The 144,179-nt window shown below is 39.6% G+C and overlaps 3 protein-coding genes across 3 annotated transcripts in view; 2 read left to right on the forward strand and 1 right to left on the reverse strand.

Moving 5' to 3' along the window:
* Positions 1–1,386: 1,386 nt before the first annotated feature.
* Positions 1,387–46,681, forward strand: XK (X-linked Kx blood group antigen, Kell and VPS13A binding protein). The gene is made up of 3 exons (XM_058535630.1): positions 1,387–1,813; positions 8,845–9,107; positions 42,825–46,681. The coding sequence occupies exons 1-3, from the start codon at positions 1,569–1,571 to the stop codon at positions 43,649–43,651; spliced, it is 1,335 nt and encodes a 444-aa protein (XP_058391613.1). The 5' UTR covers positions 1,387–1,568; the 3' UTR covers positions 43,652–46,681.
* A 28,840-nt stretch (positions 46,682–75,521) lies between these two features.
* Positions 75,522–108,063, forward strand: LOC131400861 (cytochrome b-245 heavy chain). The gene is made up of 13 exons (XM_058535629.1): positions 75,522–75,618; positions 77,675–77,770; positions 79,092–79,202; positions 87,123–87,207; positions 89,079–89,224; positions 91,369–91,559; positions 93,843–93,972; positions 96,121–96,213; positions 98,707–98,960; positions 99,742–99,904; positions 101,370–101,516; positions 103,727–103,851; positions 105,344–108,063. Exons 1-13 carry the CDS (start codon positions 75,574–75,576, stop codon positions 105,468–105,470), a joined length of 1,713 nt encoding a protein of 570 aa, XP_058391612.1. The 5' UTR covers positions 75,522–75,573; the 3' UTR covers positions 105,471–108,063.
* A 28,331-nt stretch (positions 108,064–136,394) lies between these two features.
* The window catches only part of DYNLT3 (dynein light chain Tctex-type 3), a 10,317-nt gene continuing 2,532 nt past the window's right edge, over positions 136,395–144,179 (reverse strand). Inside the window, exons 3-5 of the mRNA XM_058535631.1 lie at positions 139,521–139,644; positions 138,771–138,848; positions 136,395–138,234 (exon numbers count right to left, since the gene is read on the reverse strand). Of these exons, the coding sequence (XP_058391614.1) occupies positions 138,158–138,234; positions 138,771–138,848; positions 139,521–139,644 (279 nt within the window). The 3' untranslated portion in view covers positions 136,395–138,157. The remainder of the gene's footprint in view (positions 138,235–138,770; positions 138,849–139,520; positions 139,645–144,179) is intronic.

Raw genomic sequence — 144,179 nt, forward strand, 5'->3', positions numbered from 1 at the left:
ATAACTCACCATAAACTGGACTCTGTAGTGTTTAAAGCGATGTTATTTATGGGCTTATCGCCCCCCCCCCACATTTATGTACAGTCTACTTAATAATATAAAACCTGTGATAATCCTTTGCCTTAAAATAAAATCTAATGCTAAATATTAAGTATGCTCTAATTAATAATTCTAAGCTATAAATTAATTTTTCCTTCAAAGCTTAAGACAGTGTCAAATAAAATATTACACAAATACTCTGTGGAGTGTTGCTGCCTATTCTGTATTTGTGACAGTGTGTGTATCTTGATCTAGGACATGGTGGCCTGCTGGGTTCTATAAATAGACATTAGTAATCCTTTTAGAGAATGGGCCTGGTACCTCTCAGCTGTTGGCTGAATCCTCCCCTTAACCCTTATAAATAGATTTTCCCATGCCAGACAAGAATGAAGAAAAACAGCCCTTCATGTTCTCTCCTACAATTTTTGTCTTGATTCCGACTGAATCTTAACATTCTATTTGTGTTGATATCATTTTACTAAATAGAAATCACCTAATTTCAACAGGGAAAGGGATCTTGTAATTATTATAATATAATTGCTTATGGAACAGGTTAGGACCTGAATTTTAGAGAGATTTAGTGACTGGCTCAAGCTCTGAGAGACAAGGGTGGGCTGAGCCCATCCTGATGTCCAGAAGGTTGTCACCAGTTCAGTGAGTGAAAAGGAATTGTGTGTCTCCAGGCAGACACACACCAGCAAGCAGAGGTATGCCTTGGGCTAGAAAACTTTTCCTTATTAGGCCCTGGTCTTCACCCTGAGTTAATCACAGTTATAGAGGAATAAATTCTGTAGGCAGTTTTTCTGGGAGAGAAGGCGTTGGCTCCTAAGGATTCTCGCTGATGCTGTTGCACCACTGGAAGCAATGCTTCAGACCACTGTATTTGGAAGACTGAGGGGCATGCTTACTTGGGCCGGTGAAAAGGTAAATCCTGGGTGCATGACAACACACTTGAACTTTGAAAAGCATCTTTGTGGTCTGGTTATTTTTAAATAAGCGGAAACCCTGGCCCTTTGAGGAATTAGGCGTTCCCTAGGCCCAGGAAATAGAGACTGAGATGGAAAGACGTCCAGACCCCAATACTGGGCCCCGTGGGTTTCAGTTTTTCAGAGGGCTGTGAATGGTTTCAAACGCGAGCGCCGGCCAAGGGGCTCTAGGACCCAGAGGCTGCGCTCAGGGCCAGCAGGGCCCGCTGTAGCCTTTGGGGCTCCCGCGCGAGCTGTCGCAGGGCGCGGGTTCGCGGCCCGCCTGAGGACTGTCGCCGCAGAGACGCCGCGGACACTCTGGCGCGCGGGCGGCGCACGGTGCGCGTGGGCGTGTCCCAGCGGGGCCGCGCTCCCCGCCCCGCCCCAGCCGGGTCGGTCGCCCCCAGGCCCCGCTCCAGCGCCCGGCCCGTCGGCCGGCGGGCCCCCTGGCCTCCGGGGCAGCGCAGAGCGCCGGAGCAGTCGGGGCCGGGCATGCCGGGAGCCCCTCGGGCAGTCGCCGCCGCTACCGCGTCCGCCACCGGTGTGCGCCGCTGACGCGCGGAGATGAAATTCCCGGGCTCTGTGCTGGCGTCCGTGTTCCTCTTCGTGGCCGAGACGACGACGGCGCTGTACCTGAGCAGCACCTACCGCTCGGCCGGGGACGGCATGTGGCAGGCGCTGACGCTGCTTTTCTCGCTGCTGCCCTGCGCGCTCGTGCAGCTCACGCTCCTCTTCGTGCACCGCGACTTCAGCCGCGACCGCCCGCTCGTGCTGCTGCTGCACCTGCTGCAGCTCGGGCCCCTCTTCAGGTGGGTGCGGGCCCCGGGCCCTAGGCTGCACACCAGGGCCTCCTCCCCCACCTACCCTGGCGTAAGGGGGCGGCCTTCCGGGAGGGACAGGTGGCTGTGGCTGGACCAGGGGCTCGGCCCAGGCCGGCCCGCCCTGCTCCCCTGCCCCATCGTTCCAGTCGCAGGAGTGCGACAGAATCCTGGGATAGTGGCAATAAAGCTGGGGCGGACCGCGTTCCTGTTAGGTCTAGCGTATGAAATTGCCGATATTCAACTGAATTTGACCAACAAAAATGGCAATTTCATGTGGTTCGACCTCATAAAATACAAGCTTTCTCTGCGGTCAGGTGAGCTCTGGCAGGATTGGCTTGTGTCGTGACAAACCCTTGGGAAGTGTGTTCTAAATCGCTGTTAGAGCAAAAGCATGTACAAATTATTTAATTTAGTTGAATTTATCAAACACATGGAGTTTGCTGTGTGCCAGGCATTGTTCTGAGGGCTTTACAAATATTAATTTATTTAATTCTCATACAGAACTCTAGAAATCCATGCATCATTATTTTCTCGTGGTGTGGAAACATACGGGGTTGTGGAAATGTCTTCCGGCCCTGCCTAAATTATAAACATAGTCATTGAAGCTGGAACACAATGTACCATGAAGACAAAATCTTGCGGTGTCTTAAAAAATGAAAAACTATTAGTGATATTTCTGGAAATTAATTTTTATTAACACAAAGCAAGTAGAAATTCGTGGTAATGTAGACTTGGGCTTATCTAGGGACCATGAAGAGAGTTTAAAATGTGTTGTTTTGGTGTCTTTCATCTCTGTGGGGAAAGCAAAACAAAGGGTTTCTTTCTGGATTAGAAATAAATTTATAACACTGAACTTTAGAAATAGGTGATAGAGGAATTCAAAGAGATAGGAAGGTCAGAGATGCACCTCAGCTGCCAGAAAATTCAGCTAGCCAGGAACATTTCATACCAGGAAATAATACCTCCCCTCCCCTCATATGCGCACACACACACACACACACACACACACACACACACACACACACAAAGTCAAGTAGCAAGATAGATTTTACAGAGCCCTATTATAAAATTTTGCACTTCATATTAAAGTCAGCTGTCCCAGCTGACACTCAGAATACTGACTTGTAGTTTATACACAGTCAGAACAGACTTGGTGAACAAGTTTCCCAGCCTCCTGAAGCTGCAGAATCCTAGAAAGGAAAAGAAACAGGTACACTGATGGGAGTAAGAAGTTGCTACTGACATCCTGAGAGCAAGGGAAGAGTTAGGGGGTAAAAAAGAGAGAGAAAAGGAGTGAGGGGAATTTTAAAAGTCTTGCAACCTGGAGCCATTTAGTGAGGAGTTAGTTCTCCCTGGCCAAATAGGCCACAGTGTCCTGATTGTATTCCTGCTCAGTAAAATCAATGTGATCTGACTTTGGGCAAGGCACTCGTCATTTCTTAACCTAATCTGTGTAAAGAAAACTCATTGCTCCTGATGTTTAAGTAAAGTGACAGAGAAAGGGGAACTGGCGTTTCTCAAATGCGTCTTGTGCTAGATGGTTGGTAGGTGCTTATAAGCCTCAGTTCACTGAATCCTCACCATGAAGTGGATGCAGTTGTCCCCATTTTATAGGTGAGAAAAATGAGGCCCCAGGCCGCATTCACAAGGATTCTTAGAAATGGAGTTAATTATGCTCCCTACACTCTGTGAAAGAAGGCAGAGGAGTGTAGAGTACATTTTATCAGTAGTTCCATCTGAAATTTAGAAAGTTTGGTCATCTCGGCAAAATTTCAAAACACAACCTAAATAGCCATCCAGGTAAGTGATAATACTGTATCATTACTGACATTTAAAATGTTTCTAAATACCAAGAATGACCCAGGACAAAGCTAATGACATACTATTATGTCTAACAGCAGGATGGCACATATAAACCTGAGCTCAAGGAAATATACCAAGTTAAGCGCGGTAATTTCTGGATGGTGGGGTTATGGGTGAATTTAATTTTTTCCTGAAAAATATAGAAAAGTGCATCATTTTCTCCTGTTATATACTTCTCTACATTTTTCAGTTTTTATGGTAAAAGTATTTTAACTTTATTAAAGAAAGAACAAGTTTGGTGCTTTGAGGAGATAGCTTCTCAGCTGTATAAAAAGTTTCAACACCATAAAAAGACCTATTTCCAGAAAATTCTGAAAGGGTCATTGTCTACTTGGGGGAAAAACAAAATAAAACATAAAAAACAAAGCAACAAACAACCCCCTTATGTCAACAAGGACTCTCTCATTCTTATGTAGCTGATTTATTTCAAGGAGATATTGGCCCCACGATCTTAGAGCTGAGATACACAAAATGTGGTTCCATGCCTCTTAACTTCCAGATGAGAAGAAAAGCAATTTGAAGTGGTGTATCAGCATGACTTAATATCTTATTGGAAGTTCTTCCTCTAGACTGTTTGATTCTATTTTAACTCTAAGACATCAGCTTTACATAAAGATCAACATTAATTCCCCGAAACAAAGGAGAGTCATGGTGTGTTTCTTTTCCCTCCTTATCAATTGGGCTTAGTAATATTTTGAAATTGTTTTTGGAAAATTTAGCTCTTTGGGTGGGTACTAACTAGCCAAACTCATGTTCTTTTTAGGTGCGATGCTGTTTTTGAATTTACTCAGTTAAAATGCAGTATATTATACTGTAATGATTCTGGGCTAAATACTACAAACTAGGCCCTGCTCCTGCTTTCCTTTAGGGAAGCATTGGGAGATCACCATATTTCGTTTATATCAGTCTTATATTTAAAACTGTAGTTGCAGTTTGGATGATTGTTTCCTCATTAAGACTGAGTGTGAATGATATGAACATTGAATAGTGTCTTGAATTTATTTTTTTTCCTATTTGAAGGACAATCTTATTGTGAATGGTAATAGATATTCTGGAAAACCAGAGGGGGGAAAAAACACCTCCTAACAATGACAATGAAATTTATCATTCTTTTGCAATTATGTTAATTTTATAAATTAATGGGGAGAAAGAATAAATACAAATGAGTTACAAGTTCAAAGAATTTTCCTCCATTTTTATTTACTGGTATAATGAGGAAAAAATGGTACATGAAAATCTGGGTTTATAAAATAAAAGCTGAGAAGTTCCAGTAATTTGTGATAAAACATTGCAAAATGATTCACCATAGTATTTCTCTCTATAGTAAATTTTCAAAAGACTTTAAAATGATAATAGCCTAAATTTGAAGGACTTTTTTTGTTTGCAAAGACCTTACATACAGTATTTGATTCTATCCACTGTAAAACTCTGAGCTGACTGTCATTATCTTTTTTTTACAGTTGAGGAATTGAGGCTCAGTGAGATTATGCAAGTGGCTTTTCAAAGGTCACATGGCACTTTCTATTTAACCAGTTTGGTTCTTGTGTAGCCTCATAGAGCATGTGTGTCATATGAAGATAACGTGGCATATAGGAAATCGTAGTATTTATTTTGAAAAAGTATTTTTATTAACTACCTTAGAGGGTCTCTGTTACCATAGGTTATTTGTGCTGGCACCAGCATGAACAGTTTCAGCTAAGGAATAAACTCCTTCCACCATGATGCTTGAAAATTGGATCAAGTGAAAAAAATGCATCAACCTGCTGATTATCTACATTAGGGGTCTGCAAATTATGTCCCACAGGCCACATCCTCCCTACCGTCTGTTTTTATAAATAAAGTTTTATTGGAACACAGTCATACTCATTCATTTATATATTGTCTATGGCTGCTTTTGCGTTAACAGTGGCAGAGTTGAGTAGTTGCAATAGAGACAATGACCTGCAAAGCCTAAAATATTTACACTTTGTAAATACTTTCAGAAAGTTTGCCAACCCTTGGTCTACATGATACTGGAAAACTACCTTGAATGATTTTGATGAAAATATTTGCAGCTATATTTAGACAGCCTCTCAAGCAAAAAAACCAAAAAACAAAACAACAGATTTGGAGAAATTGGATGAGTTTTGCAGAATTCCAAGAAGAATAGTAGTTTGTTTCTTATCAGTTTTCTTAACCAGTAATGGCAAGTAGTGGAAGTCTTGGGGCCTGTCACAAATTTATTAAACATCTACTATGTGTAAAGCTCTGTGCTAAGAAAATGTATTAGTCAGGAAAAACACTGGATTGTGAGGGGGTCCACTTGTGCTTCAGGGCCACCTCTGTGATTAGCTCGTTCTGGGACCTTCTTTTGTTTTCATTGGTAGACACTGAAGTTTCATTTTGTCTACAGTTCTGTAAATGCTTCCCATTTAATACAGCCCCCTCCTCAGCATCAAGAGAATTGCTTTCTCAAAGTTTCTCTGAAACTTTGTTTCGTTCATTCAGCTTTTAGCATGTGCTGGTGTTTTTCTTTTGTCTGTTTTTTTAGTCTTTAAAAATTCTAAGCTTGATTTTATTATTCAGGTAAAACATATTTGTTGTTAAAATGACAGAAGAGCAGAAAACAGATAAGCACAATTGTAAAAATAAAACACCTCTAATTCGACGGCTTAAAGAGAACAATTCTTAATGTTTTGTTGTATATCCTTACAAATATTTTTATAGCAATAGGCTGGTAAACTGTCTCTCGGGGAAAAAATCCCCGATTTGCAGTGTTGGCTGATTTCTGTGATGTAAATATTCCCATCCTGGCTTATGGTTATTTAACAACTGGCTCACAAAATTCCTAACTATTTAACAGTGTCTTGAGTCAGTATGAGCCAGCTCAAGCACTCTACTATTTATGTGTGTGTGTGTGCGCATGTGTGTGTGCGTGTGTGATTTGTATATATTTTTATATATATGTAATTTTATTTTTACAAAAAATGGAATTACATATATATTCTATTGTAATTTACTCCTTTCACTTTACTATAGTAAACATTTTTATATATTAGTATATGTATGTCTATACCATCAATTTTAAGGACTGGATAATATTTCTTTGAATACATATATTGTGATTTATTTAATCATTGTTTTGTTTTGAGACCTTTAGGGTATTCCCAGAATTTTGCTATTACAAATAATGCTATGATTCAAATTCTTGCAGTAGGCTTTCTAAGTGAGTTAATATGTGAGAAATATTTTATAAACTGAAAGTGCTATATAAATATTAATTTTATTCATTATTTATTATCCTTACTCTGTATATGTCCTATTTTCCCATTTAGATTGTGAGCACCTCTGAATGAGGCAGGGGTATCCAGCTATCTTTTCATTCTCCACAGCACTTAGCAAAGTGTGGCTGCATTCAACACATATTTGAGAATAAAGACGATGGTCAGTTGATTCTGTCTTCTAGTCCTTGTTGTGCTCAGTGGTCCAATAGTGTGGAGTTGCTAGGCCTCAAACAGTCCTCAGTTATAGATTTGAGTTTTTCCTCAGAGCAAATTCAACTGGATCAGCTGGACTTGAACTGATAATCTGAACTTCATTATTTTTGGCTGAATAAATTGGTCCAGGCTATTTTACATGTTTTCATGTAATATATTAAAGTGTCTGTGACCCCACTGGACAAAATGTAGCAGGCAAACCTGTCTCCCTCTCCCTCCCTCTCCCTCCCTCTCTCTCTCTCTCTCTCTCTCTCTCTCTCTCTCTCTCTCTCTCTCTCTCTCTCGCACACACACACACACACACACACACACACACACACACACGAACTGCTATGTACCTTCTTTCTCCCAAGAATAATGAATGAAGATAATAATCATAAAATATGTCCACTTTGTACTCACCAGAGAGGTCCCTGCATTTCCTCTCTTATATCAATTTTTATTTTATTATTTCAAATTATAAATGTATTCTTGTTGCCATAGCTGCCTCAGGGTGAGAGTACAAAGTTAACAGCATTCAGTAAAATAAATTAAGCCATAGAATCTTCCGGCAGCATTATAAGGTTGTTATAAATATGCATATTTGGGGAAAAAATGTCCTTTAACAATTTTTAAACCTAAGGCCATGAGGATTTTTCTTATTCCTAGGAAAAAAACATTTTTTCCCAGCATTTTATTATGAAAATTTTTGAACATGCAGAAGACAGCTTGAAAGAACTGTACAGTGAACACCCAAGTACTTACCACCTAGATTCCACAATTAACATTTTATTTCACCCATCTATCCATCCCTCTATCAATCTATCAATCCATTTGTATGTGTGTGCACTTCAAAGTAAATTGCACACATCAGTACTCCTCCTTTCCTCCCTCCCTCCCTCCATATCATTACCTAGAAAGGAAAATCCAATTTTAAAAGCCAAGTATTCTGTCAGTGTAGAAATGTGACTGGCCAAGGCTCCATCTCTAGGGCAGGCTTGAAATTCTACAAAGAAGACACAGCTGGCAGGCCTGCAGGCATGATTGACTTTAGTCATGTCCCATAAGGGCTTATGAGAGCAGAGAGATAGGTAATGTATTGTGGGCTTCCAGGGAAATGCTAGATGGCAAGCTGCTCTGTGCTGGGGGATCTCCCAACCATAGCTGCTGCTTTAACTAAGGTGATTTGGGGCATCTATTGGATGTGGAAAAATTTATATATATGTATATATGTGTATATACACATACTGTATACCCTTATACTGTATTATCTCTATAACAATGTGGCAAAGTAGGTATTATCTCTGCTTTGTAATTGAGGGAAAGGGCTCCAGGGTTAAATGACTTGCCCAGGGCTGCACAGCTAATAAGTGTCAGGAAGGGAAAGTGAACGTTTTTCTGAGGCTCTGGAGGCCGAATCACTTCCTATCTCTACTTGGTTTCCTTGCCTCAGTGGCCTTCAGTGTCACCTCTCAGTTTCAATTCGCGCTCAGTTCCAGTTGGCCTGCCTCCAGTTGGAGGGCGTCAAGAGGACTGCGTGCTCAGAACTGGTCCTTTGAGTGGATGATTTTAGAGGAGGGGCTATAGTCCAGAGTAGCCAAGTCAAGGCTTTGAGAATCAGGCTAAGTGTAAGCAGGGTAACTGAGAAAAGACAGAATCCTGTCTGCCTCTGATTATCATGGTGTGCTGATTTGTTTCCAGGTGTTTTGAAGTTTTCTGCATCTATTGTCAGTCAAGCCACATTGAAGAGCCTTATGTCAGCATCATCAAGAAGCGACAGATGCCAAGAAATGGTCTCTCAGAGGAGATTGAGAAGGAAGTGGGCCAGGCAGAGGGCAAGCTATTTACCCACCGATCTGCATTCAGCCGGGCATCGGTGATCCAGGCTTTCCTGGGCTCAGCCCCCCAGCTGACCCTGCAGCTGTATATAAGCACCCTGCAGCAGGACGTCACTATCGGAAGATGTATGTATATTTTTGATTTCTGCCTGCATTTGGGAATCAAAATGGGGAGCAAAACATAAAGTTTATTTTGTTTCAGGTGAAATTCATATGTCTGTGTTCTAGTTACTAAGCTCAAAACCTAGTAAGTTAAGATAATGACAATGTTTATTTTGCTTATGAATCTGCAATTTGACCAGGGCTCAAAAAGGCTCGCTTATACTCCACTGTGCATCAGGTGGGGTGGTTCAAAGATGGGGGCTAGAATCCATTGAAGGCTCATTCACTCACATTTCTTATGGCTGATTCTGGCTGTTGCTGGAAGCCTCAGATCTTCTCCATTTCATCTCTCTATGTTAAGCTAGTTTGGGCTTCCTCACAGCATGGTGGCTTCTTTCAAGGGTGAGTGTCGTAAGAGCTAGAGAGGCTCAGGTGGAAGAATGTCACCTTTTGTGATCCAGCCTTAGAAGTCATGAGACATAACTTCTGCTGCATTTTCTTTGTTGAAGTGGTCAGGAATCCTGTCGAGGTTCAAGGGAAGGGGAGGGAAGGAAACTCTGACTCTTGTTGGGGAATGGCAAAGTTCTAGAAGTTCACTGCTGTGACCATTTTGAAAAATAAAGCTTTATGTAGGCTGAAAATACAGCTGCCAGAGGCTAGGTCTCTTTAGATTTTGCCTCTCATTCAGTGATAATTCTCAACCAGCTGAGATGGTTGTAACAGCTTCTTTGTGGTGAATGATGGAATCAAGAGCACTCTCCTATCTTCTTCAAGTTCTAATAGATATCTCAGCTTTTAAATGAACACAGTTCTATAACCTTTGGGCTGTTCTCACACCGTCCAATGGAGGGCAGGTCTTGGTTAAGCCAGATTTCAAAAAAACCTCTACATGCATTGGACACAAGTGAAAATATTCATATGAGAAGAGGAAATAACCCCTTCCAAATATTAATATTGTGGGCAAATAAAAACCACGTATTCTGGTAAGTTTTACTATATAGACAAGCAAAAATGAGTTAAAAGCCTTTAGTTGAAAAAATACATATTTAAGATATCGCTGAAATTGGAATTTTTAAAAGTAAATTACTCTTGTTAATTTCCCTTCCCGCAATATTATCCTCTTTCTGCCTATATTCTAGGCTGAATGGTAAAATGTCTTAATTTATGGCTGAGTCACAGGGTATTTGCATGTCACAGCTTTCTCTCTTATCCAGGTTACCTCAGAGTGACTATGATTCTTAAGATGTATCAGGACCTTAAGTTGAGGTCTTGAACCTTGGTGCGTTAACATATATGTGAAAATGTCTGCCACAGCCCCAGGCACATAGCAGGTACTTAATAAATATAACAGCGTCCTTGTTCTCTGAGGACTTATAAGTGGAATGGGCATTGACCAAGGTGAGTCCTCTACATGCCACTATCGCCTTTCCCCAGTCCATTGTTTTTCCATGTGGCAGGGACACAGTGAGAGACCAGATATAGTGACAGCCTGTTTGATTTTTGTAAGTAAAGCCAATGTTTTCTTTTCCTGCAAGTTTTTTAAAAGGAAGATTGTTTTATGGTTCATAGATTGGCCAACAGCCCGTGGGCTCAATCAGATTCTGCTTGTTTTTGTAAATAAAATTTTATTAGATCACAGCCATGCTCTTTCATTTACCTTTTGTCTATGTATGCTTTTTTTTTTTTGTTTTGAGCAGAGTTGAGTAGTTGCAACAAACGTATGGTCCACAAAACCTAAAATATTTACTATCTGACTCTTTACAGAAAAAGTTTGCCAACCCTCATTATAGTTTTTTCCAACAGAATTCTTTTCAGGAAAATAAAACCTGTCTCATAAAATGTCGGTGTCACCAAGAATATCTGTGAGATGTCCGCCAAGAACTTGGAAAAATATGAGTCCTCTGAGAGTTAAACAATAAATCAAATATATATGGAAAAAGAAAATGGGCATGGTCCTCTTAAAAATATACATGGCTGCCATTTATACAAGTCTTGACTAACCCTAATCACTGCCCTAACATATCTGGGGAAGGAATCTCTCACCCAGAAGGGGAGAGGCAGTTTCAGTTGGAGCACGGGCTGGGGCCTGTCACAGAGGCAGACATTGATAGTGTCTGTCATATGATTAGGAACGCATTTCGTGCAAAGGACAAACACTTGACTATGGGGTTAAACAACCTGGGGTTTATTTTGCTTATCTAACAAGAAATTGGAAGGAGGCAGTTGCTGGCATTATTTCAGCTGCTCACAATGGCCAAGTTGATGTCCCTGCAATTCTGTTGGCCTTTCTCTTGGGTTGCTACTGCAGCATCAACCATCATAGCTGCATTCAAGGCAGGAAGAAGGGGTGAAGGCAGAAGGGTGAGTGTATTTCTTCTTTTATTAGTAAGTAAAAGCTTTCCCAGAAGCCTCCCTAATAGACTTTATTTAGGTCTCATTGACCAGAACTGGTTACATGGCCACCTAGATGCAAGAGAGGCTAGGAAAGCCGAGCATAGTAATGATTGCCCCATTGGCTTAGACCATTGACCAGAACTGGTTACATGGCCACCTAAATGCAAGAGAGGCTAGGAAAGCCGAGCATAGTAATGATTGCCCCATTGGCTTAGACCAGTATTCCTCAAACTTCCCTGATGATGGTTAGAGTCACCTAGGGGAGAGAGGAGCTTGTTAAAATTTGCAGATTACCAGGCCTCATCCCTGGACATTGTGATTTGCTGGGTCCTGGATAGGAGCCCAAGATGTCTTTTTATTTTATTTCTCTTTTGTTTTTTAAACAAGTGCTCCAAGTGATGTTTATCATCAGCAAAGTTTGGGAACACTGGATTTAGACCCATCGTGAGCTGCCTAGGGTTAGGCTCATTCCCACCCAGAACAAAATCGTGTATTCTTAAAACGTAAGGGGAAGAATGGATATTGAGTAGGCAGCTAACTGTATCTGCCATACCATGTAAATGAGGTCCAGACCAATAGAAATGTCCGTTCTTGACAGGAGAAGGACATAAAGTCCATCAGAACCTGACCCCATTCAGCATTCAAAGTCTGTAACCATCTCCTCTCTCTGATTCTGTGCTCACTGAGCAAACATTGATGAATTTGGCCTCAGCAGAGCTTGGCCTCAGGGAGAGAAGGTGGAACCGGTCATGTGGTCCACTGGAGAGGTTTTTTTTAATTGCAATATAATTCGTATAACATAAAATCCACCATTTTTAAGTGTACAATTCAGTGGGTTTTAGGATATTCACAATGTTGTGTAATCATCACCACTATCTAATTTTAGAGTATTTTCATTACATCGAAAAGAAATCCCATAGTCATTAGCAATCATTCGTTATGTTCCCCCGGCCCCTGGCAATCACTAATCTACTTTCTGTCTCTTTGGATTTGCATGTTAATCATACACTATTGGAGAGTTATTTCTCATAGTCAGTGAATAATGGACACTGTGTATGAGCTTTAGTCTTAGGTGAGTTTGGCCATTCTGAGACTTCCAGTGTCTAGTCAGCTCTCAGAAGGGGCATGATCAAGTTTCTGGACCTTGGAGGATGCGTTGGACTGAGGCGCGGGTGAGCACACCAAGGTTACTGTGCTCCTTGAAGGCCCCTGCAGCCTGCTACTTGGCCTCCCTGGATCTCAATGTGCTGTTCTCTCTTTCATTCAAGATGGTGATGTTGATATTAATAATGACTGTTTCTGGAACTCTTGCTTTGTGCTGGGCACTGTGATTGGTATTATTGTGTTTCATTTTCATAGCATCCCTGTGAGGTAGATAAGATTATCTCTGTCTTACTAAAGAGGGAAATTATACTCATTGTCCACCAGAGGAGGCAGAATTTGGGGTTAGATTTATATGAATTCAGTCATGAATTCAATGAGTAGTTATTGAATCTGTTCTGTGTTCCTTACCCAGTGCTGGGCTCTGAGGATAAAGTGGTGGATAAGGTCTATCCTTTTGGAACAGGATAGACAAACATGAAACAAATAATTAGTCACAAATTTATTTTATTTCAGGTAAATCCTACAAAGTGAAAGTCCTGTGTGAAGGCGTATTGGGGGAATCTAACTGAGTCTGAGAGATGAGAGAAAAATTCCCAGAGGAACTTAAGTTTAAACCAAAACCCGATAGATGAGGAGGAGGAGTCAAGTGAAGGAAAAGCCGGGAAGAGCATCCCAGGATTTCAAACTTTATCCCAGAGGCGATGGGAAGGCATTGATGAGTGTTAAGCAACACAGTGTCACAATCAAGATTTAGTTTTAGAAACTGATTACTCTGGAAAATGGATTGGAAGGGAGTGATGGGAGAAACAGGGAGGCCAGTCAGTGGGCTGCCACAGTTGCCAAGGTGAGAATGGATATGGCTTGGGCTGGGATAGTAGGAATGGATTATTGGAGCAATATTAATAATGTAGAAGTGGAACGATGTGATGGTTCATTGAGTGGGAAGGTGAGAAAGAAGGGAGTGTCAAAAATGGTTCCCAGGTTCCTGACATGGGCAGTTGTAGCCATGGATCCCCGTTTGTATTGGTGAAGCATCCTGGAGAAGGAACAGGTTTGTGAGGTATGCTTTTGCTTTCAGTTTCAGACTTTTTTTAAATGAACACATTTTAAAGATTGTCTTTAACTCTTTAGAGAACCAGCAGATGTTATAACCAGCTCAAAAGAAAATCCAAAGTACGGACACATGGACAGGGGCTTTACATGAAGATCGAGGAGTGATGGGGAAACCATCAAGAACTATACATAAAAGGAATTATGGTCAGGTTGATTTCATTTATTTATACTCTGCCTCATTCCAAAAAAGGAATCGAGACAGGAATTATTAGCTAGTGCTGTGACACTCTGTAGAGTATATCCTTCTGTCCTCTTGTGAACACTGGTGAATTAAATAGTAATATCATATAAAAGCTATTCTCTGGCCTAAGACAGGCAATTCAAGACATTCTTAATGGTTATTATTAATGAATTGATTTATTTATAAATGTACTCCATTATAAACATATTTATTAATCTCATTCTCAGATGAAACACCTAATCTGTCTATGATTATATATTTCATAGAGTAACAAAGATTTATCAGTGGCTGAATACATGTTTTAAGATGTATAAGTATATTCTATGTAAATTCTGTCCCAAATAATGGACTCAAAAGCACATATAATTCTTATAAACACTTTCATGTGCTATGTTAAGTTAAAAAAAAGTTGTCACGTCAAGTGTTATAGAAAACTACCCCCTCCCCTGTGAGTGTCAGCATTTGAGAATGTCACCTATTCATGGGATCCTCCAGGGCCACCCTCTGCAGGCTCCTTACTTGTCATAGAGGCCTGGTCAGAGGCTGCCCAGCCAGCTTCAACAATGGGATCAGAGGACCTGGATTGGCCATCCCAGTTCACCACTTTGTGGCCATGTGGTCTTGGACATTCATCTATTCACTCTGAGCAGCAGTTTCCTTGTGTGTCAAATGGGGGTAACAAGAGTTCCTCCATCTTCGGGTTTTCCCAAAGATTAAGTCAACGTGTGTCATGAAACTGCTGCGTGGCACAGTGCCTGGCACAGAGTACGCCCTTAATAAAGAGCTGCATGTATCTCTCTCCCTATAGACCAGATGCTCAGGCATGCTTCCCCAAGGGGAAGCTGGGGCCGCTGGGCCTGGTTCTCACGTGATTGCTGGATGTTTGGGCCACTGGCTGTGAAAAACATAGCCTGCTGAGCCTTGTGGAGAGACAGAAGAGCGCCATGCAGAGGAAGAAGCCAGAGCTACATCCAGGAAGCAGACAGTTCTCACCCTGGTTTCCCCTCTGCCTGGTGACTCACTCTCTCTCTGCCTCCTTCCACCATCTATTAAAGCTTGGAGGTGGCTTAGCCTTTGCCTACTTCACAGAAGGGTCCTGAGAATGATAGTGTCGGGGTTATGCTTAGAGCTTGTTGGAATATGTGCTTGTGTAAATCCAAGAAACTTTTCTTGCCGCATAGTACCATTATACCAGATATTTACAGAAACCTCATTGTCAAATGTCCACCCCACTAATTTGTGACTTGTCATGGAGAGCCATGAAGCCCTCCTAGCCTTAGCCAACTTCAGCTGTTACTCTTCTGTTCATGTGAGTAGGAAGCAGGTCTCTCCCCAGCAACTGCAAGTGGAGAGTCACCTTCAGCTGATCACATGAAAGCACCACCTTTGCCACCGCATCCCTGAAGTGGAGCATCTTTGTGTCTAGGGCACGGTTTCCCATATTCCAGTGTCCTTCAGCCAACAGGGAGTGCCTCCAGAGTGGGTAATTCCAGGGAATCAATTGTTATACTAAGATCTTGATATGTTGGTTAAATAGCTGTCTGACTTAAAAAAAAAACTGTTGATTTTGGCTTATGGCTATGGTTTGTTATAGAACTGAACCTGGTCTCCTGGATTCTTCACTGGAAGGCACAGCTGAGGAATTGAAGGCCAGAGAAGCCATAGTAGGTGGATACACCATGTCGAGTTAGCAGGTCTGTGTGGTCAGGTGGTCCCCTTACAGTCCATGCAGTCGTCGACACCACTGGTCACTGTGACACGTGTCGGGAGCCAGGCTTCCTGGGCTCTTTCAGACTCTCTGATGTCCCAGGTGGAGTTTGGAGGTTGAGCTTTAATGACAAGTGTTGGCAAGTCCCCTGCAGAGTCACACAGACACGGGAGAATGAGGCAGAGCAGTACTGCCATCCCTTCAGGAATGGTGCTTCAGCTGTGGTTGTGGATTTCACAGGAAACATGGGGGCCACGGCCAGCATGGTGTCGGTCTAAATGGGACACCCTGCCCTATACCTCTCCTACATGTGCACAGGAATCCTACACTCGGGGGGAAGGTAGGCAGAGAGCGAGAATCACTGCCCTTGGGAAAGAGTGAGCCACCCACGTTTAGGCCTTTTGTGCCTTTTGAAAAGGTGAGGGGGGGATGGTGAGGAAGGATTTCCTGTACCTTGGGCCCTGCAGAGAGGACACCATTGGTGACCAGTGCCGTGCTGGGAGTGCAAAAACTAAAACTGGAGTGAGTAGGGACAGGGGCTGGGGAGGGTGTGGCTGCCAAACGGGGTCTGTGATCAAAAGCAATGTCAGGGCAGGCCAGGGTCAGACACAGGTCACCACAGCAGAAAATAATACCAGAAAACTATGCATGTGAGATGAGGTGAGCCCAAGAGTCGAGCCTGAGGGGAACTTGGAGGGTAATGTCTGCACAAGGCCTGGGGACTAGGCTGGCCTCCCACTGAGAACAATCTCTGGGGACAGAGGTGTTTTGAAGGCCCAGCATCCTCTGGCCCCTGAATCTGACAAATCCAGCAGGATGTGGCCAGAGGGAGACTGCCTGACTCTTTAGAAAGGGCCTTTGGAGGCTCAAAATAGGATTAAAAATGAGGGACCTTCTATTAACCTCTAATACATTATTTCCTAAAGCACACATTGCAGAGTGATAGCTCACAGACCTAATCTGGACAGCAGATGGGTTTGTCAGTCCTACATAGACATCTTAAAAGAAAATAAGCTGCTGACATTTAAAATCAGGAACTTTTTACCTGAGTATCTGGATTTGTGGCTTCTCTTGTGAAATCAAAATGTCTGGGCATACATGTGGTTTCAGTCAGCTGAAGATGCAAAGTGCTGTCCCGTTAAGATCGGGCCTCTGGTTTTCCAGTCCTCTCTTCTGGATCTCATGTCTGACCCACTTCACTCACTTATAATAACCGTCTGGCCACTATAGATACTTGAATTTGTTACTCCCACACAAATTAATTCTAAGTTAACAGTGTTCAGAGGGGTCAATCGTATCATTTAATGACGTAATATAGTGCAGTGCTTCTCAAACTATCTTTGGTGTAGGGCCAGTTTTTCTTGTTCTGATTCCTTATGAACTGATAGGAGGTCATGTTACACATGACTGGTATACAGCTCACATTTTACTCATCACTTGAGTGCAACAACACCAGGACTGGTGTAGACCCTGTTCAATGGATGAGCTCACTCACTTAAATATTAGGTCAAAGCCAGATTGCTATGAATGTTCCTAAATGCTGACTCCCAATTTTCATTCTTGTAGCTGACCAGTAACAAACAGTTCTTTGACGAGTACCAGTCCATGAACCACAGTTCAAATAGATTGGGATAATGAATTTGTTCTGTTTTATTTCATTCTTTTAAAACCCTTGGCGTTTTAAATATAAGGATCTGCATTTGATATCATTTCAGTGTTTCTCCTTCAAAGTCCTTCATGAACAAGAGATTGGTCTCTCTTATATTTAGGGTTCTAGAATCACTGTGTGCAAAATATCTCTAAACTTCTTATGTTAAAGCAAAATCTACTAAAGGAACCCAGTTGGCAGCAGGGAGGCAGGTTAGATACTGTGGTTGTGAGATATTTGGGTTCTGAAATGTAGGATGAAAGGAATTCACCAACTCAACTGTGGAAGAGAGAGTTTTCATGACATATTGGGACAAAATAGTGAAAGAGGAGGGAGGAAAACTGGACTCTGGTCTCCCGTAAGTGTAGTTTACTTGGGGGCACATCAGCTTCCATGGTTGTCAAATGAGGAGGTTGGGCTAAATTATTTCAAAGGTTGGCTTGAAGTGTACCATTACCAGCCTACGATCTTTCCCTAAGAAAAGTTTTCTACTGAAAGTGGGTAAGGGGGGCACAGAGGACAGGGATTATTTTTTAGGGTCTCCATTTTACAGCTGAGGCCACTTTGGCCCAGAGACGGTAATCAGCTCTCCCAAGGTCATACGCCGAGTGGGTAGAACAGCAAGTGTGACAGTCCTGTTCTTGTACCTGTTGTTGAGGCTCCTCCTCTACTATCCTGAGAAATGGGTGGTCTCTACATAGAACGTGTTTAATGTTCTGCTTGGGGAAAAAGAAGCTAAATGCTTCAATGCAGAGATGTTAGAGTCTCTTGGATTTCTAGGAAAGCACTCTCAACGACTCGCTCTCAAGAACTTTCACTGTGTTTTATTTGGAGGCCAGACGGGTTAGGATCAAAGGACTGATTTTATAGTTCAGGTCTTTGAACTTTGCAAACTTAGGTCTTGTTCCACTGGACATTGTGATGGCCGTGTCATTAACCCTCTCCTTCTCAAATAAGGTGTTCTTGAAATTCTGACTCCGTCTACTGACATGGTCTCAAAGATGATTATGTCGTGACATCAGAACTATTCTTGAAGTACCTGAGTTACTGTCCTTTTCCACAGAGTGCTGCTGTTCTGTAGGTGACTCTAGGGCTTTCAGGGAAGCATCCGAGTAAATAAACTATCTGCAGACAGCAGAGACTTAAAATGTCTGTGAGCCACTTATGACTTGTGATAATTTTCACAGGTGAAAATTCTGGTGGTAGTGCATAATGAAAATAATACAACTGAAGAGGAAATTTTTTTGTGACATGCAAAATAAGATAATAAAGCCAATCCAAAAAAGAGTTTTGGAGAAAATATATATAAGCATAATGATTAAACCTATTTTCAAAGAAGTCCAGAGTAGATTTTAAAGATCTGCATTTTAATAAAGATCCATAGAAAACTTTGATGCACATCCTCATTTGAAAAGCACTGATTTAGAAGTTGCTAGTAAAATTTAAGAAGGAAGGTTGTGTCCAACTATTTTTTAAAATTTACTAAAAGTGTGACTGATAACAGTATAATTTTGTTGCCTAATATCATCAGGGAAGGCACCAGCAGGACTCTGATAATTAGAAACATAATGGACATTGATGGTGCTGATAAATCTCCAGGAATTTTGCATATAGCATAGAACTTCTGAAATATTGATATGAATAATATTTTCCCTATTCAGATTTAATCTATGGAAGGCTGAATACCTCTTTTGATTTGACTTTTTCTTGTGCAACTAATCAATACTAACATAGCAAATAGAGCTAATTTTTTATAACACCTCTCTTTTTATAAGGTGAAAGAACAAATCTTTTTTGCATTCTAGGGGCCTCTGGGAAATCTCAAAGATAATTTTAAGTGCAAAAGATGTTGTGAAGTTTTATTTCATTTTTAATTTTGGATTCAATGTTGGAAGGCAAAATTGAATAGTTTCCAGGAGACTTTGAGAATTAAGATAGAATCATGGGTACCTGAATACATGAATGATTGTAGCTTGGATATTCATTAATTAAAGTGATGATACAATATTTAAATAAACATACAAAAATCATTAACACATTTGTAAATGCAGGACTTGTTTTGTTTCTTTTATTTTAAAGAGAATAATCAAGGGCACGATAAAGTCATAGCAAAGTGTTATCATGGTGAGATATGGAATCTCTGCTATTTGGACAGATTACATAAAAGGTGAAGTGGGATCCTGAATAATGACCCTGAAGATATTCAGGTTCTAATCCCTGAAACCTGTGAATGTTACTTTATATGGGAAAAAGGACTTGACAGATAAAGAGATTGAGATGGGAAGAGTAGTGTGGATTACGCAGGTGGGCCCTTATGTAAACACAAGTGTCGTTATAAGAGAGAAGCAAGAGGAGATTTGATTACAGAGGAAGAAGACAATGTGAGGACTGAAGCAAGAGGCTGCACTGCTGGTTTTGAAGATGGAGGAAGGGGCCACCAGCCCAGGAATGCAAGGAATGCAGCTCTAGAAGCTGGAAAAGGCAAGGAAAGGGATTCTTCTCCAGGGCATCTGGAGGGAGCATAGCCCTATTGACACCTTGATTTTAGCCCAGTGAAACTGATTTTGGACTTCTGACTTGCAGAACTGTTAAGAGAATGAATGTGTGTTGTTTTAAGCTGCCAAGTTTGTGGTAATTTGTTACAGCATCCATAGGAAATGAATACAGGTGCAGAGTAACCTTTTACAACCTCTTATTAGGAGCAGACCGATACTCCAAGAAAACTTTTTCATTTTCACAGAGAACAAATAAATTCTGAGTTTGCTTCAAGGTAATATTTGATTCTAAAGGATCCACAATCTCTTTTTGACAATCTTACAAGTAAACCCATCAAAACTGAGCCAGATTTGGCAAAGTTTTAACAAAAATTTGTGTCCTTTTCCAGGTTCTCTTTCTACAAACCTGCAGCTTTCTATATTCATTCAGGATTTTTCTTCACCATTCTTCCTCTTTCCCATTCTGGAACAAGTCATTTTACTTCAGGACAGAAACATTCTCTTTGCCTTTAATTAAAAAAAAAACTCACTATCTTGAGACTCTTAGTAGAGTCTCATTCATGTAGAATCTCATTCACATTTATTAATTATAATGTTTAAGCACTCGCTTGTATTTCACAGAGAAAACTAGGGGCTGGATAATTGTGAATTTCTGTCATTTTAGCAGGGCTCATGAATACACTCAGGCCAGCTTTATTCAGCCATACAATTCCCTTATGCAGTTTTACAACATGGCAGAAATGAACGTATTTATTTACAAACTCAAAAATATGACCTCTTTGTAGTATATACAAATGAGAAGCAAAAGTATATAAACTGAAATTATGCTTAGTAATCAATGTTTTAGTATTCTATCTTACTTAGAAATGATCTAGACATCCATTCAATGTCTATTAATTATCTCTTCATAATACCAGTTCAAGATCTTCAGTTGTCTAAAGATTTTGGAAATGGTCTTCAAGGTGACATACCATGAAACCTCATTACTGTGGACATACAAGTTCGTCAGAACAATGATTCAATTTGCTTAAACATAAATTGATGTTTTTCATAATCTTAAACATTCAGTAGGAGTAATTCTAGCTCATTTGATCATAAACCTATATAAGTTTAGGAAAAATATACCCAAGAGGCATAAAAATGTATGCTTGTATTATACTTAACACTGATAAATCAGAGAAGACAGTTTTCATTAAACCCAAATGTTATACTTGTCATGATTATCAAAGATTTACATAAATTATGTAAATTTGAATTCTTAAGATATATTTTTTTAATGTAGCACATTTAAAGTATTAGTAGTTCAATTTTTGTATTTTAGGAAATTTTAGTTATAGTCAATTTATATAAGCAATTATTTATCTAGAAATGCCAATCGAGCAGAGCTCTTTTAAATTAAGAAAGAGACTTTATAATCTAATATATTCAAAGGAAGGAAAATGTTACACACTCACACAGAGGTGAGGGCATTTCTGAGTTATAGACACAGAGACATACAGCCACAGAGAAATAGCTTTGATTCTACAATTTCAGCTATGGATCAAGAGTAAACACAGAAAGTCTCCCCAGTCCAGATCTCAAAAAGCTGTTTTCCTCCCAAAAGGCATGAACATCTGAATTGATTTGAGCTAAAAAAATAGACTGACAAACAAAAAGACTGACAAACCAGATTCTCTGTTGCCTCTCACCCAGCAGGGACTAGATCTCTATAAATCATGAATCCATTTGGAGAGATCTCCAGATGGCCAGACCCTAAAACCAAATTCCCATCCATTTCTGCCAAAAATGGGAAATAACCTAATGGCCATAAATGAACAAAAACAAAACAGAAACACAACATTATTAGAGAGGCAATTTAAAATTAGAAAAAGACAAAGTCACTACAGTTCTGCTGGAGCTTTGGCTTCACCTAGGAGAGCCAGGAAAAGACTCACCTGGGCTTGAACTGCACTTGTGTGCACTTCTCCATGAACAGTGTTGACCTGGCTCTGACAGGTGAATCTATTGGGCATCTCATTGTGAGTTCCAAGGCGGTTAAAAGATATTTTTCAAAAAGAGTAAAATCATGTCGCTCATATAGATGTGGTAATATGTTAAAAGATTTTATTGCTTATGAGGGAATGGACAGATGTTAAAACCAGTTTAAAAAAGAACAGACAAAGGAATGTTGATTAGGAATATTGAAATAAGTATGTAATTGCAAATAAAACTGGTTTTATTACATTGTGAGAGGGGAGACAATTGAACCTCTACCGGACAATGCATTTTGCATGTATATCAGTGACCTGACAGCCTGTATCCTGGAGCTGGCAAGCGACGAGGCCCATGACCGCTACAGGAGGTGCATAGAAGGCAATGCCCAACCCTGAGCTCCACCATTTCTTTAGGGATGGGACAGTCTGTCTAATTGATGACATGTCCCGATTCGGGAAGAATTGGTGATGCCTGGGCTCCAGAGTCTGATGGGGGCCCTCACAGCCTCATCCACAGCAGACTCATTCACGGTTGAGGAAGCCCCATGCTGCTGCCATCAGCAAATGCTATTAAAGAGTTTGAATTCATAGGTGTGCTTCTGATTCCTCTCAGTTTCTGTCCTTTTGAGTTGGAAGTGTCTGTGGGACAGCTAAGAGGGGCTGTCCCATAGAGTTTAAAGATTTAGTCTGGAGGCAAGAATGGATGTATACCCTGGAGAGCTAAATGTGTGGTCTGTATCAGGCTCTTGAATACTCTGAGCCACTTGTCCTTGGCCCTCTTGATTTTAGTGTAGCTGTGGTGAAAAGTTCTGTGAGCATTGCTAGCATCCCACATCAAGCGCGTGTCTTAGCACACAATGTGGTATTTCTCTTCTTTTCTGCCTCAGGGTTTTCTCCTATGCCAGGGAATGCAGCTCAGGTACAGATGAGAAGTATGGGGGAGGTAATACCCACAGGGCCACTTCTAGACTAAGGGGAATGGTAGTCAATGGATAAAGCCTCAGCCTCTGCCCTTAAGATGGATAATTTGGAGTCCAATCTGTATGGTGGATCCTCAGTGGGAATGAGCCCCATTTGCCACAATGGTAACCAGCTTAATAATGTAGTCTTTACTAGCCTTGCTTTCTTCACTCTGTTTCCTAGGCTTACCTCCTAAATGAACCACCTGTATCCAAATGCTTGTCTCAGGCTCTGCCGTTTGAGAGTAGTTATCTGAATAGAGGTGGTAATTTGAGCCACAGCAGGCCAGGCCTGTGCAACTGTGGAAAAGGAAGCTAGGTTCTCCCAGAGTACGAGTTCTGTTGGAGGCTGCAAAAGAATAGAGGGGCAAGTATGTTTGAGGTTTGTGCAAGAGAATGAGTGAAGTTATGCACCAAGGATCTTAGCTGGGTGGAGGGAAATAGTGGATTCATTTGACTTGGGCTTGATAAGAATATAAAAAAACAGGTGCAGTATTTTTTAGACAAGCAAATTGAATGGGTAAAAGGTTGTGGTCAGCATAGGGTATTTCAATTAGTGATTTCAGGGATGTTTATTTTGTCTTGGGTTCCTAGGAAAGCACTCTTAATAACTCATCCCTACTGTTTCATTTCTGCTGTGTTTGAGGGAAGGCTGAATAGGCTAGGATTCATAGGTCTAATTTGATAATACAGTTATTTGGTAACCTGACGCAGTTGCTTTCTTTTTAATCAGGTCACTGCTCAGAGATGTACCTTGGCCAGACATATTGTCTAGCTTCAGAAAAAACAATTAATTTAATGTGTTGCCTGTTTCCAGGGCCAGCTGCATTTTATGAACTAATCTAAAGATAATAGTTTTAATTCATACATGCTTAGAAGCACATGAAGTAGAAGTTGAAGGATAGCTGTATAGGTGTGTGTGTAGTGCTTTATATGATATAAGCTTATAGATTTCTGCCACAACATCTCAGTTTTTTGCATGTGTGTACTCACAAACACATGTGCTCACATGCATATATGCACACAATACACAAAATAAAAATTTCAAAAAGAGTCTAAAAGGAAATATGCTGAAATGTCAATTAGTTGTTGTCTTGGGATAGTGAAGTTATAGGTTGTTTTTGTTTCTTCTTTCCACTTATCTGTGTTTTTCGTGCTTCTCCAATCAATATTTGTTAGTTTTTATTGGGGGTGGGGAGAGTGGTCAGGCATGAGCTATTGGACTAGCCTTAGGTCTTTGTCTTACTCATTTGTGCATGCCCAGTTCAGCACATATGAGTTCTCAATGTATGGTCTGTGAATGGTGAAAAGTAAAGAGCAGGGCAATTATATTAATTTCATTTTTACAGATGAAAAAAACAGAGGGTATCATTTAAGATATTGCAATTGCAAGTGATAGAAGACCCAACTAAAAGTGGCTTAAAGTAAAAAATATATATATATAGTACCTCATGTAATCAATTCAGAGGCAGAGTGATCCCATGGTTGGCTAATTTATCAGCACAACAGTGCCATCAAGGACCTAGACATTTTCTATCTTTGTGTCTGTCTCTCCTCATGATTGCAAGAGGACTGTGTATCCATTATATATTGCTGCATTACAAACCACCACAAAACTTAGTGACTTAAAAGAACAATAGTCATTTCTTTTGCCCACGAATTTGTAATTTGAGCAGGTCTCAGCAGGGTCAACTTATCTCTGCTCCATGTGGCATCAGCTGGGGCAGCTTGACTGGGGGCTGGAGAATCCACTTCTAAGAAGGCTTACTCACATGGCTGGCAGTTTGGTACTGTGTTTCCTGCTGGTTGCTTAGCTGAGGCTGAGGGCTGGAGGCCTTGGTTCTTTTCCATGTGGGCCTCTCCTTGGCTTCCTCACAGCATGGCAGCTAGGTCTTAAGAGTGAGTGTTCCAAGAGACATGAAGTGGAAGTTTTCTATTTCTTAATACATTGGCCCAGAAACGGGCAGAGTCGTTTTTGCCGTATTCTGTTATTCAAGCAGTCACCTGATCTCAGATTCAAGAGGGAGAGACACAGACTCTACTTCTTGATGGGAGGAATATCAAAGAATTTGGGGGGCCATGTTTTAAAACATCTGCAGGTTGTTATAGGTCTAGATGTTACATGCAGGCATGACCAAGTCAGGAAGAAGATGGAGGTTTCTTCCTGTGTACTTCTTTTTATTGGGAAGGAACACCTTTCCCTTTAGCAGAATTCTACTCAGGTTCCATTGGTCAGACATGGGTCACGTGTGCATGTTAAACCAGTCCCTAGCCACAGGAACAGAAAGTGCAGTTACAGATGCTTCTGAGGTATAGATAGTCTTGTCCCTGCAGAGCAGCTGGCCAGGGCCTAGAATGGATAGATCAACTTCATCCAATTAACCCGGTGAATACACCACACAAATATTATCATTTCTATTTGTGACACAAAAAAATAAAGGAGACTGGTCTGCACAAATCTTGATTTACTCCAGAGGCCGAATTTGCAGTCATCTTCCTTGAACATGTGAGCATGTAATCAGAATTAGAGCTCTGCCTTCAAGGAAGAATGGAGGAAGGATACCAATTAAGTGGGAGACCCGTAGTATCTATAACACAGGAAGTTTAAGGGCCCAAAGCCAAGACCAAAACCGAGATTTTTGGATACTTGACCCATTGATAGTCTTTTAGCCAACATTCTTCTCAAAGAGTTGTAGAATGTTAGGAGGTGGAAGGGATCTAAGAGGTCATCATGTCTGACTTTTCATTCTATGTAGAAATTCCTTCCTTGTTGTCCCTGAAAGGGGGTCCACCAGCCTCTGCTTGATTATGTTCAGCAGTGGAGCCCTCAGTACTCAAAAGGCACTGTTCCATTGATAAAACACTCTCATTAGAACATTAGTCCTTGTATAATAAGTCAAGTGGAACTTTTACTTTTCTCCTGGAAATGACATCAGGCCCAGGTGCTGGATATACTACATTCAGAAAAAAAGCCATTAAAAATTGTCTAGATACCATTTTTCAAGATTTTCCAAGAGTGACAAACTATCCTACCACCACCTTCCCCCACACCCCCACCCTCAGGTTCTGTAAGAAAACATGTGAGGGGAAGGGGTGAGGGAATAGGGGCTTCTGTAATATACTATCTATGGTGAGATGCCACTCCCTCCACTCCTAGAAGTGACCTTAAGTGGGGTTTCAAGATGAAGAGTGCTTATAAGATGAGTAGTCAAGCACTTAACTCCCTGCCTTCTAAGCTGGGAATGCACAGGCCCACCCCACTGCTGCTTCCCTCAGAGATAGCTTGTTGTGTGTACGCTGGAGTTTAGGAGCATTCATGAGCATAGAGACTGAAGCCTGCTTCTCATTCATAGATTTCTGAAGGAAGGAAACTTGAGGGAATAGCCTGGGGTGAGTAGAGACTGTGGTGCCATATGCCTGGAAAGGGCACAGAAGATCTCCACTGTATCAGCTAGCTATTGTAAGTAACAAACTACCCAAGATTTAGTGGTTTAAACAGTAAACATTTATTGTTTCTCAGTAGTCTACAGGTCATCTGGGAAGTTCTGGTCTGGGCTAGGCCAGGCTGATCTTGGCTGAGCTTGCCCATGAGTACACAGCCTGTGGATCAGCTGGGAATGACTGGTCTAGGATGGCTGCTCTTGGAATGGCTCACTTCTGTGTGGTCTCTACTTCCCAACCAAATTAGCGTGGTGGTGGCAGGGCTCTGAGAGAGTCAAACATGCAGAGCTGCAGAGCCTTTTGTGGTCTAGGCTCAGAACTGGGACACAGTCACTTCTTCTACATTCTATCTCCACAAAGCACAGTTGAGAGGAGATTGGGGGAAAAAATAAATCTCTTTCATGATAATACTACACCAAGTTGACACTGAGTAGAGCCTTTTCAATTGTATTATATGGAAAATAGCCTCCTTTAATGTTTAGCCTTATGATTAGACCAGATTTTTCCAAATAAAGGAACACTAACACATCTACCACCCCTTACCACATGGCAAATCTCCAAATATTCACAGCTATCCTGTCTCCCTTTTCTTTTCCATTCTCCAGATCCTCCAATCATTTCTCTAATGGCATGCTTTGTAACCATCAAGGTCACTGTACTTGAGATACAATCTGACTTGTCACTTTTTTTCTTAAAACGTGGTGTTTATTATTGCATATGATATTGCAGACTTATTTTGACAAGAGCTGATAGCAGTGAGACTTTTTTTTTTTTTGCTTTAATCTGAACTCTGTGATTTTATTTATGTGCCCAAATGTTGTAGCTTTTGGAGGAGCTGAATCACACAGTTGGTTTATATTGATGGATGGTCCAGTAAATTCTCCCAGTTCTTTTTTCATACTGAGAGCGGCTAAGCCAAGATTTGTCCATTCTGTACCTCTGCAGTATATTTTTAAATATATAAAGGTAGGACTTGACATTTTTTCTTGTTATATTTCCTTTTCTTGGATTCAAGCCCAGGGTATCAGCCTGTTGAGATAATTTTGAATCATTATTCTCTTGTCTTCCCAGTTTTGTCCCAAAGTCTTCATCCAATAGTTGACAAAAATGTGAGACTAGGGCAGCCCCAAAGCCACAGACAGCCCTGCATACTCCTTGACAAATACCCTTTAGCCTGAAAGGAAGTAGTGCAGAGTATGAGTACAGATTGCTTATCCAGTTGCAAATCCATCTAACTGCACTCATATTAGCATACAAGTTTTCTTTGACTTGGCTACGAGGATATCATAAGAGGGCTTTTTTTTTTTTTCTAGAGGCCTTGCTGAAAACCACACACAATGTCTATAATATCCACTTATTAACTGCAGATACTTTTTCTTTGTACATTAATTCAAAGTATTGGTAGTGGAAAATATTAAAGCATATAGACAGAAGTAGAGAATAATATAACAAACACCCACGTACCTCCTTGCCTGCTTCATCAAATATTCACATGACATTGCTTCAGAATTATCTTTTTTTCTCTTTAAGAATTAAAACATTATTAGTACAATTGGGGCACTCTGTGACCCTTCCTTGTCATGATTTCAGAGTTTATCATTCTCCTGCTTGATTTATAACTTAACTACTTATGCACTGTATCCATAAATATTATATATTGGTTTTTGTAGGTCTTTAAACTTTATCATACTGCAAATATCATTCTGAAATTTGCATTTTTTGCTCAACATATTTTGAAAACTATACATTTGATGAATATAGTGCCAGTTCATTCTTTTTTGTGGCTTACAAGTGTTCTATTGCAAGCAACAATTTTCTGTAAAGGGACAGATAGTAAATATTTTAGGTTTTGCAGGCCATCTATGGTCTGTGTCACATATTATTCTTTGTTTTTTCAACCCTTTAAAAATGTACATGGGCTGACCCGGGGGCGTAGCAGTTAAGTGTGCGCGCTCCGCTTCGGCGGCCCGGGGTTCGCAGGTTCGGATCCCAGGCGCACACCGGCGCACCGACGCACTGCTTGTCAAGCCATGCTGTGGCGGCGTCCCATATAAAGTAGAGGAAGATGGGCACAGATGTTAGCCCAGGGCCAGTCTTCCTCAGCAAAAAGAGAGGAGGATAGGCATCGGATGTTAGCTCAGGGCTGATCTTCCTCCTTCCTCCCGCAAAAAAAAGTACAAAACCTTCTTAGCTCTTGGGCTAGACAAAAATAGAACTTAGCGTTTGCCAACCCTTGTTCACAGACCTTTTGTCTCTTCATCTGTAAACTGCATCAGTCAACACAGGTTTCACAGGATTGTGAAAATTAAATGAGGTAAGCTGAAAACATTGGCATGTGGTGCAGGCCCTTGGTGAGATACTCACTAGAGGTTAATTTACTGTATTATTAATCGTTTGCTTATTGAGGGTCCCCTTTTAGGGTCAGTGCACTAGACAGCAAGTCCACAAGGGGTATATGGCTACATTTTTTTTTATATAGCATTGGTAACTTTAATGGATTTTAATGAAATTTGTAACCTTGCAGAAAGTGATTAAAGTGAGCTTAGATTCCATGTTTTGGCTCCTTCTCTGGTCTTGATGCAAGGAGTGATGAATTAATTGTTTTGTGGGAAGGTCTTGCTAATGAATTTAATTTCTTTAGTAGATAGATAGCTATTCAGATTTTTAATCTCATCTTGTGTCACTTTTGGTAAGTTGTATTTTTCACTTGTCCATTTCACCTCAGTTACTGAATTTATTGGCAAACGTTGTTAATAATATTCCCTTATACATTTAATGTCTGTAGTACTGTAGTAACATCCCCTCATTTCTGAAGTTGGTAATTCATATTCATTTTTTTTTCTTGATCAGTCCAGCTAGGAGTTTATCAATTTTATTGATCTTTTCAAAGAACCAACTTTTGTATTTCTACTTTTAAAACTATCCCAAAATAGGAAATTTAATTTGAGAAAAATATGCATAAATAATAGCATCCCTCATACATTACTGCAAACACTGGTATTTATGCCTTCAGCACATGTTTAATAGTACCTAGCCTTGTGACAGGTATGTGGAGATACTAAAGACTTTTTTGAAAAATTGAATTGAATTCAGATTTTTATTTCTCAAGTGTGACGTACTCGATCCTTCCTCATCTTCTGCAGTCAAAGATCACCTTGAAAGGTTGGCTAAGGGCTGGAGATTTGCAAATGTGAAGGGGAACATGTGGAAAGGGTCGTACTGGCTCATGCAGCTATATTATAATGTGGATAATAGTTATTGGTGTTACTGACCTTTCCTTATTAAGGCTGATTCTGCAGTTTTTCAGCGTTAGGAGACTGAGAAAGAAGATTTAGAGAGCCAATCTTTATATTTCCAGAGATAAGTAGTTTTTAATGCTTGCTTCAGATTGGAAGCTATTTCTGGTATTTCTAATTGTGCCTCAAGAGATCTGAAAGTAATTTGGACTCAGTGGATAGAATGAAATTGAATTTTCTCTTGGGAAAATAATATTAAACATAAATTCAAAACATCTTATAACAAGGTTATTACACTGGCATATGTTCACTATGTTTAGGAAAAAGTAGGACAATAAATTCATGACTTTAGAACTTCCAAGACTTGGCTACTTTGAGTTGAACTTAAGGACATGCAGTTGTTATCATCTGCTTCTGTGAACGTTTTCTGAGTTCTTCTTGTGTATGTGGACCAGGATCCAAATGTCAAGGTTAATTAAAAGAAGTGTGTGTGTGTGTGTGTGTGTGGAGTGATGAATATCTAGAAAGAATCTAGAAAACTTACTAATGATATGATTTCAAAGTTTTCTTATTCACTTTTAAACCTTTTAGAAGTGCATTTGAATTATTTTAGCTAATGCTTAGTAAAAAGGATGATAATACATTGAGTAGAGAGTTGGTTAATGTATTTCTTTTCTTTTGATGTAAGAGTGACTGGCAGAATAAATGTGCCAAATGTGCCATGAAACTCAGTTAAACAGTCCAAAGAGAATGGAGATTTCTGGGCATTTGATTTTCTGGAAAACATGGGCCATCCAGAAATATATTTTGCTTGTGTACTTTCAGCCTTATATTTGTTATTTTTCCGCCTTTCTTTGAAGAAGATCCCATACATATTAGAAACATTCTTCAAGGATTGAGGATGGTGCACCATTTGGAATTCGTTTGTAGCATATGGTTTGGTAAATGAAGAAGATATGTAACACTGGCTTGAATACAGTGTTTTTTATTTAATAATCTTGTTATCAATTAACTTACCCAACAAATATCTGTTGAACACCTAGTATGTGCCAGGCATCAGTGAACAAAACAAAATCTCTGTTTTTGTTGAGCTTGTATTCTATTAGGGATATGAATTTGACATATTTTGCTTTTACCTAAAAGCAGAGCATCAGTTAATTGGAAAATTGGTTAAATATGGGCTACTTGAAGTTTGTGGTTATTTTAAATTTTAGTTACTAAAAATTTTACTTGCATATGTCCAAACTCATCAAATAGTACACATAAATGTGTGCAGTTCTTTGTATATTAATTATACCTCAATAAAGCTGTAAAAAATTTACTGTAGTTTGTTTTTTCTTACCCTAAGTTTGATTTAGATGTATTATATTGACTTTGCTCCAGTGTGGAAGTTTCTCAAACCTCTGTTCCATGTTAGATGTCTGTGATTTGGATCTCATACTGCTATCATCAGCCTATACCCAGATGAATTTATTGACTATTGCAAATCCAAGAAAGAAGTGAGATATATATATTTAATATTTTTCTGCACCAAAGAGCATTTTCAGCTACACTCAGTATAGTATACGTAGCTGCTATAGCAATCTAAACAATGGTCTATGTAATTGTGTAATGGTGTGTGTCAATGTGTAAGACAGCATGACGTCTGCAAGACTTGAGGATGAGTTTATATCTTTCCCTCTAAATTGAACTCACCTCCAAATGCACTGGGGAAAAAATGCTTCTGTGTACCACCAAGACTTTTCATTCAGGCTTGGCTTTTGCCTGGGTGTGGGCTTTGATTTTCTTTTCTGGAGTCTGTGGTCACAAGCCGGTGGAAGTTACTTACTACTACTCAATGGAAAGACACACACTTCCTCCCCCAACCTCCATATAAGGGTGTGTTGTCAAGGCTGTGCTTGGGTTCACTGGGGCATGGCAATGCTGCTTATATAGCTTCTCAGGTTTCCTTCTAGAGCCTATGTTTGAAGAATTCAGCATAGGACCTTCTGATTTCTCAGCCATATCTCTGTAAAGTAAGTAGGTCTTAGTAGTGCAGCTTAGAATTGGGGGCACTGAGCAGGTACAATCACACACAAAAGAAGAATGGAAGTCTTTTTTGCAAGGTCCGAGGCATTTATTTATCCATTTTTTTTTATTATTTATATCTTACCTATTTCTAAAAGATTTTCATGTTGTTTACAACCATGAACAGTATAAAACAAGACATTTAAATAAGAAGACCAGAATAAAGAGCATTTGAAAAGAGGAAAGGGAAGATAGATTTGGAAAAAAATATGTACTAAGAATTATTGTGGGAGTTGAAAAGACTAGTGGAGGTAGGGATGTGTGTGCAAATATTTGTGACTGTCTATGGTTCAAGCATTGGCAAAGGCAGAAAATGCAAGAGATTATTTCGGTTGTGGAGGGTCAAGTGGCCATGCCTGATTATTGACAAAGTTCACTGTACATGAGTAACTGTGTTTTAAAAAGGTTTGCCATGCCTTTACATAGTTGAGAATCTGCAGCAGAAGCAGAACTTTTGTTTTGGGGTTCTGAGTGGTCTTGCTACCATTTCGCTGTTGGATAACCTGACAGAGGGCTCTGCACATGTATCAGGTGCTAACTTCCTTTGTCCGGCTATGGAGGGCAAGAGTTTTCTTTTCTCTAGCTCAACTCACTGATGCCTCTTCTCTCTGCCTGAGGCAGGATGATAAGGAAGTTGGTAGGGCAGATAGAGGAGCCTGCCCCACTTCTTTCTGATCATTGGCTGTGCCTTGGGAGGCAATTCTCAGAAACCAGCTTAGTGTATTGAGGCTTACCCACTTCCAGGTGCCTAGACAGCATGATTTCAGGAAGTCTTTGTATATAGAATACTCATGTAATAGAAAACAGATATGAAATTTGGGATCAGTGGAAGGAAGGAAAAGTTGGACAACTCCTTGGAATACTCTGGGGGGATTCTCCAGACTCTTTGAGGCCCTAAGCAGTTTCAAGGGTAGCAGACTCCTGCTTCTTGCCTCCCATAGATAAAAGAGGTAAAAAGTGGAGCTAAGACCACGGCTAGGGAAATAGACCTCATTATATTGCCTGCTGGTTAAGACTAAGACTCTAGAACAAGAGTGCTTAGCTTTGAATTCCAGCTCTGCTAGCTGAGTGATTTCTGGGAAGTTATTTAGCATCTTGTGTCTCTATTTTCTCATCTGTATCATAAGGATAATAACAGTATCTACTTTATAGAATTATTGTTAGGATTAAGTGATTAGTACCTGTAAAGTGCTTATAATAGTCCCTGGCATGAAGTAAGAGTGCAGTAATTTTTTTGAGCATAAGAGAGATGAGCCGCAAGAGATTTTATCATGCGGTTTCCTTAGGCAAGAAATCGAAATATGTCTGGGAGAAAAATAGCAAAATCATTCAGGATCTCTGGGGATTGTAGAGTAGACAGTAATAATCACATCATGTGTTCTGTGAATGAAGGGCCATAATATTTGTTCTGACAATTCTGAGTACTAAACAAGATATAAATATGTATTGAAAGGAAAGTCCTCAATTTCTGACTGAACATTTGGTAAACTGGCAGATGTTCAAGAGAGATTTTAGTAACAGTAAGGTCTTAGTCACTAGAACTTTAAGATGTATTTTACAGTATTAGGGTGTCATTCTGGTTACATCTGTAGAACCAGTTTTGCTATACTGATCTAAGTAGGGGTTTATACTGTTTGTTTTCTGCTTGGCATTTTGCCAGGGTAGGGAAGGAAACTATTTCTTAAACAACTTTGTTACAATAATGAAAGAGCAGTCTTTTGCCTTTAAAAAAATTCAATCTAACAAACATTTATTGAGTGCCTAATAAGTATAGTAGTAGTACGCCTAGAGGTTTTTAAATAAACAAACATTCATATTGTTCCTTCGTTGAGAGTCTTGCTAAAAAATAAAATGCCAGCCCAACTAAATAATGTGCTTAGTGGCATAATTAATTTACATGCCGGCAAAAGCTTCTAGTGCTGTACTAGATCTCAATTTTTATAAGAGAGAAAAAGACTTGAACAGTCACTTCACTCACACACACACACACACACACACACACATGCACAGAGACACACACACAGAGACACGTAAAAGATTGTCACTCAACATGTGAAAAGAAAATCAAGCTCATTAGTCATCAGGAAATGCGAATTCAAACTAAAATGAGGCACTACTACACATCCACCGTATTACTAAAAGTAAAACCAAGTGTTGGCAAGGATGTGGAGCAACTGGACCTCTTATACACTGCTTGTGGGAGTGTAAAACGGTACACCCACTTCTGCGGTTTCCACTAAAGCTAAAAGGCATTCCCTATGGCCCAGCAATTCTACTCCTGAGTATAAATGTAACAGAACTGCACTACATGAAGTGTGGTATGTGAATTAGCTTTTAATCCATGAACTGTTCGTTACTGTCTGCAACAGAACTGCGTATATGTGTATACTAAAAGGCATGTACAAGGATATTTTCAACAGCATTTTTTTTTTAGCTGAACAGGAAATGTTTATCTCTGTAGCTAGTTTCAGGTTTTTCAACAGCATTATTTTTAATAATTCCAATCTGAAAATAACTTAAATCTGAAAATAACTTAAATATTAATCAGGAGAAAAATATATCAATTCATTGTGGTGTATTCATACAGTGGAATACTACACAGCAATGCTAAAGAGCAAACTTCTGCTACAAGCCACAACATGGATAACTCTCACAAATACAGTGTTGAATGAAAGAAGCTAGACCTCTGATTCCATTTATATAAAATTAAAAAATAAAACAGGAAAAATTAATCTGTGATATTAGAAGTCTTTTTTCTGCTTAGTGGTTACTCTTTGGGAAGGAGGGTTGTGAAAGTGATTGAGAAGAGTACAAGGGAGCTTCGGGGAGTGCAGGTACTCCTGTGCTTCTTGACCTGGATAGGGGGCTACATGGGTGTGTTTAATTTGTGATAATCCATCAAGCTTCACCCATATGATGCGAATAGTTTTCTGTATACATTTTATACTTAAATAAAAATGTTTGGAATGCCATGTTATTTTTAATTAAATATCAAATATTTGTATGAAAAATAGAGATATTTTGAGGTTCTGGATGAGTTATGGACTAGATACAGATCAACCTGATTCAATCACAACTTGAATTCGTTGAAATCTATACCTGTCTTTGTGAGGGCTTATCTATTTCTAGTCACCCTTACTGCTAGTGTCTAGTACTTTGGATTCCCACCAGAAAGCTTTAGACATATACCAGGACCATTATAGGACCAGAATGTCAATATTTGCTCCCACACCCATCAGCTTTGAGAGACTTCTGAAAGGTGCGTTCAGATTCTTAGCCTGTTAGCGCCCGCTATCATACGGGCAAATGTCTTGCGGGGAAAAGCAGCTTCAGAATTTTCTCTTGGGACTTTTCTTCTCTTAGAGATCTTGGCCCCAGAAGTACTCATTGCTTTGGTAGATCTCTGATGCCTTCCCGCAGATATTTGTCCACTTTTTCTTGGCAGAAATATTGGACCAAAACAAGCTAATTTGCCATTGCCAGCACGGAAATCCTCTTTTTGCTTTTTGATGCCTTTTTTTTAGGGAATTAAAAAATCATGAGAAGATAGAATTGTACTATTTTTGTTTTCATTTTAAATGCTCATTGATAGCTGTGGGTAAGGCTAATATATTGTCCTTAAATTAGTCTATGCAGATCTGGCCTTTGAATTCTGGCAAACTTTTTGAGATACATATGGGACATTGTGAAATATGTTATGAATTTGTTCCATAGTTAAGAACCGAAAACAACTAAAGAAGATATACAGATGGCCAATAAGCACATGAAAAGATGCTCGACATCGTTAGTCATCAGGAAAATGCATATCAAAATCACAATGAGATACAACTTCACACCCACTAGGATGGCTAGAATCAAAAAGTTAATGATAATAAAAATACAAGTTAATAATAATAACAAACATTGGTGAGGATATGGAGAAGTTGGAACCCTCATACACTGCTGGTGGGAATGTAAAATGATACAATTACTTTGGAAAACAGTCTGGCAGTTCCTCAAACAATTAAACATAGAGTTACCATATGACCCAGCAATTCTACTCCTCTAGACACAAGAGAAATGAAAACATTTTTTTTTTTTTTTTTTTTTTTTTTTTGTGAGGAGATCAGCCCTGAGCTAACATCCGCCAATCCTCCTCTTTTTTTGCTGAGGAAGACGGCCCTGGGCTAACATCGGTGCCCATCTTCCTCCACTTTATATGGGACGCCGCCACAGCATGGCTTACCAAGCAGTGCGTCAGTGCGCGCCCGGGATCCGAACCAGCGAACCCCGGGCCGCCGCAGCGGAGCGCGCGCACTTAACCGCTTGCGCCACCGGGCCGGCCCCGAGAAATGAAAACATATTTGTACACAAATGTTCATAGCAGCACTATTCACAATAGCCAGAAGGCGGAAGTAACCCAAATTTCTATCAAATGGTGATGAGATACACAAAATGTAGTACAGCCATACAATGGAATATTATTTGACCATAAAAAGGGATGAAGGACTGATAACATGCTACAATATAGATGAACTTTGAAAACATTATGATAAGTGAAAGAAACCAGTCACAAAAGACCACATGTTATATAATTTCATTCATATGAAAGTCCAGAATAGGGAAATCTATAGAGACAGAAAGTAGATTAGTGGTTGCTTAGGGCTGGGGGAGGGGAGGAGACGAGGAGGTTGGAGGAATGATAGCTAAAGGATACAGGGTTTCTTTTTGAAGTGATAAAAATGTACTAAAATTGACTCTGGTGGTGGTTGTACATATCTGTGAGTCTGCTTAAAAAAACATTGAATTGTACACTTTAAATTTTGAGTTGTATGGTATGTGAATTATATCTCAATAAAGCTGTTAAAATAAAGAGCTAAAGCAATATTTGTGGTAGCAATGAGAGTTCTCATTGTTCACTTCAGTTATATCTGTGAGAGATATGGAGCTTAAATGCCTCATTCACTGGTGAAAAAAGGCAATTCACAGATGGTGCAATTTTTCATTCATTTATTCAGCATACATATATCGATAACCTACTTTGTGCCAGTCACTATGCTAGGTGCCGGTGACAAAAAAGGGTACAAACTTCCAGTTATAAGATAAATAAGTACTAGGCATGTAATGTACAACATGATGACTATAGTTAACACTGCTTTATGATTAATAGGAAAATTGTTGAGAGTAGATCCTAAGAGTTTTCGTTACAAGGAGGAGTTTTTTTTCTTTTCTTTTTATTGTATCTATATGAGATGATGGGTGTTAACTAAACCTATTGTGGTAATCGTTGCACAATATATGTAAATCAAGCCATCATACTGTACATCTTAAACTTATAAAGATGTATGTCAATTATTTCTCAATTAAACTGGAAAATATTTAAAAAATCTGTACGAAACAGTAGCTACCTCTAGGAGATTGCACTCTAATAGGTAATAGACAAGTAAACCAAAGGTACCAAGTGATGAGATAAAGGTATGTGTAGGTGGCTATAAGACCCCAATAGAGTGGCAGTTAACTGAGCTTGGAAGAGTCTTGGAAGCATTTAGCACGACTGAGTGAATATAGTGGCATAGAGGCTGAGGAAAGGCATCATTGATGAGGTGACATTTTGACTGAAACTTAAAGAACAAGTAGAGTTTATCCAGGCAGACAAAGAGAAGAGGAAGGCTGGTGGCAGAGAAACAAATGACTTAGGACCCTGTGGCAAGAGCCATAGGAGAGTTAACAAGTGACAGAACCAGAAAGGGAGGAGTACTTCTCACACTTTAATGTGTGTACAAATCACCTGCAAAATCTTGTTAAAATACAAATTCTGACTCAGTGGGTTTGAGGTGGAGCACTTCTAGCAAACTCCCAGTCAATATCAGTGCTGCTGGTCCATGCAACTGCTCATGCCACGCTGAGTAGTAAAAGCTTAGAGATCTATTTGGGTGTGATGGGAGAGGAAGGTGAAGAGTGCTAGTTAACACGTAGATTTCTGGATAAGGTGATCTTGGGTGATGGTGTCATGGGCTGCTAGAGGAAACGTTAAGAGGAGATTTTCAGGGATATATAAGTTTTTTTCTGTCCATGTTCTTTTGTTTTTCAGGCACCTATAAGATATCTAGGAAGAGAAATCTTGTAGGCCCTTGGATAGAAGGGGGAAATAAAACCATGGTTCCTGAGTGGAAGAGAAAGATATGCCTATGAATGAAATTGAGAAGGGGCTGCAAGGAAAGTGAAAAGATCATTAGGAGAAAATGATGTGATCAGTTCTACAGGAAAAGTTTCAAGAAGGTGGGAATGAACAACATCAGATATTGCAGAGAGATTAGGAAGGAGCAAGACCAGAATTCAGGTTGCAAGGGGTTGAGGAGTCAAATGGTAGTGTTTTGATTAGAGATAACTCAAGAGGATTGACTGAAAAGTATCAAAGAGAGTGTAGTAGTAGACAGAAAGAAGTGCAAGGTCAAAGGCGGGCTCCTTCCCCTCTCCCTCCCTTATCTTTTCCCCTCCCCCCCCCCTCCCTTCCTTCCTTTCTTCCTTCCTTCCTTCCCCTCCTTCCTTCCCCTTAGCATTATTATTTTAGAAATTTTCCAACATACAAAAAAATTGACAGGATGTTATAATGAATCTCCATGTAGCCGTCCCACAGCTTCAACAATTATGTACGTTTTGCCAGTGAAGGATGGTTTCTTAGATGCAGCTGACTTAGGCATATTCTTACACTCAGGAAAAAGAGCCAAGATAGAAGGAGCAGTTGAAAATTTAGAAGAGAAAGATGATAATTGATAGAGCCAGATTTTTGAGAAGGAGGCAGGTGATAGAGTACAGTACAGGTGGAGATTCTGGCTCCAGTAAGAAAGACACTTTGTCCACTGATTTGAGAAATAAAAAGATAAAAATACTGTCCCTCAGAAATCTAGTTAAAATTCCAATTTCCGGTAGCGTACGGTGCTAATTCAATTCCTCCAGTTTCCTTCTGCCACTGCACTCCTTCAGGCTGCCTCAGTTCCTCCCATGAAGTGATTCACTAATTTTTTTTGAAAAATCTATTCCACCTAAGCATTTCATGAGTTCAGTCGTTTTATTGAAGATCCAGGGTCTACAGAGAGTAGTCACATTACAGAGAACAACCATTTACCATCCTCCACCTTGGGAGGAGCCTTTATTATCTCTCCAAAGCAACAAAGAAATTGTTCCCCCTTGTCCTACAAATGGAATTCTCTTCCTAAGTGGAATCCTGGGGAATAAAATGTTCTCCATTACTTAACATAGAGATTAAGTTTTTGGTGTCAAGTCGGGAAATGAGCAAATTCATGCCTAATAACAGTTAATTTCTCTGTGAAGTAGGAAGAGAGTTCATTTGGAAGGAGGTCATTTGGCTGGAATTGAGTAGGAAGAAGCTTTATAAGTGTGGCAAGGGTTTGGAATATTGCCAAAGCCTTCTTTTTAGCTTTACCTAAAGTGATGTCTTGCCTTCTAATAAAAGATGAAAACAGCAAAATGCCTCCCTCCCCCCACACACACACTCACAGGAAGTGAGAATAGGATTATTAGGGGATGTTAGACTTATATGAAGTACCACTTAAATGGGCGGGACTGCCAACTGATCCTCTTTTGTGTTGACTGTGGGAAGATAAGTTTGGGAAATGGTATCAGGGAACTTTTCTCCATTTAAATCTGAGTAAGGAGGTATTTGCATGAGCATCATCCTAGCCATTTGTTAGATAACTTCTTAATTCTAGAGGTAGAAATGTATATTCCAAGCATTTTGTACAAGCTTCTTGTCTCTCAAGTGTATTTCTCTTCCTGGCCCCCTTTCTATCTGTGACATTATGCAGTGAGCACCCAACAGTGGGAGTGATGATTGAAGTCAGTGATTTCAAGATAATTTCTTTGTATTCTCAGAAGGCTGCAGTGGTTGATTGCTGCTCCAATTGGGTAATAATTGGCTAATTCTCTTGATAAAGAAAAAGATATAATTTGGAAATAATTGATCTAACAAGAGAAAATGAATATATGCTTAAAAAATTATTTGGGTCATTGCATTGTTAAAGGTAATAAGTAATTTAGAGTTAAAATACCATTAATATAATAATATAAATACTGTATATGTATGAATACATAATTTACACTTTATTTATTTATGCTTAGTTCATCTTCTGCCTTTGAAGCATTTTTCTTATAGTGGAGAAAACATTAGAACTGAAAGAAAAGGATTCAATACTGAATCCTTAAGGTATAGAAATTTTTAACCACACATATAAAAATATATGACCAATGTCAATATGTACTGCTTTGCATTGCTTCACTGAATTTGCCTCTCAGGAAAGATAACTCAGTCTAATTACTTCCCAGTCTACTCTTGTGATAGTATTTCTGTCTTTTAAATTTGATTACTAGATGGCAGTCTTTCCAGTGAATGATATCCATGATTTAAGTCAGTGCCAAAAGACTATGAGAAAAGTTGATGCTTTGAGTAAAATTGAGCTTCTCCCAGGCAAATAAGTGGCAAGGCTTCAGAGTTTTTATGCCCACCAAATATAGATGTTTTTCTACTGATTAAGAACTTAAATAAGAAAAAAATCCCTTTATTCCCCTGCATTTTATTTTATTTATTTTTATTGAAGTATAATTGACATACAACATTATATTAGTTTTAGGTGTACAACATACTGATTTTATATTTGTATATATTGCAAAATGATCACCACAATAAATCTAGTTAACATCAATCACCACTCATAGTTAGAGAATATTTTTCTTGTGAGAACTTTTAAGATCACGAGAACTTTTAAGATCTACTCTCTTAGCAACTTTTAGATATGCAACACAGTATTATTAACTATAGTCACCATGCAGTACCATCAACCATCAACAAAATGAAAAGGCAACCTACTGAATGGGAGAAAATATTTGAAAATCATATATCTGATAAGGAGTTAATATCCAAAATATATAAAGAACTCATACAACTCAGTACAAAAAAACAATATGATTAAAAAGTGGGCAGAGGATCTGAATAGATATGTTTCCAAAAAAGACATACAGATGGCCAACAGGTACATGAAAAGATGCTCAACATCACTAATCATCAGGGAAATGCAAATCCAAATCACAATGAGATATCACCTCACACCTGTTAGAATGGCTATTATCAAAAAGACAAGAAATAACACGTGTTAGAGAGGATGTGGAGAAAAGGGAACCCTTGTGTACTGTTGGTGGGAATGTAAATTGGTGCAGCCACTGTGGCATGGAATTTCCTCAAAAAATTAAACATAGAACTACCACATGATCCAGCAGTTTCACTTCTGGGTATTTATCTGAAGAAAATGAACACAGTAACTTGAAAAGATATATACAACCCCATGTTCATTGCAGTGGTATTTACAATAGCCAAGATATGGAAACTACCTAAGTGTCCATCAACAGATGAATGGATAATGAAAATGTGGCGTATATATACACAGTGGAATATTATTCAGCCATAAAAAAGAATGAAATCTTGCCATTTGCAGCAACATGGATGGACTTTGAGGGCATTATCCGAAGTGAAATAAGTCAGACAGAGAAAGACAAATACTGTATGAGCTCACTTATATGTGTAATCTAAAAACCAACAAACAAAACCAAAAAAATCAAGTTCATAGCTACAGAGAACAGATTGATGGTTGCCAGAGGTAGGGCTTGGGGGGTGGGTGAAATGGGTGAAGGGAGTCACAAGGTACAAATTTCCAGTTATAAAATAATAAGAAAAAACCCTTTATTTTCGTACCTAAATTGTACATTTAGGTAGAGACAATTATGTTACATGGACACTGCACTTTAAGAGGCAGGTATGAAAGGTATTATCATCTCAATTTTATGGATGAGAAAACAGAACCCAGAGAGATTGCCATTTCCCCAGTGTAGCCTGGCGAGACAAGAGTAAAAACAGAGCCAGGCTGTCAGTTACTAACTCCAAGCCCTGCCTCCTGTCCCTCCTTGCTACAATATTTGGAGGTGGTAGCAGCCTGTAGTAAGTGCTTGTATTTCAGTTTTGACCACACAGTCTGTACTCATGGGTTGGCAGCACGTTTCTTAGATAATAGAACTCACAGCCAACAGTGTCATGCTCTAGAACATGGTACTATGCTCCATTTAAGTGAGTCACATCTTGTCCCCCCAAACTGCTGCTGCTTATAAACTGGATAAACCCATTAGCCATAAGTCATTTTAAGAAATAAACAGCTAGACTTGAGACTTCTTGAAATGCTAAGGCCTTTCAGCCCAAGACAGATTGACTCGCAGTGCCAATGAGATTCTCATTTCTTCAGCTCTCTGCGGAATTTAAGAATATAACTGAAGAGTCAAGAAAAGTGAGCATTCTATAGTCAGCATACCAATTTAAAAGGTCCTGCAGATAGAGAGGAACTCACTGAGCAATTTATTATTGAGTGCCTTCTGTTTGTGTACCTACTAGTGGCGTGTGTTGAGGGGCGTCAAGAAGAATTATCAGACATGGCTGCTCTTGACTCCTCAGGAGCTTATAAGCTAAAAAAGCTTATAAAACCATGTAAAGGACTACACATATTCAGACGGACCAAGATGGGGTCAGGAAGGTGTTTTAGTTTGAGTTGACCCTGAAACAGATCCTGAGACAAGGATTTGAGTGCATCTGGGTTTTTTTTTGTGTGTGTGTGAGGAAGATTAGCCCTGAGCTAACATCCATGCTAATCCTCCTCTTTTTGCTGAGGAAGACTGGCTCTGAGCTAACATCTATTGCCAATCCTCCTCCTTTTTTTTCCCCAAAGCCCCAGTAGATAGTTGTATGTCATAGTTGCACATTCTTTTAGTTGCTGTATGTGGGACGTGGCCTCAGCATGGCCGGAGAAGCGGTGCGTCGGTGCGCGCCCAGGATCCGAACCTGGGCCGCCAGTAGCAGAGCACGCGCACTTAACCGCTAAGCCACGGGGCCAGCCCTGAATGCATTTGTTTTTGGAGGAAGGTGTAAGAAACATAGGAGAAGGAAAATGAGACAGGGAAGGGGAGGCAGCCAATAAAGGGAGCATTATTAGACAGCTGTCACCGTGGGTGACTAGAAAGTAATCCCATGAGGAAACACTGGGAAATAGTATAGAACACATGCCTCAGAGTTATTCTACCCAAGGGGTGGGGGAGCTAGGGTAGTTATATTCCAGCTCTTATCAGGGCTAGAATTGGGGTATTGAGGGCTCTCCGAGGGGTATTAATTCCCTGGCACTTAAGCCTGCCAGGCACCTGGGCAGAGCAGCCTTCTGCAGCCCTGGAAAAAGCCCTCAGGCACAGTGAGCAGATACTGACAGCTAGAAGTCAGCCTGTGTACATAAAACAGAAGCGTCCAAGGAATATGGGCAGGGGACTGACAGAGTGTCTGTCACAGTAGGATTCTTGGTGGAGGTGAGACTTGACAGTACTCATTCTCTTCTCTCCCCAGGTATCTTTATGATCCTCTCTCTCTTATCCATTGTGTATGGAGCCTTGCGCTGCAACATCCTAGCCATCAAGATCAAGTACGATGAATACGTTGTAAAAGTGAAGCCACTGGCCTATGTTTGTATCTTCCTCTGGAGGAGCTTTGAGATTGCCACTCGAGTTGTGGTCCTGGTCCTCTTTACCTCCGTCCTGAAGGCCTGGGTGGTGATGGTCATACTCATCAACTTCCTCAGCTTCTTCTTTTACCCCTGGATCCTCTTCTGGTGCAGTGGCTCCCCGTTCCCTGAGAACATCGAGAAGGCTCTCAGTCGGGTGGGCACCACCATCGTGCTGTGCTTCCTCACCTTCCTCTATGCTGGTATCAACATGTTCTGCTGGTCAGCTGTGCAGCTGAAAATCAACAACCCTGACCTCATCAGCAAGTCGCAGAACTGGTACCAGCTACTGGTGTACTACATGCTGAGATTCGTTGAGAATGCCCTTCTCCTCCTCATGTGGTATCTTTACAAGACCAACATCTATATGTATGTGTGCGCACCTCTGTTGATTCTGCAGTTGCTCATTGGCTACTGCACAGCCATTCTATTCATGCTCGTGTTCTATCAGTTCTTCCATCCTTGCAAAAAGCTCTTTTCCACCAGTGTTTCTGAAGGCCTTCAGGAGTGGCTAAAGTGTGTTTGCTGTGACTGCAGGCAGCAGAAATCCTGTGAGTCTGTGGAGAAGACGGATCTAAGGTCACCTGGAGACAGAGATGAGACACCTTCTAGCAGTAAAATAAGTTCTATGCCCAGCCAGATCTTGAATGCCGATGAGCTCTGCTCTGCTTAATAGAACCTGAGTCTCTTGGGGCACAGACATATTGTTTTCTGGGTTGATCCCTGTTCTTCATACAAGTGATGAGCCCTGCACAGTTAACAAAGCAGGAAGTTAGCTCTCAACTCTTTGTGAGTTGCTCCCCTTTAGAGAGCTTTTGGGCATGTGGGAACTATGGGGAGAAGTCAGGGAAACCCCTGCCTGTTGGAGGGGCAGCCTAAGGCACCACCATGCACTGTTGACCATGGTCTCCCAGGTGTTACAGGCCTTTTCACTGACAAAGTATCCATGATATCTGAGTTGGGCTGGTTAGATCCATCAGGTAAAATGAGGACAGTGTCTTTCTTGTTTTCTGGTTTTCTAGATTGCTGGTCTAGGTAGCCTAAAGTTTTATTTTCCCTGAACATAGTTTTCACCCAGGAGCTGTCCTGATGACCAAAGAAGGTTCCCAGGGTTTCACCATCAGCAACATCATTCCTATCAGAGTTTTCAGAGAGGGCTTGTCAAGTTTGGTTTTTGAATACACAGATGTTCCATTTTCATCTCATTAGGGCTCTTTGTACATAACCAACTGTAGCCACTTTGGCCTGCTATCTCTAATTGATTCAAAAGTCTAGATTTGGAGACTTTGTTCCCCAGGATACATGGATGTAAAATTGAATTCTAAATTTGGTTGTGGAAGCCCTAGAATTTTAGGGAAGTTGTGTTCCTTCAATATGTTGAAGAAATTCTGAATCAAGAGGGTTGTTAAAACATCAAAATGATATAGACTTTTGTAAGCAGAATTCTTACCTTCTTGGGATGGTTGAAGATGTGAATCTACTAGAAGGTAGGCTTAAACCTCTTCAAGGTTCAGTCATGTCCTACAATTCTGGGAAATTTCTAGAATTTTCTAGGATTTGCCTTCTTAAGAAAGAAGAAAATAAAACTCATAGTATTCACGCCCCCTCTTCCTTGCGTGTCAGGAAAGTTTTAGATAAGAGTTACCTTGGTTAACTTGTTTTTCTAGAAAACTCCACAGAAATCTATCACCTAGCACAGGTATATAGGACATTTTAATTTTCATTATTTAAAGGAAAAGTATCACCCCCCCAAGTTAGATATTGACTTCAGAAACTTTTAAATTATAGAAAAAGATGAAATGAGCAGAAGATTTTTGTCTTTAACTGAATGCATTTTTATTTGAACAAGATCCCCAATTTTATCCTCCTAATAATCTCCATCTTGAGTATAATTTCTCCTCTAACCTGGAACCCTATTTGTTTCATAAGACGATTGTGTAGTGTATCCTTAATTGTCTTGGGAAAATGCCTGGATCTGGTACCATTATTTTTTCCGTAAAAACCTTGATAATGAAATACCTGGAAACATGTGACCTGTCACTGACTAGGCTGGACATTGCAGGTCAATCAGGGTTGACAGTCTAAAGACCCGTAACGGCCGAACTTTCTGACCTATCCTGTTTCTAACAGTCAGTCTGTCAGGGGACAGGTTAAAAATGGTGAATTTGAGCAGGAGTTGTGGTCAGAATTAGACGGGGATGGAGAGACTGGTATTTACTTCCCAGTCTTGGTTTGGAAGCTTGTCTCAAGACCCATTACAAAATCTGAGCCTTCAAATACATTTTAAATCATTTTAATGTAGAAGATAGGTAAGCATCTTGAGTGACCCCAACCCAAACAGGGATGCTCTGTCAGACTCCCAAAGCCCAATTATAAGCCATATTTGTAAGGACAAAGAGGTTTGGTAACTAAATTGGACATTTTGTCATCTTTAACCCTTGATATACAGATACCCCTGCGTTGGAGCCATGTATGTCCATTCACCTTGGGAGAGAGAAACCACTGCTTTTCTTCTGCATGGTGAAAATTTAAGTCATGGTGAACCGAGAATTTTTGTTTTAAAATTATTTATATTATACCTCTGAAGTGGCAAAATTATAGTTCAGACTGCAGACCTAGGTTGCCCTAAAGACAAACAAACCAGCAAAGTCCGTCTCGTGTTGCGAGTTAAAATGTGTTTTTCAGTTATAATTTGAATTTCTAAAACTTTCAGTGCTTTAATTAATTACATACCATAACTTGTCATGACTGCTGCTCCAACTGAATCACTATCATTTGGCTGGATGGAGGTGAAGTATTTCCTCAAAATATATCGAAATAAGATCATCAAACATGTTCAGACTTTCTCTCTTCATTACTAGAGACAGTGCAGTATAGAGATTGGCATCTCCCTGTCCAGCCCTGCAAGTTACTTCATTGTTCTATGCCTCAGTTTCCTCACCCACCACATTTGGATGATATACTTGCCCAGCCTACCTCACAAGGTTGTCAGAAAGATCAAATTAAATAATAGGTGTGAAAATGCTTTGAAAATATTTTTAAAGTGCCATGCATATTTAAGGAGTTGTTATTATAGTTATTCAAATCCATAAACAGGTTATTATTATTTTTTTACTGTTAGAAATGAAACAAGTAGAGTCACCCACGTGAGTGTCTTGAGTGAATAATGTTGGCCTTTGGCCTTATGGAAGGGCAAGTGTAAATGGTCTTTGCTCTTGCAGAGAACTCAGCAGTCGCCCCTTCTCTTACCATAAGTTGCTTACAAAAATTAGCACCCAAACACGTGGTACTTGGAGGAAAAAGACCCACTGAAATCTGAGACATTGCTTTTGATGGCAAATGTTTATCATTTTTGTATCTATCATCTTTCATAAAGGACATAGCAGCATCTTTTGATAATTCTGCTTTACAACTTGAATGCCTCATCCTGCTAGACTTTAAATGAATGTGGGTTTAATCTTTTCAGCCTTGTAAATGGGAAAATAAACATTAAAACTGATTGTAAAATACAGCATTTCCTTGGAAACCACCTTAGAACATTAGTGCCATGGTTATGAGTGTATGTGTCAGTACTTCTTAGCCAATAAATTGTGGATGTGAGCTTTTGCAGGCTGCTTCTCTGCAGCCATTGACTCAAATATTATGTTTCTTCATATAATAAATTAACTTTTCAATTTCTCCTTGCATTTCATTCCTTATGCAGTCCTTTCACGGCTTTTTGACTTCAGGGACTATTTTAAAAATAGAAATTTGAAAATGGTTTTGTTGTGATTAATTATGGTTTTGTAACCTCACCTGGAAATTCCTTCTGTAGGATGAGAAATTTGAGAGTGCTAGGATTCTGCCTTGTTAGGATTCTGCCTTGCAAGACACCAAGAGTCCATGGACTCTCCTTTGATTGTTTTATAAGCATTTACTCCATTTGTTAAAGCTGCACTGCTGGATTCTAAGATTCTGCTCAGCTATCTATTGATTGCTGTGTGCAAATCAAAAAAAGAGGCAATATAAATCTCTTCTAGACAAACATAAATGGTATACTGCTTCAGAAATATAAAATACAGAAGGGGTGATTTGATATTAACATAATCAAATAATAAAATGTAAATGATGATCTGTAGTTGGGAAGAATATCAGTTATTAAAGGAGTTGTCTCAGAGCATGAGATAGACGTGGATCGTTTCAATAAGTCCTTTTCTTCTGAAGGTGGCCTTGCAATTTGGAAAGACTTAGCTCTAAGATAAGTCTTTTGAAAGAGATCTCTTGGTGTTAAATTAACCCCTTAAGAAAACTGAAGTCAGCAAGTATAGTGTTTAAGTAGGTCAATCTAAAGTAACTTCATTTGATGTTTGTAAATGTTTTATTTTGATGTAATTTCAAGCTAATAGAAGAGCCTCAAGAATAGTGCAAGGAATTCCTTTATATCCTTCACCCATATTCACCTACTAACCTTTTGCCATGTTTGCTTTCTCATTCTCACTTTCTCTCTTTTGTTCCTTTATTCCTAAATACTTCAGTGTGTATTTCCTGGGAACAAATGCATTCTCTTACGTAGTCACAGTACGATGATCAAATTTGGGAAGTTTAACATGGATGCAATACTAGTATCTAATCTAGTGTCCATATTCCATTTAACAATTGTGCCAATCACTTCATTTGTTTTCACAAAGCTTCCTCAACAATGTGAATCTACTCACTTCTCTTCTATGGGATTCTTTTTAAGTTATGAGTAAGTTTTAACTTCCTCATGAACACTGGGAAAATTACAGAAGACTTTGAAAAGCTATTTGAAGAAAACATATGCATGTTATCAGTACTGACTAATAGCTTAAAACCTAAATTTGGAATGTTTACTGGCGAACTGCAGGTAATTCTTTTTTATGGATATCCATTTTAGGTATCAAGTGTCTGCTGCTTAATATGTGAGCCTGTAGTTCACTCCCCTTCCTCGCCCCACTGTGATAGTTCTGTTTTACAGTGTTCAGGCCCAAGTCTGTCAAGATTAGGAAGGAAGTATATATTATTCCTCTGTGGCCATATTTCTTGGGGTGTCCCCCTTCCAGGAGACTATATTCTCTATGAACTTCTTTCCAAATAGGAAAGAGCTCAGAAATGTCAACTATATGCTGTAATTAAATGCGGAACGTTTTGAGGCTTTCCTATTTTTCAGAAAAAGGCACTTCGTAGCAGCAGAGATTTGTACAGAGCTGGGAATTCAGAAACATCCCCAATCCTTTCTTTCCCAGCACACAACAAACCCTATCAGACTAGGCCGCTAACCTGCTAAGAAAGTGTGTCTGTTGCAGGAGCCTGCCCCAGGGAATGCCTCACTCTTCCTTGTCACCCTCTCTGCATGGTTGTTTCTCTGGGAATCAGTAGGCCAAAGAGGTCCGAATCAGTGTTGGTTTAAGCAGGTTTTAGAACCCAGAGCCTCTCTGAGGAGTATATAGCAATAAGCAGCAGCATCTCTTTGCAGCAGGTTATCAGAAAACTTCCCCACCCAGACTCCTCTGGGCATACACCTCCCTGTGGGAGCGGGTTTCAGGGTTTGCCTCCTAACGAGGAGAGATTCATCCAGATAGATTTTGAGATTCTGCCTGTGCTTCTGCTCCCTTCCTGCCTCCCATCCTGAATTAATTCTCTCTCTCCGAATGATGAGTTCCTGATTGAAGCCTGATTAGCCTGCTTCCTAGAGCCCTGGGAATATCATCCTCCTTAGACATCTGCATTATGCATACTGGTTTAATTTCTTATCAGTTGGCTTCCTATTTTAATTACCTGAACTCTACGTTTAATGAGTCAGGTTTTCAGGAGCGATAGCACTCAAGAAACAAAACAGGATTTAGAAATTCTATTTTGGAGTGGTGCTGCAAGACCATCCCCATCACCACCCCAGTGGAGAGGAGAAAGGCTCCCTGGTGTCACCTTCTCCTAACAAGGTGACCTTCTTAAGCAGAGTGGCATAATTTTTTAGAACAATGGTGCCCAGCTGTAGGGCTGCAGACCTCCAAGAATTGGAGAGGCATTGCACTCCTCTCCACTAACTAGAGATGTCTGTACACTAACTAGAGATGTCTGGCACACACTTACACAATTATTTTTCAAACTAATGGGGATGCTGTCATGAGTGACGATAGGGGCCAGCCCCGTGGCATAGCAGTTAAGTGCGTGTGGTCTGCTGCTGGCAGCCCGGGTTCGGATCCCGGGTGCACATCGATGCACCACTTGTCAAGCCATGCTGTGGCGGTGTCCCATATAAAGTAGAGGAAGATGGGCATGGATGTTAGCCCAGGGCCAGTCTTCCTCAGCGAAAAGAGGAAGATTGGCATGGATGTTAGCTCAGAGCTGATCTTCCTCACAAAAAAAAAAAAGAAAAAAGAACAGGACTGATTAAAAGTGTTGCTGTATGTCAAGTAACTGTCACTATGCCCCCAGCCCCAACCATGAACAGGTGTTAAAAATTTAACCACTATCATGTGGGTGCTGAGCTTCAAAGACTTCCTTTGTAATTGGAAATGTTGGGAACTACTATGTTAGAAGGCTTTTTCTCTGCTGAAATGTTTTCTCATGAGTTCTTATGGTATACTCTTTTCCTTTTAAAATGAGGGTTGGTCACAGGCCAGTCACTTGGCTTCTCTCATTTCCAGTTTGGTTCAAGAGATAAGGAAATATTTTTATTTTAAAAATGTAATGTGAATGTTCTACCCTCAAAAAGTAAATTATCTACCTTCACACAAAGTGCATCATCAAAGTGAAATGCTTTTACAACTTCAAAGGACTAAGAAATGTATATTATTAGCATAACAACCATCAAAAGAAGGAAGTGATTTCTATGCATTCTTCAATTCACCTCCCAATTCGCCTCCTTGGCCTAATTAGAAATTATATCAAGGTGCTTTCAGCTACAATTTGTAGAACACCTGATTAAAAATGGCTTAAACAATAGGATTTGTTACCTAACCTAAAAGAGGTTTGGAGAGAGGTGATTCTAGATTCCAGTGGGCCAAACAGCCTCAGCACCCAGAGGCTTTCCAGCTTCTTTTCTGCCATCTTCAACCTGTCACTTTACCTTCATGCTTGTCTCCTTATGATTGCAAGATGGCAACCTGAGCTTCAAGCATCACATTTACACAACTGAATCCAAAATTAGAAAGGGGATATTCCTTTGGATATCTCTCTTATTTCAGGAGGAAAATCTCTCCTAAAATCCACCCGCAGAAGAATTTCCCAAATTTCTTATCGGTTGGGGTTGAGTCACATCCCCATCTCTAAAGCTGTCTCTGGCAAGGAGAATGGAATTGCCATGGTTTCCTTTGACTACACAGTATTCACCCCTTGGGGATGGCAAAGGGGCCCCCATCTCTTAGCTTATGAGAGGAAGAATACCCGCAAAAATAGGGTTATACAAGCAACAACGAGTGAGGGAAATAGCCATTTGCTGGGCAACCTATAGTGTCTTTCATTGACATTTTTGAAAACAAAGTCCCAGCTAAGCTAATGAATTGAGGAAGAATGCGAAAACTCCCCATCCTCTCTTTCCAAAAAAAACAAAATAAAAATCCCACGCTTACCTCATCTCCTCTTGCATTATATGTCCATGGTTAAGAAGCGCTCTGAAAGAAGTCATATAGTGAACTAAATAGTGTCAATACACCCGATTATCCTATGAGAATGCCTACTAGTGGGGTTGTCTTAGTGTCACAAGATGGAAATTGTGGAATTGTGGATGTCTAGAAGGAGCAGGGAGGAGGATTTTCCTCAGCTCTGGAGAATCAAGGATCCCAGAGCTTAGAGGAGGAAAACCAGTTATTCATTCATTATAAATATCAACAGATATTTAAAGAGTGCCCCCGTGTGCCAGGTGCTGGACTAGGCACTGAGGGTAGACTGGTGAGCAAGAAACTAGCCCTGGTTTCCAGAACTCATAGTCTATTTGAAGAGACAGTTACCCGACCTGGTGATTTCAATGCACAGAGGCAAGAGCTATGATGGGAGTATATCCAGGAGGTCCTAGGGACAGAGATAAGGAACCCAGATCTGATCTTGGAGGTTCAGAGAAGATTCACAGAGAAAGTGACAATCTGAGACCAGAGGTGAATTTACCCTGAAGTTTGTAAAGCTTAAGCCTCAAGCCCCCCAATGAATGCTGGGAGTTGTACATGTTCTTGGGAAGGAGAAGTCAGGATGCAATTGGGAAGCACATCTACTAAGCACTTCTGCCACATTGTCTGAAGAGAACACAGAAAGAAGGAATCTGAATCTCTAAGGTGCCAGTAATTTGTTGTGATTTCCTTTTCATTTTGAATATTCTTTCATTTTGTACCTAATTTTGAATTCATATTTTAATTCTTTTTTTTAAAGCCTCTTCCCAGACCAGATTGTCTAAGTTTTAGGCCCCATAAAACTTGGATCTGCCCCCGCTTGAGATCTGAAGCATGAGTAGGTATTTGCCTGGTGAAGGCACTGGAAGGAATGTTCTAACAGCATGTGCAAAAGCCTGGGATTAGTAAAAAGGATGTTTATAATCAGGGACCAGTCCATAGCTCAGTGTTGCTGGAACATGGGAGAGAGGTAAGATTAGAGAGGTGGTCAGGGGCCACATTGTGCGAGGAAGCTAAGCGTCTTATACACATGATTACTTTTATTCCTCACAACAATCCTATGCAGAAGTTATTTCCATTTTACAGAAAAGAAAGCTGAGGCTAGTGGGATAAAGAAACTTTCCTGTGGTAGCACAGTAAGTAGCAGGGCTGGGATTCAAGCCCAATGTTGTCCGATGCCAAAGCCCAAGCGTTTAATCATTCAGCTCTCCTGACTCCTCAACTTTGCCCGATTTGCAGATGTGTTTAAGTCTGGCAGATGTCAGAGAGAGAGAAGATGCAAGCCTGGTGGCCTTTCCCAAGGTACCCTGGTATGAAAGGGCAGAAGCATGTATAGGGCAGCCCTTACTCAGTAGGAAGGGGTTGTTTCTGCTGGGGCCTCAGGCTGGGGGCTGAGGCAGGTGCCCTCCACAGCTCCCAGCACTGTAGCCATGCTCTGAAGGGCCATAAGGGGGCCACTGGGCTGAAACCATGAGGGTCCCAGAGGAAAGAACTCGGTTGAAATCCTACTCTTCTACAACAATATTAGTGCTTATGGCCACTCTTTTCCTGGAAGAACTGGTAGGACTTACCCAAGGCCAACTAATGCGTTAGAGCACATCTGAGCCTAGAACCTGGCTTATCAAGTCTTATTTTTTGTTCTTTGTAACGAAAAAAGTTAACGCTGCTTAAGTAGATAAATTAGGAAAAATATTTTCTCAAACTGATATATTAGGAGGGAGACTATTAAGTGCTCACATCGTGGAAGAAGACAGTTTGGTTAAAGGGTCATAGTTACATGACATTTGATGGTGTCAGGCCAGGGAACGAGAAAGACTTCAATCCCAGACCATCCACCTCTTTCTTTAAAGTCCCCAAGGACAGTATTTCTGGACAGAAAGAAGCAAGACATTTTATCCCCCAACCCTGATGCAGAACTCTAGTTAGCTGGTCTGACACATCTGGAAGGATCCTTTTCCCCACATTAGAAAGGCTTAAGTAACTTAAATGTTTAACAGCAGGCTATAAGACCTACCCTGTGTATTTCATCTCACTGCCAATACTCAGCTCTTAGAATTACAAGACCAAGGGGAGGAAAAGCTCAGCCACCTGTTCCGGAGGGCACACTTTCACCTGTAAAGGGCTTAATGTGGACTAATCTTGGCCCAGAAATCTGACCAATTAGCTCTGGACATCTTGAAATATGGAGAGGGCCCTAGGAGTTTGAAAGGAGGCAGAGTGGTCTTCTTCAGCCGCCAGGGTCACACATCTCTCCTGGTACCATGGGTTACAGGGAAAAAGAAAAGATACTAATTCCTCTGCCTGAATGTTGACCTCACTTTTTAGGTCTTAGAACTCCTTGGGATTGCTTTACATTCACCTCCAAGACTGAAGTCATTCTCTCTTTCTCTGGAGAACAGACTCTGAAGGAAAGAGATAAGCAAGGTTTCTGTTAGGTGCCAAAGAACTACTCAGGTAAGGCAGAACTCTGTAAGCTGACAGGGCTAGCTGGGATTACAAGAGGAAAAGAAAATATCACATTCTCTGAGCCTTGATATCATCGATATTTTTCCAAAGGGAAATAAACTTTATGCTAAGATGCCATCTCCTTAGATAGCCCTCCGATTGGGCATCTAATACTAGTGAATGCCGTGGTGTCTACACCAGCACTGTCCAGTATGGCAGCCACTAGCCACGTGTGGCTGCAGAGCACTTGACATGTTCCTAGACTGAACTGAGATGTGCTGTAAGTGTAAAACACACGATTTTGAGAACTTAGTACAAAAAATAGAAATTATTTTATTTGTATATTATGACATGTTGAAATAATATTTTGGATATATTGAACTAAACAAAATTTATTATTAAAATTCATTTCACCTCTTTCTAGTTCCGTTTTAAATGTGGCTTAGAAAATGTAAGAGTCCTATGTGGCTGGCATTGTTGGTTTGGGTTCTGTTGGACAGTGCTGCTCTGGACACTCGATAGAAAGATAGCTAGAAGAGCTGCTTTCCTGTGGAGAATGCTAAGTGCACCAGAAAAATGTCAATCAGCCAGGTCTGCTCCTCGGACGGAGAGTAGTCCTCCTGACTCCTCCCCTCGTGTCAGGAAAAGTGTATTTACAGTAAGAACGGGTACTCCTCCCTCTCTTATCTCTGTGTTGAAAGAGAGTGTCCTAGCAACGGGGAAAATGTTTTCTTACAGTGATTCTCAAACTGGGCTGCCCACTGGAATCACCTGGGGGGCTTTAGAAAATCCCAAAGTTGGGCTAGACCCCACACTAATTGAACGGTGATGTCTGGGGCTGGGACCCGGGCATCAGGGCTTTTTTAAGTTCCCCAGGTGATTACAACGCACCTGAGCTCGCCAGCGTTCCAGAAAGCTTGCTTCATAAGCAGAGGCAGGTGTCTGGGGCTTAACAACAGGTGACTCTTTCGTCAGGTATGTGTGTCTAAAGGTAGCAGAAGCACCGACTTCCTCACACTGGGCTCCGATGTCCAAATAAAATGTAGCTTCTTTATAGTCTAGAATGGATCTGAACTTCCTCAGGATCCCCCATCATCATTTGGCACCAAAAACAAAAACACCTTGCTAAGCTGGTGTCTCCATCTCTGCTAAACTGAATAGTCTCTCTGGAATAACTGGACATCTTAGACTCAAAATGCTCTGTCTTTCAGCAGGCCTCCCCTGCCCTCCTCCTGGACTAAGATGGCAGCAGCCAGGTGTGTGGGAGAGAGACTGCGTGTGACCTCGTGGCAGAGGGGCAGCCGGACCTTCTGGCCTGAGGCTGGTCCTGGGGCCAGGTCAGGCCCGTGTTAGCTCACACCGGGGCCCTACGCAGTCCGCTGCCGAGGTCTGCAGCTGGTGGGGCCTGTCCTCTGCTTGCTTCCTCGGCCTTCCTCGGCTCCCTGTGAGCTGCAGACCCTGGAGTGTGCACCATTCCCTCCTTCGGCCCGGGGACTGGACTGTCCCCCACATGGAAGAGGGCACATGGAAGGCTCTCGGCCTCAGCCTCACATCCCACCTCCCCTGGGCAAGGCTGGGCTTCTGGGCCCCTGTGGCCACACCATAGGGCTAGTCCCTGCCCTCTCTGTCTGACCTCTCCTGCTCGGTAATGCGTGAATAGGTGGGGCCCCGGACAAGTGTCCCTCAGAGAGTCACCAATGAGAAGAGAAGCAAAAGCCCCTAAACTTGCGCTATTCTCTTCACCGATTCAATATGCCCCTTCCCAGGCTTAGGCCATCAGGACCCAGCGTCCTCACCGCCAGCCTCCCTACTCCGAGGTCTAAGGGGAAACACTCTACCTTCCTCTCTCCAATTCTAGCCCAAATTATATCCCTTAAGTCCCCATCCCAGGCAGATGCTGCCTCAGGGTGACTAGGGGCAGGGTCAGCCACATGGAAACGCAAAGAGAAGAGTTCATTAATATGCGTTTTAAGATATGGTTATTACTCTTATTACACTTATATGGGAACTGTTTATTGAGTGCAGGCCCTATTCTGTGTGCTTTATATGAATTAAGTCATCTTAATCTTGATCACAACCTAATGAGGAAACAGGCACAGAGAGGTTAAGTAACTTGCCCAAAGTCACACAGCTGTCAAGGTCAACCAGGGCTTTGAATCTGGACTGGCTCCAGAGTCCATGCTCTTAACCACGGAGCTCTTCTCTCCCTCCACGTGGCCTCTTCCCCTCTGCACGCTCCCCACTTCTCCTCTCGGGAGACACGAAGATGAAGAGCTGCAAGGAAGCATTTTTTGACACAGGAGGCCCAGGAGATCTCACTACTGAAATGCTTTTTGGAAGGAGTTGGAGTACAGTATTTAAAAAGTAAATGTGCAGGAAGAGGCCTTCAGTTGGGTTTATTATCAATCATTAAAGCTCCCCCTCCCAACAGTATTTAATCTGTCTCTGTGGAGTCCAAGTGCTTGCTTCAGGCTCCTTTGAATTCCAGACACTTCCCTTAACCTAGTGTGGCTTATCGTAAAGTGCTCCCATTCCCACTCATTACCTCACCCGTGACCACCTCCTAATTTCTTGTGCTCATCACTTACACTCTGCCCCGCACAATTAACAACGTTTGGATACAATTATATGTTGCTCTCTGATCATGTCCTACACGTGTGTTTTATTCCCCAACTTGCCTGTGACCTCCTGGTCCTAGATCAGACTCTCAGCCCCCACAGGGCCTAGCACAGTACTGGGCCCAGAGTAGGGGCTCAGTAAATACTTGTGGATTGATTCCCTTGGGAAAAGATCAATTCTCGCTCTGTCTCCATTATTAATTCAGCCCTTTTCCCTACTTGCTTACTCTCCAAATCTTTGAAACTTGCATTCAATCTCTGGCTTCCCTTATATTTCAAAAGTACGCACTGGGCTCTGTTGAAACCGCCTGGGTTGAAATTTTAGCACCACAGTTCCTTGCTGAGTGACTTTGGGCTAGGTGCGTTCACACCTCTGTGCCTCAGTTTCCACAAATGAAAAATGCAGACCTAACTGTGCTATCTGATAAGGTTGATGTGAGGAGTAAATGAGATAATACACATTCAACAGTGAGACTAGTGCCTGGCACATCATCACATTCAATAAATGTCACCTATAAACAATGGATGCCTGTTCCTCATTTACCTTTCACCTCACTTCTGCTACCCTCCAGTTTCTATACCCCAAGCACACATTTACACGCACGTGGCAAAACACAACATTTCAAATATTTTATCTTTTTATCCATTCACCCGTTTCCTCATGCTTTTCAAATATGTGATTTCCAAACTGACCCCTCGACAGTCACATTCTCCTTGGCCACCAGGTGGCGGTGTTAGCTCAGCCTGGTACAGAGTCTTGGCGGTTCCTTACCCTGGGGCCCAGCAGGAGCTTAGGAAGCTGTTTCTGCAGTGGCACACGTTCTAATTTCCTCCCGTTTACCTTCCTTATCCTGTGACTGGCTGTTTCTTTCCCTCTGCTTCTCTTCCCCTCTGCTGCTTGACCCACCTCCATTATACATCTAACCACCTTCTCAAATGCGCCCGTTGTGGACTGTGGCCTTGTAGAAGTCAACGTGGTTGAGGCTAACATACCACCCAGCAAAGTGCTGACTAGAAATAATGTTTTTAAAAGAGCCACCTTGAAAATCCTGGAAAAGCAAAGATTAAATCACGAAATAGTAAATCACTAAAGAGGCAGGAAAGGCAAATGCTCGGCTGGTCTCTCTACTGCAAGCCCACAGCCAGCCAAGATGACCAATCATGACGTTCAGTTGCCACCCTGACACTCGCCGTGGCTTCAGAGTCCTCAGCACAGCTCTCCAGGGAGTTTCTAGTACCCAACAGGCCAGCAAGACAAACCCGTGTTTGCTGTCCCAGGTGGGGCAAGTTTCTGGGCTCGAGTGTAGTATATGTGCAGTTCGCAGGCCTTACATCCTGCGTGTAGCTGCCTCTGCCCCATTTCCTCTCTCACTGCGATAACAGCAGCAGAGCAGTAATAACAGCAGCTGGCGCCAATGAGCCATTCTATGCGCAAGGCATTAAGCGATTCACATGCATCGTCGCATTTCATCTTCCAAACAGGGCTGAAGGGGAGCAGTACACATGTGGAAACCACAGCTGAGGTTCAACAATGGGTCACAGTCGTGCAGCCAGGAAGTGGACGAGCCGGGGTTGAGTCCAGGCTGCCTGCCTTGAAAACCCTTGCTCTAACCTCCCACTCCCTTGAGGTCCTCCAGGGCATCACGTGTTCTCGCCTCAGCAGCCAAAAGCAGAACAATGCCGTCACCCTCATGCCCACCCCACACCCACAATTCCCAGATGTCGCTCCCCCTGCCCACCCGCAGCTCACAACTCTGCAGGAAATTCAGGGCTGGCAACTTGACCTGCCACCCTGGGAAGGCCCTGGTCCTTTACTCTGGAGTCCCCCTCCAGCCAGCTGGGAAAGAGCCCCATATACCCAGATAGGCAAGCCAACCCAATGGCAGCGGGCAGTTGGGCACACGGTGAGGGAGGTGACACTCACTGTGTGCAGTGCTGGAGGAAGCCGGGTGAGCTCGGGAATGTGGGGGAAACACGAAGGGAGGCTGATGAGAGGCACGTGCTCTGATTTGGAGCCGAGGTTGGCTTCTCTGAGGCACCGATAATTCCTCCACCCCTGCGGAAGGGTCAGCTTCTGAAAGGGCCCATAAAGAAAAAAAGAAATTCTCCTCTGAGCGGCTGTCGAGGTGAGGGAAGGGGTCCGCTCTTCCGTAGCTGGGGTGAGAGATGTTGACAAACCATTCCCGGGATGTGAGGCTTTCTGCCAAGACTGCCTGGATTCCCCTGAGAGCACTGTGGACGGGTTGCACATCCCTGCTGCTGCTGCCGTGTGTGCTGCATTGTCGTCCCATTCTGCTGGAGAAGAGAGGAAGGAGCAGATTGTTGTGATCATTTTGGTTCACTGCGTGGTTGATTCTGTTGGCCTGAAAAATGGGTAGTCATAAAAACTGTGGAAGGCTTGTTCTCGATGGGCCCTACTAGCCTAGTGTTGCCATCCACAGCTTTTGTAACTTACTTTCCAGAATTCTTCCACCTGTGGGTTGCAAACCATTATGGATCCCAAAATCACTTTGGTGGGTCACAACCAGAATTTTTTTTTTTTTAAAAAGAAGTAGACTACAATTGAATACAAAGGAAAATATATCAGAGTGCATTGCATATATCAAGTCAATTATTCTTTGGAGGAATTTTTGTTTCAGTTCTATACATTTAATGAGTGTACTGGGTCACAATATAAGATGTATTCTTATTGTGGCTGTGGTCAGAAATGTTTGTAAACTGCTGTTAACCTGAGTCTCACTTTGACAGAGGGTAAAGACTGCATTTTTATTTCAGAGAAGGACAACATTTGTAATAGTCAAACACTGGACACAACTCAAATGACCATCAACAGTAGAAGAGAAAAATAAAGTGTGGCATCGTTATACAATGGGAATATTATATATACAGCAAAGAAAGTGAATGAACTGTAGCTATATGCACAACATGGATGAATCATGTTATTATGATGAACGTAAGCAAGATAAAAAGAATACCTACCTTATGATTCAATATATGAAGTTTTTAAAAGGCAAAATTAAACTCTATGACTTAGCGATGAACCCATAGATGGTAAAATTATAAAGGAAAATGATAATTACATAAAGTCAGGCTAATGGTTACCTCTTGAGGGAAGGGAGTTGGAATATGATCAGGAAAGGATATACCAAGGGGGGATACCATAGGACTGGCAATGTTCTGTTTGTTAACCTGGGTGGTGCTTATATGGAAATTCACCTTAAAATTATTAGTTAAATTATACATTTATGTTATATGCACTTCTAGGTATGCATCTTTCATAATTTTTAAAAAGATTTTAAAAGCACAATGATAAAATTTGTACCTTTCAATCTACATTTTTATTAGTTGCTGGTTTTATTAGTTCCTATAAAACATCTTGTCAGTGAAAGATTCACAGAAGCAATTATGCAATTAAATTATGTCAGGGCCTGTTCGTTCTAGACCAGCCCCGTCCAACAGAAATTTCAGTGATAATAGAAGTTTCTACATCTGCACTGTTCAATACAGAAGCCACTAGCCACATGACTTGAAATATGGCTATTGCAACTGAGAAATTAAAATTAAAATTTTATTTAAATTTAATTTAAATCTAAAAAGCGACAGGTGACTATTGACTATCATATTGGACAATACTGGTCTAGACCCATTTGCTTAGTATAATCAAAGATACTAATGCTTTGTTTTTAGACCAACCTAAATTTGAATGCTACCTGTGTTACTACCACCATGAGACTCCACAAGGTGGAGTACTTGGTTTTTCTAATCCTCAACATACTCATCTGTAGAATGGGGATGAGAAGAGATACTTCTTGATCTTGATGTGAGGACTGTATTAAATTAATGAATGCAGACCACCCATCACAGACCCTGCCAGTAGTTGATGTTCAAGAAATGTTGGTTTCCTTCCCATGCCTCTATGGCCATCTTGAAATTGTGTGACCTCCTCTAAATAAGGACTAGGTGAGAGAATTCAGATGACTTAGTGAAATCTACCTGCATCTCTAACAGCAGTTGCAAGGATCTATCTGCAGGGCAGCAGCACCCTCATTGCAATTCTTTAGCAGAGCTTCTTCCATAGTTCAAACTCCAAATAAACATTTATGCCCATGTTTCTAAGAAGAAACATATGTCCAAACACCAGCCCAGCCCTTAAGTATAGAAAAAGACCACCTACTCATGTCAAGTTTTTTTGTTTTTTTTGTCTGTTTTGTTTCTTAGACTCAACGGTTTATACGGTTTATGTTTAGAGAGTAGGATACATTATTTATGTCTTCCCTCAGTGGATAATTCTTCAGAGTTTTTCCCTTTTGGTATGAATATTATATTATCATATGTTACTGAAATTTAATTTATATTGTCTCTTAATGCTTTTGACTTTTGTGTGTTTCTAATGTGTCTTAAGATGTGACCAGAAGCCTTGACAAATTTGTAGTGTTTTAAAAATAGAATTCTCATTTAAAACTGATATGGGCTGAAGTGTGTCCCTCCCCAAATTTACGTGCTGAAGTTACATCCCCCAGTACCTCAGAATTTGACTGTATTTGGAGATGGGGTCTTTAAAGAGGCGATTAAGTTAAAATGAAGTGATGAGGGCGGGCCCTAATCCAATGTGATTGGTGTCCTTATAAGAAGAGATTAGGACACAGACAACACACAGAGGGAAGCCCATGTGAAGACAAAGGAAAAGATGGCCATATACAAACCAAGGAGAGAGGCTTCATTCTGAACCCTGCTGAAACTTCGATCTTGGACTTCCAGCCTCCAGAACTGAGAGAATCAATTTCTGTTGTTTAAGCCACCCAGTCTGTGGTACTTTGTTATGGCAGCCTGAGCAAACTAATACAACAACCCTTCCTCTCCTGAGACTTCTCAACTTACATATACTTGGCCTGATATTTTTTGTCAGCTACACTGACTCAATTGTTGCAGTTTATATTAAAAGGTTCTGGTGGTTGAAGTCGATTGCATGTGTCTATGTGACTCAATAATGTGAGGCAAGTCTTTAAAGGGGTAGCACAATCAGTCTGAGATTGCACCATAAACATGTTATCTCCAAAATGTAGGAAGTCAAGATCCCCCTTCACTCTTGACTGGTTAGACCACATCTAAAACATTTTTCCCAATTCTTTGTACTATATTTAAAAAGGGAGACAAAATTCATGTGTTGTGCAGCTACCATGTGTCGAGAACTGTGCCAGGAACATTGTGTACGCTTTGTCCTACCACCACCCAAGGTAGGTATTAATACCTCTCTTCCATTTTTCAGATGAGGAAACTGAGACTAAGAGAGGTTAAATAGGTTGCTCAAGGTCATACAGCTGGTAATTGGTGAGTTGAGATTCAAACAAAGTCTATGTAAATTCATTAAACCCCTTTGCAACTAGAGGAGGGCCTTCATTCTGGATGACTTCAGTGGATCCAGAACCCTCCCTCACTCTTCCTTTGCCTTCTCATCCAGAGATCTTCACTTCCCTCTACTGCAGCCACCCTCTCCTATAGCCACACTCTGAACTCTGTCATCTATCAGGAATGTACTGCTTCTAAAATCTCCATCTCAGATATCCACCCTCTAACCACCACATCCTGCTCCTCTCCTTCCTTCACTCCCGCTCAAGATGACTATCCTTCAACCTCATCAAGACCTTTGCTTTCTTTTTGACTCTTTGACTTTGCGTCCCTCTTGTGTTTACTTCTTGGTGTTCTACCTATTTTAGACTCTACCATCCATTGTTTCAGCCATTTTCTTGCGTATATTCTGAATTCCTTCACACACTGTCCTTCCATACCCCCTGCCAGGCAAAACACAACCCCTATCACCTCAACTGCCTTTTTCCTCTACACTTGTACATGGGTTGGTAAGGAAAGCTATGAAAATTACCCACAGATTCATACCACTGCCAATTTATGATCTCAGACTTAACTGGGTCCCTAACTCTGTCTGGAAATCATTTTGGCTTCTATAGTCAAGCCCCACTTCTGAACAACAGAACCAATATTGAAAACTCTTCATTTTCCTGAAACGTCCACCTACACCCTCATTTTCAACAGAAGACATTTCCTGCTCTTTCACAATGAAAACGGAAACCACAAAGAGGAAGTCCCTCAACCTCCTGCCACCAGCCCTACGAACCTTCCTGCATCTGCACTCTCTTTCTCTCCATTTACAAGAGAAGAGGCCCCTCCTCCTGCCTAAGGCTGCTTCCACTTCCTTCCTTCCATGTGCTCAGGAACTTTGCTCTATCAAAGATCCTCCACGTTTAGCCTCTTCCTTTGTCCTAGCTCCTTCTCAACATTTACAAGCTCCTTTTTAAAAACAAAATGAAACCCAATCCCTGTGGTGCCTGCATGTCTTCTTGATTCCAGCCAAGTTCTCTCCCTTTCTATCACAGCCAGCTATTCTGAGGTGACTCCACTCCCTCGCCTCAGCCCATTAACATCTGGATCCCCTCGTTGCTGTCCACTGAAGCCTCTCACTGAGGTCACTAATGACTCCTTCTTGCTAAATCCAGGGGTCACTTATTGGTCTGTCTCATACTTAATCTCCTGACATCAAATGACTGATACCTGAGACTCCAGTGGCTGCCAAGCCCCATAGTTGCAGGTTTGCCCTCTCTTTTCTGACTGTCTTTCCTCGTCTCCATTTCAGACTCCTCTTCTACTTTCCTTCAAACCAAGGTCTCCAAGAAGCGTCTTCCCTGGGCCTTCTCATTTCTTACTGCTGCATTCTCCCATGACCTTGTTCACCTTCTACTTACTGATGACACCCACACCTATGTCCCGGCCAGACCTCATTATTGAGCTCCACATTTGTACATCCAGGTAACCAGTCAATGCTTCCCCTTGGATATCTCCCCTTCCCAACCCTCCTAAACTCAATCCTGTGCAAAACTGAATTCATTACCTTTCTCCACATAATGGTTGTTCTTCCTGGCATTTTTTCTCCAGGAGATGGAATTACAATTAACCCAACTTCCCAAGCCAGAAACCAGAGGTCAGCCTTGATTCCTTCCTATCCAGTCTCATCCAACTAATTCTTCAGTCAACAAATACTGGAAATATTGCTTATTAGTCTTTCCATTTATCTCCCTTGCCATTTTTTCTAGTCTATTCTAGTTTAATTCACATCACTGCCTTCTCTCACAGTGGTGGTATAATGTATATTTGCTGTATTGTTTGAGAATATTCAATTCTGCTGTAAAAGGCAAGAAAACAAATGGGAGGCATGGAACTCATAAGATGTGTTAAGCATAAGTAAGTAAGTTATTAACCCGGAAGACATGTGAGATAAGTAAAGTAAATAGAGCATATATGTGTAAACATAGATAGAAAAGGATGGAAGGACCAAGGAAACACTAATACTCTTGATATAAATGATAAATAAACATAAAGTACACGAGGTATGCTATTTTTACATCAGGATTATGAGACACTCCATGCTCATGAAGTCGTACTTCAGCTGCTCGCTGTTGACACCCATACTGGCCCCACGAATCTTCTTCCTAAGAAATGCAAATAAAACCCTTAGCTGTTCAGCAGACTTATTGACAAGCTACAGCTATGGCCAGCTATACTTGTCTCTGCATCTCTCAGAGAAAGTGTGTGCCATTGGTCCCAGGCACCTTCTGTCTGTAGACTCCTGGTTCAAACCTCAGCTCTCGTGCTTGTAACTACACCATCATCAGGGAAGGCTGATGCAGCAGAGAGAGAGAGACAGGACCTATACCCACTGCATATCCCAGGATTCAGGAAGTGTGGTCCTTCTACTTACTTGCACACTGTCCTTAGTGTATAAATCTACCTCATTTCTTTCCCCTTGTGTGGGGAAAGAAACTGTGTGATTTAAGCTCTTTCATATGGTCTGTGGGTCTTTCTTTCCTGTGATCTCTTATATAGTTTGCTCAGTAGTGTAGTTGGAGGCCACCATTGCATCATGATGGATAGAATCCTACATGACAGATAGAACACATTAATGGCCTCAATTCTTCACTTCTCCCTATATGCACAGCCTTTGTTATGTGACTTTATAGCTCCTCCCATCAAGGGGCAAAATGTATTTTCCTGGGCTTTGAAATTGAGCTCAGCCATGTGGTGTGCTTTGTCCAATGGGCTGTTAGCAGACGTGATGCTAGCAGAGGCTTGAAAGAGCACTTGTCTATTGGGCTTGCTCTCCTGCACCTCTTCCATCTCTAAGAGAAGGATGTGCCTGAGTTTGCTTTCTGGCTGGTCCCAGGAGGAGGATAAAAGAGACATGGAGTGGAGCCATGCCCAGTCAAACCCAGTCTAGATCAGTTGACTCCCAACTTGCCCAACCTAGATTAGACACCTATCTACTGATCCACATACGTGCGAGAAATAATATTTAATGTTTTGAGCCGCTGGGTTTTGGATATTTTCTTACACAGTAATAGCCAATTTATATACTTACCTAGAAAAATTCTGTAGCCTCTTAACTTTTGTTCCTGCCTACAGTGCTCCCTTCCAATCCATTTCCTACCGAAGTCATAGTACTCCCCTAAGACACAAATCTGATCATCTTATTCCCCTTTTAAACCATTCAATGGATCTTTTCTTTATCTTTAGGATAAATTACAAACTCCTGAATAATTGGGTACCGCTTGTTTATCTAGCCAGCCTCCTTTTGGGGCATTACCCTCCTTTCTCTCTAAATTTCAAATACACTGAAATTTGCAGATCCCTGACTTAGCCATTCTCTCTCTTGCCTCCAGGCCTTTGAACATGTTGTTTTCTCTACAGGGGTCATGTATTAGTCTCCTAGAACTGCTATAACAAAGTATGACAAACTGAGTGGCTTAAAACAACAAAAATGTATTGTCTCATAGTTCTGGAGGCTAGAATTTCTAAATCAAGTTGTCAACAGGATTATGCTTCTTCTGAAACCTGTAGGGGAGAATCTTTCCTTGCCTCTTCCTGGCTTTTGGTAGTTGCTGGCAATTTTTGGCATTCTTTGGCTTGCAGCTGCAGCATTTCAATCTCTGCCTCTATCATCACGTGATCTTCTCCCCTCATGTCTTCACATCCTTTTCTTATAAGGATGCCAATCATGGATTAAGGGCCCATGCTACCCTAGTATGACCTCATCTTTTGTTTTTCCCAGCTTTATTGAGATATCATTGACAAATAACATTGTGTAAGTTTAAGGTGTACAATGTGATGAATTGATACACATATATATTACAAAATGATTACCACAATAAGGTTAGTTAACACCTCCATCACCTCACATCATTAACATTTCTTTTTTGTGGTGAGAACTGTTAAGATCTACTCTCTTAGCAACTTTCAAGTTTATAATATGGTATTGTTAACTATAGTCATCATGCTGTACATTAGATTTCCAGAACTTATTCATCTTATAACTGGAAATTTGTACCCTTTGACCAACATCTCCCCATTCCCCCAATCCCTCTGTGTATATATCTCTCTCACATTTTCTTCCTCCATTCATCTGGGCTATACTTTCTTGTTTCTTTGTATGTCTTGTAATTTTTTCTTGAAAACTGGACATTCTGAATAGTATGATGTGGTAACTTAGATTACCCTGCCTTCAGGATTTGTTGTTGCTTGCTGTGGGTTGTAGTTGCTTGTTTAGTGACTTTTCTAAACTACTTTTGTAAAGACTGTATTCTTTGCCATGAGCAGTATATGAGGCTTCTATTCCTATAACTCAGTGGTCAGCTAGTTATTTGACAGAGATTTCCTCAAACTCCTGGAGTCAAATTAAAAAAAAAAGAAAGAGAGAGAGAGATATAGAGAAAAAGAGAGAGATATAGAGAAAAAGAGAGAGAAGAGAGAGGAAGAAAGAAAGAGAGAGAGAGACAAAGAAGGAGAGAGAGAAAGAAAGAAAGAGAAAGATGGAGGGAGGGAGGGAAGGAGGAAGGAAGGAAGGAGGGAAAGATGGAAGGGATAAATACTCTCCAGGTCCTTGAAAATTGGCTCTGTGTTGGGACAATCCTTCAACCCTTAGCCAGGCCATTTACAATTTTTCAACCTTTACTTCCTACTTGCTTGGAAGCTTATGGTTTTCTTAGGTCTTTTCTGAGCATGCATCCTGCCCTGGACATGTGTGTGGCTTAGTTTTCCCAGTCTACATGGCAGCTTGTCAAAACCTTTATTCTGCAAAGAATCTCACACTCCAGCTTTTCCTGCCAGTCTGTCAGTGTGTCTATTGTTTGCCCCAATTATTTTTTTGCCCCAGGTGGCAATGGCTTTCCTTTCAATGTTTTTGAGGAAGAACCTTTGCATAGGCACTTCTCCACCATGAGAGAGCTCTGATTTAGGGGAAACAAAGTCAAATACCTTGTGTCAGTCCTTCAGGGAACCTTCAGACAGGTCAAAACAGGCAAACACTATTCTTTGGGAACAAAGTCTGCTCTGGTCCTTCTACAACTAGATACCCACAATGGGAATGCAGGCTGACAGTCTTCAAGATCACTGCCACACTGGGGAGGGGGATGGGACAAGGTTAAAATGCCACAAAGATCTCCTACTATGTTTTACTGACCTTTCTCTTAGCTAAGCATTTGCTTGGTTGCTGTAAACCTCTCATTATCTTACAGAGTTCTGGTAAGGTTTATCCTGACGCTTTTTCCCAGGTTTTTCAATGATTCTGGGAATGGACAGGCCCTGGATTTTCTTACTCTGCCTGTATTAATCTTCTCAGGCCATAACAAAATACCACAGACTAGGTGATTTAAATAACTGAAATTTATTTTTTCGCAGTTCTGGAGGCTAGAAATCTAAGATCAAGGTGCCAGCAGGGTTGATTTCTGGTGAAGCCTCTCTTCCTGGCTTGCAGATGGCTGCCTTCTCCCTGTGTCCTCACATGGCCGCTTCTCTGTGCGCATGCAGAGAAAGAGAGAGCTCTCTGGTGTCTCTTCCTCTTCTTATAAGGACACTAGTCCTATCAGATTAGTGTCCCATCTTTATGACTTCATTTAACCTTAATTACCTCCTTAAAGGCCCCATTTCCAAATACATCATGTTGGGGGTTAGGACTTCAGCATATGACTTTTGGAGGGACACAATTCAGTCCATAACACCACCATTTTTGCTGACATAATCCCTGACTTTATTTTTATTATTATTCTTTCAATAAAATAAAATCTTTCCCAGTAATACTTTATTTCCTGTCCCCCTGGAAGATTTTTTTAAAAGGCTACTTGCAAGGAAGTTTGTGAAGTTTGGGAGACTTAGTATTTGTTTTTTCATTCTCTATATTGGGAGGCAGCAGAGGAGAAGTGAGTTGAGAAAATCTTTGGAGTATTCATAAACAACACCTGCTATGCTGGTATTTAACAGACTAAAATATCCTGGGGAAATGTGGAGTGGCTACAGCCAGAGAGTACCTCATTTTGACTTTGGGCTTGCATTGATCATGGTGCCTCTTTGGTTTCAGCTGTTCCATTAATGACAGCAGTTTTATACAGTCACCTGAGACCCAAGCATTGCTCATCATAGGACCATATTGCTAGATATTTTATGAGAGTTTTGGCATCTATAGCCATATATGTACCATATTTCCATGGACACTTCATCAGTTTTGATGAGCATGTTTTATTTTTAAGCGCAATCAGTACTTTTAAAACTCAGTCACTCAGACCGGACTAATATTTATTCAATTATGTATAGATATAAATATTTAACTTTCAAAGGCAACTGAAGAAATTTTAAATGTCATTCATAGTCATCAAATCTTTTGTAAAATTGTGGTTTCATTTCCACCAAAATGTTGGCCTTTGTTCAAATTTGTTAATCCATCGAGCCCAGAGAAGGTTAGCAAGGGAAATGAGTGTGGTCTCTGAATTATATAAAGATCTGGTTTGAATCTGAATATCTTCACTTCCTTGAACTGACAGCAATATTCACATTTTTAGCCTATAGTTTCAAGTTCAGTGTGTGCAGATGTCTTCACACATTAGTGAGAAAATAAAACCTTATGATCTGAACTCTTGTTAGTTGAGTTTCTTACACTTTAATTCCTGAGATCTCAGTCTCAAGAAACCCGTTCAGTCAATCTCACAAATGACCACAAATTAATAATCTCACTGTACTGAAATAAAATAAATATTCATTATCTACTTTATTTTTTTTACACCTGGTCCCAAATTTAGCAAAGTTTGAAAGTACACACGTGGGAAAATTCTCATTCTTGATCCACCTCATCTGCATTAAATGACTTTACCTTGCTAAATCAGAAGTTATTCTCCTAATGATTATTGCAATAAAGGGTGGGCACACTAACCCTCTCCTTTGGACTTGAATAAATCATTGGAACATATTTTTTTTTTTACCATTTATTGTATGTGATTGCATATGTGGCAAATGAACTCTGCCTTCCTGTATGTAACCAAGTTCTTCAGGGTTCTGCAATCTTCTCTTTAATATCCAAATCACTACAATTCAAACCCCAGAGAACACCTGGAAGTTCAGTGTCTTTTCTCAGATATTTCTGGGGAATTTCAGATGTTGATATCCTCCTGGTTGTCTCCTGCTGTTCCTTTGGGCCACCTATGATTATCTCATCATTACTTCTTCCTGCTGCCTCAGCCCCGTCTAGTCTACTTCAGCCTGTGGCCAGCTTCTGCTTTATCCTCCAAGATGACCATTAATTCAAGGCTGATACTGTGTTGTACTGGTTAATCAGCTTTAGTGAAGACATGCAAACAACACAAAGGAATTACAATATGGGAAAGGGAAAACTAGTAGTCATTATCATGTATCCCTGTTCTCTAAGATCATCGCCATGAGCAGCGAAGCCCCTCAGTGGCCATGTCCTCTCTTGGGCCAGACATTCTGTCCTATTCTGGGGTCTATTCCTCATCTCTGTGAGAATTACTTCTATCCACTCTGACATTCTCTTCTACAATCTCCGCTGCAAGCCTCAAATCAGGTAACACTAAGTTTCTCCACCCAAGGACGTCACCCTTTCATTTCATCGTGCTGAGCAGTTTAGCTCTTCCCTGACTCAACCTCTAACCCCTAGACCAAACAGTGCCTTTGAATTACCAAAAAGCCCATCAGAGTGTCTTCCTTAACAGAAGAGCAGCATCTCTCCAAAACTAATTCTGCCCCCAACTGCCAGAGCAATCTGTATACACTGAAAACAGCTTCTAATATGTGAGATTTTTTAAACCTTTTTTATTTTAAAATAATTTCAAGCATGCAAAAGAGTTACCAGGATAATACAAAGAAATCCAATGTGCTCTTGACCCAGATTTATCAACTATTAGCATTCTGTCACATTTACATTGTCACTCTCTCTCCATATTTTTTTCTGAACCATTTGAGAATAAGTTGCCTACATTTACTCTTTTTTTTTTTAAAGATTTTATTTATTTATTTTTTCCCCCCAAAGCCCCAGTAGATTGTTGTACGTCATAGTTGCACATCCTTCTAGTTGCTGTATGTGGGACGCGGCCTCAGCATGGCTGGAGAAGCGGTGCGTCGGTGGGCGCCTGGGATCCGAACCCAGGCCGCCAGCAGCGGAGCGCGCGCACTTAACCGCTAAGCCACGGGGCCGGCCCTGCCTACATTTACTCTTAAACACTTCTGTGCGTATTTCCTAAGAGCAAGGCCATTACCAGTAATATGACAAACCAACATCATATGCCTCCTGATATGATGCACTGGGAAGGACACATACCACTTCTAGGATATTCTTGCCAAAAATGCCTAACCTGAATCTAGTCATGAACAAATATAAGACACACCTCAAATGAGGGACATCCTACAAAATAACCAATCTATATTCTTCAAACATGCCAATGTCATGAAAGAAAATAAAGGCTGAGGAACTGGTCCAGATTACAAGAGACCAAAGATACATGGCAACTGGATTCCATGCATGATCTTAGGTTGGTTCCTGGATCAGATCAAAAAAAATCACAAAATAACATTTTTAGGATAGTTGGTAAACTCTGAATATAAACTGTAGATTAGATAATGATATTGTATCCATGTTATATTTCCTAATTTTGGTAATTTTACTGCGGTTATGTGTGTTAACAGATTTTTGCATGAAACTTCATGTGTTTACATGAAGCATCTTCAATTTCTCACTAGCAAGCAGTCAGACCCTATTAGTTTTGTTAGGCCAAACATTATTTGCTGAAAGTGTCAAGGGAGATAGACCTCAGGATCATGTGCAATGAATGTGCCTTTTCTCTTGGAGAGAATCCTATTATAATGCCAGCATTTCTAGAAGAGCTGACACTTGGCTCTCTCATCTGGCCAGCACTTAAGTTAGTGGTTAACATCTTAACAAGGAGGAGCCTTTGCTAACTGCCCAAGGTGGGACTATGAGAGTGCAGATACATCCTGGGGCAAGGAAAAGTGATGGAGGAGACACAGAGACAGAGCTTTCCTCCTTCAGGTCCAGGTGAAATATGCAGAACCTGGTCATAGAGACCTAATATTTGTTGCTCAACAAACTTCTTCAGGCTTCTAGGGCTGAGCTGGTTCTGCACGCATGTGGTTACTACAGGAAACTATCAGTAACATCTAGGCTGTCAGGGGGAGACTGGAAGTCAGGGGCTATTCTGATCAGTCCTGTGGGGAAGAGTTATATTATGTGTTGCAAACCAAGAGCAGGATAGCAGAGTTCAATCTCGGGGTCTTGGGACGGCATCCAATGCTCACGAAGTGATTTTATTATTTACAATGAAGCTCTAGCTTTGCACAATGGCTCTGGTGTCTCACATAAGCAGTGAAACATTAGACTTCCCAGATTCAAATCTCAGCGTTGGCATCAAGTAGCCATGTGACTCTGGGCAAGCTACTTTATCTCCCTGAGATTCTTATCTCTCATGTGTAAAATGGTGTATGAATTTCCTGTGGCTGCTGTAACAAATTACCACAAATGGACTGGCTTAAAGCAGCACAAATTTATTTTCTTACAGTTCTGAAGGTCAGAGGTTTAGAATCAATTTCAGTGGGCTAAAATCAAAGTGTCAGCAGGTCTGCATTTCTTCTGGAGGCTCTAGAAGAGAATCCATTTCCTTGCTTTTTACAGATTCTAGAGCTGCATTCCTTGGCTCATGGCCTCTTCCTCCATCTTTAAAGTCAGCAGCATAGATAGCATCTTCTCTTCTCTCTGATCTCTGCTTCATTCCTCACATCCTCTCTTTATGCCTCTGAGCCTCCTGCCTCCCTCTAATATGGACCCTTGTGATTACATTGGGCCCTTCCAGAATAATCCACGATAATTTCGCCATCTAAAATTCTTTAATTTAATCACATCTGCAAAGTCCTTTTAACCATGTAAGGTAATATATTCTTTGCGGGGGGGGGGGGGAGACCAATATTCATCCTACTACAAATGGATATGATAATTTTACACATCTTTTAAGGTGGTTGTGAAAAGTAAATGAGATAAAGCACACAGGGCATTTGGCATGTATAAAATGCTTCACAAATGTTAGCTGTTGTTAAGACCAAGGTAATTATGTAAAAACAGATTTTTTCAAGAAAAAAAGAGAAAACAGCCAATTTACACAGGAGGCATACTGGAAAGTTTTAAATTCAAATCAATGATTAGTGAGAGAAAATATGTAAGCTTTTCTTATTTTCTTCTTTATTCTGTTGAATTAATGCATGCAAATCATGTTTAACATAAAGAGTTAAATTTTAAATCATCACCAGACATTTTCACTTTCTATTAAATGAAATACCAGTTAAAACCATGTTTTAATGTCTTTAATCACCTATGTAAGTAAATTGCCCCTTCCTCCCTGAATGTCTCTTTTACTTTATTTTCTCCTTCTAACAGGAGCTAGAACATTCCAGCAGCCTTATTCAACTTTCACTAACCTTTGAGATTGCAGTTATGGAATAAAAATGGGTTTCATTACACTATGCTTTAGTAGGAATCCCTCTAGAATAAGTGGTAGAAAGCCAGCTCAAACTGTTTTTTTTTTTTTGTAAAGCAGGATGTGGCAGTGGTAGGAATTTATGGCTTATGTAACTGGGTTGGATACTATAATGTAGTGAGCAGGTTGAACTTCAAGAATGAAGGACTTACTGCCCTACTTTCAGCACCTGTAGGGATTCTCTCAGTGAAGAGAGCCATCTTGCCCAAGATCATTCAGGGTCATCCCAGCTTTAGATCTCCCCACAGGATTGTTGAGGATTTATTGTGACCACATGGTAATTTAATTTCTCCTTCTGCCCACTCCTGCTTTCTTATTTTTCTTCCTTTCCACGAATGTTTTCCTCCACGGGCACTCTCTAAGAAAACTCCTGAACACTAATCTCCATCTCAGAGTCTACTTCCCTGGAAACCCAATCTGCAAGAATAACTGAAATATCCAAGTGTTTCAGGCAGATCAGACGCGAGAGTTCAATCATTGTCAACATATTTATCTCCAAACCTCTCCATCCTTCCCCAGCTACTGATCTGGTTTTGTTTGGCATAATTCTTATGCAGCTTCTTAGCACAAGGTAGTAGAGATAGTCTATGTCAGTGGCAGGCATACATCATTCACGAAGAGAAAAAAAGTTCACCCTCTCCTCCAGAGTCCCTAACAACTCCCTCCTCATGCAGATAACTAATTGGCATTGTTTGGGTCGGGTGCCCACCCCTGGGTAATCACTGTGTCCAGGGGGATGAAGTCCTCTCATTGGTCATCCTTAGTCAAGGAAAGTGGGGCCACATAACTCATAGAAGCATATAGAGTGGGAGCATGGCAGTTCTGGAAAGAACAGCAAGCACAGCAGAGATAAAATGAACAGATATCCATTTTTCATTATCACCAGGAATAAAACTCATTGGGAATCTTGGTGTAGTAACAGACCTCCCTTTCTTCAGCAATTTCACACATCCTTCTGGAATACATTAGGAGCCTAATTTTTAAATTTGAGATATCATTAAAGAGTCATACTCAGGATGCAAAGTCAGGGAATTTCCTGGAGACTTGAATTTGCTTCTCTCTTTTTTCTCAGTCAGAGGTGTCTGGGGTTTCAATCATAAGCCTGAGGGTGTTGCTCATTACTGCCTACTGGGAGTGGTGAGTACTACCTTACATTCACTGCAGACCAATTTGACACTAACAGCTTAGGAGACAAGGGAAGCCAAAGTGGCTAGGAGAAGATAAACTGTTAGCTAATGCATAGAGGTTCAATTTTCTTCATTCTCCACGTCCAGTCAATGCCAACCAACCAATACCTGTTGCTCCTTTATCAAACTATCTGCCTGTCTTTCCAAGAGCGGTGCACATTACAATTTATTTGAACAATGTTCTCAAAAGGGAAGTTAGTTTCCATAAAAGAAAGATTTTACTCTTCATTGCAACTGATCTCTCTTCCTCCCACGGTGAAACTGATTGAGGTTCTTAAGGCTCTCAAGAAATCTCTACTCACAGCCCTGTGATTAATTTTATAAAGGAGGAAAAAAGCAATAGGAGGGAATGGTTGATTACCCATGGAAAATATTTTCTTTTTTAAATTTTCTTCTCAAATTGTTTAGGTTTATATGAAATAAGGAACATTATTTTCTAGTATATGAGTATTCGTAGTCCCCTTCCCATTGCTTCCCCAGCAGAGCACAGGCATCAGGAGGTAAATGAAAAAATGTGGGAGAGACTTGAAGATTTGGGTAGGATAAGAGAAGATGAACTAGTAGGCTGGGAAAGAGAAAACGGGGGAGAAGTAGAGAGGAGAAGACTTTGATAAGTTTCAAAGAGCTTGATGGAGCAGTATTCATCTCTGTGGAGGAGTTTGAGAGTGACTTCATCCCCTTGGACACAGTGATTATCCAGGAGTGGGCACCTGACCCAAACAAAGCCAATTAGTTATCTGCATGAGGAGGGAGTTGTTAGGAACTCAAAGATAGGAAGAGCAGATTTTTAAGGTGTTTTATTCCTCATTAGGCATATATGCCTCACTTCTTTAATTACATGAGAAAATGAGTACAGATCTGAATTACTTTTTATATCAGGCAAAATCCACTCAGAAAAACAGAAACCACCATATTTCAACAGAGAAAATTTCATACCAGGAATTTGTTACATGGACGATGGGAAAGCAGAGAGTCCCAATATGAGTGCAGAGGCAACATAAAGATTAACAGCTACAGGAAGTGGTTACCACCGTCATGGTTGGAGGGAAACTGGGAGGAGGTGGTATAACTCAAGCCCAGAATCCAGGGCCATCTGGCAAGAGCTAGAACTGCAGTGATGATGGCCAGCTCATGCCACAGAGGGAAGGGCTGACTGGTGGGAGCTGGAGCCACAGTGGAAATGCAGCCACTTCAGGGTTGCCACTTGAAGCAGAAAGCTGGAGGAAGAAACACTCTGGCTTCACCCCTGCTCCTCATCCTCCAGTTTGGCTGACCATACCAGAAGCCGGAGGACGAAGGAGTCTGGCAAATATAATTCTCTCTGAGACAGAGCACAGCAGGGAAAGGGTGGGGATTAGATCTTAAGGCAAAAAGGCAAATAACTAGCACATGTTTTGATTGTCTAACTGTGTTTCTTTGAATTCATCTCTGTGTGGAATGGAACCATGAAGCTGGCTACCCTTTATGTGAGTTACACATGATCCAAGAGCAATGGAGAAGGTCACAGTTGAGTACCTTTCCTTAAATATTAAAAAGAGAAAAATAATATTAATTTATTAATTGTCAAAATTCTGGAGGCTGTCTCAAGTGGTTCATAGACAACAACCAAAAGAGTTCATGCCTCTCCTTCTCTTTTTTCTTCCCTTGTTCGCTTTTGTCCTCCAATTTTGTCTTTTACCTTTCTATTGACTATAGCTGTTGTACAACTACCCTTGTGCAATTAGTCAACTTTGATCTCATAGTGAGGTTACCATTCTACCCTCCTGTCTCTTTCATGTCCTGAAGACTGGGTAGTAGTAGTGGTAGTAGTCAGGAAAGAAATGCTAAATCTGGCTTTTAGCATCTACCGTATCTGGTATACTTTTGTTCTGACTCTGTTTACATACCTAGTGTAGAGGATGTCGTGTCTTCCTGGGAATACTATAGTTATCCAAATATATTGATATGTTTGCTATATTTTCATTTCCTGCAGTTGTATTTGGAGTGATTTGGGATGGGACTGGCACAGTCAGGCTTTTTTTCTGGTATCATGGTTAAAAGTATAGCCAATTTGCTTGGGTTTCAAATCCAGACTTCACTGTTTCCTAATTGCATGACATTGACCACGTAACTTAATTGCTCTGGGTCTCAGTTTCCTCATCTATAAATGTAATAATAATAATAGAAACTACTTTATAGGGGTTGATTTATTAGAATCAAATAAATGTATTTATATACTGAATTTATATAAATATATGTGTGTGTCTTTGTGTATATATACACACATACATATGTATTAACTCACATATACATATGTATGTGTGTATATGTGTGTATGTACATACACACACACACACACATACATCCATAGCTTAGAAAATTGGCACAATGTAAGCATTCTGTAAATATCAACCCTCACTATTGTTATTATTTAGCTCAACAAGACTGTAAATGCTTCTCCAGCCTGTCAAAAAATATCATGCCTATTTAATTTTTTTACCCAGCATGAAATCATGGCTAGTTGGGTGACATTTTAAAAATTGCTACTTGATAACTGATTAGTCAAAAAGTTAATTCACTGTGTAAAATATATCTCATTAATTGCACTCTTATTTGTCTCTTCAGTTGTAGAAATAGGTTTCATTTCCCCCTATGTTTAGTTGTGATTTGATCGTTACAGACCCTTTTTCTGTAGTTTTTTTGTGATTTAAATATTTGAATTTGTTATGGAAACAAGCTTTTCAGTTGACCAATGATTAGCTAATTTCTGATAATATAAAAGGAAACAGATTGCCCCAAGTCTGCTGTTTTCATTTCCTCATGGGAAGAAGAAGCATAGCAGAGAAGAAAGGCAGACACAAAGCATTGCACCTCTGCCACCATGGGGAACTGGTTTGTGAATGAGGGACTCTCCATCTTTGTCATTGTAAGTAACAATGAGAAATCAATTATGAGTTCTCTGACTTGTCTGGGTTCTCTTGGGAACTAAAATAGAGCAAAACTTTTTTTTTGTCTATTTGTTCTGTTTGAGAAATTGCATTGAAACTGATTTACTGTGTGAACATATATCTATCTGTAAGCAGACTGAGTCCATTCTTCTAAACTTATTAATGAAAAAAATGTATCTGGGGGCTCACTTCACCTAGTTTATTTCTTGAGTTTTTAAGAGTATTAAATTAGCCAGCATCTCACAGAAGGAGTAGAAGACATTTCATGCTATTGATCCCTGAGTCTGCATTGTTTATTTATGTTTCCAGAGGTAAATTTCTCTATTTTTTATGTGTTTGTACCACTTAGAAAATGGGCAATTCAAATTTTATACTATTTTCCAAATAATAAGACTGGCTCATGTATGGGAAATTGGGCTTTATTTCAGTAATTACACCAAATATAATTGAAGTTCTCAACTTTCTTTTTAAAAGAAGTACCCTCTTTTTCTCTGAGGTAAACTTGATTTACTTATGAGGTTTATAAAAACTCAAGGGAAGGGAATTGAGATAAGATATCTAGACATATGTAGTGTATATATGATATACATTGTAATTATATATATATAAATCAATATAATCTTTCTTGAGAAACAATTTTTGTAAGTAAAAATATGGCTAATTTTCAAATAGACATGTTAGTTTCTTTAGTTTTTAACATAACAAAGATCAACTATTGTTTTAAGTCGGTGGTCTCAGGAGAGCAATCATGACAATTAGGAAGATAGAAATGTGATTCATAAATAGCCAATGAAAACATTATACAGATGTTAAAAAGAACACTTATGAATGGAACTTTTGAAAGAATTTATCATGAAGTAAATCTTGAGTCTTTGAGTTTTAGCGGTAGAGAGAAATTAGTGACACAAATAAAATAAAAACAACAAATATTTTGTCATTTAAAAAAATATATGCCAAACCAACATTCTAATGCAATATAGAATTCTTCTGAGGACTCAGAGCTGTTAACTTGACTTCTTATCACCATTTTAAGAACAGATTACTCCTATAGGAAACAAATTCAAATTATACTTGTGGCTCCTACTACAATTTTTCCCAGGAAATGACCTCCTTCTAAATTATACGCTCATATATACTTGAAAGTGAAGGCACGACTTGGAAAGCAAGAGTAAGAATGATAAGATTAGGAAATGGAGAAGTTGTTTTAGTACCTTCTTCTTTATAAAGAGAGACTGTTCTCAAGTGTCTATGGACATTTCATAGCTTCAAAGCACAGTTAAGAAAAAATCACCATGGAGCTGAAGGTAGAGGATTGGGCAGTGTCACCACTTGATGCAGTCAGTGCTGGGAATGAAATGAGCAGTCACAATGTAGAAGGGTCTCTTTTTTTAAAAATCCCATGCCCCTCACCCCCTCATTCATGCTCAATATCCCCTCCTTCAAAAGTTAAGCAAAACTTACCAAATAGAATTAAAGGCTTGACACTTTAGCTGATGAGACTCCCACTAGCTGGAGTGGGATGCTGTGTGGTGGACGGAGGTGATTGGCACCTGTGAGAGTAGAACACAATGTCCTACTATGTGGGGGACAGCATAGTAACATATTCCTTTCTCTTCTCTTTCTAAGAAGAGTCATCTGCTACCATCTATCCATCTATCTACCTATCTCTCTCTGTCTGTCTCTCTGTCTCTCTGTCTCTGTCTCTGTCTCTCTCTCTCTTTATCATCGATCTAAGGTTAAGAAGAAAAGAGGAAGAGAAAGAAAGGAGGGGAGATAGACTGATAATAACTTGGCATACCGCCATGTAGTAAAACAATCATGGGGAACAACACAGGGTGGAAGGTTTAATTACAGAGAAGCGTAGTGACACTATTATGGGAAAGAGCTGGTTCTAAGCTGTTTATACCCAGCTTTGTAACCACCTTTGTTGAAGGCTGGACTCGGGGAAGTCCTGACCCTGGTCTGACTCCAATCTTGTGTGAAACCTACCTGTTAAAACGTGAAAACTTCACACAACTATTTCTGTTTGTGCAGCTGGTATGGCTGGGGCTGAACGCCTTCCTCTTTGTCTGGTACTACCAGGTTTATGATGTTGGAGATAAATTCTTTTACACTCGAAAACTTCTTGGGGTAAGTATAAGTTTTATTTCATGCAATATTGACTGACTCACATTTCTAATCAGAGATTCTTGTTCGTATTCCTTTTAACATTTTAAGTAAATATTCTACCAACCCAAACACCACCATCAGCCTCATTCCCTCTATTACAAACACTTGGGTATGTCTTTAGGCCTTCCAGTGTGGGACAGACAAAAGAGGGTCCCGGTGACATCCCTACCCTCCCAAAGAACCACTGTGCCATTGTTTAGCTTAAAGGAGAAATCTAATACTAACTCTGGAATGGAAGGCCAGGTTGGAGAGATCCATTCAGGTATGACACATGTGGGACATATTCTGTAAATCTGATTCCTACCACTTTTGTGCATGGAGATCTGTGCTCCTAAGTGACATGTTATGAAATGGTCTTCAGAAAAGAAGCCTCTCCCTATATATGGAGCCTTTGAGGAACTTGCCCAAGGGTCACATTCATTGACTAGGACAGCTGAGTGAAGGCTCCTGACTTTCCTTCGTTCCCTTAGCATTCTCAGTTTCCTTGAACTGCCAGGGCTCTTCTTCATCACAAATGAAAATAATTACAATTACAGCTGTCCCCAGAGGAAATCATTTGTTACATCATGCTGAAACTATGAATTAATTACTTAATAATACTAATTATAATATGTATTATAAATCATATGTATGAATAATTGTAATATATAGTTATACTACATTATTATAATTTTTGTTAACTTAGTCAGATTGACACTGAGAAGGATGGATGGTTTCCCTTTGCTTTTCCCCTCCAAAATATGCAACTTCTTTAGGCATTACAAAGATAACAATTATAATTCCAAAGCATTACATCATACCAACTGAAGTTACTATTGAGGTGAGTCTAAGTGCTAAGAAAACCTCGTTTAAAAAGGCACAGTTTCTACACTGAACTCAAGTTAATGATCCGCATGCTTGTCTGCAACTTACTTTGAAATGCATCAAAAAATAAGATGAATTTATGGATGGCTAGAGGGATGGATAGATATGTGCTAAAGCAAGCATAGTAAAATGTAAAAGGTGAAACCTGGGAGATTGGTAAACAGGTATTCATTGTGAAATTCTTCCAAATTCTCTTTACGTTTGAAAATTTTCATAATAAAATGTCCGGGAGGAGGGGCAGATTAAAACATAAGGTCTTAGCAGGCCCTAAAGGTAAACTCTTGGCTCTGAAGGACCTTCCTTTCCAGACAAGTTGATGTCTCTGGTATGTGGGCCTCATGCCAGGAACCCTGGGGAATTGGTGGGGGTATTCTGTGCTCACAGGAGTCACCCTGCTCCCTAATCCTGCTTCTTCCAGAAAGCACTGCCGTTGGCCAGGGCCCCTGCAGCCTGCCTGAATTTCAACTGCATGCTGATCCTGCTGCCAGTCTGTCGAAATCTACTCTCCTTCCTCAGGGGTTCCAGCGCGGTAAGAGCAAACGTTTACAAAATTTGAGTTCCTCAAAATGTCAAAGGCCATCAAGCTAAATGCCCTTTCTTAGGAAAAGCAAACCAATGGTTTGTGAGGATTTCAGCCTCTGTAGAATATTTATGATCCAAGCCATGCCTGATTCTCTAGTTTATTTCTATATTATTTGTTGATGGAGCTCCCTGGACAACCATTTAACCCGGAACAGACATTAAAAACAGCAACCAATTAACCTATACTTCAACAATAGCAGTAACGCATGTGTGCATGCACACAGACACACACACACAGACATACATAATATAATATATGTGTATGTGTATATAAACAGGGCTTTATGAGGCTGACATGAAACTTGGGAATTAATCTTACAGTGCCATGTTTTTCAAAATTTTTAAGTGAGAGGAAATCTCTTTTGTGGGTAATATCCCAAGCAGATGGAATAAATGGGCAATGAGTCACACCATAACGAACGTGACTAAGAAGTGTTGGCTCCATAGAATTGGGGAGTTCAGAGCTTTCTAAATGCCCAGGGCTCCTTTTGCCCTCACTTCAACAATTTAGTGAGCCCCTAAATGTACTATGCTAGAAGAAAAAAAAAAAAGAATTATGTAGGAAGAATCTTCCTAACCTATAAATGCTATACAAATTTCTTACTGATATTCTTATACAAAAATGAGAAACGAGGAGCTTACAATCTACACACATACATAAATAAATACAATACAAAGCAAAATATGATGGGTCCCACAAAACATTCTAAATAAAGAAATCACAGGGAATCAAGGGAGAGGGAAATTATATTAGGTGGGGCAGGGGATGAAGAAAGGCTTCTTAGGGAAGGTGGTATCAGATATAGGCATATAAGGATAAAATAAGCATCTAGGACATGTAAATGAGACAGAAAGACATTCTACGTGGAGAAAATGGCATGGGCAAAAGCACAGGAAATCGTGAGGAAATCGTATTCTTGAAAGCCTTGCATGAGCATGACTTCTGGCTTCTTTTTGGATGTGTTTGCCATTCCTGACCACGCCAGAGGATAGCTCTTCCAAAGTTAGGGATTGATGCCCTGGTGGGACCCATTCCACTAGCTCATTAGTGACTAATAGCCTCTGTTTTTCCTTTTAATAAAGTGTATGTGTTTTATATTAAATAGAATTTTCAAAAATTACCTATTAAGTAGAGATCGTTTATAAAGGAGAGCAGTAAGCAGTCTACTTTGATGAGAATGTAGGATTGTAAAGGGCAGGCGTCAGAGGTAAGGTTGCAGAGAAGAGCTGGAGCTTTGCTGGTAAACTAGGACCTTAAATGTACAGCTGAGGAGTTAATACTTAATTTGGCAATCACTATTTTGGGGAAGGAAAATGATCTAAACTGTCAATAACAAGTAGAACTTGCCTTGAACTCTACCTTATTTTTCCTAGTCTTACTAAATTCGCATTGATCCTAAGAAGAATTTTTTTTCTTGAGTATCTATACAGCTCTTGATTTACTAATATAGGATTAGCAGGCTACAATTAACGGTAGACATTGATTACAAGGATTTCCAAATAATCTTCTCAACCTTAGAAACCACAAAGGTAAAATTCCATTTGATTGAAAGTTTTATTGATGAGCCAACTGTAAAGTACTGTCTGGTATATCGTAGTTGCCTGATGAACATTTGCCAAATGAAGCTCATGTACTGTAGCTTTTTGTTTTTAAGGTGATGATTCGTTTTTATTCTCCTCTCTACCCCCTGTTTGAATACTTTCTATTTAGAGGAAGTAAGCCCTGAGAAACAGGCAGCGGTTTCAGCAGGATGGCCCGTTAAGAAATCCTTGTTACCCCACAAGCCCAAATTGCAGTGTTGTTGAGCTGCCATGCCCCACGAGCAGCACATGGAATGGCTGCTTTTAGGCTTCTTGAGGCCCAGGAGGGAAGATCCTCATGAGTGTGTCTAAAGACAGGGATGAAATGAGGCTGCTCTTCAAATTGCAGAGAAGCTCAGCTCTGTAGCCAGAGAGACCTGTATATAAAAGAATATATTTTTTAAAATTAGCAGCAAGCAGCCTTCTTTTACAGATAGGGTGTGTCCCTCCTTCCGGATTTCCCAACCTGAAGTGTGAACTTTGCAAATGAAACTTCTTTTCTGATTGGGATTAAAATGAGTGAGCATGCTGTGACTAATGTTGGAAATCATAATAGCTGCCACTTATTGTCCTCATAGACCCCACCTCATGAAATCTGCGTATCAAGCCAGTGAGGTGGGGATGAAATTAAATGGGAGTGTTGGGATTCAAACCCAGGTCATTGTGCCTCCAGAGCCCATTCACTTTCCTACGTGCCACCTAAACTCGAAACTGTCTCATTGCAGTGTTATGGTCTTAGAAAGTCCATCATACATATGAACATTTCGGCATGCTGAATAACCTAGGCTACAAATGGCAAGGATGTCGTAACTTCAAGGATTTGTTCATAGGACATTATGCAAACTAAACAGTCACAGAACTTCCGTTCAGTTTTTAGTGGTCTTAATCATTTAGACTTTGCTTTATAATCCTTCTGGTTGCCTGGAGAAAGAAAGCCCTAGGGTTGGCCCACCCCATGAAAAGTAGGGGTAAAGACTCTTGGTCTGCTTTGTCGCGGGAAATGGGGAAGGATGGGGTTCAGCATACAGAAGTTCCCAAAGTAGCCTTAATAACCCCAATTTGCCATACAGAAACTAAGTTCTAACTGGATGGAAGTCCTATTCTTAAGATCAGAAAGAAACAGGAAGGCGGCAGAGTGAGCTCTTATCTGTGACTTTATATAGTCTGAGAGCCAGAGGCCCTCAACATGGCTCTATCTCCAACCATATGGTCTAGGGCAAGTCTCTTGGACTTCCTGTCTCATAGCTTTTTTGTTTTTCCAGCTGAAAAGCAGGTGAAATAATGCAAATGTGAGAATGAATATGACACTCTAAAAGTGTATTAATTGACTAAGCCTATCAACTAGTGAGTTGTCAGGCAATAAATATCTATTGAGTGCCAGCTATGTGCTAAGCACTGGGGACGCATGGTAAGTAAAGAGTAAGATGTGGATGGACCACAAGCTCAAGGAGCTTAGAGTTTTGTGGAGGAGATAGAGAATAAACATGTAATTTCAAAATTATAAACAGTGCTATACGAATAAAGTGGTACTCTTCATATTTATCGCATATTCTACTGCCACCAGCTTTGGAAATTATTGCCAACTTCTTTGCCTGAGTTCTGTAGATTCAAGGCTGCCTTTTTCAGTTTCTCCCAAATTGCATATAAATATCTAATTCAGATTCATTCATGGTGCATGTGGTGAGACCAGGTGTACCTAAAATAGAACTTTTGAGTTTCTGTAACATGGGTGTTACAGAAACTCATGTTATACCCCATTAAATATGCATTTATTTTTAGTTCCATTTCTCAATTTTTTGAATTTTTTTTCTTTCACAGTCTACATAGAAATCTGCTAAGATGACTCAATAATGTCCCTTGCGCTTGAATGTTAGTTTATTGAGTTGGCCAAGGCTGTAGGTGACAGTAACGGAGAAACTTCCCTTTAGAAGTCAATGGCCAAAAGCAAAGAGGTAATTCAGTGAGGAAGTTATGGAGCATGATGGCAGCTTGGACAATTTGTAGGTGGCTGACAATAATTCAGAAGTGATTCAAAAGCATAAAAACGGTGTCTGCTTGATGGGGAGGGACAAAAATGCCCTGGGCAGTCACAGGCAGCAACGCCCTTCCTTCCACCACCAACGGGCCATCTTGCCTCCTTTTCAGGAAATGGTGAGGGAATTGTATCTGGAAACCCTGTATAAGCATGACTTATGGCTTTACTTTGGATTATCTTGCCATTACTGGCCACACCAAAAAAGGGTAGCTGGGAAAAATTAGGGATTGGTGCCCTGGTGGGACCCATTCCACTCGCCCATTAGTGACTAATAGCCTCTGTTTTTCCTTTAAATAAAATATATGTGTTTCAAATTAACTAGCTTTTTAAAAAAATTACCTAAGATCAGAGTATTACTGAATGGACCTTGTATTTCCCAAGCATGTCTCTCCATTGTTGTAGCATTCAGTTTATTTTTCTGTAGGAGTCTGTTGCTAAAGCTGTTAAATGGCATCAAAATCTATTGTTTCACATTTTTGATGATCCATGTTGATGATGATAAGGATAGAACTATGGAGACAGTATAGAGACCACAACAAAACCACATTCCTTTTCTTCAAATTCAGCATGCAGGAGCCAGTATATTTTCCCCTAAAAGTTCCAAAACAATTTGTCAGGAAGTAGAAAAGAAAATAGTGTGACAAGTATAGATATGTGGGTAAATACTTCTCTACAGGTTTAGAATAATCATCTTAGATTCTAGGACAGTGAACATGTAATTCATTTAACCAAATAATTATTAAAGGATTTTTAAAAATACATGACATATTGCTCTGCATACAGAAGCTTACCTTCTAGCTAAGGAGCCAATCCATACTAGCTGAAAAGTAAAATAATGATACCAAAAAAATCAAATATTTATGAAACAGCTTTCAATGACTCTATGAAAGCGACCTATGAGGGAAGAACTATGATAAATATGTAAGTGAGGAAACTGAAAACTGAATACATTGGTCAATGTCACACAGCTGGGTGGTAGGGCTAGGATACAACACAGGTATATCTGATGGCAAAACTTGCTCTCAGAAATGTAATTCAGTACTGCTTTCTGACCCTACTGTTTCTCATGCTCTCGTTCTTAGGACTCCAATTGTGTTCCACCACTTCAATAAGGACTGTATTAGTTATCTATTGCTGTGTAACAAATTTCCACAAACTCAGTAGCTTAAAACAACCTCAATTTATTAGCTCAAAGTTCTGCAGGTCAGAAGTCCAGCATCCTGTGGTTGGGGTCTCTGCTCAGGGTATCACAGGCTGAAATCAAGGTGTCAACTGGGCTGAATTCTCATATGTAAACTTTGGGTAAAAATCTTCTTCCAAACTCATTCTTGTTGGCAAAATCTAGTTCCTTGCAGTTGCAGGACTGCGGTCCCTGTCTCCTTGTTGATGGTCATCCAGGGACCACTCTCAGATCCTAGATGTCCCTGTATTCCTTGCCATGTGGCCCCCTCCATCTTCAAGCCAGCAACAGTGCATCAAGTACTTCTTGTGCCTTGAATCTCTGTCTTCCTCCATCTCTGACTTCTAGACCCAGATTTAAAGGGCTCATGTGACTGGATCAGGCCCACCCAGATAATCTTTCTCTTAAGGTCAACTGGGGACTTTAATTACCTCTGCAAAGTCCCTTTTGCCATATAATGAAACAAAATTACAGGAGTGACATCCCATCATATTCATAGGTCAGGTCTTACCCACACTCAAGGGGAGGAGATGCTATAAGGTCATTGAGGATCATCTTAGAATTCTGCTTACCACAAGGACTCAAAGAAACTATGGAGGAACCTAGCAATTGGGAAACAGGAAAAAGATATTTCCCTAAAGCTGTAAAGAATACAAAGTAGTAAAACAATGTGCAGTACTTGAAATAAACACAAAAATAATGAGGCTATATAAGAAAACAAGGACAGTCAATTTTTCACCAACAGAAATGTAAAATAAGTGATTTCAAACAGAAACCCTGAGTGAGAGCCTGAGTCACTGCTCAGCTTTACCAGTGGACAGCTAGTTGTAGCTAATGCTATTGGTGCTCCACCCATATTTTCTCCACACTGACAGTCCCAATATATGGGGCAGCTGCCTCTGCAACCCCCAGTCATTCCTGTCTAAGGACTTTCTTTCAGCCCTCTCTTGGGGCAAGCCTGAAATGCCAGGGAGTTCATGTCCTGGGAACAGCCCTCAGGCAGTAATGGATGGAAGTTGGTGGATGAAAACCCAAACTTCCTAACTGCCCAAGTAAAAAACAAAAAACAGGGGCCAGCCCAGTGGATATCGGTTAAGTTCACGCACTCCGCTTCGGTGGCCTGGGGTTCGCCGGTTCAGATCCTGGGCATGGACCTACTCACTGCTCATCAAGCCATGCTGAGGCAGCATCTCATATAGAAGAGCTACAACTCTACAACTATGATACATAACTATGTACTGGGGCTTTGGGGAGAAGAAAGAAAAAAGAGGAAGATTGGCAATAGATGTTAGCATAGGGTCAATCTTCCTAAAACAAACAAACAAAACTCTAGGGCATGTTCTACACAGTCTCCCAGAGTTCCCTGATCAGAGAGCCCACTGATAGGATATGATAATGATAGCTGATACACCCTTTATGGTTTCCTTTCCTTCCCCGTCTTACTTCCCCTAATCTTGTTTTCTGTGATCATGTTCCAGATAGAGTACTTACACTTAAATTATTGTCTTGGGTTTATAGAATAATAGTGACTATATCTTTACATTTGGTTTCGTGGGAAAGGGCATGAACCTTAAAGAAGACAAATAGACTTGGATCCCAGCCAATGTGAGATTTAGCTTTAGTCTTCTTATTTGTAAAAAGAGGACAATAATACTTATCTCATTGCATTAAATGTGGTAATGATTATGGGTAAACTGCCTGGCTCACAGAAGGCACTCAATAAAGCCTTTCATTTTTCCTTTTTCTGGAATCCTCAGTGTCTTTCTTACTAGTATTTCTGCAGTTTCAGGAATCTGCTGTCCTGGTCCAAACAGCCTTCCCTCCCTAGATGTAGCTAACTGAGATATAGTGGAGTAAGCACAATTTTCCATGCAGTTATATTTTTTCTTTAAAAACAGAACATTTTATTAAAAATAAGTAAGCCAAATATTAAGTACCCTCATATTTAAATTGAATGCGCTTAGAACCAGATATTTATAATACCTAATTTTTTTTTGGTGCTTCACTCTGCTCTCCTTAAAAATTCTCTGAGTCTCTATGGCAGTACATCTAGTCTTGGGAACAAACAGCCAGAGTGAGCATTTGACCAGTTTTCAGGAGGGCAAAGCTTTGATTCAACCATAAACTAGATTTTTTTTCTACTTTGGGCATTGATCTGAATCCAGATTCAAACCCACATCTTCTGACATATGTCAGTAAGACAATTACAGTAAAGTATTGACCAAAATACTATTTTTAATGTCAAGGTAACCATCTGAGGTATGAAATATCAGAATATTGATATCTCTGGCATCAGATAGGCTGGGTTTAAATCCCAGCTCTGCCACTTATTAACTATGTGACCCAAGGCAAGGTAACCTCTTTATGCCTTTGTTTCCTCTTCTGTTATGTAATGATAATAAGAGGATTGTTGTAAGAATGAAATGAGTCAATGTGTGTAAAACACTTAAAGCAGTTCCTTGCATAAGCTCTTTGTAAATATTAGCTATTATTATTTTTGATATTATTATTTGGTTAATGATCTCCCTTGTGATGTTGTCTCTATCAACATGGGAATGTGGACACTTTTTTCTCTTCCCATAGTGTGTATGTCCTGGAAGGATGTTGTTCTAAAACTATTTACTTGTTCTGGAACTGTTCACTTGTCTGTATCTCCTTTAGACTGTCAGGTCTTTGAGGGCAGACCTATCCTTTATGAATTTCTATATCTCCTATTTATTGAATAAATTAATCTGAGCTAGAAACTATGTTGTTAGATATGTTTTCTGTCCAAATTTATATTTTACACAATTAAGGCATGGAATCCAGAAGAGACTTTTTATGTCACTGGTATGAGAACCTAAAACATATTGGTTAAGCCGGCTATGCCACTTACTGGCTATTTGACTTTGGGAAGATGACTACATCTATCTGAGCCTCAGTTTTCTCATCTATTGAATGGGTAGAATGGTATAGTTTTTAGGGTGGTTGTGAGAATTAAATGAGATAATATATATCTAATTCCTGGAGCAGAGAAAACCTTCTTGTTAACAATTACTATGTATTTTCATTCTTTTCCCCTTAATACAAAGTGTTGTTCAACAAGAATTCGAAGACAACTGGACAGGAACCTCACCTTCCATAAAATGGTGGCATGGATGATTGCACTTCACACTGGTAAGTTTATTAAGATATTTGAGATTGCAAAGAAAACTTGGAACCAGACAGTTCCCTTTATTCTTAGATACTGTTTTTTTAAATAAGACATTGGCCTTTATTGGTAGATTAGGTGGTGATTGGATATGTTGTATTTTTTGAATGAGTTATGTTAAAAAATATTCACCACTATTTCTGCCATTCCAATATTAAGATTTATTCCTTCAAGTCTTAAAACGTTTTTTATCTTGGGCTCTTCTGATAAAATCCCAGTGTCTTCACCCTTTTCCACTCTTTTTAATATCAAAAATGTTTGTTAGTCCACATATGAGAGCTTCTATTCATTCATTTTTTAAAAATACTTGGTTGAAGGGCTGGCCCCGTGGCGTAGTGGTTAAGTTTGGTGCACTCTGCTTCGGCAGCCCAGGTTCGTGGGTTCAGATCCCAGGCATGGACCTACACCACTCATCAGCCATGCTATGATGCTTTATATGTGGCAACCCACATATAAAGTAGAAGAAGATTGGCAACAGATGTTAGCTCAGGCCTAATCTTCCTCAGCAAAAACAAAACAAAACAAAAACTTGGTTGAACATGTAGATTTGTGGATTTCTTACAGTAAGCCTATAGGGGCCACAGCCCATAAGTTCAGAATCCCTTAAGATAGCCCCTATTAGCTAAAGACTTTATTATTATTATTGTTTATATATATATACAAATGTAGATGTATATACACACATAAAGTAGGTATACGTGTGTGTATATATATATATATATATATATACACTATATACTATGTGTTATTGTTATAATTATTAACGTGGTAGTGTTGGCACAAGAAGGGATATATCTGGGACCCTTATCAAATCTTCACTTATTCACTTAATAAATAATTGATGTTCCAGACAATAGGCATGCACACATACACAGTGATGAACAAAGTAGATGTTTACTCTGCCCTTAAGGAGTTTGTCCATAACCTGAGTAAAATACACTTAGATTTCAGGTATTCAACTGAGTTTCTCAGCTCCTACTAGTAGATAAGTGCAGGCTTTTTGAGCTGTGGCAAATGAAGTCTTTCAAAAGTGAAATGTATGATAAAATCTTGTTAGAGAGCAATATAGTGTAATTGTTTAGAGCATAGATTTGTGTGCCAAACTGCTTGGATTTGATTCTTAACTTTTCTACTTCCTACCTTGGTGACCATAGATTTTAAAGCAATCTGTGCCCCAGTTTCCTCGTCTGTAAGATGAGATGATAATAATAGTACCTAAATCATTGGATCAATGTAATGATTGAGTAATTAGAAAGCATCTATAACAGTGCTTGGCACCTAGTAAGTCCTATGTAAGTGCTTGTTAAGTAAAAAATGCAATTTTTTAAAAAGAATTTCATTCTTATGCCCATTGGTTTGTATCAGTTCAATAAAATTTTGCCATCTCTGTCTGGAGTAATGTCAGAGTCAGATGAATGGACCAGTCAAAGGTATACATTACATGCGAGTCTTCTTGTTTGAGCACAAATATATCAGGGGGAGAGATAATGAAAGCACATCTAAATATCCTCAGAGACCAAGGTTATTTTGTAAAATCTTAGAACTGGTTGGGTCTTTAAGATCATCTAGTTCAACACCTTCATTTTACAAACGAGGAAACCAAGACCGAAGAGGTTAAGTGATTTGCCTATGATCATACAACTACAGAGTAGCTTACCCACTAGAATTACCTTGCCTCTCTGATCCTGGAGACCCACTTCTTGTTTATAAGTGTCCTGGGCCATCCCTGTATCTCCCTGTAACTTATCTTAGAGTTAGGGGCTGTAGCTGGAAACTCAGCTTACAATAAAGTTGTGCACAACTTTCACCCTCTGTTTCTCTTCTCTGCCTTCTTTAGCGATTCACACCATTGCACATCTATTTAATGTGGAGTTCTGTGTGAATGCCCGAGTCAACAATTCTGATAATTATTCAATAGAACTCTCTAACATAGGAGATAAGCCTGGTGAAGCTTACCTCAATTTTGCTCGAGAGAGAATCAAGGTAAGCCTCTTGTTTCCTGATCCAGATGTTCCCTAAGGCCATTAAAACTGAGAACTAGATTTTAGTGAGTGAAAAACTACTTGGCCAGAACAACAACAATGACAAAAGTTGACTAACAATCAGAGGGACAAGTTTGTATATTCTAAGAATGTGTGTACAATGAAAATGTCTCCCATACTCCCAACCCCATGTGTGGAGGGTCACTAGGTGTTTTCCAGTTACTTAAGCTCACTTGTGAGAATGTGCATATGTGGAGCCTGGAGTAATTCAGGTTCACCCATGACAATGCCCAACAGTCAAAGAAAGCCAGGAACATAGTCTGGTGAAACAAGGTTGGGTTTATTGCTTGCTGCAGCAAAAGAGACCTCACACCATGAAGAAGTCTGGGGCATCTCAGGAGGGTGTTAAGAGAGGCTTTTCTAGGACTTGGGTTTGTGTTAGATGCTTTGGGAGGGGTTTAAGGAAGCAAGGATTTGCTATGGATCGGGTATGATCAAGAATTGGGGATAGTTCTAGGATTTGGTATCTTAAATTTTTTTTAGGAGGCAGAAGGAATAGAATGGGGCTAAATCTGTAGTAGGTGAAGAAGCAGCAGTCACGCTTGTTTGTGTCTTGGCTTAGACATGATTTCAGAGTGGTCTTGTTTTTGTCTCACTCCATCACAGTCACAGAATGACCTCATCTGATGTTGGTGTTGTATGAAATTGTTTATATGAAATAGGAAACACTCCGGCTTAGGTGTTAGTACCAGGCCAGCCACCAGCTGATAACTGTCAGTGATGCTTTTCTTCTTTCTTGCCTACAACATCTGAGGGGTGGCCTATGTCTGCTAACTGTCATTCCTTGAGGAGCACAGTACACTGGGAGGAACTCAGCAGTTCTACGGGGGCAGCCATTTGGGGTATCCACAAGCAAGGACTTCTTCCCTTCCAGCAGTTGTTGAACCTTTCTACAGTCAGAGGGAGAAGCTCCAAGTCATCTTCATGTACCCAGTGGCTTGGGAGGATGGCCAAATCACACTACTATACACTGAATTCCAAACATGTTTCCTTGTGTTTAGAAAAGATTACAAGAAAAGTCCCTTAATTTTGCAAAAATAATTATCCTCAAGCTGGTATGAAAAAACTTGCCTGGTCTACTTAGGAACAGAATTAAACAGCATCAAACAAAACAGAAATTCTTTTTCTATAATGTCTTGGATAATTTTTCTTTTCCATTGTTCAGTGTTTGTACAATGAAATATAAGGGTGGAAATGGGAACATACTAGGTGAGCTGACACTGCCATGATGTGCCCAGATATCTTTGGGTCACTTTTACTGTGTCTATGCTCCCCTACCCTTCTGTGTGCTTTCACTTTCAATTTCTTGTACTTGCATTTCTTCCTCAGAGGACTGCCCTGGGGCTGTTGGAGTCCCTTTGCTCACAAGCTCAGAGATCTGGAAGGGACTGGATAGCTAGCCCTTCCCGGGCAGCGCTTAGCCAATAACTGATGGGTGTGGGCCGCGCAAGCCTGGCTTTCTTGTCTTGAGTCAGGATAAACTCTGAGGTGTAACTTACCCTCTGCAGTTCCCCGGCAGCATCAGGCTGAAGTTACCCTCTATAAGACTTGGCCTGAAATCACCCTCTTACTTGAGTTGTACCTCTTTCCTGTCCTATTAACCATTTCCTTACCAGTTTCTTCTGGAGCACATCCTTTTTAAATCACTTGCCCATGAACCCTCATCTCAGGGTCTGCTTCGGGAGAACCCAGCCTGAGATGTTAGGCATGCCCAGAATACATTTGCAAACTAAGCACTGTGGCCCTTTTCAAATAAAAGGGAGAAAGAGCTTCAGACCCTTTTAGGACATCTTACAGTTGACTGCTTTCCTTTATTTGATACTCCCTTAGAACTATTTCAGTGTATCAATTCACAGTTCCTATGACACCTCAACCATATAAGACTTTTTTAAATTGAGAAATATCTATTCCAAGTCTATATCACTTTGTGAGGGATGGTTAGGATTATCTAAAGGGGGAATGAAAATGCCTATTGCCCTGTTCATCAGACACTTTATAAATAAGAAGTCCTGTATTTGAAAGCCTACAAATAATGTGTTTGCGTGTGTGTGTATGTGTCTGTGTGTGTGTGTTTGTTTTTTACAGAATCCTGAAGGAGGCCTATATGTAGCTGTGACTCGGTTGGCAGGCATCACTGGAATTGTCATCACGCTGTGCCTCATACTAATTATCACTTCCTCCACCAAAACCATCCGGAGGTCTTACTTTGAAGTGTTTTGGTACACACACCATCTCTTTGTGATCTTCTTCATTGGTCTCGCCATCCATGGAGCTGAGTGAGTGTTTAAGCTCTGAGGCCAAGTACTTTATGTCCCTCAGTTTCCAGGTGAGGTGCTCTGTTAGAGGCACAGTGACCTCATCTGTGTGTTGTCAGCCTGTCTGCTGAGGGAATATGAGGGGACAACAGAGGTCAGTTTGATAGAAACCACTCAGCAGCACTTTAGTTTCTTGCACTCAATTAATAGCTTATTCATAGTGCAGTTATTTATAGCAAGCTTGAAAAATACACCAAAGTTTGAATATCTTTGCAAGTGTATTCAACGTGTTACAAGTGCTGGTAGGGTCTTGGATGGCTGCAGTGATGTTTCCTGTGGCTTAATCACTAGTAAATGAGACAAACTCCCAAACTGGAGGGGTTAATGATTAACCAGGTGAAAGGGTTTGCTGTAGTGCAATGAGTTTTGATTCAAGCCAATCATTTATTGATTGCCTACTGTGTATGAGGACCGATCTCAAGCACCGTGGGGAGTCCTAGGAGGAAAAATATATGGTTATTGCCTTCAAGCATTCTAATATAATAAAGGTAAGAGCTAACTTCTATTGAGCACTTGTTAGAGACATGAAATGTTTCTTTTAATCCCCAAAAGGTAGATATGCTCTTACTATCCACATTTCCTGGGGAAATTGTAGACAAGGAAACAGATTAAAAATAAAATATGTAGCTCAAGCCACCCAGTTTGTAAGTGGCATAGCTGGGCTTGGAGTCTAGGTGGTCAAAGCAGGCTGTGATAAATGCTCTCATAGAGACACGCAGTGCCTAGATGTGTGGTTGGGAGAGTTTGCCTACTTGGGAATCTTCTTTAATACCAGGTTTCGTTTATTCTACTGTTTCACACCAGCTGATATCCCACCTGCACACAAAAGCAGGCCTGGGGAAGTTCCCTAGTGGGTATGAGGCTCTAGATAACTAAGGGTGGAGGAAGTAGATGCTCAAGGTCCAATGACTCTGCTCAGAGCCCAGTCAGCCTAGAGGTGGCCAAGTAGAAAAAGGGGAAGGGTGGGGAGAAGCAGCATTAGGCAACCACTTGTGTGTTTTCTTGATTGACTTCCTGACTCTGACTCCGATCAACTCTTTCTAAGCACTGAAGAATCTGTGTAGACAAAGAATCTCTTTACTCTCCTAAAGCAATTGAGTATCTTTAAATGGGACTTGGTCATAATCCAGCTGTTTCAGAGAATCCTAGAGAAAACAATGAATCTCTTCCCCTCTCTAGTTTAGTAATTCCACCACTTTACACTAATATAGTTTCATAGATATGCATTTTACTTTGGAGCAGGCAGAGGAGATATATTTACCCCATTCTCCATTTGAGGAGAATCTGCTACTTCCACTGGTTGGCTGATTGCTCACAGTCTTATGGCTAGGTAGCAGTTGAACTGGGATTAAAATCCAGGTTTTCTGACTTCTGGTCCTGGCATTGAGAAGAGAAGGAGAAAATGCAGATTTTTTTTCTGTCACTCCCTATGTGAACTTGGGCATTAAGAACTTTAATAGTTATCATTTTTTGGACCCTTACTTTGTGTCTGCATTTTTTATGCATCATGCCAATTAATTACCCCAATCAGTTGTTCACTTAATATTTATTGAATTGAAGTCAATGGGCTCCGAGCACTTCAAGAGACACACTATTAGTGTTGATGTCTGTGAGAATGTCATAGTCTCCGCAAAGTTGTCTTAAGTTGATTTCAACCTTTTGATTTAATTTAGACAATTTTGAAACAACAAATAAAGGACTTGTACTAAGCCTCAGGGCTACTGTGTGTGATTGTATGGGTTGTCGACTGTACAAGGGTGCCCGGCCAAGGGGAATAAAATTAGCCCAGGCTCTGCTGGCCAAGTTCCATGCCTGTAGGACTGTTCTCACAGAGGGGGCATCTTGTTCTAATTTGCACAAAGGCACTATATGGGCTAGCAGTCACTCTGTTAGATTTGCAGTTTTTCTGTTTTTGTTTGTTTGTTTGTAAATGAAAATAATGCTCAAAACAGAAGCACAAATGCTCCCTTTAAGAAAACATGTATTGAAAAGATCGAAAACTTACACTCTATAATGTTACATATAAATATTTTTTGTGCCACTGTACATACTTTTTTTCTATTGCTGAAGATCACATATTTTCTTTCTCTTCCTCTAATCTGTTTGGAGGGGGCAATAAGATATTACTTTTAAGTGAAAAGTACAGGACCCACATTAGAATACTTAAAATATGCCCAGAATCTCAAAAAACTAAGAACTTAGTTTCTTGCTACTAAATGGTCTGAACTTACATTTCTTCCTCAGGCGAATTGTACGTGGGCAGACCCCAGATAGTTTGCAGATGCACAACATAACAATATGTCATGATAAAATCACACAGTGGGGAAAAATAGAGGAATGTCCAGTCCCGAAGTTCTCTGGGAACCCTCCTATGGTATGTACAATTCATTGTTGCTATTACAGTTTCATTACTGACAATCTTCAAACTGTGTCTAAGAAATACATACAAATGTCATAGAGTTGTCCTTTACGAGTGTCATGGAACTGCTAGAATGTTGTAAGTTTCTACTTTTCTCTGCTATACTTATTGTCTAGAATTATTTCTTGAAAAATAAGCTTTCATTCGTCTATTATGAATGTCTTGATATGAAACTTGGAAAAGCATTGTTTTTGAAAGTGCTGTTTGGCTTCAAGAATTTCCATCTCTTCTCTTCTGGGTATGAGGGCCACAATAATACTAGTTAATGACTTTCAGAAGGATTCCATCCTGAGCAGAGTTGGATAGCTCAGATAATCACTTAGAAGGAGGTAGGAGCCTCTTCAGATACCAGGAAGCAAGCCTTTCTCTACAGCTTTCAGAGCCAAGAAGGAAATTGATAAGGTGATATACGGGGCTCCCTTTAGGCATCAGGAGATCCTGTCTATGAGGCATAAAGGAGGTTGGACAGCCAGGTTTATACCAACATTCGAAGGCACTGCATGGTAGAGCAGGAGTGTGGCGGGGAAAACACGCTGAAAGAGCCTCCATTTTGTGTATTCTCAATATCTCTGCTCCATCGAGTGAGAAGTGGGCCCTGTGATCTTCATATCTTTTCCCCCATTGGCAAACAGTATTCTTTATTGGTTATCATGCTAGCCATTGGTATAGAACTAGGCAAAATCAGCATTTGTGCAGGACTTCTGAACAGGATTATTATTTTTTTCAAGTACAATATAATATAAAGGCAAATTTCCTGTCCCATTTTCTCCTTTCTTTTTTCCTACTCTTCTAATATAGGAGTATTCTTCCTCTAGACAGAACATGCTGTCTGGGGACTTAACATCTTTAAGCATCCTTGCTCATTAATGAAAGCAATTAGACACATCAGTGAACTCCCACTACACGCAGACATCAATAGAAAGGATAAAAAGGGAACTGTATTGCAGGTCCTCTTATGGGCTAGGGGAAGGCACGTTTCCTCGAAGACAGCTGGAGTCAGAGTACTACTACCTTAACAGACATCTACCTCAAAGGAACTTCTGGGTTTCTGGGGATGATTAGAGTCAATGTCCAAGACCTGGCTCTGTTCAATGGGGCTCCATGGTGGCACCCAGGTAACAGATGGATGATACCATACTGTTTTAAAAACCTGTCCCATGAAAACAATGGCCAGTAGCAGAACATTTCTAACTTCTGGGGCAGATATTCTTTAACTTTGGCTGGAGATAGAGATATTCAGGTACTTTCAACTTCCAACAATAAGTTTCTAAAAAAATAATTTAATAGAAAGACCATATGTGAGACTATGGGAAGCAGTCCATGATTTTTTTTTTCCCTCTTGGAATCCGTTCTGGAATGTCATCTTTTAGATGATATTGCCTTCTATAATTCTTTACTTCTTCAGGTATTAAACTAGAAACCTAACTGACTGAGTCCCAGGATGGATCTTTGTGGCCTAAATATTTTAATACAGCCAATAATGCCACAGGGTAGTTCCAGTGTTCTGAAACACTGCAGATTCTGACAAGAGGGGAATCCAGAGAAATCTGAAAGTCTTTGGGTTTGTCCCTATTCAGCAAGTGCATTGCATAGCTCCTAGAACTTAGCAGGATATTGGAGAAACAGCTAAATTCTTGCATGAAATTTCTCATGTTGCAAAAGATAAAACTTTGACTACATTAACTCAGAGAAAGAAATTGCAATGTTGTGTTAAAAATATGGTGTTGCTGAAATACTATCCTTTAGAGAAATGTTAATTCTGAAACCAGCCTTGCTTTGCTGTAGGGTTATTGCAACTGCTGTTGTGACACTAGGAGGAAATCCTATTCTTGTGGGCAGTTCCTCTTGGGAAAGTTTCATACTGTAGATATAGTTCCCCAATGTGGCAAAGGAGAATGTTCATTTTTACTGGCTCGAAAATTTATTTTAATGTTAGATATTTGTCATGCATTCTATTTTAGAAGAAATTTACTAATCAAATATCAAATATTTAAACAAGCCTACAAAGATTAACTTGACTTTCAAAATTTTTTGTCCCCATGAATCTTTTATTAGCTGTCACCCTTTAACACATGCTTTTTTCATTTTTTGCTCTGATTACAGACTTGGAAATGGATAGTGGGTCCCATGTTCCTGTATCTCTGTGAGAGGTTGGTACGGTTTTGGCGATCTCAACAGAAGGTGGTCATCACCAAGGTATTGGCTGTTTTAGGAATTACTGATAGCACCTAACTATATCATGGACAAGTCTACCCAAGTTCTCTATATCATTGGTCAGAGCTCTTTTTTACTCAGTTTCTTTTGATTAAATTTATGGCAGAGAGAAGACCTACAGTTTATTTCAATGTACTGAGCTTGATAATCAAGTGGTTGGGCCTTTTAATTGGGGAAACTAGAAGTTAACATTTTCTACTGAAAAATGAACCCAAGTGTTTTGTGTACATGAATCTGTGTGTGTGTATGTGTGTGTGTTTGTGTAGAGGGGAGGAGCATAGAGTGATTGATTATCTGATTAGTTAAGAGTGGATAAGCAAAAGAGGTGAGTTCAAAAGGGGATATGCTGAGCCTTAAAATATTCAGATGCCAAAAGAACCAGGGAACCAAGAGTAGGTCTGATTAACGTTGAGATAGTTTTCTAGGTCCCCTTTACCTCCTTTTCTGTGCTTTGTATATAATCACAGAATATTAGAGTTAAAGCCCAAAGTATCAAGCAAGTTAGTAACTACACTGCATTTAGAATTGAGTCTCCTGACTCCAAGCATATAGTGGCTTTTTCCCCATGCTTCTGTACTGCTTCTCATCAATCAATCAATATCCAACAAAATAAATAGAAATGGAAACTCCTTGTTATAGTTTTAGGAAACACCAGACAAAATTATTTTTATCAAATAAAAATTAATTCAATTCAATTCAGTTCAAAAAGTATTTACCAAAAGCCTGCTATGGGTTGTTTTTGCAAAACACACAAATTCTTCCTGTCCTCCACCCTAGCTTTTCTTTCTTGGCATCTGTGGAGGGTGATAGTAAAGTTAGTCCAGCTGGCACTGGAAATCTTGAAATAAATATAGGAAGCTACAACAGTTCTTCTTTTATGATACCTATGTTGAATTATAAGAAAAATCCCACAGATCAGCAAAAAGAGCTGCCACAAAATTTCCCTTACTAGATAAGAGCTGACTAACCAGACAAATATTTCCCTTAAACACATTTCTGAGGCGGACTTGTTTTCTTGTGAAGAAAATATTCATTTTTTTCTCATATCAACACACATAAGAAACAAGGTGTTACCCAAAACTATTCCAGTTACAATGCTGTCCACTAGTACATTTTATTTAATTCAATCCCAATTTTGCCTGTGGCTGCAAAATTGCAATATGGTAAAAATTGTTTTCACCATACAAAATCGCAACATGGTAAATATAATTTTCAAAATAATTTTTGTAAATTTTTGTTTTCTGTTTTCAAAATGAAGCTTTACAACTCCTTATTTCAAGGAAGAAGGGAAGCTGGTTACAGGTTTATCAAATAAGATATATTTAAATCACAAGTTTCGGAAATATTTGGCAACTTTTATTAAAAGGATTTCCCATTCTCCCATTCCTCAGTCACAAAAAGAAAAGCCCAGCAATATCAGTCAACATTGGGAAGCTGCTCTTTTGTTTCCATTGATTTTTCTTTCCTTTGATGTCCCTTGGTTTATTTTTAGTTGTACAGATAAAGTCCTTCTAGGCATCTCAGGAATCGTAAAAAAAAAAAAAAAAAAAAAAAGAGTATATTACTTTCTGTATTACAATGAGAGTTTTTCATTGTGTTTTATTTTTTTAAAATTATTTACCAACTCACCAGTTGATGGACATTTGGATTGTGTCCAATTTTTTGCTATTATGAACAAATTGGTTATGAACATTTGTGTACGTGGAGAATGAGGATGGCAATGGGTGGGTAGGGCCTGGCTTTGGGAGAGATGGATGGCGTATTCCCAAGGTAGGGAGAAATGTATAAACAATGCATGGAATCAGGCGGGTTCAAGGTGCGACTCAGAACAAAAGTAGACCAGCACCGTTAGGCTTGCTTTGGGGGATGTTGCTGTATAAGTAGCCAATGGAGGCTCCTTCTTCTTCTATCCAGCTGCTAAGGCTCTGGATCATCCCCTGGGGAGACAGGAAGGCTGAGCAGGAAACCATCTCTTCTTCCTGTTTCTAGCACCTGCCTTGACTTCTTAGAGAAAAAAAATATCACAGTAGGCTGGTGTCTTACGTTGGATTCCCTGGAAGGACTCTGAGATAGAAAACTGCATGCAGAGGTTTATTGGGGCATATTCTCAGGAGACGAACCTATAAAAGAAAAGAAAGGCAGGATTGGGGAGAGGAAAAAGCTGACCCTCAAAGTAGTTGCAACTGCGGCCTCAGTTAATCCTACAGGGAGTGCTGGAGTTGGATGGTCCCTCGGAGTTGTCCCAAATTGAGGAGAGGAGCCAGGTTTGTATCCCTGCATCAGCTCATTGTTGACCATGGGCTGCAGCCGAGGGCAATTCCCAATGAGAGACACATCTGGTAGAGGAACTGCTGTGCTGGCCCTGAAGAAGGGACTTGGGTGGGGCATCTTAGCTCAGTCTTTTATCCATATGGACACAGAAAAGGCAAGTATTTGGGGAAAGTGTAGTTTCCAGAGACATGCTTTGTTCCCTAGGTGGTCACTCATCCTTTCAAAACCATCGAGCTACAGATGAAGAAAAAGGGATTCAAGATGGAAGTGGGACAATACATTTTTGTCAAGTGTCCCGTGGTGTCCAGGCTAGAGTGGCACCCTTTCACACTGACCTCTGCCCCTGAGGAAGACTTCTTTAGCATCCATATCCGCATTGTTGGAGACTGGACAGAGGGACTGTTCAAGGCTTGTGGCTGTGATAAGAAGGAGTTTCAAGATGCCTGGAAGCTACCTAAGTGAGTACAAAGTGCACATTACGAAGGTGTACGAATTCAGGAAAAATGTCACTAAATAGCTCCTCTTCTCCCGTCTCTCACTATACTATCTCCTGAGTCTGACAAAACACACAGGTTCTAGAAATATAGGTAGCTATCTCTGTGTTCCTCATTTTATGTTTGTGGTGTGTTTATGCATATATATATATGCGTATAAATCTTATGTGAAATATAAAATATTTGAATCAAATATTAATAATTAATATTCCCAAATTCCTTTAAATATGTAAGGATCAAGGCCAAGGTATATTAATATTCCTAACAAACAGAATTATAGTGTATCAAAGATATTCTTAAAATTTAAGTACCACACATTATTTGAGGATAAATGCCATAGGTTATTCACTTTGCCTCTTTCTTCCCACATGCCTAACATGGTGTCAGGCACTTGGTAGATGATAAAGACAAGTTTGTTGAATAACTCAATGAATAGACAAATGAAAAGTGTGTGTGTGAGTGTGCATGTGTGTGTTGTAGGTGAAGGGGGTGGGAATATAAAAAAAATACCCCTGAGAGTTACCAAATGTTTTCAGTTAGCTAAAATTTCCTCTTTTTTACTTCCAATTCCAATGATGACACTAAATTAGTTACTTGAAAGCTATTTCATAGAAGGAAGTGCCCCATAGATACACTGTTCCAGTTTGAAGTGACATATTGCACACTCCCAGTAATAATGTGTGCCCCATCCTACTCTGAAGAGCAAGATATCTCTGTAACCATCTCCTCCCATGCTTCCCTCCAGGATAGCTGTTGACGGGCCCTTTGGCACAGCCAGTGAAGATGTGTTCAGTTACGAGGTGGTGATGTTAGTAGGAGCAGGGATTGGGGTCACACCCTTCGCATCCATTCTCAAGTCAGTCTGGTACAAATATTGCAATAATGCCACCAATCTGAGGCTCAAAAAGGTAGGTTCTTTCATTTTTCACAGGGCTTGGAGCTATTATCACATTCTGCCGAGTAAAGCCTGAGAAGGCTTTCGGGGCAGAGACCAAGGGAGGTGAAGACAAGTTCTGGGTGGTTCCAGAGAGACAGGCTACTCATAAAAGAGCTATGTGATAAGTTAAATGTGCTTCTATATAAGAAGGCCTATTATTGAAAGTAATATACTGTATTTGTATAGCATTACTAGAAATTCAGAAGAAAGAAAGTTGGGAGAGAAAGAAAGCATTCACAACCCTGATCCGATAGCTTTTCTTTTTGTACATTCTCTTCCAATATTATCCATGTGTTTACGTATTTTTAGAAAGCTGTAAATATTGAGTATGTATAATTTCATGTCCTGTTTTTTTTTTTTTTGGTGAGGAAGATTGGCCCTGAGCTAACCTCTGTTGCCAATCCTCCTCTTTTTGCTGAGGAAGAATAGCCCTGAGCTAACATCTGTGCCAATCTCCTTCTATTTTGTATGTGGGACGCCACCACAGCATGGCTTGATGAGCGGTGCATAGGTCTGCACCCGGGATCCGAACCTGCGAAGCCCGGGCTGCCGAAATGGAGCCCACAAACTTAACCACTACACCACTGGGCCGGCCCCTCATGTCCTGCTTTTTTAAAAAACATATTACACTGCTTTTCAGTGTTGTCACAGGCTCTATAATGATCATTTTTAATGATTCCTTCTTGTTCCATTGAGAGGATATAGAATAATTTTTCTATCATCCTATGTTAGATATTGAGATTGATTCCATTTCCTGCCCTCCCGATACTTTTTTTTTGCAGGGGGAGGGCAGGAGACATATTCTTTCATGTACTTTTACTTTCTTATGGATATCGCCTCAGAATAAATTCTCAGGGGATTTTTTTTGTCACATGTTAATTTGGTTTCATTGCCTGATAAAGGACATCTTTAACAAAACTTGAGATATTTTAATACTGTAGAGATAACCTCTAATAGGGACATTGAGCTTGCCTTGACTTTTCATTCTCTCCTTTTCCTCTTTTCTCTGTGGAGGAGGTGTGGGTAGAACTACTTTTTTCCCAAGGAACTCAGGAATGTCTGGCAGTGGCAGGCAAGGAAGCAGTCCTGTGGTAGCCACTACTAGTCTAGATTCCAGTGATCCTTCTGAGAGAAGATACAAAGGAAGCCAGAGATTCTGGGAGGACAAGAGCAAACACAGAGGGAAAGTTGTGGGCTAATGTTTTTTTCTTAAGCTATGAATTTTGAGGCCAAGCTATTTATTTACTGCCCTGCCAGTGTGAAGGCCAGAGCAAGTTCGTGTGAACTAACTTGTCAAATGCCCATAGCTTTCTGAAAACCCAATTCTAAGCATTCTGAGCAGCAGGAAAAAGTTGGGGAGAGGGTAGAAATCCCTATGTCAATGCTGATAGGTCCTATTTAAATATAATCTGCTTCCTGATCTGTCTGTCTTTCAGATCTACTTCTATTGGCTGTGCCGGGACACACATGCTTTTGAGTGGTTTGCCGACTTGCTGCAGCTACTGGAGACCCAGATGCAGGAGAGGAACAATGCCGACTTCCTTAGCTATAACATCTATCTCACTGGCTGGGATGAGTCTCAGGTGAGGACAAGATCCCAAATCTCTGGTCCTTCCCATGGTGCCCACGGCTTTCTGACTTCCCCTTGGTTATTGGAGTGTCTTGTGCACTGTATTTACCAAGAACAGTTGATAGATTCGGGTAATCCAGCCCGTTTACTCTCACTCAATATTCCCCACGTGTTCAGACAGTTGAGACTAGATTTAAAGTTGATATCTGTGGAACACATCAAAGCTAAAAAGCCTACAATGAATAAAAGCCATGACTTTGACCTTATTAGAGCAGTGCTTCCACCAGGGGGTCTCGACCCAGGTGGATAAGATGATCCATCAGGTTATGGGAAGACAGTATTAGCTTTCTCTCTTTCTCTCTCCCTTTATACACACACATTTATACATACACATGTATATCCCTTTAATTTTATGTTTACACATGTTTTGTAATATACAGAATACATTTAAGAAGTAGTATTAATAACTGCTAATAGTTATTAAGCATATACTATGTGCCAGGTACTGTTCTTATTGTTTATACAGATTGTCTAATTCAATCTTTGCAACAACCTTATGATGTAACTACTATTATTATTCACATTTTACAGATGAAGAAACCAAGGCACAGAACAGGTTAGGTCATTTGTCCAAGGGCACCCAGCTAGTAAGTGGCAGAGTCAGAATGCTCCACAGCCTACACTCTTAGCAACTCCCGGTAGTTCACGATTATCATTTATAAGTAAATCAAAATATATCTAATGAAGGAGATATATACATGTGTGTATATTTGTGTGTGTATATGTGTGTGTGTGTGTGGTGTATATATATATATATATATATATATAGCCCCTCTCCCTCCAGGGACATTTAGTAATGTAAACACTCTACAATTCACAAGATAACCCCCCACAACAAAGAATTATATGGCCCCAAATGTCAAAAGGGCCTTGATTAAAAAATTCTGAAACAAATTAATGATTCCTAGGGGATAACATCTTTCTAAATAAGCAAACATTAATGACTTGGCCTAGAAGCAGCATAAGCTGTCCCCGCTGAGTGAGGAGCTAAGGCAAGAAAGAGTCTCTGCCTATTCCTAGCCAATGTCTCAGCTGGCCATACCCATACATTGGCTCCTCAACCCTGGGCATCTTTCACATGTACCTTGTACCTGTGAAAACTGACTTCTCATTTGGGTTTTGGCATAATGTTGATCATAGATCCTCCAAGTCTTAGAAGAGTCTTGTTGCAAATGTAGATCCAGGGACACATGACGATGATAGTTGCTGCTCCAGAAAAAGTGGTTTCAAGATGTCACTTCTGCAATTTAAAAGCAAAACAGCAACAACAAAAAATATTTGATAAAAACAAAACCCAGGAAAAAATCTGTAATATATAAATTGCTTTGCCGTTTTGTTTTTTAAAAAGCCAGACACAGTTTTTTTAATGGGGCATTGAAAAATAGTTATTTTGCTTTGCAAAACTGGTCCCTACAAGATTATTAAACCAGAGTAACTACCTTTCTTAACCTCATCCATCCTCTGTCCAGTGAATTTAAAACTTGATTTAATTTTTAAATAAATTTAATTAACCGCTTTTATGAAAAATATCTGTTGTTCAAACTGAGGCCCCCTAGAATGGTAGCTAAGAACAACATGTGACTATGTACACACACACACACGGACTGGCTTTAGGCTTGGTTTCATGTCTCATTATGTTACCAAATATGAATGCATTTTAATCTAGGATTGTTTTAATTCTTGGAGATTCTTCCAAAGGAGTGGGAGTATATTAAGGTGAGGAGAGAAAGTCATAGAGCAGATGAAATGTAGAGCAGAGAGAAAAATAGTGAGACAGAGAATTTAAATCCTACCTATACTTCGAAGCCTGACTCAAATGCTGCCACCCTGAAACCTTCCCGTATCTTCCCACCCTACCTTCCTTCTTTCCTCTCACTGAGGGGTTTGTGCCTCTTCCATGGCACTCATCATACCCAATTCTACAAATAGGATTATTCATGTTTATACTTCAAGGTCTGCCCTTCTAGATTGTAAATTGCTGAAGGAGACCTAGTTTGTTCATCTTTGTTTACCTTCTAGCCTTCAGCCTGGTGCCTTGCCCCAAACATGTATATGGTTAGAATGGGTAGTGAGAACTTGATTTGTGAGATATGTAAATATATCTGTGTGGTTTTTTTACAGCATGTCTTTTTTTGTTTTCTGAATTCATGTCCTTTCTTGCAGGCCAATCACTTTGCTGTGCACCATGATGAGGAGAAAGATGTGATCACAGGCCTGAAACAAAAGACTTTGTATGGACGGCCCAACTGGGACAATGAGTTCAAGACAATTGCGAGTCAACACCCAAAGTAAGGAGACCCCACCAGGGTGTTCTTGAGGCTCATGGTTTACCTAAAGCAGCAGCTCCCAAACATGGCTAGATTTGTATATTCTGGAAACTAAAATACCTAGATTACTATATTCACACCCAATAGAAAGTTCTAGATACCTGTGACTTTAAGAAGGAGTCTTTAAATCACACCAAAATTACCTGGAGAGTTATTATGTATAAACAAAGATTCCCAGGCCCTCACCTCAGACTTTCTGAGCCCTGCTCCTCCCAAGTAGGGCCATAACTCAATTCTTTTCTTTTGTCTCCTAAATTTCACTAGAGTAGGATCTGGCCCCGTGGCTTAGTGGCTAAGTGCGTGCGCTCCGCTACTGACGGCCCAGGTTCGGATCCCGGGCGTACACCGACGCACTTGTCCGGCGTGCTGAGGCCGCATTCCACATACAGCAACTAGAAGAATGTGCAACTATGATATACAACTATCTACTGAGGCTTTGGGGAGAAAAAGGGAAAAAAAAAGAGGAAGATTGGCAATAGATGTTAGCTCAGGGCCAGTCTTCCTCAGCAAAAAAAAGAGGAAGATTGGCAATAGATGTTAGCTCAGGGCCAGTCTTCATCAGCAAAAAAAGAGGAGGATTGGCATGGATGTTAGCTCAGGGCTAATCTTCCTCACAAAAAACAAAAAAATTCACTAGAGTATTTACTTCTTTTAATTCAATACGATTTATACTTATTAGTAAGGAGACACTGTCTCCACTTTCAGTTTTAGCTTTCAAGTCTAAAATCGTAAGTTGACGGGCATCCCAAAGTCCTTTCTGCCCTCGCTAAAGTTTTAGTGAAACATCATGAAACTTTGAAGGGATCCTCCATTTTGCTAGAACACATGATAAACTCAAGAAATCACCATAAATATATCCTTTAGGCCATTGCTGCTTATATTCTAATGAGCATATGTATCACTTCGGGATCTTTTTAAAATGCAGATGCTGATTTAGTAGGTCTGGGGTTGGGCCCAAGAATCTGCATTCTTAAAAAGCCGACACCTAGGCTCCTTGTCTGGAACCACAACTTGAGGAACAAGGCTTTAGACTCTAAAATGTAGAGAGATGAAGCCACACCAAGCTATTGGCAGAGTTGGTGTACCTAAAGTGGGTTTGTTCCTGATTTCAAGGTGCCAGAGAGGGTTTGGGGACACAGAGCCCTAAAGGGAAGTAGCCCCCAGACTCACAAATTCACCACCATTTTCTCTGTGGTAGAAGTTTCCATAAACCCGGCTTGAATGTCATTTTCCAGGGAAGTCAACTGCCTTTTGAAGTATCCAGCTTACCCCGCAAACAGGGCTGAACCACTCTGCTGCAGGATACTCTGAACTCTGCCATGTGTGGAAAAGACAAAGAAGCAGAGGGGACTCTGCCCTGGGGCCTAAAAGCGATAGGGAATTCCCCCATGTGCTTTGTAGTCTATCCCATCCCAAAGCCTAAAACTGTCTTTTTTTCTTTCTTTCCCCAAAGCACCAGAATAGGAGTTTTCCTCTGTGGACCTGAAGCCCTGGCTGAAACCCTCAGTAAACAGAGCATCTCCCACTCCGAGGCTGGCCCTCGGGGAGTGCATTTCATTTTCAATAAGGAAAACTTCTAATTGGTCTCTTCCGTGAGAAAATAAATGTGGGCTATGCTGCCAAATGCCCAAATAATGCTAGTTGATAATATAAGTTCCTTCCCTTTAAAAAAAAAAAAGGAGGAAAAGAAACTATAATGTGATGGTTTTGCCTGAAAGAAATGTCAAAGATTGTTTGATAGTGATAATTTGCATTTGTATGGGGCTTTATGGTTTTCAGAGCACTTTTACAAACATTATTTCATTTTTTCCTTATGCCAGAGACGCCAAAGAAAGATAGGGCAAGGATCCTTGGATCCAGTTCTTAGGATAAAATGAATGGGGGCTCAAAATGGTGAAGTAACTTACCTAAGATTATGAAGCTGAGACAGGATCTAGGCCATCTGACTCCAGGTTTGGTACTCTTTCCACGATACCAGGCTGCCTGGAAATAGGTTTGTATACTCCCCCAAAGAAGAAGCAAACCAGGGAGTAGCTATTCATTTTCCATTTTGTGTCATCTTTGTTATCATTATTGTCAGGTCGGAGGAAATTCTCCAAATAGGAGACAGTGTATTCTGAGAGTGATTCAACATTTAATCATGACAGGATTGACCTCTGAGCATATTCTAGTTTACCAATGCAGCAGCCTAACTGGGTCAGGAATTCTTCTTACAAAAGAATATTAGGCTGACTAAAGTTAATGTGTTACCCAGCATTTACAATGGTGGTTGGCAGAGAGTGGCTACCCAATGAAAGTTTGTTGAATGAATGAATGAAGAGACATTTAGAACCAGACAGTGCCAGGGTAGAATTAATTTAAGGCCTTAAACAGAATTATCTAAGGAAAAACTTGTTTTACTCTTATAGACCAAAGGAAGCTGATTCTTCTGAGGGTAGAGAACAGGCTACAGATAGTAACCAATAGGATGTCCCGGAGGTTCCCTCACATTCTTATTTGAAGCATGGAGGAAAGGGAGATGGAGGCAGAGAACTGACCTCCTACCATAACTCTGGCTGGCTCCTCTAGTCCTGCTCCCTGTGCTATGATAGAAATGCAAACTGATTTGCTGCCTGAAAGGCTCTCCTCTAGCCAGCACTTGTGAATTTGAAATTAAGAATTGTGACAAATATGTATCTGACATGACTATCTGCTTTAAATAGCATCCGCCCCTTGTTTTACTTAAATACTCACACACAAAATGGATCTTATTTGTGTGACTAACAGTTTATTTTTTATATCATTATCATTATCATCATGAAATTTACATCCTAGAAACAAAAATCCCCAGCTTACTGTGTAGGCATTGAATTCACACCCAATAGAATATTCTGGATATCTGTGAGTTTAAGAGAGGGTCTCTAAATCACTGTTAGTGTGACCAGAAACAGTTTTTTTTTTCTTAGAACTGCTCTTATTTCCGGGAACTGAAAACAGCTTTGTTGCGGCCACCCTCTGGAACCACAGATATTTAGAACTATTTAAATTTGGTAATGAGGAAGAAAGAGAAGAAAGCAGGGGGAAGGGCAGAAGACTGGGTTAGGATGAAACTGAAGGGAAGGGGGAAAGAGAAAAGAAGAAGAGTGAGAGAAAGCAAAATGGCAAAAGGGAAGGGTAGAGGAAGGGAGTGTCACATTGGTCAATTTCTACCCCAGATTTCTTAAAGTTTTGTATGTATTGAATATAATTGAAGGAGGCATACACATATTCATTTTATTTTGATTATATGTGGTATTGAACCTGAAATTCTGATCACAAATTTTGATGCCGAGCAGGCATATTCAGGGGACTGAACTAGTACGAACTAGTAAGAGCCCTTGTTGCTTTGGGCTCCCAGGATGCCCATGACATTGACAAGTCAGGGTTGCTGCAGGAATGTCACCTCCCCAAAATGTCCCAGGAAGGTTTCCACTTAGAGAAACTTAGGTACAGCCTGTTCACACTACACCTCGTGTCAGTTCATTCATTCAACAAATTTTTATTGTGCTAATACCATGACTCACACTCTGTGTTCATAGTATCAATTCTCTATGGCAAGGTGTGAGCAAGAGGGGGAACCTCAGTTGTAAGGAGTCTGAGAATCTTGGCCCTCTCTAACCTATGTGGCCTAAGTAAAACCAACTCCATTTGTTGCTCTGAAAATGTTTGTCTGGGGTTTTCTACGTTTGACACCAACATAGTTACCAAAATAGAGAGATCTGTCCTGTATTATCCTGGTTATGCGATGAAAAATGAGTGTAAAAGGGCTTGTCATTATGAGAGCTTCCTGCTTCATCCTTCTCCCAAACCGCCAGCCGCCAGCCGCCAGCCGCCAGCGCAGCTGCTTTAGCATTTAGCATTTAGCGTTTAGTAACAGGTACTGAGAGAACGATTAAGCATTGTTTTTAATCTCAAGGCTATGAAGGTTTTTTTTAGTTCTCCGGCTTTTGCAATATTGCATTAATGAAATCTGAATACTTGTAGGTGTTGTATGTGAATAGTTTTGGGGGGCCCTGGGAGATAATTCCTGGGAAGAACTATTAAAATTGTGCTCAACTATTAAAATTAATGAGCTCTCTCGGTGTCTGTGTTATTGATCTCTGTATTAAAGAGTGAATTAAAATAAATAAATAAAGCGTGGATTCAGATAGTGAAGATTTTCTCTGCCCTAGTGGAGTTGAGTTTCTCTGTTTTTGCATAATACATGCCAAACACTGCACAATTGATGGATTAGGAAGGGAAAACTGAGTACTGAGTTGTGTGCTAATGTCCTGGTGATCCTCACAGCACTGGTATAAGGGACAATGGGGTATCACCTCACATCATTGACAGAATTTCAAAGGCAAAAAAGTCCCAGTATAAGACTTCTTTTTTTCATTTCCGCTCATGTTTTAGGCTCTAACTTTGCAATTAGATGTCATCAAATCAGATTGTGACTACATATATATGCTCATGGTTCTGTGTTGGCCGTTGTCCTAAATGAGTCAACCAACTACGATCCCCACTGTCTAGAAAATGGATAAGAGATATGGTCATATATTCCTGTGGGAGTCAACAAGTGCTGCCAAGGGGGCAAAGGACATTACCTGAAACAGATGTCAACAATAGAAATAGCTAACATTTAGTAAATACCTTCTACTATACCAAACATCTTCCGTACACTTCAGCTAATCCCTCAGGACACTGCAAGGTAGCCATTTTATCCCAATTTTGATGATTAAAAAACTGAAGCTAAGAAAGGACAAATGATAGGCGCAAACTCTCTCTCAATACTGGGCGACTGTGTCAACATTAAGTCCACATCTTTCTGACAAAAAAAGTCCATGTTCTTTATACTACACTAGCAGATTAGACAAAGTATAAGTAACCAAAGATATTTTCAAATCTCTTGTGCTAGGTGCAGATTAGGCACTAAGAACAGCTGGCTAACAGTGTTGGTATAAACCTCTGGTTTATGCCACCTAAGTATCTTAGTATCTTAGTTTAGAAACACTGGTTAACTCGATTCATGCTAATTTTTATATTTATTTTTTTAATGTTTTTTTATTGAGCTATAATTGACAAATAAAATTGTAAGATATTTAAAGCATACAACATGATGATTCACCAAATAATGTTTTTCCATAGAACAACAGCTTTCACCTATATAGCTACAATGCAATGAACCAATCCAAGAAATTTAACACTGATACAAAACTATCATTTACTATATAGTCTGTGTATAGGTGACATTGTATCCTTAGTGTGTTGCATTAGGAATTAGGTCTTGTCAGTTTGTCCTGTTATTGGTAGTATTAAGTTCAATCACCAGATTTCTCTGTTATAAATATAAGGGTAACATTTTACTTTTGTAACTAGTAACTAATATTTGGGGACTACTTTGTGACTATATAAATATCATTTTCTCTGATAGCATTTCACCTAGTTGTTTTAGCATGCATTGCTGAAATTTCACTGAATTGATTTCTATAATGATGGTTATAAAATATCTGGATTCTTAAACCTCAATAATCTGCCAATTTCTCTTCTTTTTTCCCCAGATTTATTGAGATATAATTGACATATAACATTGTGTACGTTTAAGAGGTACAATGTGTTGATTTGATACATTTATATATCGCAAAATAATTACCACCATAGCATTAGCTAACACCTCTATCCCATCCGTAATTACCATTGCTTTTTTGTGGTGAGAACATTTAAGATTTACTTTCTTAGCAACATTTAAGTATATAATACAGTATTATTAGCTGTAATCACCATGCTGTACATTAGATTCCCAAAATGTGTTCACTTTATAACTGCAAGTTTATACCCTTTGACCAATATCTCATTTCCCCCACCTCCCAGCCCCTGGTAACCACTACTCTCCTCTCTGTTTCTCTGAGTTTTTATATTCCACATGTAAGTGAGATCACATGGTATTTGTCTCTCTCTGTCTGACTTATTTCACTTAGCATAATGCCCTCAGGTTCCTCCAAGTTGTCACAAACAGCGGAATTTCCTTCTTTCTCATGGCTGAACAATACCACATCTTCATTATCAGTTCATCCATTGATGGACACCTAGGTTGTTTCCACATCTAGGCTATTGTGGATAATGCTGAAATGAACATGAAGTGCAGATATCTCTACAAGATTCTAATTTCAATTCCTTTGGATATATACCCAGAAGTGGGATTGCTGGATCACATGGCAGTTCTATTTTTAATTTCTTGAGGAACCTCCATACTGTTTTCCATAATGGCTGCACCAACTTACATTCCCACCAACAGTGCACAAGCGTTCCCTTTTCTCCATAACCTCACCAACACTTGTTATCTCTTGTCTTTTTGATGACAGTGTTGGAGAGGAAGAAATTTTTCTCTACCCTTCTAGGTTCTTCTGGCTAGTCTAAGGATTAAATTGACGTGAGATGGAATAACAAGAGAAAATCAAACAAGTTTAATAACATGTATACATGGGAGAAACCCGGGAAAACTGAGTAACTTGCCAAAATGGCTGAAGCCACCACCTTAAATATCATCTGCAGCTAAAGACAAAAGAGGATGTGGGGGTAGTGGTTTGGGACTTCAAAGGGGAGAAAGCAATTCACATGGATATAGAAAAGCAAATGTTTGGTAAAGAAACGTTTGCCATGCCTTGCAGAGACAATGGGACATGGAGAGGGCTTTGATCGAATGGGCCTTGCTGGGTTCCTCCATGTCTATCACACCTAGTTCATATTATACTATAGTTCTCTGTGGTGATAGCTCCTTCCTGGAACAGGCCTTCTATCTTAAATGCTTTTAGGCAGTTAGGAGGAAGGTCAAAGTTTCTTCCTTAGTCTTTTCTTCTTAAAATAATCAAGCCAGGGCCGGCCCGGTGGAGAAGTGGTTAAGTTTGTGCACTCTGTTTTGGCAGCCCGGGGTTCACGGGTTTGGATCCCAGGTGCAGACCTACGCACTGCTCATCAGGCCATGCTGTGGTGATGTCCCACATACAAAACATAGAGGAAGATTGGCGCAGATGTTAGCTTGGGGACAGTCTTCCTCAAGCAAGGAGAGGAGGATTGGTGGCAGATGTTGGCTCAGGGCCAATCTTTCTCACCGCCCCACCCAAAAAAAAGAAGAAAAAAAAGTAATCAAGCCAAAGAGACACATTTTAGGGTGGCAAATTCTGCTCCCCTAAGATTGCCGTTCTAACAGCTATGAGGTGGTATCTCATTGTGGTTTTGGTTTGCATTTCCCTAATGATGAGTGATGTTGAGTATCTTTTCAGGTAGCTGTTGGCCACTTGTATGTCTTCTTTCTAAAACTGTCTGTTCAGTTCTTCTGCCCATTTTTTAATTGGATTGTTTTTTTGCTATTGTGTTGTATGAGTTCTTTATATATTTTGGATATTAACCCCTTATCCAATGTATGATTTGCAAATATTCTCTCCCATTCAGTAGGCTGCCTTTTCATTTTATTAATTGTTTCTTTTGCTGTGCAGAAGCTTTTTAGTTTGATGTAGTCCCACTTACTGAGTTTTGCTTTTGTTGCTTGTAGTTTTGGTGTCATATCCAGAAAATCACTGCAAAGACCAATGTCAAGGAGCTTTTTCCCTATGTTTTCTTCTAGGAGTTTTATGGGTTTGGGTCTTATGTTTAAGTCTATAATCCATTCAAGTTCATTTTTCTGAGTGGTGTAAGATAGGGGTCCAATTTCAGTTTTATGCATGTAGTTATCCAGTTTTCCCAGCACCATTTATTGAAGAGATTATCCTTTCCCCCATTGAGTATTCTTGGCTCTCTTGTCAAATATCAGTTGACCGTATATACAGGGGTTTATCTCTGGGCTCTCAATTCTGTTCCATTGGTCTATGTGTCTGTTTTTATGCCAATACAATACTATTTTGATTACTATGGCTTTGTAGTATAGTTTGAAATCAGAAAGTGTGATGCCTCTGGCTTTGTTCTCCTTCCTCAAGATTTTTTTGGCTATTCGGGGTCTTTTGTGGCTCCATACAAATTTTAGGATTGATTTCTGTGAAAAATGCCATTGGAATGTTGATAGGGATTGCATTGAATCTATAGATGGCTTTGGGTAAAATGGACATTTTAACAATACTAATTATTCTGATCCATGAACATGAGATAACTTTCCATTTGTTTTTGTCTTCTTCACTTTCTTTCATCAAAGTCTTGTAGTTTTCAGTGTATAGATCTTTCACGTCCTTGGTAAATTTATTCCTAAGTATTTTATTGTTTTTGATGTTATTGTGAATGGGATTGTTTTATTTCTTTTTCAGATGTTTTGTTGTTAGTATATGGAAACAAAACTGTTTTCTAGATGTTGATTTTGTATCCTGCAACTTTACTGAGTTCATTGATTAGTTCTAGCAGTTTTTTGGTGGAGTCTTGAGGATTCTTTCTATATAAGATCATATCATCTACAGACAAAAACAATTTTACTTCTTCCTTTATTATTTGCATGCATTCTTTCTTTTTCTGGCCTGATTGCTCTGGCTAGGACTTCCATTACTTTGTTGAATAGAAGTGATGAGAGTGGGCATACTTGTCTTGTTCCTGATCTTAGAGGAAAAGCTTTCAACCTTTCACCATTGAATATGATGTTACCTGTGGGCTTATCATATGTGGCCTTGATTGTGTTGAGGTATGTTCCTTCTATACCTAGTTTGTTGAGCATTTTATCATAAAAAGATATAGTAGTTTGTCAAATGCTTGTTCTACATCTATTGAGATGATGATATTATTTTTATCTTTCTTTCTATTAATGTGGTGTATCTCATTTATTGATTTGTGTATGTTGAACTATCCTTGCATCCCAGGGATACATTCTACTTGATCATAGTGTATCATCCTTTTAATGTGCTGTTGAATTTGGTTTGCTAGTATTTTGTTGAGAATTTTTGCATCTATCTTCATCAAAGATATTAGCCTGTAATTTTCTTTTAATGTAGTATCCTTATCTGGCTTTGCTATCAGGAAAATGCTGACCTCATGAAATGAGTTTGGGAGTGTTCCCTCCTCTTCAATTTTTTGGAAGAGTTTGAGAAGGATTGGCATTAATTCTCCTTTAAGGGTTTGGTCAAATTCACCAGTGAAACCATCTGGTCCTGGAGTTTTCTGTGTTGGGAGGTTTTTGATTACTGATCCAATCTCCTTACTCTTTATTGGTCTCTTCAGATTTTCTATTTATTCATGATTCAGTCTTGGCAGGTTGTGTGTTTCTAGGAATTTATCGATTTCTTCTAGGTTATCCAATTTGTTGGCATATAATCATTCATAGTAGTCTCTCATGATCCTTTGTATTTCTGTGGTATCAGTTGTAATGTTTCCTCTTTAATTTCTGATTTTATTTATTGAGTCTTCTCTCTTTTTCTGAGTTAGTCTAGCTAAAGGTTTGTAAATTTTGTTTATCTTTCCAAAAACCCCAGCTCTTAGTTTCAATGATCTTTTCTATTGTTTTTCTGGTCTCTATTTCACTTATTTCTGTTCTGATCTTTGTTATTTACTTTCTTCTGCTAACTTTGGGCTTAGTTTGTTCTTTTTTTTCTACTTCTTTGGGGTGTAAAGTGAGGTTGTTTATTTGAGTTGTTTCTTAATGTAGGCATTTATTGCTATAAACTGCCCTCTTAGAACTGCTTTTGCAGCATCCCATAGGTTTTGACATGTTGTGCTTCCATTTTCATTTGTTTTGAGATATTTTTTGATTTCTCTTTTGATTGCTTCTTTGACCCATTGGTTGTTCAGGAGCATGTTGTTTAATCTCCACATATTTGTGAATTTTCCAGTTTCCTCTTGTTATTGATTTCTAGCTTTATACAATTGTGGTCAGAAAAGATACTTATGATTTCAATCTTCTTAAATTTTCTAAGACTCACTTTATGACCTATCATTTGGTCTATCCTGGGGAATGTTCCATGTGTGCTTGAGAAGAATGTGTATTCTGCTGCTGTTGGAAGGAATGTTCTGTAAATGTCTGTTATTTCCATTTGATCTCAAGTATGGTTCAAGTCCAGCGTTTCTTTATTGATTTTCCGTCTAGATGATCTATCCATTGTTGAGAGTGAGGTATCTAAGTCCTCTATTATTGGATTGTTGTCTATTTCTCCCCTCAGGTCTGTTAGTATTTGCTTAATATATTTAGGAGCTCCAATGTTGGGTGCATATATATTTATGATTGTTATATCTTCTAGACTAATTGATCCCCTTATCATTATATAATAACCACCTTTGTCTCTTGTTACTGTTTTGGTTTAAAGTCTATTTTTTGTCTGATATAAGTATAGCTACCCATGCTCTCTTTTGGTTTCCACTTGCATGGAATATCTTTTGCCATCCCTTCACTTTGAGCTTATTTGTGTCCTTAAAGCTGAAGTGAGCCTCTTGTAGGCAGCATATAGTTGAGTCTTGTTTTTTTTTTTCTAATCTATCCAGCCATTCTATGCTTTTTGACTGGAGAATTCAATCTATTAACATTTAGAGTAATTATTGATAGGTAAAGACTTAGTAATGCCATATTTTAAATTGTTTTCTGGTCATTTTATAGTTCCATTTTCTTTTCTTTCTTTCTTGCTGCCTTTCTTTGTAAATTGATGATTTTCTGTAGCAGTATGCTTTGATTCCATTCTCTTGATCTTTTGTGTATGTATTGCACATTTTGGTTTGTGGTTCTCATGAGGCTTACATAAAACATCTTATATATTTAAGTCTATCTTATAACAGTTTGATTTGCTCACATGCAAAAACTCTATCCTTTTACTCCCCCTTTTATGTTTTTGATGTCACCATTTACATCATTTTATATTGTGTAACTATTAACAAATTGTTGAAGCTATAGCTATTTTTAATAGTTTTTGTCCTTTAACCTTTATTCTAGAGTTAATCAGTTAACAGTATTAGGGTATTCTGAATCTGACTATATACTTACCTTTACCAGTGTGTTGTAAATTTTCACATGTTCATGTTACTAATTAGCATCCTTTTGTTTCAGCTTGAAGAACTCTTTTCAGCATTTCTTGTAAGGCAGGTTTAGTAGGAATGAATTCCCTCAGCTTTTGTTTATTAGGGAAAGTCTTTATTTTGCCTTCAATTCTGAAGGGAAACTTTGCTGGGTAAAGTATTCTTGGCTGGCAGTTTCTTTCTTTCAGCACTTTGAATGTATCATCTCATTCTCTCCTGGCCTGCAAGGTCTCTGTTGAGAAATCCCCTGATAGCCTTATGGGAGTTCTCTTGTATGAGAGATTATTTTTTTCTCTTGCTGCTTTTAAAATTCTCTCTCTTTATACAGTTTTGTTATTATGTCTCTTAGAGAAGATTGTTTTGGATTGAAATTTTGAGGTGACCTATTAACTTCATAAACTTGGATGTCCAAATCTCTCCCCAGATTTGGGAAGTTCTTAGCCGTTATTTCTTTAAATAAGCTTCCAACCCCTTTCTCCGTTTCTTCTGCTTCTGGGATTCCAATGATGTGCCCATTATTTCTTTTTATGGTGTCCTATAATTCCTCTAGGGTTTTTTTAATTCTATTTTCTTTTTGCTCCTTGATTGGATGATTTCAACTGATCTCTTTTCTAGCTCACTGATTCTCTCTTCTGCTTGCTCGGGTCTGATGTTGAAGCTCTCTATTGAATTCTTCAGTTCAGTCATTGTATTCTTCAGCTCCAAAATTTATGATTGGTTCTTTTTTTAGTTTTTCTACTCTTTGGTGAACTTCTCATTTTGTTCTTGTATTGTTTTCCTGATATCATTAAATTATTTATCTGTGTTCTCTTGAAGCTCTCTGAGCATCTGTAGAACAATTATTTTGAATTATTTATTGGGCAATTCCTGGATCTTCATTTCTTTGGCATTAGTTATAAGAGTTTTACTATATTCCTTTGGTGGAGACATGTTTCCCTGATTCTTTGTGATTCTATGTGGCTTGCATAGGTGTCTGCATATTTGAAGAAGCAGCCATATCTCCTAGACTTTATGGACTGAGTTTGGTAAGAGAAGCCTTTCAGCTGCAGGTGGGGGCACACTGGATCATGTTGTGACCCTGGGTCTAGCGGTGCAGGGTGCTAAGTGTGGGGCTATGTGGCAGCACTGGGTCTGGGGAAGTGTAATATCTCTTCATCTCAGGCCACTGGGGTTCACAGCATCAAAAACTGTGTGGTCCTTGGTGAGCACTGTGAGGGATCTGCAGTAGCTACAAGGGCTGTTGGGGTCCTAAGCGGCACTTCTGGTTCCAGTAGCTAGGGATCAGAGTAGGCAGTGATGGTGGCCAGAGCTGATGGTGTACACACATTTGGCTGTGGGTGCCGGCTGCAGGTGGCTATGTAGTGGCCGGGGCCAGTTGCAGACACACTCATAGTGATGGGGGCCAGGGCAGGTAGCAAGGGCCAGGGCCAACTATGGGCTCACTATCAGCTGCAGAGGGCCTGACTGTTGATGTGCTCTCCTGTGTCTGCACATTCTCCCCCTGGGCATGCACACTGCAGTGGAGGCTGGTGACTAGTTTGGGCTGGGGGCATGCAGGTATAAAGCTGGAGGGGCTAGCTACAGGTGGGCATAGTGGTGCAGGCCAGGGACAGAAGGCAGGGCCTGATCTGTGCACACAAGCAGCTGCAGGGGCCATGGGTGTGCATTCACCCAGGGCTGCACACTCTTCTCCTGTGCTTGTGGGCTGCTTGAGGTCAATGACTGGCATCAGGCCAATGGCATGCAGGTGCACAATTGGAGGGGCTAGACTCCAGAGCAGACACAGCAGTGGAGGTCAGCTGGAAGGAGGGGGCCTAGGCTGGTATCGTGAGCTTGCACAGCTGCAGAAGCCTGAGCTGGCTGTGATCATGACTCCCGGGCTCTGGTGGGGGTGGGGAGGGGCTCAGGTGGCTGGTGTCTTACATTTGCCCAGCCACAGAGATCTGAATGACCTGGGCTCAGGCGAGGGAGTGGAGAGAGACTTAGGGGGCTGGTGTCAGCAAACAGAATACCTGTGGAACAAAAGCAGGAGAGATCTACAGGGGGTCTGCAGCAGCTGTGCTGGCCATTAGCTTCATAGTGGTGAAATCTGCTGTCTTCCTGTAGATCAGATCTCCGTGATCCACGATTGCACCTGCTGTGTGTCTGCTAATAATAGCCTCAGCTTTTCTTCCTTGTTCTTAGCCAGCTCAATACAGCTCAACTTTGCAGGTCTGGGTGGGGGTGAAACTGAAGTGGGACCTTCGCACTGTGTCCCATGAGGTTGGGGAAGCTGCTCATTCACCCAGCTCTTCCTTTTCTGGTAAGGGGAACTCTTTCTAGCTGGGAAGTTCCTTCTTGGTGCTGAACAATGCCTGCTTGGGAGATAGGATGATGAAGGCAAAATGAATTTGTTTTCCTTCTTTTGGTGTGATTATTCTGTTTTTTGTTTGTTTGTTTTTTGTTCCACAGTGTTGCTAAAACTTCCTGAGTGGACTGTAGAGGTATCCCAGAGCTGTTTTTGTCCATGGATAGTATCCAATCATTGATTTTTGTGAAGGGACGGGGAAGCTGGGTTCTCCTGCTCTACTATTTATTCCGTGTGCCCTAATTTTTACTTTTAAATTAAGATAAGATAGGACCTATAAAGAAATAGAATTACTTTGCTTGGAGAAAGGAAGGGTCTAGGGTGACTCAGTAATATTTATTAAATCTACTTTTTTATATTTATTTTATTTATAAACTGTTTCTATCTGGCAGAGAATGGCCAGTTATTGTCCATATCGTGTGTGCGTGCATGCACCGTGAAATAAAATTGTATGAGGAAGAAGCTAAGTTATAAAAGGACAGAATTTCCCAACTGTAAGTGTGTTGGGTAAAAAAACAAATTGCTGACAGAGGCTTGCAAATCTGACCCCTAGAGGTTTCTAAAAGGTTGGCAAAATATCGACCAGGTGGCCTGATACTCTTTTAAAACTGCAGTCTTTATTATCTTGTGGTGGTTGGGGAACGCGTAGTCACAGCAATTGGCTATTCCAGTTAATAATAATTATTACTAACAAATTAGCAATTTTCAAGGAATTGGGATACTGTACAGTATAAGAAGAAACTAAATCCTGATATACTGTTTTGTGGACAAAAGGAAGTACTAAGAAAGATTGTACATGAATAGTGGCCACTGTGAGTTTATTTTCTTGATCTTACTCTGAGAACTAATGACCTAGAGACTGTTCCTGTCTGACTTTTGGAGACAGCCTGAAGTATTATATTCTAAAATTTCATCCTTCAGAGAAGGCCACTCCAAATACACTAATCCTGATTTATATAAAATATTAGGTTCAAACAATCTTAATAAATTTTAGAATTACATTAGAATATTGAGTAATCACCAAGTTTACCATTACATTAGATCAGTTGCTAATCATTGCTTCCTCTTTTCAGTCATGCGATTCCCTGTTAAGTAACAATAAAATCACTAACCCACCCACTCGCATGGAAAAAGCTAAACATCACTCAGTTCAGATGGGGGGAAATTTAGGGCATAAGGACTGAGTCTCGGTTGTCCTTCCAAAGAGATTTCAGAGCAAATTTCAGAACTCCTTGCATGGGTTCATAAGGAAAAAAAAATCATTCTATTTAAACATCTCCTAGGGATAGTTAACGCACCTGTGTTGGCTGAAAACCACCAGGGCACACTATCGACATGGTAGTTATTCCACATTTTGCTACTGAAGGTCAGCAGAGCTATCTGATCATTCTGTTTTCCAGTTGGGGGCTCTACATCACCCACAGCTAAAACATTAAACTCAGATATCTGTATTGTCAACTTCCTGCTGCATTTATTACCTGGTGTTTCATTCAACCAGAGCAAATGTGCCTGTGACTTTACTGAGATCAAAGGCAGTGATTTTGACCATGTCCAACTCACAATAGAAGTAGGCTGTAAAAACACCCTTTAAGAATATGAGTTTTTACACTTTTTTCCTTTGTAGAAAATATTCAGCAAACTTTACTTTCCATTTGATATATATAAAAATGCATTTTGAGAAATCTTCCTCTTTAAGATATTGTATATCAAAGGGTAAGGAGATGAGAATAGGGGAAAAAGGTGAAACATAAATAGATGGTATCAGCATTAACTAGAGGGAACAAAATGAGATAGGGAATATTAACATGAATAGAGTCATTATTTTCCTTGCTTTTAAAAAAGTAAATAATGCTTAAATTGATTGCAATTTGGCCCCAGTTTTCCACTTCTCTGTATCCATGTCCTCTGTTATGTGACTTTGCAGTTCTTTCCAGCAAGAGTAGGAGTCTATTTACTCAACCCTTGAATCTGGGTTATTCTTCTGACTTGCACTGACCAATAGAATGCAGCGAAAGTGATATGTGAGTTCCAGAGTCTAGGCCCCAAGAAAGCTGGCATGCTTCTGTTCTCTCTTTTACTCCTATGCCTTTTCCATGACAGTATGCCCAGGCTAGTTTGCTTGAGGGTGAAACAGGAGGGAGCAGAGTCAGCCTAGTAGTGCAAGCCAAGACACTAGACATCTGAGAAAGCCCAAGATTAACAGAACTTCCCAGGCAACACATAGCTGACTGCAGATGCATAAGTGAGCCCAGCTCACATAAACAGAATTGCCTAGATGACCTGTAGATGCATAGAAAATAGTAAATAGTTCTTGTTTTAAGCTTCTAACTTTAGGGTAATTTGTTACACAACAAAGCTACTGAAATAAATAGTATCAAAAATTGATGAAAGAGATGGAAGGGCCCAGGAGGAGAGTTGTAGCTGATTATATTCATGGTTACATTGCATGGCAAACTTTTCGGGGAATTACCATAAAGAGCATATTGGCTTTATTATGAGGAAAACACTATGTCCTCTGAATTGTCATGACTTATGTGGAGTTATACTTGCTTTGAAAATCCCTGGGCTCATGGAGCCCAAAGATGTTGCCATGTAGAACATAGAGGTAATTTATTTTACACAGTTCTACCCAAATAACTAGCATGTTGTTCCATCCACGTAGAAATAAGCTATCTGGCAATCTTGCTGTCTGAAATACAAGTAGAACCTGGGGATGAGGGCAGGAGGAAGTGTCTGAGCAACCAAAATAGAACTAAAATCCACAAACAGTACATTAAACTCTGGCAAAGCCAATCTGAAATTCCCTCAGAGCTTTTTTATACTTAACAAACATAGTGATCTTGGTCCTAAATCCGTAGTTAATGAGAAGTGGCAAGTTAAAAGAAGAAAGAAGCGTCACTAATACAGGTAATGGTAACAAATGACATCTGAGAACCTAAAGAAAGGGCAAAGAAAGAAATACTACACGCAGACTCAAACACTCAGAAGCATAGCAGTCTGGAGTCATTTAGCATAAGGGAAAAGAGCTCCATGTACCTAAACAGAAGCTAAGAGCATCATTGTACTGCATTTTTTCATTCATTCATACATTTATTCAACAAATGCCACGTATATTGAGCTTTTCCTCTGATCAGCGTATTGGCCAGAACCTAAAGGGCTCAGAATATTAATTAGAGATTACAATTAGGCACGATAACATGTGTAATAGCAATGTTTTTAACATCCATTCACAAAAGAGTTAAATCATGCTAAGTCAGTTAAAATATTCATGTACAATGGTTAAAATTTTTGCCTGTGTTTAAAGGGTAAATCTTCAGTTAGCTGGAAAGTGCAGACATTGAGAATGACTTAATCCAGGATGTTCCCAGATGGTTATAAGTTTTGTATTATTAGTATGTTTAATTTTTGTAAGTTTTGTATAATTAGTATGTCCATTTCCAGTACAGGAATGTCCACATTTCTGGGGGAAAGGAAAAGAAAACTTTTTTAGATTATGCCTAAAGAAGTAAAATTTGTTTACAAATTAATTTAAAGATAAAAATAAAGAATCAGGTTGCTTTAAAAGCAGGGAGGAGAAATCAAAATTATGTGATATTTAAGGCATTAAAAGAAGAGAAAATTTTTTTCTTCTAAAAATAATTCCTTAAATCTTCTACTGAAAGTGAAAAATACAGAGTATACTAACAACTTTTTTACTTTCCGCTTTCTTAATGGTATTTAAAAACACAGTTATTTTCAGAAATGAGGAAGTTCTCACCTGCTAGCTAAAGGTCTGTTGCAAGTGGTGTTGATTGCTTTGAGATGGCAGAGAACTATAAGCTCTTCTCCAAGTAAAGATTAAATTGGCCAAATGAATCCCAAGTATTCCTAACATTTAGGAAAAACATAGCCCCATTAAACAGTCATGAAAGCCAGAAGTTACATGGAAAAGACAGATTCAACTACGTAATAAAAATTCAGACACTTCCAGTTCAAGGTGGTGAACTGACCCTAAGCAATTTTCCTCTCTCCCAAGACTCTTAAAGCACATTTAAAAATAATAATAGTATAACCCATGCAAAGAGAACAGAAGACGATTGTCAAGGGATAAAAGATTTTAACATAGTCCTAGAAGCTGGATAACTGGTAGAGAAGTGGTGATTCTTGAATTGGGTTGAAGGAAACCAAAACCAGAAGCATGTGAGAAGGAGGCTAAAGTTTAGAAAGATGCCTACCTATCCTGAAGAATGCCAGAGAGTTTAGGGACATGGAGATACCAGATATAAAGGAGGAGAATAGTGACACATGGGACTAAAGAGTAGAGTCCATCATCCAACCAATGGAAGTTCCGGAAAGAGAGTACAGAGATAGCAGGTGGGAGGAAAGTATAGGATAATTTATCTGAGCTAAGTGACACAAGTCATCATACTGATAGGGTCCACTGAGTAAACAGTACATTGGAAACAAATTCCCACATCTAGACACATTCTTACAAAATTTCAGAACATCAAGGTTAAAGCAAGATTGCAACAGCCTCCAGAGAAGAAAAATTAAAGCCAAAGAAAACAAATCAAAACACAGTTAACCCATAAAGTAGCAAGAATCAAACTGGTTCTTCCAACACTGGAAACTAGAAGCCCATGAACTAAGGCCTTCAAAGTTTTGCTGGAAATTATATTCAACCTAGAATTCTATGCTGTCTTAGCCTAGGCCCGTCAGAAGTACAGGTGACAACCTGGGACTTGTGATTGTTATCTGAAATGGGAGCAGTCTCGTGGGACTGTGTATTTAACTTGTGGAATCTGATGCTATCTCCAGGTAGATAGTGTCACAACTGGATTGAATTGTAGGATACCCAGCTGTTGTTGGAGAATCGGTCAGTGTGGGGAAAAAAATCCACACATTTGGTGACCACAAGTGAAGTAGTGTTGAGAGGAGAAGCAGAGTTTTTCCTTTTACTTCTCCCCCAACACTCTTGGGTTGTATCATCCAGCCTCAGTGACATGTCAGAAACTAGACCTCATGCTCTGTGCTGGGATATTTCATCAAAGTCTGGAAAAACAGGAGCAACCCCACACAGATGGAGCTCTGACCAAGAAGGAAAGAAAGGAAGCATTTGAGGGAATCTGAGAGGAAGCACACAGTTTGTGTCCTATAACCCAGCTAAATACTCAATTTTGAGGCATAATAACGAATTTTTAGACTGCCATTTTCTTTTTTGAATTATTTATTGATATATAACATATGTAAAGCAAAGTGTATAATGAACACTAATGTTAAGTGTACAGCTCAGTAAAATTTTGCAGAGGTAGGCACCCATGTAACACCACCCAGATCAAGATATAGAATATTGCCAGAACCCCGTTTCCCTCATGCCCCTTGACAGTCAACACCCTGCCCCCTAGAGGTAACCACTATTCTGACTTCTAATATCATATATTTGTTTGCAAGCTCTTGAATTTCATATAAATAGAATCCTGTAGTATATGCAGTTTTGTGTCTTTTGCTCAAAAGGCTTCTTGAGATTCATCCATGTTGTGTGCAGCAGGAATTTGTTCTTTTTTATTGTGGTGTAATCTTCAATTATATGATGCCACTGAAATTCATTTATCCATTCTTTCACTAATAAACATTTGGTTTGTTTCCAATTTGGGGCTATCGTGAATAAAGCTGCTACAAACATTCTTGTATGCCTTTTGGTAGACATATGCATTCATTTCTCTTGGGCATATATGTAGGAGTCAGATTCCTAGATCATAGGGTAAGTGTATATTTAGATTTAATAGATGCCACCAAACTTTTCCAAAGTGGTTGTCCCAATTTATACTGTTACTAGCACACCATGAAGGTATAGTAATTAGGACAGTGTGGTATCAGGGCAAGGATAGAAAAATAGGCAAAAGAGAAAAAGAAATATATATATAAAATCAGGTTTATATACATTCAAGTTAATATACATATTAATCAATCAAGTTAATGTATATTAACTTAATTACGTTAATGTATATGTATATGTATACATATGTATATATATAATGTAATGTATATATGTATAAAGTTAATGTATATTAACTTAATAACTTAATTAACTTAATCAAGTTAATGTATATTAACTTGATTACACCAAACATGGGGCCGTTGCAATTAAGTTGAGGGAAAGGATGATGTTTTCTATAAATGGTGCTGGAGCAATTGCATATCCATATGGAATAATATAAACTTTGACCTCTACCTCGCTCCACACCCCCAAATGAGAGATTAGCATAGACCTAAGTGACCTAAATGGAAAGGTAACAAACACGACTTCTAGAATAAAACATAGAAAACTATATTTGTGATCTTGGAGGTAAATAAAGATTTCATAAATACTATACAATGAGCACTAACCATAAAGAAAAAAATTAAAAATCAGACTTTATAAAATTAGGAACTTCTGTTCATCAAAATATATTATTATGAAAGTGAAAAGACAAGTCAAAGACTGGGAGAAGATATTTACAATACATATAATAATAAAGGACTCATATTCTGAATATATAAAGGACATGTACAGATCTATAACAAAGAGACAAAAAAATGTTTACATAGACAAAACACTTGGACAGTCACTTCACAATAAAACATATCCAAAAAGCCAATAAACATGAAAAATTATCAATATCATCAGCCATCAGAAAAATGCAAATTAAGATCACAAGGCACTATCACCTTGTATCCATTAATACAGCTGAAATGTAAAAGTTTTGGTGTCGGTGAGGACATGGAGCAATTGGAACTCTCAGGCATTTTCAGATTTTTAGGTACACTAAAATTAACCTCTCATAACTCTTTCTTGAGAAGTTACTTGAGGTTGTATTTTTGAAAAATGAGGAAGTAATCTAAAACAAATAAGGAAATAAGATCTAGAAAGTAATGGTTCTAACCCAGGAAAGCAGAGAAAGAATGTCCCAGGATTATGGCTGTGCAGTATTTCAGGGTGAGCAGCTGTTTCAGACAGAAGCAGGAGGAAAGAGTGCTCTAACAAGATCTCCAGGAAATAAAAGGACTTGATGGAATAGGTAAAGTGATAGAGAGTTGGGCTTCTTGAGCCTATGGTGAAAGCATTTGATGGGAGTTAAAAAATAAAGGAATCCATTCAAACATCACTCTAAGAATATTCCCTTTTTAGTGGTATAGTCATGATATTAGGTCCATACAGAAGGAAAAGTAATCCTGGCATATAACTCAGCTCAAAGTTAAAAATAATAATAACAAAAAATATATTCTATGATATATAATAATATGATGTCATATAATGGAAATGTCATTTATTGGTTTTCTAATTTTAGAATTAATAGACAAATCACAGAAGAATTAACTATGGTTAAAAAATAGAATGTAAAATTATCAACCTTGACAATATAAAATTCAAGGCACAACAGAAGGGGTAGAGTATTGGCAAGACCTGAGGGAGAAAAGGGATATACCATCCGTATATGTAGATGTGCCCAGGGGAAATCTCATGGAAATAATTTCACGTGACCAGATGTGGTACAGACGTAGTTGGCACAGAGAGACACCAGATCTGATGGGAAAAATGGAGACATGACACGATGTTCAAATGCTCCAGCCCCTCTTGGCTTGTGTAGGGTTCTGGAACTGTGACCCAGGTTCCATGGGTGGAAATAAAGCCATAACTCTAAAAAGACTGATTAGTTTTACTTCTATATGATAGAAGGGGCTTAAAAGAGAAATTAAGATTTGTTAGAGGCAGTCATACATACTTTTAAGTAACGGGAGTCACACATCGTGTACACTTCAGTTTGGAGACTTTACAGGTACACTAGACGTTTACAAGGATATTTATGCAGCATTGGAAACATCCCAATTGTCCATCAATAAGAAATTATAGTGTATCCACACATTGGAATACTTATAATACGGTCATCTAGTTAGATCGATATGTGTGATCCCATTAATGTAAAAAAAAGTCCACTCTCTGTGTGTTTGTGTGTGTGTGTGTGTGTTCATGACAAAGGTCTGGAAAGATGCACACCAAAATATTGATACGATAATCTGGGGAAGTAAGGGGAATTTGGGGTTAGGTGAAAGGGAATTCTCACTTTTACTTTATATTATGTTATGTTTTATGTTATGTTATTGTTTGAATATTTTAATCAGATTTCACATATTCAAATTTGTGCATAGATATTGTTTACAAAACACTGACCAAGTCTAAGTGTCGGTGGGAAATGCAATTCCAGTCAGCCCATCTTATGTTATCCCTCTTTTAAAAACTTTTAAAGTCTTTCTACTGGTTCAGGATAGAGCCCCAACTTTTTAACGTGACTTAAAAGGGACTGTGTTTACTTCTTTGGTTTCGCTTCTTCACTTCTTAATGTTATACCTAATATCAAGGGGGCTGGAAAGTGCCATCCTGCCACGTGCCTAAAAGTAATGCTGGACGCTTTTGGAGAACAGCACTAGTTCACGATCCTTTTTGTATGCAAAATACAGTCAGCCCTTGCCCAAAGTTGATAACCCCAAAGTTCTCCCATCATGTCACAGCTTTAAGCTAAAAGTCCAGGAATGTTAGTTGATACCCTGGAGTTGCCGTAATTTCTACTTGCAAGCCAGTCAAATTCTCAGTTAACAGCCAACAACACATTACTAGCATTAAGTTTTCCATCTTTCCCCTGGACCTATAGGTTTAATAGATACATAATTTTCTTCCCAAGTGACTACAGGCAACATTTTTAACAAACGATTTGCCTCTGCATACAGAGACCTTCACTTTTTTAGCTTTCTATATCTGTTTCTTTGCCACCCACCAATAGATCACTATGTCAAACTCATTCACTTTAGATTTTGTTTCAGTATGCCCTACTTCCAATCTCAATTTCTATGACAGTCAGGCAGGATTAGGTAATGCTGCAGTAACAAACAACTCCCAAATCTCAATGGCTTGAAGCAGTAAAAGTTTACTTCTTCCTATACTATATGACCATTGCATGTTGGCTGGGGGGTGAGAGGAGGCTCTGTTCAGCATTTTCCTCCCTTATGGACCCAGGCTGGGGCAGGCTCCATCTCCTTGCTTCTACTGTGTGCTAAGGACTTTGTATGCTTCATCTCATTTAATCCTCACAATTATTAGCCCCACTTTTCAGAGGAGGAAATTGAGGCATAGAGATTACACAATTTTCCCAGTGTCACACACCTATGAAACGAAGCAGTCAGGATTTGAATCTGGATGATGTATTTCCCACCAAACTTAACCACTACCCTATATCTTCATAGAAGAATGATGAAGGATCAAGGTAAATGAATGGAGATGCTGAAATTCACTGGGATGATGGGTAGGAGTTTACCTCAAAAGATGATCCTGGAAGAGAATTCTGCTTTCAAATCTAGAATTTTAACTAATGATAGTATATAAGAGCAATATTAGGTTATGATGTTAAATAAACAATTAACAATTGCATGAGAATAACATGCACCTATTTTAGTAGTTCCACTTACTTCAACAAAACGCTTAAAGCATGATCCTTAAATATAGTGCAGTATGGATTCCAGATCTAGGGCCACTGTGAGTTCTGGAGCACCTGTGATTATCTGGGAAGATTGGATTTGAGGGTTTAATGGCCATGAAGGGTGGTGGTGTTGCTTGAAGCCCTAGAAGCTCTGTGGGAGAGCTGAGGTGCTCAGCTTCATGCTCAACTTGAAACAGCATTCTCGGTGGAAAAGAACCACTCTGAATGGAGAAAGCTGATTCCTCTTACAGACTTACTCCAGGAGCTGAACAGGGTGTGCTGGAGAGGAGCCTTTTGAATGTAGCCCTGAGTGGTGTGTTCCTTTGTCTCTGGTTTGTAGCAACTCTTTCTGATTTGACATATTTTAACAAATGGATATGTTCTATAGGAAAAGCTGGAGATTTATGACTGTATATCTCGGGTAAGGGATCCAAGCTAGCAGAGAGCCATTATTTTGAATCTCAGGGAGAGAACAAACTTTGAAGTTTATACTTCAGTACGCAATAAACGACATCCTTCTGTCCCCTGGTGGCAGCATAGCTAAACTGCACGGGGAGATAAATTCCTTGAGGAAAAGAAGGCAAAACAAAAATTTCCATGTTATAGCTTTCAAAGCCTATGCCAACCATAAGCGGGTGTGCACGAATGTGTTTGCTTGGGATAAAGTTCTCTCAATTTTTTTCCTCCAAGAAACCTGACCACGCCTCCTTACTCATGTGACTTCAACATCAAAGGAGACCAGTTGAATGGAAGATATTACCCTGACAGCTAGGTTTGGATGTAAAATACACTCCCTAATCCAGGCCCTAGACAACCTCCTCTCAAAACCATATACCTAATGTGTTTGTAGAAGGGATTTCTGTTGTGGCTGGGAGGTTGGCATAGGCAACCTTAAGTCCCCTCCAACTTAGGATTCTATGACTTTATGATGAGCCTCTCTCACTCCACTCCCTTTTAGTCTAAGAGTCTGGGCATCCCTAACTTTCCCACTTCAGACTTTCTGCTTGCTGGAGGCATCTACAACCCCTTTGGATCCTTCACTGTGTGCTTCTTACTTCTGCCTAACAACACATTTTTTACTTCTGAGTTTGTGTGACTGGAGACCTTATCTCTAAAATGTGTCCTGAGCTTAGTTGACTGCTAAAGCTAATGGTTCTCTTAAATTTAACATGCATACGAATTGCCAGAGAAGAATATAAAAAGTGGGGAATTCAAATTCTTCCCTACCTCGCCCTCCAACTCTGATCTAGCACATCAAGGATGGAGCCTGGGCATATTTCATTTTAGCTAGCACTTAGGTCTCCCCACTGTGGGTGGTCCACGGATGACACTTGGAAAACACAGGAGAAATGGGAAAATAACAGAAGAGAGTTCTGAAGCCCTTCCTCTGACACTGCCCCAAGCCCTTAAAAGCAGAGTCAAGAAATTTGCAAATGTCATATGTAGAATTTGGCTTTCTCATAAGATATGTCCTGTATGCTGACTTGCAGACAAATATGACCCAATGTTGCAAAGGCTTCTGGCCTAGGCTGCTGATCTTTCTGGCCTCAGGATCATGGCCAGCTTCAGCCAAACTTCCTGCTTGAACCTGTTTCCTTGCTCAGTGCCAGTCTTAAACACTGGATTTTCTATTTGTCCCAATTTAGTTCTGTAAATCCCTATAACTTTTCTTATGAGGACCAAAGTACCAGAGAATCTCCTGGGCAGATGCAAAGGGTTAATTTGGCATCAAATATCTGTTACAGGGATGGACTCTTGGTTTGGATATTTTTACTCCATGATATTAAAGTTACAAAGAACCTAATCTGTCCGCTTCATTTTATAGATGAATAAAGCACAGCTTAGGTGAAATGGTTACTTCAAGATCACATAGCCAATTGGAGGTAGAGATGATAGGATTAAAATGTAGGCCTTCTTACTCCCAGTCAAGTGCTATTGTTGGCAGCAGAGAGGCGAAGCTATGGGCATTAATGTAGCTGATCCCAGTGAATAGAGCTCTCTGTGATTTTAGATATTTCAACAAACATTATTCAGCTCAACAAATGAGAAACCAGACCCTACAGCATTCTTAGTCTTGTCTCTGCCTGGCTCCCTAGACCTACCAGTTATGGGTTCCAGAGAATTCAAACTCCAATATATCTCTTACATTTACATATTTCCCTCCTACTTCCACAGTAATTGCCGTGGTTCAGGACATCCACAAGAAACTGTTGCAAGTTCTATGCAGCAGGCACCTGCACGCACCTGTATGCACATTCGTGTGCTCACACACACACATATACATACACACAAACACATAATTATAAATAAAGAACTGGACAGATATGGTATCCTGAGCACGACAAAAAGAGCAGACCTACTGTCTATGATTTTTGTGCTTTTTGTGGGGGGTATGCTGTGATTCACCATGAATTCTATTTTAGAATGAATAATCTTAAGAGCTGGCACAGATTCTCTTTAGCCATATATGTATATGCTGTATATTTGTACGTGGGAGGGAAGCTTGCTATTTTCAAGAGTCTTAATTGTTTTCTCTCTTCTTAATTTTTTATTTTTAAGTTACAGAAGAAATACAATCTATTAAGATTTAAAAAGTACATATCTTATAACCCAATACTTCCACTTCTGAAGTGTTTTAGAGAAACACTCAAATATAAACACAAGGAGGTTTGTGCAAAGATATTCATAGCAGCATTATTTGTAAGAGTGGAACATTGGAAACTACCTAAATGTCTATCAATAGGAAAAGGAATATCCATATCATATGATACAATATAGCAGCTAAATTCAACAGGCTGGCTCTGTATACGTTGACATGAAAAAAAACCCAAGGTTTACTGTTGCCTAAAAGGAGCCATCTGAAGAATAGATATATTATATACAATTTTCCAGCTGTACATGCACATATGTATGTAAATTTGGTAAAAAAGCCTGGAATCATATACATCAAAATGACAATGGTTTTTACATCTTATTACCCTTGGGAGTGGATGGTGAGGTGGGAGGCCAAAAAGAAAGATGGAGGGCAAGGGGCTTGTTAGGCTTTTATTATATGGTAATGCTTTCTGTAAAAAATACATTCCTGTATCGTGTAATTTGTTTTAAAATTGGGGCCAGCCTGGGAGCTAGTGGTTAAGTTTGGCGGCCTGGGTTCAGTTCCTCGGGCGAGGACTTACGCCACTTGTCAGCCATGCTGTGGCGGCGACCCACATACAAAATAGCGGAAGATTGGCCACAGATGTTAGCTCAGGGTGAATCTTCCTCATGTGAAAAGAGGAAGATTGGGGGGCCGGCCTGGTGGCATAATGGTTAAGTTCATACACTCTGCTTCGGTGGCCTGGGGTTCACAGGTTCAGATCCCAGGTAGGGACCGATGCATCGCTTGTCAAGCCATGTGGTGGTGTCCCATATAAATCAGAGGAAGATGGGCATGGACGTTAGCCCAGGGCCAATCTTCCTCAGCAAAAAGAGGAGGATTGGCAATGGATGTTAGCTCAGGGCTAGTCTTCCTCACAAAAAAAAAAAGAGGAAGATTGGCGACAGATGTTAGCTCAGGGCAAATCTTCCTCAGCAAAAACAAAAACAAAAACAAAACATTAATATATAATTGTTTAACTGTTTCAAACCATACAATACACAAGGTAAAAAGTGATACTCTCCCTTTTCTTTTCCATAATTTATCCCTTCCCCTATTGGTGGACATTTTAGTTGTTTTCTTTTAATTTGCTTCTACAAACAGCATTGCAAGGAAAATTCTTGCTTGTTTTTTCTTTATCCATTCATGTTATTATTTCTTCTGTATAGATTCTAAGAACTGTGGTCATGGGATATAACATTTAAATTTTGATAGATGCCGCCAAATAGCCCTCCAAAAACAGCATACAGATGATTCATAGAACAGTAGTGTTAACTCCCTAGTTCACATTATCAAGGTTGCAATGATAGCAGCTGCTCCTAGACATACTGACTCGGCCTTAACTCCAGACAATAGCTGACTTAGTTTCCTTCCCCTTGCCTGTTGACCATTGGTGGAACAACTGCAGTGCCTGACTCCCTTAACCAACCAGTGAAGGAGACTGGGATAGGGTGAGAGGACAAGGTAGAGACTGGTAGAAGCCTATTTCTGCAGAGACCATGAAACAGAGAAAAACTAATAACCCATGGGCCATACTGACCCACAGACACGTTTTCTTTGGCCTGTACAATGCTAGGCAACAACAGTGTTTAAAAAAATCAGAATCAGTGCCAACTGTTAAGGGAGCAGTGCTAAATCCCCACTCATGATGTTTCCTTCCATGTGCTTCTCTGTGCGGAGAATCGTCAATTCATATAACATTCCTGATCTTTCTTTACTCCCTCACTCATTCCTGCCCTGGGAGGTGGGGTGGCTTCTTCTTACCTTCCTCTTTGTAGTTCACCAGAGAGGGTATATTCCTGCTTATGACTGGGTGGTAATTCTAATTCTGGCGTTCAATGTTAAAAAGATCAGCTTTCCTCAGGTAAGTTCCATTCTCCAACAGAAAGGTGACATTTTGATTGTAATCTATCTTTCTCCTCGTCTCTTAATCTATCTTTCTCCTCGTCTCTTAATTTGTTCAGAACTCAGGTAGGAAAGAGGCGTACTATTTATTGGGCCCCCTTAAGTCCAAACACCAATGTTGAAAAACATTGAAATTTTGAAATTGAGAGATTTCACATCATAATCGATAATTCAGAATTTGTCACAAAACTGGAAGATTAGGGAACCCTGAACTCTTGTTTCTAAGTGTTGATACTGGCTGGAGCTGAGATGTAGCTTCCTTCTTTGAAGGGGCATGTGTTATTCAACACATTATAGTCCTCACTATTCCCTATTGCTTTTCTGCTACTTAGACTGAGAGTCTACTGCTATTCAGCATCATGTGATAATAGAGTTGTACTAGACAGAATACTGGCCACTCAAATATGTCCACATCCTAATTCCCAGAACCTGTGAATATGTTACATGGAAAAAGAAACTTTGCAGGTGTGTTTAAGTTAAGGATCTTGAGATGCAGAAGTTATCCTGAGTGGGCCTAATGTAATCACAAGGGTCCTAATAAGGGAAAGATGGAGGCAGGAGGCTCAGAGTCAGAGAAGATGACAGAAGCAGAGGTCAGAGAGGAGAGAGATTTGAAAATGCTACACTTCTGGCTTTGAAGATGGAACCACTAACCAAGAAATGTGTAGCCTCTAGAAGCTAGAAAAGGAAAGAAAACAGATGCTCTTCTAGAGCCTCCAGAAGGAATGCAGCTCCGCTTAAACCTTGATTGTAATCCACTAAGACCATTTTGATCCCCAGAACTGTAAGAGACTAAATTTGTGTTCTTTTAGGCCACCAAGTTTAAGCATCAATAGGAAACTAATATAAGAATTAAGGAGAAAGTAAAACATTTCTTATATCTATCCCAAGAGGGAAAACAGAAACTAGATCAAGATGGCAATGTATTTCAATAACATGAGAGAGCATTTCTTTGTGGAAGCGTAGCGGGCATTGTTGATTGCTTACCAGCATCCAATACTCACCTCACCTTTCACACCACATGACCCAGCAATTACCTTCCTAGGCATATACCCAAGAGAAATGAAAACATATATCCACACAAAAACTTGTTCATAAATGTTCATAGCAGCATTTTTCATAATAGCAAATATGAGAAACTAAATGTCTATCGACTTATGAATGGATAAATACAATGTAGTATATCAAAAAAAAGTACCTTAATTTTTGTCAAAATATTCAGCCCTCTTCCATATCTCTGATATACTTTAAGGAAAGCTAACACTTCTCTGGTCTAAGTGTAATTCTATCCTTGCTACACTGAATCATTCAGGAGCCTAAATTTAAGCGAGTCAATACACAGAATTTTCCAGATTAGGAGATTGGCTCATTAAAGGACAGCTTGGCTGTTCTGGCATCTCACTTTTTTTCTTTTATTATGTCTCTATCCAGTGGTGTATCATGGGGAGTGGTGGAAGTGGTCTTCACTGGGTGAAAGCAATAAGGGATGCAATGTTTGTAGAGAATTTAAAGACAATAAAACAACCAAAAGTTGATCTGCTTTTTTTATGTTTGTTTTTGTGCATGAAATTGTCTTTATCTTCATTTTTTAATTGAAATTTTTATTGATATAATTATAGATTGATATGCAGTTGTAAGAAATAATACAAATAGATCCTCTGTATCCTTTTCCCATTTTCCCCCAACGGTAACATTTTGCAAACCTATACTACAATATCACGACTAGGGTGTCGACATTGATAAATCCACCAACCTTATTCAAATGTCCCCAGTTTTACTCGTACTCATCTGTATTTAGTTCTACACAATTTTATAATGTGTAGGTTTGTGTATCTACCATCACAGCCAAGACACTGAACAGTTCCAAAACCACAAGGACTCCTCATGTTGGCCTTTTATAACCAAACCCACGTCCCTCCTGCTCCCCTCCTGCTCCCCCATCCACTATTTCTAACCTCTGGCACCCACTAATCTGTTTTCCATTTTTAAACTGTTGTTTAAAAAATGTTATATACATGGAATCATACTGTATGTGTTCTTTTAGGATTTACTTTTTTACTCAGCATAATTCTCTAGAGATTCATGCAAGTTCTTGTGTGTATCAGTAATTTGCTTTTTTTCTGAGTAATATTCCATGTATGTACCACAGTTTGTTAAACCATTCACCCATTAAAGGACATCTAAGTGGTTTCTAGGTTTTTGCTGTTACTAATAAAGCTGTTATGAACATTCACGTACAGGTTTTTGTGTTCTGCTTTCTATCACCCTATGCTGGTGATTCTAAGCCATCTACCGGACCATTCCCATCAACCTGCTCCCTGCCTAACATATCACTCTCTCTGCCACAATCGCTGCGGACACCATTTGCAACACTGCTGCTGGCGTTGCTGGCGTTGGAGTTTGTTCTGACTTCCCTGGATCGGAGGGTGGTAGAGAGAGAAGGCAGCTGTGGTGACAGCTCTGCCAATAAGAAAACTTGGACCAATCCTTGCCAAGACTTCTGCGTCTCTCATTTGCTTCATTTGACTAATGCTTTCCTTATTTTCTGATCCAAAATTCAGAGAGAACTACTTTGCTTGGCTTAACATACCCCAGCCACTTTATGGATTAAAAATCAGTCTATGGATAAACCATCATTGGGTCAGGTGCTCATGCCTAGTGCAATATGTAACCATTCCTGGGTAAAGAACATCTACTTCTCCAAACTATGGGGCAGGGTTATTCTGTGGGCTGTGCAATTTCGTGTGTGTGTGTGTGTGTGTGTGTGTGTGTAATTTCTGCTAACAGAAGGCATTGAATGGGCCATGACTGCCATGTTCAGGATGCATGGAAGATTCTTTAGGTAGACTACATATCCATCTTAGCCACAAAAGAGCAAAAATCAATAAAAGACAAAATGTTGACCTTTTTATAATAACGTTCATTAAAATAAGCTTGTAAAATGAACTCCAAGATAATAAGACATAAAACTATCTAAACCAGTGAAAAATCAGGTGATATATATCAAAAAAGGAATACTTGAGTTTTGGAAAAATTGATTTGTAGCCCTTCATTCTTTTAATAAAGAGAGTACAGATTTGGTTTACTGATAAGGTCCCTCCGAGTCCAAGATAATAAAACACAATATATAAAAGTGCTTCGTGTTCCATTATTTATAACATAACAGTAAAAAGAAAAAAAAAGCTCTCAGATCATTAAGGTATACTTTTTTAAGTGGCTAGGAAACGCTTCTTACTCTAATGCAGGGGTTGGTAAACTCTGGCCAGACTGTCACCTGTTTTTGTAAATAAAGTCTTATTGGAACACAGTCACACCTATTCATTTACTTATTGTATATGGCTACTTTCACAGTACAATAGCATAATTGAGTAGCTGCAAAGACCTGCAAAGTCTCAAATATTTACTATTTGACCCTTTACAGAAAAAGTTTCCTTTAATTATTGAGACCCTTGTTCTAATCCTGATCATTTTGGGTGGTATTCTGCATGAGCATTAGCTGTGAAAGCCTACGTTAACTCATGCACCTTAACCCGAATTCCTAGCCTACAAAATTAAAGGTTAAGTAAAGGTCAGTATGTACCACAATCTAATAATTTTCATGGAGATTTTCTCCATAAGGCATTATAAGGGATGAAAATGAGCTGCCAGAACTTTCATTAAGTAATAATACTGCCTCATGTAAAATTCTGACCTGAGAAACCCAGGTTGAAATATCTCAAGTTAGAAGCTGGCATAAATAAAAATCTATCTAAAAAGGTTAAGTATTCAGTAAAACAAAAAGGTATGTATTTTGGCATGAAGAAAGTTGAATATATATTACTGGATAAACCCAGGCATCAAATTCCTTGACCTGGTTAGGCAGAGCTGCAAAGAAAACTTTCCCATATGGTCTTCACCTTTAAAGGATCCCAGGGTAGGGGTAGCTGCCCACATTTTGTGTCCTATAGTGAAGATACATACCATACCATGGTGCTGCAAGTGTCTGCACGAAGTTCCTGGTTCGTCCCTGAGATCCTTAGAAACGATTTTGGGAAGGGACACTCCTCATGAAGCAATTAGGGGCCATTTCTAATTAAGCCTGGATTGTCAATATATCCTATGTACCCAAGGATGACATGGAGTGACATTAAGTAGGACCACAGTGAGAAATACAGGGTTTGCAATTAGACAAGGTAGGCCAGAACCTCCTGGACCACTGAGGTTAATGTATACTGATGGTGGCCATCTAAATCTTGTAACGGCTGAATTAAGATCATTTTATGGGGAATTTAATAAATATGCAAAGGTCAATTTTACTGAATTACTAGACATTGAAATGATAAGCCTCTTTAGCCACAAATATAGCTCCACCTTCTGGATTATAAAACAAATTCTCCTTGGGTAGATTCTAGTACACGGGGTGAAATTTTCAATTCATCTCTCAAACTTTGCTTTGGCGTCTGCTATAAGAAAGACCTGGTTCATTTGCCATAAAAAGTCACCGATTTTTCTCCCACTTTTTAAAAACTGTTATGAAGGACAGACAGGTTTTTTTAACTCAAATTTGGAAAATATCTGCAGCATCATAAGATTACTTTAAAAATGTGATGATGAATGTAGATGGTGAAAAAGCTTTCAGTGACTCATAATTAGGTAACACCCAACTTGGAAAGAAGAGCAAAAAAGTACTTTTTACTAGAGGAAATGTAATGAGATGTTGCCATCATTTAGGGCAGTATACTAGTACTTTACAAACATTAAATTACAGCTTTACAAAAATTCTAGTTACTACTTACATCTGAATACCCTCATTTTACATACTTAAAGTCCTTAACTAAAAAAAAAAACAGCAACAATTCAATTGCAAGTTGACAAAGAGGACAAAATTCCTTGCCAAAAATAGTCATTAAAAGCTAATCAAGTTACAGAATATATTTTATACTGACTTTTTTAAATGAAATTTTGTGCTAAAATCATAAAATAAAAGGCATAAAATAGAAGCTATTAATTATGTTGTAATGGTGAGTGCTGGGCTCCGGTTGCTATTTTAATGGGCTTTATTCTGTACAATGTATCTACGTGGTCCAACATTCATTTCTCTTCCTCATTCCTCCTTTTTAGAATTTCTTAAGAGAAAGCACAATGCCATTTCTTTAACTATTCAATGATCATCAAGAAGCAAAAGTACAGCACAGGAAGATAATCTTTATTATATTTTAACTAGAAACAGAGCAGACAGCAAGTTCACGAGGTATTTTTGATTATTCTTCTTTTAAAATTAGGCTTCAGTAACAATAATCAAAGCGAGCCTTAACTGCACAGATATTTTGGTCACTATTATCACCTTCAAGGGCACAAAAGCCAGTAGCATAAAGTAACAAAAAGATAATTACTACGAGACTTTTTGATGTGCCAAAAATGTAGATCACTGCATTAAACTCTATCCTTGTATTTTCTTAATATTCTCCTTAAACATTGAACAATTATCGTTACTCAGCAAAATATCAAACATGCACATAGTATTCCCACAAGAATACTATCTTAATATTGTCAATACTAATGCTAAGCTTTTCTTTATCCCCCAAATTCAATGAATCACGGCTCCACTCCCTATATAAATTAGTGTTAGTGGTAATATGCAAAATTGATTTTGTTTTCAAAGTTAAATAGCAGACTGACTTCGCATTTGGTGGCCAGCTGTGCACACTAATTTTTCATCTTTTATTTTCTTAATAAATTGAACTACATTTCATATGCCCTGAGATATTCAATAACCTGCTAATGAGTGTATACTTTTAATTTATACTTTACTCCATTCAATTTGAACCCCACATAATTAGTATTTAAAATTATTTACAGATGGTTTTAACTTAAGCAATGACAACATTTACTACTTACATAGTTAAACTGCTAATAAGGCCTTTAACTAAGAGTTGCATATTTTATGCATTTTTTTTACTTGCTAGGAGCAATTCTTAAAATTACATCTATAATTCTGTCAGCAATAAGTGCTTTTCATTTTGCTTACTTCTACATGAATAACCAGATTCACTTTTTTTCCTCTCTTGTAAAACAACTCTTTTTTTTTGTCTTCCCCAAATAATAAGTGTTAGTTGTCCCACTGAACAGGTGCCAAAAGAAATGTAGAATTTGAACAATATATTGATAACTATAATGCCTAGCAGAGAAATACGCTCATGATAGGCATTCAACAAATGTTTGTTCCACATGGAATGAGTGATTTGTAAGGCAGCTGTTGGGAGTCAGATACTTTCCATCATACACCATTACTAATTTTGTTTAACTAGGGAATTTGGGTTACCAGATTTAATTCGCCCTCAAACGTAAATCCAAGAATTTGAAATTTAAAACATTGTCTTAACAATGCTCGGACAAAGTAAACTAGTTAATAATAGTTGCTACTGTAATATTAGTTGATATAAAAAAAAGAGCAGAATTACTTTCCACTAAATCATATGTACAACTAAGCGATGAAAAGAAATAAAAAAACTAAGATGTGTTAGCTAATTATTATTTTCTCCACATTTATCCTTACAACTTTTTTTGTTCATATATTTATCCCTGTTAACTTCTCTAGCTGAAAGAGAATTGTTGTATCTGAATGGATTTCCCCATCTCCTCAGGTACATAATGCCAGTGAAAAACCAGTGTAAACGTAAGACTGTATTTTCATGTCATGCCACGTTTCCATATTTGTTTTTCGCTGACATTAAATTATCCTATTTAAATGATGCTGTATAGAATATGAGATAATCTGCCAATTTACTATGAGATTGCTTGCTTATAACATTCAGTTTTTGTTGATAGCTTGGAAGCATACTGCACGCTTGTTATCTAGCACATTAAGAAGTAACTACTACTCTTTTTTAGAAAGGATACACTGACAAATTCTTAAGTTAATGGCTTTGGCCAAACATTTTTAGTCTGTCACAGGACAATAGCAATGGCAAAAACATTGACGATACAGTTCATGGTTCGGTTTTCCCATCTTACAGTACAGGTTCCTGAAAATACACAGAAAAAGGACTTTGAAATACCAGCAAAACATCAAAATTACCAAGGAATATATACACATTTTTCATAAGTTTTTTTTTTTTTTGTGAGGAAGATCAGCCCTGAGCTAACATCTATTGCCAATCCTCCTCTTTTTTTGCTGAGGAAGACTGGCCCTGGGCTAACATCCATGCCCATCTTCCTCTTCTTTATATGAGATGCCATCACAGCATAGCTTGACAAGCGGTGCGTCGGTGTGCGCCTGGGATCCCAACCTGCGAACCCTGGGCCGCTGAAGTGGAGCACGTGCACTTAACCGCTGCACCACTGGGCCGGCCCTTTCATAAGTTTTAATGTCTTACTTCCTGCAATCCGTTAAATCTTCACATTTCATATTTGTGTGAAGGCATACTTGTGACTAGGTACAAAGCAATTTTGTTGATAGTGTCTTTTCAGAACTTAATTCCAGTTAAGCATTTGATAATAAGTACACTGTCTGACTTTGCTATAAGTTGGATTTTGTTTGAATCAGCTTAAGGTCTCTTACCATCAGATGTGGTATCCCAAAAACATGAGCTGGCTGTGTGAAAGCCATATGCACTCCGCTGGACCACTGCACAGGTCACTAAAAATAAAGTTGCAGAGTGAGAACGTTTTGAAACAAAGGAAAAGATATCTAAGATCTAATTCTTTTGAGTTCAGAGCTCTAAAAGCTGTAAAAGTAACGGAAAACAAAACACTCAGCAAATGGACTGAAAAAAATAAGTCTCTCATCTTGATTATCTACCACCACGATTTTGACCCCACTGGATCCCGTCTGTTTGTTGCCCATTGCCGTAACCATTGGTGATTATACTGCAGGAAAAATCTGGGCCAAATTATGTGCCTTGTCTTATGGGCATAATTCAGACACAGAAACAAAGAAAATATTCCATTTTACAAACAATTATTGCACGGCACTTCACAGACCTACATGTAAGGAGGCATGGGGCTACTGAAAGGAAGACAGTAGGGCTGAGTGGGTTTTGGTGGAAAGAGATAATTGATGCAAATGTAAAAGATGATGCTACCAAGGACAAGCAGATGGTTGGCAGGAGCTCAAACTACTTTTGAGTGGCAAAACATCTCCATCTTTTAGGTATTATCATTTATTATCTTTGGATGAATAAGTCAGAAGTCCTTCATACCCTATTAGTATCCAACTTGATTGTCCATCATTCGTTTACATTCTCTAAATTCAGAGAAAACCAGAAGGACAAAGGTGAGGAAACTAGTGAGGAAGGATAGTGATACTTACCAATATATTTATAAGCTTTTCCCAACTTGACCAAATGTGCTAAGGATTGTTCCACTATACTTGCGGTCCATTGGTTGATGTTGTTATGATTGTAATCTTCACCACCCAAGACCCCATCTATACACTAAAAGAGCAGAGGATAATTAAATTATACACAAATTGCAGCAAAAATTTATTCAAAACATAAAATACATTTATAACCCAATAAAGCATCTTGGGAAATATGCATCTGGTAAATATTTATTATGCATTGTCTCTAATTGTTTTAGAATTTTCAAAGCATTTCTGCATGCATTATCTCACTCTGTGAGACACTATAGGCCATATAAAGATAAATATCACATGGTCTCTGTTGTAAAGAACTGAACAATCTAGCAGAGAAGCTAATAAAAGAACTCTAGAACACAAGGAAGACTAACCAAGGGTGATAAGTTATGTCATAAAAGGATTATGGGGGGGTGGGTATTAAAAAAGGGTGATACCAATTGGTTAAAGAATGGCTTTGAAATAGCCGGGATTTGAACTAGGTTTCAGATGGTAGAAACAAAGGATGAGGCCAATTTAAAAATATAATTCTCATGTATAATAATTACATTCTCATTTACATTATATAATTGCTTAGCTATAAAACAACTAACACACCTACCACTATGAGTGAATCACCAATAAACACTACCTTTCAGGTATTCTAGAAAGGGAAAGTTAAATAATTTTCCACAGTACTTACCTGCATCCATTTCTGAAACCTGATTAACAGCATTGGTTTAGCATCACAATCCTAGTTTTTAAGGTCACCTCTGCTACCTACCTGCTGTGTGACCTTTTGCAAGTGACTTAACCTCTTGAAGCCCCTATTTTCCTAATCCCTAAAGTAGGGATAACAGTCTGACCTTATCAGGTTGTTGTGAGGATGAGGGGAAATCATGAACGTCAAGTGCTCAAACACAGTGACTGCCACAGAGTAAGTGCATAAGCAATGATATTATTATTATTATTATCATCATTATCATTATTGCTTTATTTTTCCAGTTTTATTGAGATATAATTGACAAATAACATTGTGTAAGTTTAAGGTGTACAACGTGATAATTTGATACACATATATACTGCGAAATGATTACCACCATAAGATTAGTTAACACATTCATCTCCTCACATAGTTACCTTTTGTGTGTGTGTGTGTGTATGTGGTGAGAACATTTAAGATCTACTCTCAGCAAGTTTCAAGTACACAATACAGTATTGTTAACTATAGTCACTATGCTCTATATTATACTCCCAGAACTTATTTATCTTATAGCTGAAGCTTGTACCCTTTGACCAACATCTCCCCCACCCATCCTCCCACAACCACCATTCTACTCTCTGTTTCTAGGAGTTTGCCTTTTTTAGATTCCATATATAAGTGAGATCATACAGTATTTATCTTTCTCCGACTTATTTTGCTGCTATTATCTTATAATCAAGTGATAGAGCCCGGATAATAAAGCACTCATTCAATTCATGCATAGAATCCAGCTTAATAACACACACACACACACACACAAACATGCAGCTTTCATTTACTACAACTGGACTATAGTAAAGATTCATAAAGGCACAAATTAATACGGAATGTTAAGCTGGATAGTATAAAATCTTCATTAATGATAAAATGTAAAAAAAGAAATTAAATTTAGAAATGCTGAAGAAAGTAAAGTGGCTCAAATTATTCTAGAATGTTCAATAACATGACAGTTAGGAGGGCTAGTGGCCCAAGGGTCAAGGGAACAGGGTTTTAATTCTGGCTTTACCATTCCCAAGCTGATGACCTTTGGGCAAACCTCTTCCTCTCCCCAGACTGCCTTTCCTTAATGGGAAACTAAGAGCACTCGTTTTTCTTTCAGGTTTTCTAATAGGACAACTTGAAGTTCTGCTCTAAACAACAGAAAACATCATGGGGCTGAGGATCCCACTGTAAATACCCTAATTACTATTAATTAACATTTCACCTTCTTAATTATCATTAACCAGGAGGCCTACTAGATAACAAGGTCCTTCACCTGCTCTGTATTTCCAGGGCCAAACTCAGGACCTGGGCACATAGCAGGCACTCAATTAATGTTTGTGTTGAAGTAATAGCAGCTTTGATATACTCTCTGGGCATCTTGAATCAAATATACTTTAGACTAAGCTCCAAGTTAATTCCATTTGTAACTCACTTTTTCTTTTTAGAATTTGGGGGCAAATTCTATTCCTGAAAATACATAAAATATATGCATATCACTGATGAGTGAGTGGCTCTAAGACTTCTGAGGGAAAAAATACTAGCATAGGGGCTCAGAGCAAGGAATCTAAGGAAAGAAAATAAGGAGATCAGCAACAGATAAGGAAAACAGAAATATCTGCTGCAATTGTGTAATCATCTAGGAAGTGCTGAAATATTTTAAAATAGTGTGCACTCTCTAAAGCCTTTCCAATGCCTCAATGGCACTGAGAGTTGGCTCATGGGAAGAGAGGAGGAGGGAAGAGGATGGACATGTAGCTGAAAGTTACCTGAAGCAAATCTAAGATTTCTTTGAAGTTTCAAACTTCATAGAAAAAATTCAAGTGAAGCTTGCTTTTGACTCCATAATGTGTCAGAGTTTGCTTTTATTAAAAAATGTTTTTTGGTTAAATTATTTATATTATTTAACACCCTTCTGCAAATATCTAAGTAAAAAAAAATGATGCTGTAAATTGTACCCAGTGGCTTCTAGCACCATCTAGTCACTGCAGAGCATGTATATCCCAGTTTAAGCATGGTTCTTTTAATTTAAGAAAACATCAAAGTAACACATGCACATGGTTTTCAAAATCCAACAGAACAGAAGAGCTTACAATGAAAAGCAAGAATCCCCTCCCCCACTCTTTGCCATCCCCAGTCCCCTTCCCCAGAGGAAACATCTTTAGTGTACAACTGTTTATTTCTTCTACAGGCTACTTACATATCTCCAAATAATGTTTATATTCCTATTTCTTGATTTATGAATTACAGACAACATCCCTAGAACTCCTGCTATGAGAGACAAAAATTTAGTTCTCTCAGACCGCCTGCCACCTTCCTCCCCCACTTCCCTTAATATAGTGAATTCACCATTTTTACTTCAATATATTTACCTTGTTAGAAGTACATTTCTTTCCACTCCTGACATTTCCTTCCACACAGAGGACTTTTCCTTAGCATTTCTGGCCTCTTGTCCCACCTGTTATTATTCCTGTCCATGGAGGTGGAGTGAGTTACCTGACTGGTGGTTGACAACTGGTGTTCCATCATTCTCATTTGGGAGAGCCAATCACCCAAATGCCTTAGACTTAGGCATTTGGTCTCTCCTTCCCTCTCCACCCAGACCAACAAAAGGCACCAACCTGGCCAAGTGTTTCTCTCTGCTGACTCAAAGTTTCCCTTGGAAGCCTCTTCCAAGGTCTGAACTGAGCAGGTAGGAAGTTTGCAAAACAAGCTCCAATCTCCAACTCAGTCTCTACCAATAATAAAGGTGGTATTTTTTTCTCTTTCTAGTGACTTTTCGGTTCAGAATGTGGGCAAAGAAGAAGGTACTATTTAAAAGACTCCTCCAACACCCTAGCATCCTTTTCTTCACGTTCCATCAACCGAGGGCAGTCTCTCTTGACTTTCCACTTTGAAAAATGAGGCTGTTTTCACTCCTGCCCTTCCCATGCCCGCCATCCTCTCTTCCACCTCCCATTTGCCCTCATTTGTGCTTTTGCATTGTTAAGGTATCGAAAACATTTGCATTCTATTTTAGTAATTACATATTTCTACCCACATAGTTCTAATACATGATTCTGAACTATTAAAATATGGCAGGAGTTTCAAGTGCCTGTCTAGTCCTCTCAGACCTCAAGTTGATCCCAGTTGTACAAGGCCAGCCCCTGGGTGAGTTCTGGGTGACCTTGTGCCCTGAGCACTGGAGCAGGTGAGGCACGGTCTCAGGATGGACTGATGAGGTGCTCAGTGCCCAGGGGGCAAGCCAATCTGGCCTAGACTCAAGGCAGGTAGGGCCTGCTAGGAAACAGGTCCCAACAGCCATACCCACAGTACAAGCCTGCCCCCCGGGCCAGCTCATTTTTTTCTAGGATTTGGCACAGTTAAAAATGACTCAGGACTATTAAAAGTGTTCATAAATACCTTATCCACAGTGTAGTCTATACGTGATACCACCAGAATAATTAAACTTCCTCTGCCAGAACTGATTCCCAAAGAGAACTTCTTGTCTATTTGCTTAACAGGAGGACCAGATTTCATGTTTCAAATATTTTTCTTAGGATTTTGATTTAATATCATATCAGTGTCTAAAAGATATTAAGCAATTACTTTTCCCATTATATTGGGCTAAGAAAAGCATACAATGACCCAAAGCAGGTATTTCTAGGGTCTTTTATTTATTTGACATATATATATAATATATATGTAATATTAGACATAATTTACCTATATAAAAGTATATATATGTCAAATATATACATGTTAAATGTTAATGCTATACAAATATATATATACTTTATATATATGATGCTATAAAAGTATATATATAATATATAAAAGTATATTTAAAAGTATATATATATACTTTTGCAATATTAATATTTAAAATAATATTTGGCCTATTGAAATAATAG

This window comes from Diceros bicornis, chromosome X, assembly GCF_020826845.1.
Source record: "Diceros bicornis minor isolate mBicDic1 chromosome X, mDicBic1.mat.cur, whole genome shotgun sequence".
Taxonomy (NCBI): Eukaryota; Metazoa; Chordata; class Mammalia; order Perissodactyla; family Rhinocerotidae; genus Diceros; species Diceros bicornis.

Coding starts and splice junctions, on each gene's coding strand:
- XK (XM_058535630.1), top strand. CDS start 1,569: ATGAAATTCCCGGGCTCTGTGCTGGCGTCCGTGTTCCTCTTCGTGGCC. Junction 1,814..8,844: donor CAGCTCGGGCCCCTCTTCAG/GTGGGTGCGGGC, acceptor ATTTGTTTCCAG/GTGTTTTGAAGTTTTCTGCA. Junction 9,108..42,824: donor GGACGTCACTATCGGAAGAT/GTATGTATATTT, acceptor TTCTCTCCCCAG/GTATCTTTATGATCCTCTCT.
- LOC131400861 (XM_058535629.1), top strand. CDS start 75,574: ATGGGGAACTGGTTTGTGAATGAGGGACTCTCCATCTTTGTCATT. Junction 91,560..93,842: donor CTCGCCATCCATGGAGCTGA/GTGAGTGTTTAA, acceptor TTTCTTCCTCAG/GCGAATTGTACGTGGGCAGA. Junction 98,961..99,741: donor GATGCCTGGAAGCTACCTAA/GTGAGTACAAAG, acceptor GCTTCCCTCCAG/GATAGCTGTTGACGGGCCCT.